The sequence below is a fragment of the Heptranchias perlo genome, chromosome 27 (assembly GCF_035084215.1).
Source record: "Heptranchias perlo isolate sHepPer1 chromosome 27, sHepPer1.hap1, whole genome shotgun sequence".
Taxonomy (NCBI): domain Eukaryota; kingdom Metazoa; phylum Chordata; class Chondrichthyes; order Hexanchiformes; family Hexanchidae; genus Heptranchias; species Heptranchias perlo.
In genome coordinates, this window is record NC_090351.1 from 42485731 (window position 1) to 42607626 (window position 121896).

At 44.6% G+C, this 121896-nt stretch overlaps 1 protein-coding gene across 2 annotated transcripts; it reads left to right on the forward strand.

Annotated features, from left to right (window-relative positions):
• The first annotated feature begins 65093 nt into the window (after nucleotides 1–65093).
• alx3 (ALX homeobox 3) lies at nucleotides 65094–120005 on the forward strand. Of its 2 annotated transcripts, none has more exons than XM_068007879.1 (4): nucleotides 65094–65459; nucleotides 93371–93651; nucleotides 99820–99948; nucleotides 119301–120005. In XM_068007879.1, exons 1-4 carry the CDS (start codon nucleotides 65150–65152, stop codon nucleotides 119604–119606), a joined length of 1026 nt encoding a protein of 341 aa, XP_067863980.1. In that variant the 5' UTR covers nucleotides 65094–65149; the 3' UTR covers nucleotides 119607–120005. The 2 variants fall into 2 exon arrangements, with proteins under 2 accessions (XP_067863980.1, XP_067863982.1); XM_068007881.1 differs by having other exon boundaries at nucleotides 93374–93651.
• Nucleotides 120006–121896: the final 1891 nt, after the last annotated feature.

Consider the following 121896-nt stretch of genomic DNA (forward strand, 5'->3'; position numbering starts at 1 on the left):
ACCCTCCCCACCCCCCCGACCACCACAATCCCCACGCACCCCGATCACCTCCCTCCCCACCCCCCCCGACCACCACCCTCCCCACCCCCCCGACCACCACCCTCCCCACCCCCCCGACCACCACAATCCCCACCCCGGACCACCACCCTCCCCACCCCCCGACCACCTCCCTCCCCACCCCCCCGACCACCACAATCCCCAGCCCCCGGCCACCACCCTCCCCCCCCCCCAACCTCCACCATCCCCACCCCCCCGACCACCACAATCCCCACCCCCCCGACCACCTCCCTCCCCACCCCCGACCACCACCCTCCCCACCCCCCCGACCACCACAATCCCCACCCCCGACCACCACCCTCCCCACCCCCCCGATCACCACAATCCCCACCCCCCCGACCACCACCCTCCCCACCCCCCCGACCACCACAATCCCCACCCCCCCCCGACCACCTCCCTCCCCACCCCCCCGACCACCACCCTCCCCACCCCCCGACCACCACCCTCCCCACCCCCTGACCACCACCCTCCCCACCCCCCCGACCACCACCCTCCCCACCCCCCGACCACCACAATCCCCACCCCGGACCACCACCCTCCCCACCCCCCCGACCAACACCCTCCCCACCCCCCCGACCACCACAATCCTCAGCCCCTGGCCACCACCCTACCCACCCCCCCCCCAACCTCCACCATCCCCACCCCCCCGACCACCACAATCCCCACCCCCCCGACCACTTCCCTCCCCACCCCCGACCACCACCCTCCCCACCCCCCGACCACCACATTCCCCACCCCCGACCACCTCCCTCCCCACCCCCCCGACCACCACCCTCCCCACCCCCCGACCACCACCCTCCCCACCCCCTGACCACCACCCTCCCCACCCCCCCGACCACCACAATCCCCACCCCCCCCGACCACCTCCCACCCCACCCCCCCGACCACCACCCTCCCCACCCCCCCGACCACCACAATCCCCACCCCCCCGACCACCTCCCTCCCCACCCCCCCGACCACCACAATCCCCACCCCCCCGACCACCTCCCACCCCACCCCCCCGACCACCACCCTCCCCACCCCCCCGACCACCACAATCCCCACCCCCCCGACCACCACCCTCCCCACCCCCCCGACCACCACCCTCCCCAAACTCACCTTTCGAATTCTCCTCTCAATGTTGCTTGGTAAATCCACTTTCAGCTCTGAGAAGCACCTTGGGGCATTTTATTACTAAATGGCACCAATCGATGGAAATCTTTGTTAATCAATTGTCCATTAATGCCACCAATTTACGGCTTACATCATCATTGGGCTTCTAAGGGCACGTTTATTTTTATTTCATTTTATATTTTGGGAGGGAGCAGAAAGTATATTTTTGGTGGCAGTAAAAAGATGTGCAGTGATACAGGACACCCGCCATCAGAATTGTCACTATTTTATCAACCCTGCTATCGTCGGTGCTGCTCTGAATTACCTGCCCTGCTTCTCCCAAACTCCAGGCAATGAGGCAGATGTTGCTCCCAAAATAATGGAGGCGCTCAACAGCGCTCTCCTTTTTTAATGGCGAATTGAAGGAGCAAGTTCCCGCGTTTGCACATGAACACTAAATTATAGAAATCGTGAACTTGCTCCTATTGATTCGCCGGCAATTTGACAGCTGTGAAGTGAAGGGATATCACTGCAATCATTGAAATCACTGAAAAATCACAACTTGTTCATCTGCCCAGCTGGAAAGTAACTAATTACGCCACCAAAAGGTACGCTTAAAAATACCAGGTCTAAACTAAGTTTTAAAAGCACGGTTAGAAATAATGACTGGTGTACAACTAAAAATTAAATTTTAAAAATGTGGAGTCACATATTACTCCTTATTTTAATAGGTTTTGGTTATTTTAAAAAATTTAAAATTAAAATATTTAATTTTAAAAAAAATTTTCCCTTCTGTATCTTTAATTTATGTACGGAATCTTACAACACCAGGTTATAGTCCAACTGTTTTATTTGAAAATCACAGTTGAACTATAACCTGGTGTTGTAAGATTCCTTACAGTTGTCAACCCCAGTCCATCACCGGCATCTCCACATCTTTAATTTAATTCAATTATTTCTTTGACTTATTATTAAAAAGAAATGAAATTTTTATTGACAATGACTTCCAGAATACTAACTTTAAATGAATAAAGTCTGCTTGCCTGCTTGTGGGCGGGATTCTCTTCCTGACAGATTTTGTGGGCGTGTTTTCTAGTCTCACAGACTGTTCCGTGCGAATCAACTCACGCTGCTCAAAGGCCAGGTCGATAGCACACAATTTTTTAAAAGTTCAAAGTCAAGCAAGTCGACGCTACAGAGTCTGCAGTAAGTACTTTCCTTAATTTCACTGGCAGGAGCTGCAGCAGGCGTTGCCAGTTTTACACTCTACCCAAGACCAATTTCACCTCTACATTATGCAAATGATTCAAGACAGCATCACCAAATAAAATGATCTGGTCATTTCATAGAATCATAGAATGATACAGCACAGAAGGAGGCCATTCGACCCATTGTGCCTGTGCCGGCTCTTTGAAAGAGCTATCCAATTAGTCCCACTCCCCCTGCTCTTTCCCCATAGTCCTGCAAATTTTTCCATTTCAAGTATTTGTCCAATTCCCTTTTGAAAGTTATTATTGAATCTGCTTCCACCGCCCTTTCAGGCAGCGCATTCCAGATCAGAACAACTCACTGCGTAAAAAATGTTTTCCTCATGTCGCCTCTGGTTCTTTTGCCAATTACCTTAAATTTGTGTTCTCTGGTTACTGACCCTTCTGCCATTGGAAACAGTTTCTCCCTATTTACTCTTTCAAAACCCTTCATAATTTTGAACACCTCTATTAAATCTCCCCTTAACCTTCTCTGTTCTAAGGAGAACAATCCCAGCTTCTCCAGTCTCTCCACATAACTGAAGTCCCTCATCCCTGGTACTGTTCCAGTAAATCTCCTCTGCACCCTTTCTAAGACCTTGACATCCTTCCTAAAGTGCGGTGCATAGAATTGGCCACAATATTCCAGCTGGGACCTAATCAATGTTTTATAAAGGTTCAGCATAACTTCCTTGCTTTTGTACTCTGTGCCTCTGTTTATAATGCCAAGGATCCCATATGCCTTTTTTAACAGCCTTCTCAACTTGTCCTGCCACCTTCAAAGATTTGTGTATGTAGTCCCCCAGGTCTCTCTATTCCTGTATCCCCTTCCTTAAATATATAATTGTATGAGAATAAGAGGACTGCAGATTTCTTTACAAATTTAGCCATAAGAGCAGAAGGATGGTATGTTTTAGTTATTTGAGTACATTTTTAATTTTAATTTATTTTTCCCCAATTTACTCCATTTTACTTGCTTCATGTCCTGAAGGAGGTAACATATGTTGGGGTACAGTTCCATTAGCGCCCGGAGCCCTCCAGTAAAGGACCAAAATGGTCAGCCATTATGCGTAGCCCTAGTTTCTGCATGAGAGTCAAAGGGAGTGATTTTAGGGGGCAATTGCGGGTGCGTTGGGGGCAGGGGGCTCCGAAAATCACGGAAATCCCGTTCAGGTTCTGAAACCGGCTCCAACCCGCCGACTTCCAAGTTTCCCAGGGACCCACCTGTGTGCGCGCGGGCAACCCGAAAACGGAAGTCCCGCCGGCAATTAAAGCCGGTGGGATGACAGTTAAAGAGCCAAATGTACCTCATTGAGGTACTTAAGGCACTTTACCTGTGACAGAGGAAGGGATTAGAATGATTTTTAACTTACCTGGGTGGCCTCCCCACGTTTCTGATTCACGCCTGAAACGTGCCTTGATGTCTGATGTCTTCTGCTCCGATGTCCCCCTCTTCACCCCCCCTATGTCCCCCCAATGTCCCCCTCTTCACCCCACCGATCTTCCCCGATCTTCCCCCGATGTCCTCCCGATCTTCCCCCGATGTCCTCCTCATCTTCCCCCGATCTTCCCCTCTCCCCCCCGATCTTCCCCTCTCCTCCTCCGATCTTCCTCCCCCCCTCAATCTTCCCCTTTCCCCCTCGATCTTCCCCTCTACCCCCCCGATCTTCCCCTCTCCCCCCCGATCTTCCCCTCTTTCCCCCCCCACCCAGGTCTTCAAGTCCAGAGCCGGATCTTCCATTCTCCCCCTCACCCCAATCTTTTGTTCCAGTGCCGGATGACGTTTCACTCTATCTCTTTCTTGCCCGCCCCCTCGCGTTACAGCTCCTGACAACAGCCAGCCTGTCAATCAGGCTAGCTGCCGGCCGTAAAGCCCGGAGAGGACGTTAATCACTATCAATCAACATGTGATCGCGTCAGAAACGGTAAGTTTTGTTCATGCCGGTTTGCCACACGCACCTTGACCCTGCCCCCCGCCCGCTGCCAACCCGCCACCATTGTAAAATCAAGCCCAAAGTACTGAACATGAGCAGCATCACACCCAATTCTGTCCTCACCTGATGTCACACCTGTGCCCTTTGTCAGTGGGGAATTAAACTAGCACAGGGATGGAAATGCTGCAGGAATCATACAGCAGGCGAGATTCGTAAACATTTGCAAACACCTGAGGGACTCTTGGGCAGTAATGTATGATGACACATCTCTACTAGGATCAGAGTGGTGACCTTGTGATCCATGCCTAAAGCAGGAGATCTTTCAAGATCAACAGAGATTGTCATCATTTCGCTGTTTGATTCTTCATTTATAAAACTTTATCATTCCAAGTATTGGAAGAGTTGCACTAATTATAAAAATCCAAATTTCAGTGACGGTATCTCCCTTTGACTGCAGCTGTTCTGTTGACGCATGTTTGTTTCTAATTTGCACGATGGATTTGGAATATCTGGAAGGATTTTATCTGCACCAGGACCCTCCCAAATACCAATGACAATCCAGCTGCTGAAACAAGTATCAACGGCCAGGTAGAGTGCGGAGAAAGAGAAAGAATCTGCATTTAAATAGCACATTATCATATCTGTTCATAGTGCCAAAGTGTTTCACATACAGGGAGCTCCCACCAGTTTCAGGCAGGCAGATTAGGGCAGGAGTTAAAATTGACCAACACTCACGTTGCTGAGGTCAGCAGGGTTTGGTGCTCACCTCGCCCCCTTCCCTCCCCTACCTCCCCTCCCCCCTCCTCCCCCTGTTCCTCCCCCCACCTCCCCTCCTCTCCCCCCACCATCCATCCGATTCCCAATCCCAGTTAAAATCAGGCCTCTGTCTCTCCGTCCTCTCTCCTTCCCTTCATTCTCTATCTCCTACCCCTCTCTCTCCCTATCCTCTCTCTCTCTCCCTTTCTCCAATCTGGCTCCCTTCATTCTCTCCCTCTTCTAGTAACATAGGAACATAGGAACTGGAGTAGGCCATTCAGCCCCTCGTGCCTGCTCTGCCATTTGATAAGATCATGGCTGATCTGTGATCTAACTCCATATACCTGCCTTTGGTCCATATCCCTTAATACCTTTGGTTGCCAAAAAGCTATCTATCTCAGATTTAAATTTAGCATTTGGGCTAGTATCAATTGCCGTTTGCAGAAGAGAGTTCCAAACATCTACCACCCTTTGTGTGTAGAAATGTTTTCTAATCTCACTCCTGAAAGGTCTGGCTCTAATTTTTAGACTGTGCCCCCAACTCCTAAAATCCCCAACCAGCGGAAATAGTTTCTCTCTATCCACCCTATCTGTTCCCCTTAATATCTTATAAACTTCGATCAGATCACCCCTTAACCTTCTAAACTCCAGAGAATACAACCCCAATTTGTGTAATCTCTCCTCGTAACTTAACCCTTGAAGTCCGGGTATCATTCTAGTAAACCTATGCTGCACTCCCTCCAAGGCCAATATGTCCTTCCGAAGTTGCGGTGCCCAGAACTGCTCACAGTACTCCAGGTGCGGTCTAACCAGGGTTTTGTATAGCTGCAGCATAACTTCTGCCCCCTTATACTCTAGTCCTCTGGATATAAAGGCCAGCATTCCATTAGCCTTATTGATTATTTTCTGCACCTGTTTATGACACTTCAAAGATCTATGGACCTGAACCCCTAAGTCCCTTTGGACATCCACTGTTTTTAACATTTTACCATTTAGAAAGTACCCTGTTCGATCCTTTTTTGATCCAAATTGGATGACCTCACATTTGTCTACATTGAATTCCATTTGCTACAGTTTTGCCCATTCACCTAATCAATATCGCTTTGTAATTTTATGTTTTCATCTACACTGCTTACAATGCCACCGATCTTTGTGTCATCGGCAGACTTAGATATGAAACTTTCCATGCCTTCATCTAAGTCGTTAATAAATATTGTGAATAATTGAGGCCCCAAGACAGATCCCTGCGGGACTCCACTAGTCACATCCTGTCAACATGAGTACCTACCCATTATCCCTACTCTCTGTCGCCTTTCGCTCAGCCAACTTCCTAACCAAGTCCGTACTTTTCCCTCGATTCCATGGGCTTCTATCTTAGCTAACAGTCTCTTATGTGGGACCTTATCAAATGCCTTCTGGAAATCCATATAAATAACATCCATTGACATTCCCCTGTCCACTACTTTAGTTACCTCTTCAAAAAATTTAATCAGGTATGTCAGGCACGACCTACCTTTCACAAATCCATGCTGGCTCTCTCTGATTAACTGAAAATTCGCGAGGTGTTCAGTCACCATTTCCTTAATTATAGACTCTAGCATTTTCCCCCTTCACTCTCCCTCCCTTCACACTCTCTCTCAGTTAACAGCACCAACCCAATATCGGGTAATAGCAGCAATGCTGACCGTTGCCTCAGACCTCCAGCTCCAAAAAAAGCTGAGCTTTGCTGGACCGGTGCTGTTCGTGCAACAGATGTTTTCATTTTACCATGAATTTATGAAGCTTTGGTGTCTAATCCCATTAGTCTGTCTCCAACCCTAGCATGGAGGCTCGTACTTGAAAGCATTATGTGCTGCTGAATTTATGTAGCATTTTGGCATAATTGAACTGTTCCAAAATTCACTGTTTATTCACTGAATCCTCCTGCCTCCAATTTCTATTACTCCTTTCCCAAGAACGCAGAGGGCTCCTCTGTTCCATGGGTGCCAGCTGGCAGCTGTGTCACTACAGAGGGTGTCACAGACCTGACATCCCAGGGGCAATTGGAGGGCCCCAGTGAAGGGGATTTAACTTGGAGATGTCTGGACTATTTGGGACAGTCCTGCACCGTGCAAAGGTTTTACTCTCTCGCCCAGTGGATAGGAATTTGTATGAATCCTTATTTCAGGAATGTATTTATTGTGTGATCTTAATAAGAGTAACAGGACAGGCAGAATGTCAACTTCTTGATCAGGTAATTGTGGGGCTGTCAGTTAAAGAGTTTCCACTTTGGATTAAAGCTCCTTTTATTTCCTGCTTTGACAAATCTTTTCCAGCGACCTCCCAGCAGTCTTGTTCAGGAAGTCATTACTACTGCTCCTGAGTGACTTAATAGAGGAGTTTGTTTCTTACTCTAATCTGCGACACGAGATGTAGATATGAACACAGCCTCTGTCTGTTAGAAAACGACTGATTCCCATTGACTTCAATTTTACTAGGGCACCAAGGAGCCCTAGTAAAATTGAAGTCAATGGGAATCAGGGGGAAAACTCTCCAGTGGCTGGAGTCATACGTAGCACAAAGGAAGATGGTAGTGGTTGTTGGAGGCCAAGCATCTCAGCCCCAGGGCATTGCTGCAGGAGTTCCTCAGGGCAGTGTCCTAGGCCCAACCATCTTCAGCTGCTTCATCAATGACCTTCCCTCCATCATAAGGTCAGAAATGGGGATGTTCGCTGATGACTACACAGTGTTCAGTTCCATTCGCAACCCCTCAGATAATGAAGCAGTCCGAGCCTGCATGCAGCAAGACCTGGACAACATCCAGGCTTGGGCTGATAAGTGGCAAGTAACATTTGCGCCAGATAAGTGCCAGGCAATGACCATCTCCAACAAGAGAGAGTCTAACCACCTCCCCTTGACATTCAACGGCATTACCATCGCCGAATCCCCCACCATCAACATCCTGGGGGTCACCATTGACCAGAAACTTAACTGGACCAGCCATATAAATACTGTGGCTACGAGAGCAGGTCAGAGGCTGGGTATTCTGCGGCGAGTGACTCACCTCCTGACTCCCCAAAGCCTTTCCACCATCTACAAGGCACAAGTCAGGAGTGTGATGGAATACTCTCCACTTGCCTGGATGAGTGCAGCTCCAACAACACTCAAGAAGCTCGACACCATCCAAGATAAAGCAGCCCGCTTGATTGGCACCCCATCCACCACCCTAAACATTCACTCCCTTCACCACCGGCGCACTGTGGCTGCAGTGTGCACCATCCACAGGATGCACTGCAGCAACTCGCCAAGGCTTCTTCGACAGCACCTCCCAAACCCGCGACCTCTACCACCTAGAAGGACAAGGGCAGCAGGCGCATGGGAACAACACCACCTGCACGTTCCCCTCCAAGTCACACACCATCCCGACTTGGAAATATATCGCCGTTCCTTCATTGTCGCTGGGTCAAAATCCTGGAACTCCCTTCCTAACAGCACTGTGGGAGAACCGTCACCACACGGACTGCAGCAGTTCAAGAAGGCGGCTCACTACCACCTTCTCGAGGGCAACTAGGGATGGGCATTAAATGCCGGCCTTGCCAGCGACGCCCACATCCCGTGAACGAATAAAAAAAAAGAAATTATGATTCCATCAGCTTTTTTATTTCCCGTTAGCTAATTGCCAAACTTTACTGTTACTTTGACCCTTTGCGTTGTGATTAGCCTTAATACCCACCTCAAATAACAAGAGGTAACATTGGAAATGGACAGTAGGTCAGTCAGCCTCTGAAAGAGAGAATGAGCAGTTCATCTTTTAAGTGGGCTGGGATCTGCACTGGAGCCGCAATCAATCCCACCTGAACTGCTCTTTCTTTCTCAGCTCTCCAATGGCCTAATGGGGAAAGTCTGATGCAGCAAAATGTCCCAGGAAAGATCCCTGATGTGAATCAGCTGGATACAGGAACTTAAGTCTTAGAAACATAGAAACATAGAAAATAGGAGCAGGAGTAGGCCATTCGGCCCTTCGATCCTGCTCCGCCATTCAATATGATCATGGCTGATCCACGATCTCAATACCATGTTCCCGCTCTCTCCCCATACCCCTTGATGCCTTTTGTGTCTAGAAATCTATCTAGCTCCTTCTTAAATATATTCAGTGACTTGGCCTCCACAGAGAATTCCATAGGTTCACCACCCTCTGAGTGAAGAAATTTCTCCTCATCTCAGTCCTAGATATCCTACTCCATATCCTGAGACTGTGACCCCTCGTTCTAGACCCCCCAGCCAGGGGAAACATCCTCCCTGCATCTAGCCCTGTCAGAATTTTATATGTTTCAATGAGATCCCCTCTCATTCTTCTAAACTCGAGTGAATACAGGCCGAGTCGACCCAATCTCTCGTCATACGACAGTCCTGCCATCCCAGGAATCAGTCTGGTGTACCTTCGCTGCACTCCCTCAATGGCAAGTATATCCTTTCTTAGGTAAGGAGACTAAAACTGCACACAATACTCCAGGTGTGGTCTCATCAAGGCCCTGTATAACTGCATAGAATCAGAGAATCATAGAAGTTTACAACATGGAAACAGGCCCTTCGGCCCAACATATCCATGTCGCCCAGTTTATACCACTAAGCTAGTCCCAATTGCCTGCACTTGGCCCATATCCCTCTATACCCATCTTACCCATGTAACTGTCCAAATGCTTTTTAAAAGACAAAATTGTACCCGCCTCTACTACTGCCTCTGGCAGCTTGTTCCAGACACTCACCACCCTTTGAGTGAAAAAATTGCCCCTCTGGACCCTTTTGTATCTCTCCCCTCTCACCTTAAATAGACTCCCCTACCTTTGGGAAAAGATTTTGACTATCTACCTTATCTATGCCCCTCATTATTTTATAGACTTCTATAAGATCACCCCTTAACCTCCTACTCTCCAGGGAAAAAAGTCCCAGTCTATCTAACCTCTCCCTATAAGTCAAACCATCAAGTCCCGGTAGCATCCTAGTAAATCTTTTCTGCACTCTTTCTAGTTTAATAATATCCTTTCTATAATAGGGTGACCAGAATTGTACACAGTATTCCAAGTGTGGCCTTACTAATGTCTTGTACAACTTCAACAAGACATCCCAACTCCTGTATTCAATGTTCTGACCAATGAAACCAAGCATGCCGAATGCCTTCTTCACCACCCTATCCACCTGTGACTCCACTTTCGAGGAGCTATGAACCTGTACTCCTAGATCTCTTTGTTCTATAACTCTCCCCAACGCCCTACCATTAACGGAGTAGGTCCTGGTCCGATTCGATCTACCAAAATGCATCACCTCACATTTATCTAAATTAAAATCCATCTGCCATTCATCGGCCCACTGGCCCAATTTATCAAGGTCCCGTTGCTAGGGGACCCGCAATTTCCTCCCTAACCTCCCATAACGTCCTGGGATACATTTCATCAGGTCCCGGAGATTTATCTACCTTGATGCGCGTTAAGACTTCCAGCACCTCCCTCTCTGTAATATGTACACTCCTCAAGACATCACTATTTATTTCCCCAAGTTCCCTAACATCCATGCCTTTCTCAACCGTAAATACCAATGTGAAATATTCATTCAGGATCTCACCCATCTCTTGTGGTTCCGCACATAGATGGCCTTGTTGATCCTTAAGAGGCCCTACTCTCTCCTTAGTTACTCTTTTGCCCTTTATGTATTTGTAGAAGCTCTTTGGATGCTCCTTTGCCTTATCTGCCAAAGCAATCTCATGTCCCCTTTTTGCCCTCCTGATTTCTCTCTTAACTCTACTCCGGCAATCTCTATACTCTTCAAGGGATCCACTTGATCCCAGCTGCCTATGCATGTCATATGCCTCCTTCTTCTTTTTGACTAGGGCCTCAATCTCCCGAGTCATCCAAGGTTCCCTACTTCTACCAGCCTTGCCCTTCACTTTATAAGGAATGTGCTTACCCTGAACCCTGGTTAACACACTTTTGAAAGCCTCCCACTTACCAGACGTCCCTTTGCCTGCCAACAGACTCTCCCAATCAACTTCTGAAAGTTCCTGTCTAATACCATCAAAATTGGCCTTTCCCCAATTTAGAATTTTAACTTTTGGGCCAGACATCCTTCCTACTCCTGTACTCAAATCCTCTTGCAATGAAGGCCAACATATCATTTGCCTTCCTAACTGCTTGCTGCACCTGCATGTTTGCTTTCAGTGATTGGTGTACAAGGACACCCAGGTCCCTTTGTACATCAACATTTCCCAATCTATCACTATTTAAATAATACTCTGCCTTTCTGTTTTTCCTTCCAAAGTGGACAGGATTTCCGACATGCTGCAATCTATATAGATTTTACAGCACAGAAACAGACCATTCTGCCTAACCGGTCCACGGCGGTGTTTATGCTCCACACGAGCCTCCTCCCATCCCTCTAATGTAAAGTGCAGGCACCTGAAATGAAAGCAGGTACCAGCTGAAACTTTAAGTGAAATTGTGATGGAGCCACAGCAAGTAACAATCTGCACGTTTTTCATTCTCAGGAGTGGATTTACTGCAGCTTGAGTTCTGCCAATGGAAGGTTCTCCTGTATGCTATTCCTGGCATTCTCCCCACAAGGCAGGATTGCAGAGAGTGACCATTAATCCCAACAGTACTGCTCCCCATGGAAGTAAATGTTAACAATCATTTTGGGCATCAAAAATGTTGCCAACTAGAGACTACACATTTCTCTACACCACATGAATGGGCAATGTTTTCAGACCACAGTGCCTGTCACACGGTGACTGTCTGCCTGTCACACGGTGGCTGTCCGCCTGTCACACGGTGACTGTCTGCCTGTTACACAGGCCCTGATTTTAACTCCCTCCACCTGATGGAAACCAGGCGGTGGGGAGTGGGGGGGGGGGGGGGGGGGCAGTTAAAATGGAGTGGGGAAACGTATCCACTCCTTTCCCGCCCCAATCTGACTGCCTGTAATTATAAATGTCAGTTGGCAAGAACACCCAAGCCAAGATGGCAGGGTCCTCTTTAAATATGCAGATCAGGCTCCAATGACGAATTGACCTGAAGCATTCGCACTGCACTGGATGATGGAGTTTGGTGAGATTCCAGAACTTAAGGGACCTGAGAAGGTGAGTGTCGGCGTCAAGGTGCAGCTGGGGGCTCCTCTACCACTTCCTCACCTTCTACTGCACCTCCCGTATGCCTAATGCTTCCTTCTCATATGGGGGGGGGGGGGGGCGGGAGAGACCAGAGGGGGGAGCTATCCTGGGGGTCCCACCCTGTGGGTATCAACATGGGGGTCCTACCTTGGGGTCCATTCCTCGGGCCCCACTCTGGGGGTCCCACCCTGGGCGTCCAACCCCGGGCTCCACCCTTGGGTCCCACCCTGGAGGTCGCACCCTGGGAGTCCAATCCTTGGGCCCCACCCTGGAAGTCCAACCCTTGGTTCCCACCCTGGGGGTCCCACCCTGAGGGTCACATGTCCAGTATCTGTTCTCTGTCATTGGTTATGTGCCATTTTTTCCTTAACAAAGAAAGTATATAGTTTGAAAGTCCTTTTGTTGACATCACACAGAGGGTCAGCGGGTGTCTCTGGGCATTGTTGACTGGGGCTCATAACAGCGGCAGAAAATGATCAGCTACTTCTCATGTCAGGCTTCTAATGTTGCCCTTAGGCTGTGTGGAAGGAGGCAGATTTAAGGACCCCTTGTGCCTCATGCATGTTTCTAATAAGTTGTGTATGATGCTCAGCACAGTGAGGCCATATAGCTGCAAGTGTGAAAGATGCTTCTTATATCTCATTGGTACAAGGTATGATTGTCTTCTCTTTCTTCAGCTGTCCTGGTGAGGTCATTGAAGGTCTGCAGCCACAATGTACGTACCTACCTGTTCTTCTTGCCTCACTGCCAAACAAGTGGTCCCTCCATGCCCTTATTACCCATAGTAAATCTTCTGTGGCGAATTCATTAAGTTTGGGGGCTTTGGGTCCTGCTGTGGCACCTTCAGATATGCATGTTGTGCTTCTATTGGTTTAATGCTTCTACTCCCAAAGTTGGTGACTTGTCCTTTTAAGCTGCTGCAGCCAATGAATTGCTGCAGTGTCAGACTCCCAATGAAGGGACAAAAGAGCATTGGGAATAGCTCCCGCTCCCCAAATTCTAATGGACCCCGACAGGGGAAAGTGGGACAGGGTCAGAGTGGGGTCAACCCGGGAGATGGGAGTCACAAACTGCCCCACTTCCAGCAGAAACCCAGTGGTGAGGAAAATCCACTCCAGGATCTGTAGTTATCCGATTCAATGGGAACAGATTATGGGCTGGGATTCAAAGTTCAGGTCAGATCTGCGATTACTTATTATTGGGGGTAATATTAAAAATTACAAAAAATGTTTGCAAAATCAAACAAATCACAAAGTAACATACAGTAAATGAACAAGAACTGACATGACTCTGGAAATTATACTTTGTGAAGATTAGCATAAGATTAGTATAAAATATTCTTACATTAGCTGCCATTCTAATCCAAGCTTAACTGCTCATTTGATGCCTCAATTAAAACAACGGACAAAAGAATTTCCTACAATTGCATTAGACATTTGTGCTCTAATATTTACAGGATCATAGAATCAGGATCAATAAAGGATCATAGAATCAATACGGGATCATAGGATCAATACGGAATCATAGGATCAATACAGGATCATAGGATCAATACAGGATCATAGGATCAATGCAGCATCATTGAATCAATACGGGATCATAGAATCAATACAGGATCATAGGATCAATACAGGATCATAGGATCAATACGGGATCATAGGATCAATACAGGATCATAAGATCAATACGGGATCATAGGATCAATATGGGATCATAGGATCAATACGGGATCATAGGATCAATACAGGATCATAATGACGATCCGGATTCTTTCCCCTCAGTCTGGTTCAGTAAAAACTGAGTCGAATACATTTTAAAGTTCATCACAACTTTAATAGCAGGGTTCTTAGTCTGCAGCATTGATTTGGACTCCTGATAGAGTCCCTCTATGCTGGCAGAGCAAGAACAAGAAACATACAGAAATCCACACGTTTTTCTACAGATCAATAGGGGTTGGAACATACTTAACGAGGGTCAACACCAATCATAAGCCGGGCATAGGTTGCCATGCGAGGTTACATTATTGCCGGCCAATCATAGATCGTCCATGTGCTGATCATGTTGCTGTTAGACATCAAAGGGGATACTTCCTCACCTTCCAACCTGGAATGTTCTTTCCTGTTCCTTCTGTTCCTTATCTCCCAACCTGGAATGTCTTTCAACTTTGGCTAAGCTCGTTACCTATATTGATCTGCCATAAACATGGAGACATTCAGACCAGTCCTTGAATCACATCAAAGACTCTACATTGATAAGACAATGCAAACCTGCTGACTACGCAAACATATGGCCCAGCAGGAGGCCAGGCCACCTGTACCAATCTCAGTTACTAACTAATTAACCCTTTCTAACCATTTTGCATTCTGCTTCTTTGCCACGTAGGCATCTTAATATTTTACCCAAAAACTGACCACGTAGGGATTCTCAATAAGATCAATACAGGATCATAGGATCAATACAGGATCATAGGATCAATACGGGATCATAGGATCAATACAGGATCATAGGATCAATACGGGATCATAGGATCAATACAGGATCATAATGACGATCCGGATTCTTTCCCCTCAGTCTGGTTCAGTAAAAACTGAGTCGAATACATTTTAAAGTTCATCACAACTTTAATAGCAGGGTTCTTAGTCTGCAGCATTGATTTGGACTCCTGATAGAGTCCCTCTATGCTGGCAGAGCAAGAACAAGAAACATACAGAAATCCACACGTTTTTCTACAGATCAATAGGGGTTGGAACATACTTAACGAGGGTCAACACCAATCATAAGCCGGGCATAGGTTGCCATGCGAGGTTACATTATTGCCGGCCAATCATAGATCGTCCATGTGCTGATCATGTTGCTGTTAGACATCAAAGGGGATACTTCCTCACCTTCCAACCTGGAATGTTCTTTCCTGTTCCTTCTGTTCCTTATCTCCCAACCTGGAATGTCTTTCAACTTTGGCTAAGCTCGTTACCTATATTGATCTGCCATAAACATGGAGACATTCAGACCAGTCCTTGAATCACATCAAAGACTCTACATTGATAAGACAATGCAAACCTGCTGACTACGCAAACATATGGCCCAGCAGGAGGCCAGGCCACCTGTACCAATCTCAGTTACTAACTAATTAACCCTTTCTAACCATTTTGCATTCTGCTTCTTTGCCACGTAGGCATCTTAATATTTTACCCAAAAACTGACCACGTAGGGATTCTCAATAAGATCAATACAGGATCATAGGATCAATACAGGATCATAGGATCAATACGGGATCATAGGATCAATACAGGATCATAAGATCAATACAGGATCATAGAATCAATACAGGATCATAAGATCAATACAGGATCATAAGATCAATACGGGATCATAGAATCAATACAGGATCATAAGATCAATGCAGCATCATTGAATCAATACAAGATCATTGGATCACTACAGGATCATTGAATCAATACAGGATCACAGGATCAATACAGGATCACAGGATCATAGGATCAATACAGGATCATAGGATCAATACGGGATCATAGGATCAATACAGGATCATAGGATCAATACGGGATCATAGGATCAATACAGGATCATAATGACGATCCGGATTCTTTCCCCTCAGTCTGGTTCAGTAAAAACTGAGTCGAATACATTTTAAAGTTCATCACAACTTTAATAGCAGGGTTCTTAGTCTGCAGCATTGATTTGGACTCCTGATAGAGTCCCTCTATGCTGGCAGAGCAAGAACAAGAAACATACAGAAATCCACACGTTTTTCTACAGATCAATAGGGGTTGGAACATACTTAACGAGGGTCAACACCAATCATAAGCCGGGCATAGGTTGCCATGCGAGGTTACATTATTGCCGGCCAATCATAGATCGTCCATGTGCTGATCATGTTGCTGTTAGACATCAAAGGGGATACTTCCTCACCTTCCAACCTGGAATGTTCTTTCCTGTTCCTTCTGTTCCTTATCTCCCAACCTGGAATGTCTTTCAACTTTGGCTAAGCTCGTTACCTATATTGATCTGCCATAAACATGGAGACATTCAGACCAGTCCTTGAATCACATCAAAGACTCTACATTGATAAGACAATGCAAACCTGCTGACTACGCAAACATATGGCCCAGCAGGAGGCCAGGCCACCTGTACCAATCTCAGTTACTAACTAATTAACCCTTTCTAACCATTTTGCATTCTGCTTCTTTGCCACGTAGGCATCTTAATATTTTACCCAAAAACTGACCACGTAGGGATTCTCAATAAGATCAATACAGGATCATAGGATCAATACAGGATCATAGGATCAATACGGGATCATAGGATCAATACAGGATCATAAGATCAATACAGGATCATAGAATCAATACAGGATCATAAGATCAATACAGGATCATAAGATCAATACGGGATCATAGAATCAATACAGGATCATAAGATCAATGCAGCATCATTGAATCAATACAAGATCATTGGATCACTACAGGATCATTGAATCAATACAGGATCACAGGATCAATACAGGATCACAGGATCATTGGATCAATACAGGGTCATTGGGTCAATACAGGATCATAGAATCATATGGACATACGAATTAAGAGCAGGGGTAGGCCATTCGGCCCCTCGAGCCTCCTCTGCCATTTGATAAGATCATGGCTGATCTGATTGTGACCTCAAACTTACTTTCCCCTCTACCTACTATAACCTTTGACTCCCTTGTTAATCAGGAATCTATCTAACTCAGCCTTAAAAATATTCAATGACCCTGCCTCCACTGCTCTCTGGGGAAGGGAGTTCCACAGACTCATGACCCCATGAGAGAAAATTTTTTTCCTCATCTCTGTGTTAAATGGGAGACCCCTTATTTTTAAACTGTTCTAGTCTCTCCCACAAAGGGAAACATCCTCTCAGCATCTATCCTTTCAAGTCCCCTCAGGATCTTATATGTTTCAATAAGATCACCTCTCATTCTTCTAAACTCCAGTGTATACGGGCCCAACTTGTCCAACCTTTCCTCGTAAGATAACCCCCTCATCCCAGGAATCAGTCGAGTGAGCCTTCTCTGAATCGCCTCTAAAGCAATTATGTCCTTTCTTAATAAGGAGACCAAAACTGCACACAGTATTCTAGATGTGGTCTCACCAATGCCCTGTACAACTGTAGCAAAACATCTCTACTTTTATATTCCATTCCCCTTGCAATAAATGACAACATTCCATTTGCCTTCCTAATCACTTGCTTTACCTGCATACTACCTTTTTGTGATTCATGTACTAGGACACCCAGATCCCTCTGTACCTCAGAGTTCTGTAATCTCTCTCCATTTAAATAATATACTGCTTTTCTATTCCTCCTGCCAAAATGGACAAGTTCACATTTTCCCACATTATACTCCATCTGCCAATTTTTTGCCCACTCACTTAACCTGTCTATATTCCTTTGCAGTCTCCTTGGGCTCAATTTTAAACTTCAATTGCGGGTGCGTTGGGGGCTGCAAAAATTGCAGAAATGCAGAGTGGGTTCGGAAGCTGGTTCAAACCCACCAACTTCCGAGTTTCTCACAGACACACCTGTGTGCGCACAGACGTCCCGACAATTAAAGCCGGCAGGATGATGGTTAAAGTACCAAACGTACCTCATTGAGGTACTTAAGGCACTTGTGACATATTAGGTAAGTTAGAAAGATTTTTAACTTACCTGGGCGGCTTTCCACTGATTCACGGTGAAACCAGGCATGAAGGGCCGGACCAGGCAAAAAGAAACAAAATAAATTAAATAACAAACCATTGCACAAAGTTAAAACATAAAATCAACCTACCTTTCCACACTGCTCCGATGTCTCCCTCTCCGATCTCCCCCTTTCCCCCCATCTCCCCATCTTCACCCCACCAATGTCCCCCCCGATCTCCCCCTTCCCCCCCCCGATGTCACCCTGATCTTCCTCTCTCCCCCCCATGACCCCCCGATCTTCCCCTCTCCCCTGATCTTCCCTCTCCATCCCGATCATCCGCTGTCCCTCCCCATGTCCCCCCCCCCGATCTTCCCCTCCCCCCCGGATCTTCCACTCTCCCTCCCCCCGATCTTCCGTTCCAGCGCCGGATGACGTCTCTTTCTCTGCCCCCGCTCGGCATTGCAGCTCCTGTCGGCAGCCAGTCTGTCAATCAGGATAGCTGCCGGGCGCAAAACCCGGAAAGAACTTTAATCACCATCAATTACATTGCGATTGCATCGGGAACGATAAGTTTTTTCATTCGGGTTTGCCATGTGCACCTTCAACCCCCGCTGCCAACCCACCACGATTTCAAAATTGAGCACCTTATGTCCTCTTCACAACTTACTTTCCTACCTACCTCTGTGCCATCAGCAAGTTTAGCAACCATACGTTCGGTCCCTTCATCCAAGTCATTGATATAGATTGTAAATAGTTGAGAACCCAGCACTGATCCCTGTGGCACTCCACTCGTTACATCTTGCCAACCTGAAAATGACCTATTGATGCCTACTCAATGGTGAGAGATTGGGAAATGTTGATGTTCAAAGGGACCTGGGTGTCGTTGTACATGAGTCACTGAAAGCTAACATGCAGGTGCAGCAAGCAGTTCGGAAGGAAAATGGTATGTTGGCCTTTATTACAAGAGGATTTAAGTGCAGGAGTAAAGATGCCTTACTGCAATTATATAGGGCCTTGGTGAGACCGCACCTGGAGTATTGTGTACAATTTTGGTCTCCTTACCTAAGAAAATATATACTTGCCGTAGATGGAGTGCAACGAAGGTTCACCAGACTGATTCCTGGGATGGCGGGATTGTCGTATGAGGAGAGATTGAGTAGGCTAGGCCTGTATTCTCTAGAGTTTAGAAGAATGAGAGGTGATCTCATTGAGACATACAAAATTCTTACAGGGCTCGACAGGGTAGATGCAGGGAGGATGTTTCCCATGGCTGGGGAGTCTAGAACCAGGGGTCAGTGTCTCAGAAGAAGGCTTAGGCCATTTAGGACTGAGATGAGGAGAAATGTCTTCACTCAGAGGGTGGCGAATCTTTGGAATTCTCTACCCCAGAGGGCTGTGGAGGCTCAGTCATTGAGTACATTCAAAACAGAGATCGATAGATTTCTAGATATTTAAGGAATCATGAGATATGGGGATGGTGCAGGAAAATGGCGTTGAGGTAGAAGATCAACCTTGATCTTGTTGAATGGTGGAGCAGGCTCGAGGGGCCGGATGACCTACTCCTGCTCCTATTTCTTTTGTTCTTATGTTCTTATGTACTCTCTGTTTCCTGTTAGCTAACCAATCCTTTATCCATGCTAATATGTTACCCCCTACACCATGAGCTCTTATTTTGTGTAGTAGCCTTTGATGTGGCACCTTGTCAAAAGCCTTCTGGAAATCCAAGTACACCACATCCACAGGATCCCCTTTATCCACGTTGCTTGTTACTTCCTCAAAGAACTCTAATAAATTAGTCAAACACAATTTCCCTCTCACAAAGCCGTGTTGACTCTGCCTGATTGCAATGCATAGGAACAATGCAGGATCACTGGATCTATATAGGATCATTGGATCAATGCAGGATCACTGGATCAATGCAGGATCATTGGATCAATGCAGGATCATAGGATCAATGTAGGATCATTGGATCAATGCTGAATGATTGGGTCAGTTTAGGATCATTGGATAGTTAAGGTATCTGTGAACATTACAAAGGCCTGTGTTACAGGATTAAGTTATATTGAAGAAAAGGAGTAGAAAGTGGGAAAGGCGGAGTGAGATTTAGGAAGATTATTCTGTTTTCATTGGGGCAGAAAAATGTATTCTGTTTCCTAAAATATTTCAGCAGTGGTATTTTCATCATTTTATTTTCAACTGGAATGTTCAGACTGGCCGTCAGGCTTAAAACCAGTCAGAGGTCAATCTAATTACCTCAGAAGCCCAAGGAGAGCAGTCAGTTACAGCAGTGGTAGATTATTTTTGTCGAGTTGCTCAGTATCTATCCATCTTCGGGAACCATGCTTGTTATAGTGCAGTCTGAGTGGCAGATGTTAGCCTAAGGGGTCATGGGGGAAGGAGGCAACATTTGAAATACTTAAATCAAATAAATAATTCTGAGGCAGGCCTGTGACTGATAAAGAGCTGGCATTCTGAATTCTTTCAGTGTGGCTCAGCACAAACCTCTCAATGGTCAGTCTGTCAGTCTTTCATACACCAGGGTCAGACATAGGTTACAAAGAGCTCAGAAAACAGCTGAAGTTCTGCCCCATTTTACCATTTACAATCTTCTACTTGCTGCAGCAGTATAATGGAACACAGTACGTATATATTACAGTGCATTAGAGCAGAAAACGTATATATTACAGTGTATTAGAGCAGAGAACGTATATTACTGTGTATTAGAGCACAATACGTATATTAAATTGTATTGGAGCACAGTATGTATAGAACAGTGTATTAGAGCACAGTACATAGAATTACATAGAAAGTACAGCACAGAAACAGGCCATTCGTCCCAATTGGTCTATGCCGGTGTTTATGCCCCACACGAACCTCCTCCCTCCCTACTTCATCTCACCCTATCAGCATATCCTTCTATTCCTTTCTCCCTCATGTGTTTCTCTAACTTCCCTTAAATGCATCTATGCTGGTCGCCTCAACTACTCCTTGTGATAGCGAGTTCCACATTCTAACCACTCTCTGGGTAAAGAAGTTTCTCCTGAATTCCCTATTGGATTTATTAAAGACTATTAAAATACACTCGTGGACATAATGTCCTTTTCCAGTTTTTAAGTTGCTCATCAACTCATAGTGACTATCCAGACTGAAACCACAAGGATGGCTAGACTGGGAGCCCCAGATGTTAAAAAAAATACAAATGAAGCAGAATCAAATCGGGTGGACTGATGATATCAACTGCATGGGGAAAAGAAAAACAAAAGAGAAACAAAACTGATATTTAAACTAAACTAAAAACTAACGAGTGTGACTAATTAATATAAGACCGATTCTAAAAAATAAAATGGATGGATAAGTCCAATTAAAATAGCGAATAACACAGTGAAATACAACAATAAAACATGGATGATAAAACATAAGTCCATAAGTTTAAAACAAGGAGTCCGATAAAATGTCAATATTAAGGAGGGTAATATCATGAAGACAAACAAGTTTGTCGAGACAGCGCCGGGTGCGTTATTGGCGGGATCCCTTGAATACAAAGTTATCGCTCAATCTTTCCGGTTGGAACTATCCATCGAAAGTTGGTCCATATTCGAAGTTCCTCAATGAGGCGGTAATACCAGGACTACAGGAGTTTGCCCAGTGTACATTCCAGCTGATTACTTTTCACTTGGGTCGCTTAATCCACAAGCGGGGATCTTTTTTCCCCGGACGTTCCCACCCGGATGGGAGCAAGCTCCTTAGTTTTTAAGTCCCCTCCTGAGGGAGGTAATCTCCCAACATCACGTGCTTGTGTCTTCTTTGAACAACCGTGAGGTCGCACACGGCAAACCGCGATAGAGAAGTACACAAGAGTACCACGGTTGAGAGTTCTCCGGGCAGCCCATTTAGCCAACTTTTGTATGTTGTTGCCCGGCGGGACCACGAGGAGGCACGGCTCACTGCAACCAAGAACCCACAAGAGGTCGCAGCTACAAAGCTATGACTCTCCAAGGAAACAGGGACTCCCAAGAGAGTCATAGTTACTCCTGCCAAGGGTGCCTAGTTCTGGTCTCCCCCTTTGGTTACTGACCCACTAGTGAGAGGAAACAGTTTCTCCCTATTTACTCTATCAAAACCCCTGATTATTTTGAATACCTCTATCGGGTCTCCCCTTAACCGTCTCTGCTCTAAGGAGAACAATCCCAGCTTCTCCAATCTCTCCACATAACTGAAGTCCCTCATCCCTGGTATCATTCTGGTAAATCTCCTCTGCAATCTTTCCAAGGCCTTGACATCCTTCCTAAAGTGCGTGCCCAGAATTGTACACAATACTCCAGCTGAGGCCGAACCAGTGATTTTTATAGGTTTAGCATGACTCCCTTGTTTTTGTATTCAATGCCCCTATTTACAAAGCCAAGTAGCCCATAGGCTTTCTTAATCGTCTTATTAACTTGCCCTGCTACCTTCAAAGATTTGTGACAATGCATCCCCAGGTCCCTCTGCTCTTGCACCCCCTCAAAATAGTACCATTTAGATTATACTGCCTCTCCGTGTTGTTCCTCCCAAAGTGCATCACTTCACACTTATCCACATTAAATTACCTCTGTCATGTGTCTGCCCATTTCACCAGTCTGTCTCTGTCCTCTATCCAATAACGATCATAACATGATCGAGTTCAATGTAAACAATTTTACAACACCAAGTTATAGTCCAGCAATTTTATTTTAAATTCACAAGCTTTCGGAGATTTTCTCCTTCCTCAGGCAAATGTTTCAAGATCTCCTTGAAGCCTACGCATTTATACATATGTATAAATGCGTAGGCTTCAAGGAGATCTTGAAACATTTGCCTGAGGAAGGAGAAAATCTCCGAAAGCTTGTGAATTTAAAATAAAATTGCTGGACTATAACTTGGTGTTGTAAAATTGTTTACAATTGTCAACCCCAGTCCATCACCGGCATCTCCACATCATGAGTTCAATGTAGTGTTTGAAAGGGAAAAAAGTGAATCAGCTGCTAAGATTCTAGACTTGGGTAAGGCCGACTTCAATGGGATGAGACAGAGACTGTCCACAGTAAACTGGGCAAATCTGTTAATGGGTAAAACGACTCATGATCAGTGGGAAATGTTTAAAGAAACATTTAACGAGATACAGAATCGGTTTATACCCTTGAGGGACAAGAACTCTACTTGCCAAAAAAAACAGCCATGGACAACTAAAGAGGCAAGGGACAGTATAAGACATAAGGAAAGGGCATACAAAAAGGCAAAAAATGGCACAGATCCTGACGAATGGGAAAGATACAAAGTTCAACAAAGGGTCACAAAACAGATAGTAAGAGCTACAAAAAGAGAGTATGAAAAGAAACTTGCAAGGGATATCAAAACCAATACGAAGAACTTTTATAGTTATATTAGGAAAAAGAGGGTGGTCAGGAGCAGTGTTGGCCCCTTAAAAACTGAAAGTGGGGGTATTGTCATTGACAATGGGGAAATGGCGGACATGTTGAACGATTACTTTGCGTCAGTATTTACAGTAGAAAAAGAGGATAGCATGCCGGAAATCCCAAGAAAATTAATATTGAATCGGGGTCAGGGACTCAATAAAATTAACATAAGTAAAGCAACAATAATGCAGAAAATAATAGCACTAAAGAGTGACAAATCCCCAGGACCAGATGGTTTCCATCCCAGGGATTAAAGGAAGTAGGTGAGCACATTGCAGATGCCCTAACTATAATCTTTCAAAGTTCTCCAGATTCATGAACTGTCCCTCTAGATTGGAAAATTGCACATGTCACTCCGCTTTTTAAGAAAGGAGAGGGAAACCAGGGAATTATAGACCAGTTAGCCTGACATCTGTTGTGGGGAAAATGCTGGAGTCTATAATTAAGGATAGGGTGACTGACCACCTCGAGAATTTTCAGTTAATCAGAGAGAGCCAGCATGGATTTGTGAAAGGTAGGTCGTGCCTGACAAACCTGATTGAATTTTTTGAAGAGGTGACTAAAGTAGTGGACAGGGGACTGTCAATGGATGTTATTTATATGGGCTTCCAGAAGGCATTTGATAAGGTCCCACATAAGAGACTGTTAGCTAAGATAGAAGCTCATGGAATCGAGGGAAAAGTACGGACTTGGTTAGGAAGTTGGCTGAGCGAAAGGTGACAGAGTGTTGGGATAATGGGAAGGTACTCACATTGGCAGGATGTGACTAGTGGAGTCCCGCAGGGATCTGTCTTGGGGCCTCAATCATTCACAATATTTATTAACGACTTAGATGAAGGCATAGAAAGTCTCATATCTAAGTTTGCCGATGACACAAAGATTGGTGGCATTGTAAGCAGTGTAGATGAAAACATAAAATTACAAAGCGATATTGATAGATTAGGTGAATGGGCAAAACTGTGGCAAATGTAATTCAATGTAGACAAATGTGAGGTCATCCACTTTGGATCAAAAAAGGATAGAACAGGGTACTTTCTAAATGGTAAAAATTTTTAAAACAGTGGATGTCCAAAGGGACTTAGGAGTTCAGGTACATAGATGATTGAAGTGTCATGAACAGGTGCAGAAAATAATCAATAAGGCTAATGGAATGCTGGCCTTTATATCCAGAGGACTAGAGTACAAGGGGGCAGAAGTTATGCTGCAGCTATACAAAACCCTGGTTAGACCGCACCTGGAGTACTGTGAGCAGTTCTGGGCACCGCACCTTCGGAAGGACATATTTATAGAAAGGATATTATTAAACTAGAAAGAGTGCAGAAAAGATTTACTAGGATGCTACCGGGACTTGATGGTTTGACTTATAGGGAGAGGTTGGATAGACTGAGACTTTTTTCCCTAGAGAGTAGGAGGTTTAGGGGTGATCTGATAGAAGTCTATGAAATAATGAGGGGCATAGATAAGGTAGATAGTCAAAATCTTTTCCCAAAGGTAGGGGAGTCTATAACGAGGGGGCATAGATTTAAGGTGAGAGGGGAGAGATACAAAAGGGTCCAGAGGGGCAATTTTTTCACTCAAAGGGTGGTGAGTGTCTGGAACGAGCTGCCAGAGGCAGTAGTAGAGACGGGTACAATTTTGACTTTTAAAAAGCATTTGGACAGTTACATGGGTAAGATGGGGATAGAGGGATATGGGCCAAGTGCAGGCAACTGGGACTAGCGTAGTGGTATAAACTGGGCGACATGGAAATGTTGGGCCGAAGGGCCTGTTTCCATGTTGTAAACTTCTATGATTCTATGATTCTATATTGGCCTTGGAGGGAGTGCAGCGTAGGTTTACTAGAATGATACCCGGACTTCAAGGGTTAAGTTACAAGGAGAGATTACACAAATTGGGGTTGTATTCTCTTGAGTTTCGAAGGTTAAGGGGTGATTTGATCGAAGTTTATAAGATATTAAGGGGGGCAGATAGGGTGGATAGAGAGAAACTATTTCCGCTGGTTGGGGATTCTAGGAGTGGGGGGCACAGTCTAAAAATTAAAGCCAGACCTTTGAGGACCGAGATTAGAAAACATTTCTACACACAAAGGGTGGTAGAAGTTTGGAACTCTCTTCCGCAAACTGCAATTGATACTAGCTCAATTGCTAAATTTAAATCTGAGATAGATAGGTTTTTGGCAACCAAAGGTATTAAAGGATATGGGCCAAAGGCGGGTAAATGGAGTTAGATCACAGATCAGCCATCATCTTATCAAATGGCGGAGCAGGCACGAGGGGCTGAATGGCCTACTCCTGTTCCTATGTTGTATGAAGTCTGGTACTATCCCCCTCACTATTTACTAAGTTGCCAAGTTTTGTATCATCCGCAAACTTCAAAATTGTACTCCCTTTACCCAAGTCCAGGTCATTTATATATAACAAGAAAAGCAATGGTCTTCATACTGGCCCCTGGGGGACCCCACTGCAAACTTCTCTCCGGTCAAAAAACATCAATTCACCACTACTCTCTGTCTCCTATCCCTTAGCCAATTACATACCAAGTTATCACCACCCCTTTAATCCCATGTGCTTCCATTTTCCGAATAAGTCTGTTTTGTGGTATTTTATCAAATGCCTTTTGAAAGTCCATATAGACATCTATTGCACTAACTTCACCAACCCTCTCTGATACTTCATCAAAGAACTCAATCAGGTTAGTAAGACACAATTTGCCTTTAACAAATCCTGCTGGCTGTCCCTTATTAACCCATGCTTCTCCAAGTGAGAATTAATTTTGTCCTTGATAATAGTCTCTAGTAATTTTCCCACCACTGACATTAGACTGATTGGCCTGTAGTTACCAAGTTTATCCCTCTCTCATGTTTTGAATAGGGATATAACATTTGCAATCCTCTAGTCCTCTGGCACCACTCCCATGTCCAAGGAGGACTGAAGGATTGTGGTCAGAGCTTCTGCTATCTCCAACCTTGCTTCCCTCAGTAACCCAGAATGCATCCCATTTGGATCGGGTGACTTGTTAACTTGGAGTGAGGCCAACCTATTTAGCACTTCCTTACTCTCTATTTTTATCCTATCCAATATCTCTACTCCTCCTCCTCTACTGTGACATTAACATCATCCTCTTCTTTTGTGAAGAAGGATGCAAAGTCCTCATTCAGTACCTCAGTCATGCCCTCTGCCTTTACAAGAAGATTTTCTTCTTTGCCCCTAATCGGCCCCAACATTCCTTTAACTATCATTTTGCTTTTTATATGTTTATGAAAGATTTTTGAGTTTAAGATTTTGTAAAAGACTTTGCCCCTCCTATTTCCTTTTTTAGCTCTCCTCTGTACTTTCTGTATTCAGCCTGGTTCTCTACTGTATTATGAACCTTACATTTGTCATAAGCCTCCTTTTACTGTTTCATCTTAATCTCTGTATCTTACTCAATCTAGGGAGCTCTAGCTTTGGATGCCCTTCCTTTCCCCTTTGTGGGAATGTGTCTACTCTGTGCCAGAACCACCTCCTCCTTGAAGGCCTCCCATTGTTCAATTACTGTTTTGTCTGCCAATTTTTTGATTCCAATCCACCTGGGCAAGATTCCTTTTTAACTCACTGAAATTTGCCTTCCTCCAATTAAATATTTTCACATTTGATTGTTCTTTGACCTTTTCCATAACTATTCTAAACCTAATGATATTGTGATCACTGTTCTCCAAATGCTCCCCCACTGAAACATGCTCTACCTGCCCCACCTCATTCCCCAGAACTAGATCCAGCACTGCTTCCTTCCTCATTGGGCTGGAAACACACTGTTCCAGATAGTTCTTTTGAACAAACTTCAGGAATTCCTCCCCCTCCCTTTACACTGTTACTGTCCCAGTCTATATTGGGATAATTGAAGTTCCCCATTATCATGAACAAAAAGGCAGAGTATTATTTAAATGCTGATAGATTGGGGAATGTTGATGTACAAAGGGACCTGGGTGTCCTTGTACACCAGTCACTGAAAGCAAACATGCAGGTGCAGCAAGCTGTCAGGAAGGCAAATGGTATGTTGGCCTTCATTGCAAGAGGATTTGAGTACAGGAGCAAGGATGTCTTACTGCAGTTATAAAGGGCTTTGGTGAGACCACGTCTGGAGTATTGTGTGCAGTTTTGGTCTCCTTATCTAAGAAAGGATATATTTGCCATAGAGGGAGTGCAGTGAAGGTTCACCAGACTGATTCCTGGGATGGCAGGACTGTCGTATGAGGAGAGATTGGGTCGACTCGGCCTGTATTCACTCAAGTTTAGAAGAATGAGAGGGGATCTCATTGAAACATATTAAATTCTGACAGGGCTAGACAGACTGGATGCAGGGAGGATGTTTACCCTAGCTGGGGGGTCCAGAATGAGGGGTCACAGACTCAGATACGGGGTAGGACATTTAGGACTGAAATGAGGAGAAATTTCTTCACTCAGAGGGTGGTGAACCTGTGGAATTCTCTACCACACAAGGCTATGGAGGCCAAGTCACTGAATATATTTAAGAAGGAGCTAGATAGATTTCTAGACACAAAAGGCATCAAGGGGTATGGGGAGAGAGCGGGAATATGGTACTGAGATTGAGGATCAGCCATGATCATATTGAATGGCGGAACAGGCTCGAAGGGCCGAATGGCCTACTCCTGCCCCTATTTTTCTATAGTTCTTGCATCTTTCTGTAATGTTCCTGCAAATTTGCTCCCCCATCCTCTTCCCACTATTTAGTGGTCTATAGTATACACCCAGGAGTGCTCCTCTATTGTTCCTTAATTCTAACCAAATAGATTCTGTCTTTGACCCCTCAACTACATCATCCCTTTCCAGTGCTATAATAGTTTCTTTGATCAATACTGCCACTCCCACTCCTTTCTTTCCTTCCCTGTGTTTCCTGAACACCTTGTAGCCAGAAATATTCTTTGAGCCAGGTCTCTGTTATTGCCTCTATATCATAGTCCCATCTGGCGACTTGCGCCTGCAGCTCACCAATCTAATTTACCACACTACATGCAATTACGTACATGCACTCCAATCTCATCTTAGACTGCCTCACATTTACCCCCTGTCTGATTCCTCCTATTTCTGAACTATAGTGCTATTTGTCTCTCCCGGTCCTCTGTGCACCTTGTTTCTCCTCTCTAATGTTTCATCCTGGTGCCCATCCCCCTGCCAAATTAGTTTAAACCCTCCCCCACAGCACTTGTTAACCTTCCCGCGAAGACATTGGTCCCAGCTCTGTTGGAAGTGCAACCCATCCGTCCTGAACAGATCATTCCTGCCCCAGAACTGGTCCCAATGCACCAGGAAGCTGAAGCCCTCCCTCCTGCACCATTCCTCCAGCCACACATTAACCTGTCTTATCCTACTATTCCTATACTCACTAGCACATGGCACTAGGAGTAATCCAGAGATTACTACCTTTGAGGGCCTGCTTTTTAACTTCCTCCCTAGCTCCTGAAACTCTGACTGCAGGACCTGGACGTTTTCCTTCCTATGTCATTGGTTCCTACAAGGACCACGACTTCTGGCTGTTCCCCTTCCCCCCTCAAAATGTTCTGCCCCCGTTCAGTGATGTCCTTTACCCTGGCACCAGGGAGGCAACATATCATGGAGGACTCACGTCTGCGGTTGCAGAAATGCTTGTCTACCCCCTGACAATCGAATCCCCTGTAACAACTGCATTTCTTTTGTCCCTGAGCAGCCGAGTCTCCCACGGTGCGGTGGATTTGCTCCTGACTGCACTCCCCCGAGGTGACAACACCCTCACTGATATTCATCACTGAAAACCGCTTTGTGAGTGCCACACTCCCAGGGGACCCCTGCACTGTTGCTCCTAGTCTGTCTGGTGGGCACCCACTCCCTCTCCGCCTGAACTCTCTGCAGCTGCGAGGTGACTACCTCTTGAAACGTGTTTTCTACAAAACTCTCAGCTCCCCGTATGCACTGTAGTGTCGCCAGCCGCCCCTCAAGCATAGAAACTCTGAGCTCGAGCTCGAACAGTTGGCGGCACTTCCTGCACATGTGGTTCTCCAAGACACATGAAGTGTTCTGAAGTTCCCACATAGCACAGGATGTACGTGGGACCGGCCCCAGCTGTCCCGCCATGTTAACTAACAGTTATTTAAACTATTTGCTTGTCTTTAAGGGTATTTACTGTTTAGCTAACACTAAAACACTAAACACTAAAAACACTAACCATAAACTAAATACTTCCTGACTTACCCTCGGCTCTCCTCCTTGTGTTGTGACTTCAATTTTTGACTTTTTCTTGATTTTTTGTATTCGTTCCTGTTTTATGTTGTGGGCCTCCGCTCTCGCCGCTCCTGCTTTATACGTGCATTTGTGTATGTGTGTTTGTCTATGTGTATGTTTGTGTATGTGTATATATGTGTATACGTCTGTTTGTGTATGCTTGTTTTTGTGTATGTGTTTGTCTGTGCGTGTTTGTGTATACGTGTGTTTTTGTATGTGTATGATTTGTGTGTGTGTGCTTGTGCATGTGTGTTTGTGTATACTGATGTTTGTATATGCACATGTTTGTGTTTGTATCTGTATATGTGTTGTATGCATGTGTTTGTGTTTGTGTGTGTTTGTGTTTGTATGTGTTTGAGTCTGTTTGGGTTTGTGTATGTGTGTGTTGTGTGTATGGGAGAATTTGTGTATGCATGTGTTTGTGTATGTGTATGTGTGTTTGTGTATGCATGTGTTTGTGTGTATTGTATGCGTGCGTTTGTGTTTGTATCTGTTTGATTTTGTTTCTGTGTGTGTTTGTGTGTGTTTGTGTACATATGTTTGTGTATGCGGGTGTTTGTGTATATTTGTGTGTGAATGGCTATGTGTGTTTGTGTACGAGTGTTTGTGTATGTGTGTATGTGTGTATGTATATGTTTGTGTGCTTGTGCGTGTTTATGTATGTGTTTGTTTATGTGTGTATGTCTGTGTGTATGGGGAAGTGTAGGACAAGGGGACATAACCTTAAAATCAGAGCCAGGTCTTTCAGGAGAGAAGTTAGGAAACACTTCTTCACACAAAGGGTGGTAGAAATGTGGAACTCTCTCCCACAAAAAGCAGTAGATGCTCAATTAATAATTTTAAATCTGAGATCGATAGATTTTTGCTAGCTATTAAGGGATATGGAGCCAAGGCGGGTGGATGGAGTTAAGATACAGAGCAGCCATGATCTGATTGAATGGCAGAACAGGCTCAAGGGGCTGAATGGCCTACCTCTGTTCCTATGTGTGTGTGTGTGTATATGTGTTTTTGTATGTGTAGGTGTGTGTGTATATGTGTGTGTGTGTGTGTGTGTGTGTGCGCGCACGTAAGTATGTAGAATCTTAGAATCATAGAATGGTTATAGCACAGAAGGAGGCCAATTGGCCCATCGAGCCCATGCCTGCTCTTTGTAAGAGCAATCCAGTTAATCCCATTCCCCTGCTCTTTCCCCATAGCCCTGCAAATGTTTTCCCTTCAAGTGTTTATCCAATTGCTTTTTGGAAGACACAATTGAAACTGCTTCTACCACCCTTTCAGGCAGTGCATTCTAGATCATAACTACTCGCTGTGTAAAAAGGTTTTTCCTCATGTCACCTTTGGTTCTTTTGCCAATCATCTTAAATCTGTGTCCTCCGGTTCTCGACCCTTCCACCAATGGGAACAGTTTTTCTTTATTTACTTTATCTAATCCCTTCATGATTTTGAACACTTCTATCAAATCTCCTCTCAACCTTCTCTGCTTTAAGGAGAACAACCCCAGTTTCTCCAGTCTCTCCACGTAACTGAAGTCCCTCATCCCTGGAATCATTCTAGTAAATCTTTTCTGCACTCTCTCTAAGGCCTCACATCCTTCCTAAAGTGCGGTGCCCAGAACTGGACACAATACTCCAGCTGTGGCCGAACCAGTGTTTTATAAAGATTCAACATAACTTCCATACTTTTGTACTCTATGCCTCTATTAATAAAGCCCAGGATCCCATATGCTTTTTTAACTGCTTTCTCAACCTGTTTTACCACCTTCAAAGATTTGTGCACATATACCCCCAGGTCTCTCTGTTCCTGCACCCCCTTTAGAATTGTACCATTTAGTTTATATTGCGTCTTCTCATTCCTTCTGCCAAAAAGTATAACTTTGCACTTCTCTGCGTTAAATTTCATCTGCCATATGTCCGCCCATTCCGCCAGCCTGTCTATGTCCTCTTGAAGTCTATCACTATCCTCCTCACTGTTCACTACACTCCCAAGTATCATCTGCAAATTTTGAAATTGTGCCCTGCACACCCAAGTCCGAGTCATTAATTTGTGTCTGTGTATGTGCATGTATGTGTTTTTGTGTATGTGTGTCTGTGTATGTATGTGTGTGTATATTTGTTTCTATGTGTATGTGTTGTGTAAAAGTGCTTAGCTTTATTTGATGATCAGAGCTCCTGTTGCCATTGATTGAAGCTGATGGTCTTCGATGAGAATGAGACGGACTTTGATCATTGCTGGTGGCACCCTGCAGGTTCCATTCTTGTCACTCGTTCCGTAACGGCGCTCCTGAGCTTTGAAACTGGTATAAAAATTACCTAAAAACACCTGAAGACAAAATATACGTGTTTGTTTTTCACAAATCAAATGACGTTTTCAAAAATATCAATATAGCCTTGAAGCAAAGTGCCAATGTGTGTTCGTGCCCACAATCACCCCCGTCCTCTCCTCCTCCAATCTCCCTTTGAAACGCTCTTTAAAAACAAATCATGAGTCCAACGATTGTCGAATTTCTCAAAGAAGGAATGTTGTTCATCAAAGAAGGTCCGAGTGTTGAATATAATTTACTAGTGCAGGATCTCCCCAAAGGACACGGCGGGAGCGGCTGAAATTATTACATATGGAAAAATTTTACCAAAATAACAATGGAGACATTTTGCTTTGGGTGAAGGGAGCCCAGTGATGTCATCGGTAATAAAAGATCGAGAGCCGTCACTGAACTTTGTTCAACGGCCAGGAAAAAAATTAATGTTTCGATTCCCATCTGAAAACAGCAACAAGGGAGGAAAACACCGGACAGAGAGAAACAGCCTGGAAAGAAATCTGCAGAATGTCTGGGAACCAGCTTTGGGGCAAGTTCAGAGCAACAAACTTTCTTTTCACTTTTGTATTTAAAGGGAAAAAACACTTGTTGGGGGGAAGGGGCTCTCGCACTGTTTTCAGCGCATTGGGGCTTTATAAACGGTGCAGGAAACTTTTTAACTGGGAAATTGGGGTGGAAATCATTTGCGCACGTTGTTGGCCTTTAAAATGTTTTCCTCGAGTTCCCACGTGCTTTTTGAGCCTCCCCAGGACCCACCCGCCGAGTTCCAGCTGGTCTTATTTGCATATTTCAGAGTAAGAGCCACTGGCGATGCGAGTTTCCTGGTTTACACTGTTGCTGCACTCGGGGTAAGTTAGTCTTATATATGGGGTACAGCAGCAGTCAGGATTAGCTGAAACAAAGTGAGGAGTTTGTGAGTTTTGTAGAGGCTGGAAGTTGTATACAGTGATTTCTGCAACTTGGAATTTCTTTCTGAACGCTTTTGCATTTTTCTCTACTAGGACCTGTGTTTACTTCCAACTGTCTCTCTCAGAGTCATCCCACTGGGAGATCTTTGGATCTCCCCTGCCCCCATTCACAGTCAGGGCATCTCAGCAGCAGGTACGATGTTGCCTATAGGGAGACAAGCGTTAGCTATTCTCATAGAAGAGGAGCAGCACAGAGCGGAGCAAATGAGAATCAGGTTCCATTATAGGCTTGGGTAAGGTATTGTAATGAAAAACATAAGAAATAAGAGCAGGAGTAGGCCATTCGGCCACTCGAGCCTGCTCCGCCATTCAATAGATCATGACCGATCTCTGTCCTCAACTCCACTTTCCCGCCCGATCCCCATATCCCTTGATTCCCTTATCGATCTCAGCCTTGAATGTACTCAACGACTCAGCATCCACAGCTCTCTGGGGTAGAGAAATCCAAAGATACACAGCCCTCTGAGTGAACAAATTTCTTCTCATCTCAATCCTAAATGGCCGACCCCTTATCCTTAGACTATGCCCTCTAGTTCTAGATTTTCCAGCCAGGGGAAACAGCCTCTCAACATTTATCCTGTCATGCCCTCTCAGAACCTTATATTTTTCCATGATATCACCTCTCATTCTTCTAAACTCCAGAGAGTATAGGCCCATTCTACTCAATCTCATCCCAGGAATCAATCAAGTGAACCTTCTTTGCACTGCCTCTAAGGCAAGTATATCCTTCCCTAGGTAAGGAGATCAAAACTGTACACAGCACTCCAGGTGAGGTCTCACCAAAGCCCTGTAAAATTGCAGCAAGACATCCTTCCTCTTGTACTCCAACCTCCTTGCAATAAAGGCCAACATACCATTTGCCTTCCTAATTGCTTGCTGTATCTGCATGTTAACTTTCTGTGTTTTGTGTACAAAGACCCCCAAATCCCTCTGAACACCAACATTTAATAGTTTCTCACCATTTAAAAAATATTCTGTTTTTCTATTCTTCCTACCAAAGTGAATAACCTCACATTTCCCCACATTATACTCCATCTGCCACCTTCTCGCCCACTCACTTAACCTGTCTATATCCCTTTGCAGACTCTGTATCCTCCTCACAGCTTACTTCCCACCTAGCTTTGTATCATCAACAAACTTAGATACATTACACTCGATCCCCTCATCTAAGTCATTAATATAGATTGTAAATAGCTGAGGCCCAAGCATTGATCCTTGCAGCACCCCACTAGTTACAGCCTGCCAACCTGAAAATGACCCGTTTATTCCTACTCTTTGTTTTCTGTCCGTTAACCAATCCTGTATCCATGCTAATATGTTGCCCCCAACCCCATGAGCCCTTATCTTGTGTAACAACCTTTCGTGTGGCTCCTTATCAAATACCTTTTGGAAATCCAAAGGAGAACAGTAGTAAGCCTGAGGATTGGGAGAATTTTAGAAACCAGAAAATTGATAAAAAGGGAGAAAATAGAATGAGAGTAAACTTGCAAAAAATATAAAAATGGATTGTAAGAGCTTCGACAAGTATGTAAAAAGGGAGTAGCAAAAGTAAACGTTAGTCCCTTAGAGGCTGAGACAGGAGAAATTATAATGGGGAATAAGGAAATGGCAGAGACGTTAAACAAATATTTTATATCTGTCTTCACAGTAGAAGACACAAAAGCATACCAAAAGTAGTGGGGAACCAAGGGGCAAATGAAAGTGAGGAATGTAAAACAATTAATGTCAGTAGAGAAAAAGTACTGGAGAAATTAATGGGACTAAAAGCTGACAAATCCCCTGGACCTGATGGCCTACATCCTAGGGTTCTAAAAGAGGTGGTTGCAGAGATAGTGCATGCATTAGTTGTGATCTTTGTGTCTGTCTTCACGGAAGAAGACACAAAAAACCTTCCTTAAATACTAGAGAACTAAGGGTCTGGTGAGAATGAGGAACCGAAAGAAATTAGTATTAGTAAAAAAATAGTACTAGAGAAATTAATGGGACTGAAAGTCGATAAACCCCAAGGACCTGATGATCTACATCCCAGGGTTTTGAAAGAGGTGGCTATAGAGATAGTGGATGCATTGGTTGTCATCTTCCAAAATTCTATAGATTCTGGAATGGTTCCTACAGATTGGAGGGCAGCAAATGTAACCCCACTATTTAAGAAAGGAGGGAGAGAGAAAACAGGGAACTACAGACCAGTTAGCCTGACATCAGTAGTAGGAAAATTGCTAGAGTCTATTATAAAGGATGTGATAACAGAACACTTAGAAAATAATAATAGGATTTGGCAGAGTTATGAAAGGGAAATCATGTTTGACAAACCTATTGGACTTCTTTGAGGATGTAACTAGTAGAATAGATAAGGGAGACCAAGTGGATGTGGTGTAAAAACATAGAACCATCGAAAAGATACAGCACAGAAGGGGGCCATTCGGCCCATTGTGTCCGCGCCGGCTCGAAGAACAATTAGGTGCCCATTCTAATCCCACTTTCCAGCACCCGGTCCGTAGCCCTACAGCTTACAGCACTTTAGTGCAGGTCCAGGTACTTTTTAAAAGAGTTGAGGGTCCCTGCCTCTACCACCAATTCAGGCAGTGAATTCCATACACCCACCACCTCCTGGGTAAAAAGGTTTTTCCTCATGTCCCCTCTAATCCTTCCGCCAATCAGCTTAAATCTATGCCCTCTAGTTCTTGAACTTCCTATCTACTCTATCTGGGCCCCTCATAATTTTGTACACCTCAATCAAATCTCCCCTCAGCCTCCTCTGCTCCAAGGAAAACAACCCCAGCCTATCCAATCTCTCCTCGTAGCTGCAATTTTCAAGCCCTGGCAACATTCTTGTTAATCTTCTCTGCACTCTCTCCAGAGCAATTACATCCTTCCTATAATGTAGTGACCAGAACTGCACACAATACTCCAGCTGTGGCCTTACCAGCGTTTTATACAGTTCCATCATTACATCCTTGCTTTTGTATTCTATACCTCGGCTAATAATGGAGAGCATTCCGTATTCCTTCTTCAAACCTTATCTACCTGTACTGCCACCTTCAGGGACCTGTGCACATGCACTCCAAGGTCTCTCACTTCCTCTACCCCTCTTAATATATTCCCGTTTACTGCGTATTCCCTTTTGCTGTTTGCCCTCCCTAAGTGCATTACCTCACACTTCTCCGGGTTGAACACCATTTGCCACTTTTCTGCCCACTCCACCAACCCATTGATATCTTCTTGGAGTCTACAGCTATCCTCTTCACTATCAACTATGCGGCCAATTTTTGCATCGTCTGCAAATTTGCCAATCATGCTCCCTGCATTCAAGTCCAAATCATTAATATATACCACAAACAGCAAGGGACCCAACACTGAGCCCTGTGGCACACCACTAGAAACGGATTTCCATTCACAAAGACATCCATCGACTTTTACCCTTTGTTTCCTGTTACTGAGCCAATTTTGGATCCAATTCGCCACATTTCCCTGTATCCCATGGACTTTTACCTTTCTGACCAGTCTGCCATGTGGGACCTTGTCAAATGCCTTACTAAAATCCATGTAGACAACATTCACTGCACTACCCTCATCAATCCTCCTTGTCACTTCCTCAAAGAATTTAATCAGATTTGTAAGGCATGACCTTCCCTGAACAAATCCATGCTGACTATCCCTGATTAAACCATGCCTTTCCAAGTGACAGTTTATCCTATCTCTCAGTATTGATTCTAATAGTTTACCCACCACCGAGGTAAGACTGACCGGCCTATAATTGTTTGACCTTTCCCTTGTACCCTTTTTAAACAATGGTACTACGTTTGCAGTCTTCCTGTATTTGGATTTTCAGAAGGCTTTCGATAAGGTCCCATACAGGAGGTTGGTGAACAAAGTTAGAGCACATGGAATTGGGGGTAATATACTGGCATGGATTGAGAATTGGTTAACAGACAGAAAACAGAGAGTAGGAATAAACTGATCTTTTTCATGTTGGCAGACTGTGACTAGTGGGGTACCACAGGGATCGGTGCTTGGGCCCCAGCTATTCACAATCTATATCAATGATTTGGATGAGGAGACCAAATGTAATATTTTCAAGCTTGCTGATGACTCAAAACTAGGTGGGAATGTGAGTTGTGAGGAGGATGCAAAAAGGCTTCAAGGGAATATAGACAGGCTAAGTAAGTGGGCAAGAACATGGCTGATGGAATATAATGTGGAAAAATGTGAAGTTATTCACTTTGGTAGGAAAAACAGAAATGCAGAGTATTTTTTAAATGGTGTGAGATGGGGAAATGTTGATATTCAAAGGGACCTGGGTGTCGTACATGTGTAATTGAAAGCTAACATGCAGGTGCAGCGAGCAATTAGGAAGGCAAATGGTATGTTGACCTTTATTACAAGAGGATTTGAATACAATTATACAGGGCCTTGGTGAGACTGCACCTGGAGTATTGTGTACAATTTTGGTCTCCTTACCTAAGAAAGGATGTACTTGCCATAGAGGGAGTGCAACACCAGACTGATTCCTGGGATGGCGGGATTGTCGTATGAGGAGAGATTGAGTAGACTGGGCCTGTATTCTCTCGAGTTTAGAAGAATGAGAGGTGATCTCATTGAAACATACAAAATTCTTACAGGGCTCGACAGGGTAGATGCAGGGAGGATGTTTCCCCTGGCTGGGGAGTCTAGAACCAAGGGTCACAGTCTCGGAATAAGGGGTAGGCCATTTAGGACTGAGATGAGGAGAAATTTCTTCACTCAGAGGGTGGCGAATCTTTGGAATTCTCTACCCCAGAGGGCTGTGGAGGCTCAGTCATTGAGTACATTCAAAACAGAGATCGATAGATGTCTAGATATTAAAGGCATCAAGGGATATGGGGATGGCGCAGGTAAATTGCGTTGAGGTAGAAGATCGGCCATGATCTTGTTGAATGGCGGAGCAGACTCGAGGGGCCGGATGGCCTACTCCTGCTCCTATTTCTCATGTTCTTATGTTTTTATGTTCTTAAAATTCCCTAGATTCTGGAATGGTCCCAGCAGATTGGAAGGTAGTAAATGTAACATCGCTATTCGAGAAAGGAGGGAGAGAGAAAACAGGGAACTACAGGCCAGTTAGCCTGACATCAGTTGTCAGGAAAATGCTGGAATCCATTATTAAGGAAGTTGTAACAGGGCACTTAGAAAATCATAATATGGTTATGCAGAATCTACATGGTTTTATGAAAGGGAAATAGTCATAGAGTCATAGAGTCATAGAGTTATACAGCACGGATAGAGGCCCTTCGGCCCATCGTGTCCGCGCCGGCCATCAGCCCTGTCTACTCTAATCCCATATTCCAGCATTTGGTCCGTAGCCTTGTATGCTATGGCATTTCAAGTGCTCATCCAAATGCTTCTTGAATGTTGTGAGGGTTCCTGCCTCCACAACCCTTTCAGGCAGTGAGTTCCAGACTCCAACCACCCTCTGGGTGAAAAAGTTCTTTCTCAAATCCCCTCTAAACCTCCCGCCTTTTACCTTGAATCTATGTCCCCTTGTTATAGTACCCTCAACGAAGGGAAAAAGCTCCTTAGTATCCATCCTATCTGTGCCCCTCATAATTTTGTACACCTCAATCATGTCCCCCCTCAGCCTCCTCCGCTCCAAGGAAAACAAACCCAATCTTCCCAGTCTCTCTTCATAGCTGAAGCGCTCCAGCCCTGGTAACATCCTGGTGAATCTCCTCTGCACCCTCTCCAAAGCGATCACATCCTTCCTGTAGTGTGGCGACCAGAACTGCACACAGTACTCCAGCTGTGGCCTAACCAGTGTTTTATACAGCTCCATCATAACCTCCTTGCTCTTATATTCTATGCCTTGGCTAATAAAGGCAAGTATCCCATATGCCTTCTTTACCACCTTATCTACCTGTTCCGCCGCCTTCAGGGATCTGTGAACTTGCACACCAAGATCCCTCTGACCCTCTGTCTTGCCTAGGGTCCTCCCATTCATTGTGTATTCCCTTGCCTTGTTAGTCCCTCCAAAGTGCATCACCTCGCACTTTTCCGGGTTAAATTCCATTTGCCACTGTTCCGCCCATCTGACCAACCCATCTATATCGTCCTGCAGACTGAGGCTATCCTCCTCGCTATTTACCACCCTACCAATTTTTGTATCATCAGCGAACTTACTGATCATACCTTTTACATTCATATCCAAGTCATTAATGTAGACTACAAATAGCAAGGGACCCAGCACCGATCCCTGTGGTACCCCACTGGCCACAGGCTTCCAGTCACAAAAACAACCTTCGACCATCACCCTCTGCCTTCTGCCACTAAGCCAGTTTTGTATCCAAAGTGCCAAGGCACCCTGGATTCCATGGGCTCGTACCTTCTTGACCAGTCTCCTGTGGGGGACTTTATCGAAGGCCTTACTGAAATCCATGTATACCACATCCACAGTGTTTAACAAATTTATTAAAGTTCTTTGAGGATGTAACTAGTAGGGTAGATAACGGGGAACCAGTGGATGTAGTGTATTTGGATTTCCAAAAGGCATTCGATAAGGAGCCACATAAAAAATTGCTATGCAAGATAAGGGCGTATGGCCTACTCCTACTCCTGCTCCTATTTCTTATGTTCTTACATTCTTATTATAAACCTCTACTTTTAATCTAATATGATCCTTAACTTCTTTTGTTAGCCATGGATGGATCACTTTTCCCCTGGAGTTTTTATTTCTCAATGGAATGTATATTCGTGAGAATTATGTAATATTTATTTAAATGTTCGCCATTTCTTCTCTACCGTCATATCTTTTAATCTAATTTCCCAATCTACCTGAGCCAACTCGCCCCTCATACCTATGTAATTGGCTTTGTTTAATTTTAGGACTCTTGTTTTGGACTTAAGTACGTCACTCTCAAACTCAATGTGAAGTTCTATCATATTATGATCACTCTTTCCCAGAGGATCCCTTACCATGAGATTACTAATTAACCCTGTCTCATTACACAAGACAAGATCTAAAATAACCTGTTCCAGGTTGGTTCTATGACATAGGGGTACGGTAGCATAGTGGTTATGTTACTGGACTAGTAATCCAGTGTTATGAGTTCAAATCCCGCTATGGCAGCTGGGGAAATTAAATTCAATTAATTAAATAAAATCTGGAATTTAAAAAAACTAGTATCAGTAATAGTGGTCATAAAGCTACTGGATTGTCGTAAAAACCCATCTGATTCATTAATTCCCTTTAGGGAAAGAAACCTGCTGTCCTTACCCGGTCTAGCCTATATGTGACTCCAGATCCACAGCAGCGTGGTTGATTCTGAAATGGCCCAGTAAACCACTCAGTTGTAAAATCTTGCTTAAAAAAAGTCATAAGAAGAATAAAACCGGACACGACAAACCATGCCCAGCCGAACCTGCATAGTCCTCCTCGTGAACATCTGGGGACTTGTGCCAAAATTGGGAGACCTGTCCCACAGACTAGTCAAGCAACAGCCTGACATAGCCATAATCACAGAATCATACCTTTCAGCCAATGTCCCAGACTCTTCCATCACCAACCCTGGGTATGTCCTGTCCCACCGGCAGGACAAACCAACCAGAGGTGGCGGTACAGTGATATACAGTCAGGAGGGAGTGGCCCTGGGAGTCCTCAACATTGACTCCGGACCCCATGAAATCTCATGGCATCAGGTCAAACATGGGCAAGGAAACCTCCTGCTGATTACCACCTACCGTCCTCCCTCAGCTGATGAATCAGTCCTCCTCCATGTTGAGCACCACTTGGAGGAAGCACTGAGGGTAGCAAGGGCGCAGAATGTACTCTGGGTGGGGGACTTCAATGTCCATCACCAAGAGTGGCTCGGTAGCACCACTACTGACTGACCTGGCTGAGTTCTGAAGGACAAAACTGCCAGACTGGGCCTGCGGCAGGTGGTGTGTGAACCAACACGAGGGAAAAACCTACTTGACCTCGTCCTCACCAATCGACCTGTCACAGATACATCTGTCCATGACAGTATTGGTAGGAGTGACCACTGCACAGTCCTTGTGGAGATGAAGTCCCATCTTTGCACTGAGGACACCATCCAACGTGTTGTGTGGCACTATCACCGTGCTAAATGGGATAGATTCAGAACAGATCTAGCAGCTCAAATACTGGGCATCCATGAGGCGCTGTGGGCCATCAGCAGCAGCAGAATTGTATTCCAGCACAATCTGTAACCTCATGGCCTGGCATATTCCTCACTCTACCATTACCAACAAGCCAGGGGATCAACCCTGGTTCAATGAGGAGTGTGGAAGAGCATGCCAGGAGCAGCACTCAGGCATACCTAAAACTGAGGTGCCAACCTGGTGAATCTACAACTCAGGACTATATGCATGCTTAACAGCGGAAGCAACATGCTATAGACAGAGCGAAGCGATTCCACAACCAACGGATCAGATCAAAGCTCTGCAGTCCAACCACATCCAGTCGTGAATGGTGGTGGACAGTTAAACAACGAACGGGAGGAGGAGGCTCTGTAAACATCCCCATCCTCAATGATGGCGGAGTCCAGCACGTGAGTGCAAAAGACAAGGCTGAAGCGTTTGCAACCATCTTCAGCTAGAAGTGCCGAGTGGATGATCCATCTCTGCCTCCTCCCGATATCCCCACCATCACGGAAGCCAGTCTTCAGCCAATTCAATTCACTCCACGTTATATCAAGAAACGGCTGAGTGCACTGGATACAACAAAGGCTATGGGCCCCGACAACATTCCGACTGTAGTGCTGAAGACTTGTGCTCCAGAACTAGCTGCACCTCTAGCCAAACTGTTCCAGTACAGCCACAACACTGGCATCGACCCTGACAATATGGAAAATTGTCCAGGTATGTCCTGTCTACAAAAAGCAGGACAAATCCAATCCGGCCAATTACCACCCCATCAGCCCGCTCTCAATCATCAGCAAAGTGATGGAAGGTGTCGTCGACAGTGCTATCAAGCGGCACTTACTCACCAATAACCTGCTCACCGTTGCTTAGTTTGGGTTCCACCAGATCCACTCGGCTCCAGACTTCATTACAGCCTTGGTCCAAACATGGACAAAAGAGCTGAATTCCAGAGGTGAGGTGAGAGTGACTGCCCTTGACATCAAGGCAGCATTTGACCGAGTGTGGCACAAAGGAGCCCTAGTAAAATTGAAAACAATTTTACAACACCAAGTTATAGTCCAGCAATTTTATTTTAAATTCACAAGCTTTCGGAGGCTACCTCCTTCCTCAGGTGAACGATGTGGAAATGAAATCCTCGAAATGAAGTCGCATTTATAATTCACAGAACAATGCTTGGTGAGTACAGACAGTTTTTTCAACTGCCCGTTGCCAAGGCAATCAGTGTGCAGACAGACAGGTGTTACCTGCCAGGTCTCACAGAATATACAAATCACCAAAAAAAACCAACAAACAAAAAAAAACAGAGATAGAGAGGTAGAAACATAGAAAAGACAGCAACTGACCCGTTATATTAAAAACAGATAACATTTGTTCGCTGGTGGGGTAACGTGTAGCGTGACATGAACCCAAGATCCCGGTTGAGGCCGTCCTCATGGGTGCGGAACTTGGCAATCAATTTCTGCTCGACGATTTTGCGTTGTCATGTGTCTCGAAGGCCGCCTTGGAGTATGCTTACCCGAAGGTCGGTGGCTGAATGTCCTTGACTGCTGAAGTGTTCCCCGACTGGGAGGGAACCCTCCTGTTTGGCGATTGTTGCGCGGTGTCCGTTCATCCGTTGTCGCAGTGTCTGCATGGTCTCGCCAATGTACCATGCTCTGGGGCATCCTTTCCTGCAACGTATGAGGTAGACAACGTTGGCCGAGTCACAGGAGTATGAACCATGCACCTGGTGGGTGGTGTCCTCTCGTGTGATGGTGGTATCTGTGTCGATGATCTGGCATGTCTTGCAGAGGTTACCGCGGCAGGGTTGTGTGGTGTCGTGGACGCTGTTCTCTTGAAAGCTAGGTAATTTGCTGCGAACGATGCTCTGTTTGAGGTTGGGTGGCTGTTTAAAGGCGAGTAGTGGAGGTGTGGGGATGGCCATAGCGAGGTGTTCGTCGTCATTGATGACATGTTGAAGGCTGCGGAGAACATGGCGTAGTTTCTCCGCTCCGGGGAAGTACTGGACGACAAAGGGTACTCTGTTGGTTGCGTCCCATGTTAGTCTCCTGAGGAGGTCTATGCGATTTTTTGCTGTGGCCCGTCGGAACTGTCGATCGATGAGTCGAGCGTCATATCCCGTTCTTACTAGGGCGTCTTTCAGCGTCTGTAGGTGTCCATCGCGTTCCTCCTCGTCTGAGCAGACCCTGTGTATTCGCAGGGCCTGTCCATAAGGGATGGCCTCTTTGACGTGGTTAGGGTGGAAGCTGGAAAAGTGGAGCATCGTGAGGTTGTCCGTGGGCTTGCGGTAGAGTGAGGTGCTGAGGTGCCCGTCTTTGATGGAGATTCGTGTGTCCAAGAAAGAAACTGATTCTGAGGAGTAGTCCATGGTGAGCTTGATGGTGGGATGGAACTCGTTGATGTTATCGTGTAGTCTCTTCAGTGATTCTTCGCCGTGGGTCCATAGAAAGAAAATGTCGTCGATGTATCTGGTGTATAGTGTTGGTTGGAGGTCTTGTGCAGTGAAGAAGTCCTGCTCGAACTTGTGCATGAAAATGTTGGCGTATTGGGGTGCGAATTTGGTCCCCATGGCTGTTCCGTGTGTTTGGGTAAAGAACTGGTTATTGAAGGTGAAGACATTGTGATCCAGGATGAAGCGGATGAGTTGTAGGATGGCGTCCGGAGATTGGCTGTTGTTGGTGTTGAGTATTGATGCTGTCGCAGCGATGCCGTCATCGTGGGGGATACTGGTGTAGAGTGCCGAGACGTCCATCGTGGTGAGAAGTGTTCCTGGTTCAACTGGTCCGTGGGTACTGAGTTTTTGTAGGAAGTCTGTAGTGTCGCGACAGAAGCTGGGGGTTCCCTGTACGATGGGTTTCAGGATGCCCTCGATGTATCCAGAGAGGTTCTCACACAGGGTTCCGTTGCCTGATACGATAGGACGTCCGGGTGTGTTGGCTTTGTGTATCTTTGGGAGGCAGTAGAAGTCTCCCACGCGGGGAGTACGTGGGATGAGAGTGCGTAGGATGCTTTGAAGGTCTGGATCGAAGGTCTTGATCAGTTTGTTGAGCTGGTGGGTGTGTTCTTTGGTTGGGTCTGTGGGTAACCGTCTGTAGTGTTCCTGGTTGTCCAGTTGTCGGTATGCTTCTTTGCAATAGTCCGTTCTGTTCTGTATGACTATGGCTCCTCCTTTGTCCGCTGGTTTGATGACGATGTTGCGGTTGGTCTTGAGAGCATTGATGGCGTTGCGTTGTGCTCGCAGCAAATTACCTAGCTTTCAAGAGAACAGCGTCCACGACACCACACAACCCTGCCGCGGTAACCTCTGCAAGACATGCCAGATCATCGACACAGATACCACCATCACACGAGAGGACACCACCCACCAGGTGCATGGTTCATACTCCTGTGACTCGGCCAACGTTGTCTACCTCATACGTTGCAGGAAAGGATGCCCCAGAGCATGGTACATTGGCGAGACCATGCAGACACTGCGACAACGGATGAACGGACACCGTGCAACAATCGCCAAACAGGAGGGTTCCCTCCCAGTCGGGGAACACTTCAGCAGTCAAGGACATTCAGCCACCGACCTTCGGGTAAGCATACTCCAAGGCAGCCTTCGAGACACACGACAACGCAAAATCGTCGAGCAGAAATTGATTGCCAAGTTCCGCACCCATGAGGACGGCCTCAACCGGGATCTTGGGTTCATGTCACGCTACACGTTACCCCACCAGCGAACAAATGTTATCTGTTTTTAATATAACGGGTCAGTTGCTGTCTTTTCTATGTTTCTACCTCTCTATCTCTGTTTTTTTTTTTGTTTGTTGGTTTTTTTTGGTGATTTGTATATTCTGTGAGACCTGGCAGGTAACACCTGTCTGTCTGCACACTGATTGCCTTGGCAACGGGCAGTTGAAAAAACTGTCTGTACTCACCGAGCATTGTTCTGTGAATTATAAATGCGACTTCATTTCGAGGATTTCATTTCCACATCGTTCACCTGAGGAAGGAGGTAGCCTCCGAAAGCTTGTGAATTTAAAATAAAATTGCTGGACTATAACTTGGTGTTGTAAAATTGTTTTCAATTGTCAACCCCAGTCCATCACCGGCATCGCCACATCATAGTAAAATTGAAGTCAATGGGAATCAGGGGTAAAACTCTCCAGTGGCTGGAGTCATACCTAACACAAAGGAAGATGGTAGTGGTTGTTGGAGGCCAATCAACTCAGCCCCAGGACATTGCTGCAGGAGTTCCTCAGGGCAGTGTCCTAGGCCCAACCATCTTCAGCTGCTTCATCAATGACCTTCCCTCCATCATTAGGTCAGAAATGGGGATGTTCGCTGATGACTGCACAGTGTTCAGTTCCATTCGCAACCCCTCAGATAATGAAGCAGTCCGAGCCCGCATGCAGCAAGACCTGGACAACATCCAGGCTTGGGCTCACAAGTGGCAAGCAACATTCACGCTGGACAAGTGCCAGGCAATGACCATCTCCAACAAGAGCGAGTCTAACCACCTCCCCTTGACATTCAATGGCATTACCATCGCCGAATCCCCCACCATCAACATCCTGGGGGTCACCATTGACTAGAAACTTAACTGGACCAGCCATATAAATACTGTGGCTATGAGAGCAGGTCAGAGGCTGGGTATTCTGCGGCGAGTGACTCACCTCCTGACTCCCCAAAGCCTTTCCACCATCTACAAAGCACAAGTCAGGAGTGTGATGGAATACTCTCCACTTGCCTAGATGAGTGCAGCTCCAACAACACTCAAGAAGCTCCACACCATCCAGGACAAAGCAGCCCGCTTGATTGGCACCCCATCCACCACCCTAAACATTCACTCCCTTCACCACCAGAGCACAGTGGCTGCAGTGTGTACCATCCACAGCATGCACTGCAGCAACTCACCAAGGCTTCTTCGACAGCACCTCCCGAACCCGCGACCTCTACCACCTAGAAGGACAAGGGCAGCAGGCACATGGGAACAACACCACCTGCACGTTCCCCTCCAAGTCACACACCATCCCGACTTGGAAATATATCGCCGTTACTTCATCGTCGCTGGGTCAAAATCCTGGAACTCCCTTCCTAACAGCACAGTGGGAGAACCTTCACCACACGGACTGCAGCGGTTCAAGAAGGCGGCTCACCACCACCTTCTCAAGGGCAATTAGGGATGGGCAATAAATGCTGGCCTCGCCAGCGATGCCCACATCCCATGAATGAATAAAAAAAATATATTGTTCTGGGAAACTGTCTCGAATACATTCCACAAACTCATCCTTCAAACTACTTTTGCCAATTTGATTTGTCCGGTCCATATGAAGATTAAAGTTCCCCCACAATTATGGCATTGCCTTTGTTACAAGCTTCTCTTATTTCTTGATTAATACTCTGTCCAACAGTATAACTACTGTTAGCGGTTCTCTAAACTGCTCCCACAGTGTTTTTTGCCCCTTATTATTTTTTATCTCCACCCCGTACTATTTCCTGATCTTCTGAGCCAAGATCCTCTCTCACTACTGTCATTACATCATCCTTTATTATCAGGGCTACCCCTCCCCCCCCCTCCTTTTCCATTTTGCCTGTCTTTTCAAAAAGTCAAGTACCCTGGAATATTTAGTTCCCAGCCTTGGTCACCCTGCAACCACGTCTCAGCAATGGCTTCTAGATAAAACCATTTGTCTCTGTTTGTGCCATTAATTCATCTATCTTGTTACGAATGCTTCGTGCATTCAGATAAAATGCCTTAAATTTTAACTTTTTACTATTTTTCCCTGATTTGACCTTATTCACTGATGCACTATTACCGTTAAACATTCTGTCTCTTCCTGTCACACTCTGCTTATCTTTACCCAAATTGCTGCACTGCTGTATGGCCTTGACTTTTCTCTTTAGATTGAAAAATTTCCCCTCACCTGAACCCTACCCCCTCCCCCGACTTTTTAGCTTAAAGCCCTACCTACAGCCCTAGTTTTTCGATTTGCCAGGACAATGGTCCCAGTTCGGTTTAAGTGGAGCCCGTCCCAACGTACAGCTTCCTCTTTCCCCAGTGCTGGTGCCGGTGCCCATGAATCGAAACCCCTGTCTCCCACACTACTCGTTGAGCCACGCATTTAACTCTCTGACCTGTTTGTCCCTATGTCAATTTGCACGTGGCTCAGCTAGTAACCCAGAGATTATTACCTTTGAGGTTCTGCTTATTAATTTGGAGCCTAGCTCATCAAACTCCCTCAGCAGAATGTCATTCCTAGTTCTACCTATGTCATCGGGTCCTACGTGGATCTCCCCCTCCTGCTCCAAGTTATTTTCCAGCCAGAGAGGATCTTGGCTCAGAAGATCAGGAAGTAGTACGGTTGGAGATAAAAAATAACAAGGGGCAAAAAACACTGCTGGGAGTAGTTTATATGACCCCTAACAGTAGTTATACTGTTGAGGAGATATTCTTAACCCTGGCACTGGGCAGGCAACACAGCTTTCGGGACTCCCGGTCGTAGCTGCTGAGAACAGTATCTATCCCTCTGACTATACCATCCCCTATCACTACCACATTCCTTTTTACTCCCCCCACTTGAATGGCCTCCTGTACCCTGGCGCCGGGGTCAGTTTGTCCATCATCCCTGCAGTCCTTCTTCTCATCCACACAGGTAGTAAGTATCTCGTACCTGTTGGACAAGGTCAAGTGCTGAGGCTCCTCCATTATTGCCTGCCCATACCTGCCTGACTCGCAGTCACATCCTCCTATCCCTGACCACAGACCAAATATAAACTACTACCTAACCTAAGGGGTGTGAGTGCCTCCTAGATCAAAGCATCCAGATAACTTTCCCCTTCTCTGATGCATTGCAATGTCTGCAGCTGGGACTCCAGTTGAACAACTCTGAGCTGAAGTTCCTCGAGTTGCAGACACTTACTGCAGATGTGGTTACTCGGGATCTCACTGGTCTCCACCAACTCCCACATGCTGCAGTTTCCTCTGCCATCTCTAGCTAACCTTGTTTTATATATTTAATTAGTTAAAGCTTTTATTCACTCGATATTTTTAGTTTTATTAACTAATTAGCTTATCTAGTTTAATTCTGGTAATGGTTATGTTACTGGACTAGTAATTCAGACAAAGTAAGTTCAAATCTCAACATGGCACGAAGCATGTTAAATAAGGTTGGTGAGCTGCAGGCGCAATTAACCACATGGGAATATGATGTTGTGGCAATAACGGAAACCTGGCTCAAAAAAGGGGATTAAGGAGAATATTGCAGTGCTGGAGAGAAAGGATGTCCTGGAGGGGTCAAGGACAGAATGTATTTGGTTAGAGTTAAGAAACAATGGAGGTGACATTACACTATTGGGTGTATTCTATAGGCCACCAACTAGTGGGAAGGATTTAGAGGAGCAAATTTGCAGGGAAATTACAAAGAGGTGCAAAAGCCATAGAGTAGTGATAATGGGGGACTTCAACTATCCTAATATAGACTGGGATAACATAAGGGGCAAAAATGGGGAGGAAATTTTGAAGTGTTCTGGGAGAAATTTCTTGACCAGTTTCCAGCCCAACGAGGAAGGAGACATTACTGGATTTCATTCTGGGGAATGAGGCGGTCCAAGTGGGGCAAGTGTCAGTGGGGGAACATTTAGGGAACCGCGATCATAGTATCATAAGGTTTAGAATAGCTATGGAAAAGGGCATGGACCACTGTAAAGTAAAAATACTCAATTGGAGGAGGGCCAATTTCAATGGGATGAGAACATGTCTGGCCCGGGTAAATTGGAATCAAAGATTGGCAGGCAAAACTGTAATTGAACAGTGGGCGGCCTTTAAGGAGAAAATGGTTCGGGTACAGTCTAGGTGCAGTCCCACGTAGGAGAAAGGGAGGGCAACTAAGGCCAGAGCTCCCTGGATGACAAAAGAGATAGTGAGTGAGATGAAGCGGAAAAATGGGGTGTATGACAGATGTCAGGATGATAACACAAGTGAGAACCAGGCTGAATATAGAAAGTTCAGAGGGGAAGTGAAAAAGAAAATAAGAGGGGCAAAGAGAGAGTATGAGAATAGACTGGTGGCAAACATAAACGGGAATCCAAAAGTCTTCTATAGGCATGTAAACAGTAAATGGGTAGTAAAAGGAGGGGTGGGGCCGACAAGGGGCCAAAAAAGAGATCTACTCATTGAGGCAGAGGGTATGGCCGAGGTCCTAAATGAGTACTTTGCATCTGTCTTTATCAAGGAAGAAGATGCTGCCAGAGTCTCAGTAAAGGAAGATGCAGTTGAGATACTGGATGGGCTAAAAATTGATAAAGAGGTGGTACTAGGAAAGGCTAGCTGCACTTAAAGTAGATAAGTTTTTTTTTTATTCGTTCACGGGATGTGGGCGTCGCTGGCAACGCCAGCATTTATTACCCATCCCTAATTGCCCTCGAGAAGGTGGTGGTGAGCCGCCTTCTTGAACCGCTGCAGTCCGTGTGGTGACGGTTCTCCCACAGTGCTGTTAGGAAGGGAGTTCCAGGATTTTGACCCAGCAACAATGAAGGAACGGCAATATATTTCCAAGTCGGGATGGTGTGTGACTTGGAGGGGAACGTGCAGGTGGTGTTGTTCCCATGTGCCTGCTGCTCTTGTCCTTCTAGGTGGTAGAGGTCGCGGGTTTGGGAGGTGCTGTCGAAGAAGCCTTGGTGAGTTGCTGCAGTGCATCCTGTGGATGGTGCACACTGCAGCCACAGTGCGCCGGTGGTGAAGGGAGTGAATGTTTAGGATGGTGGATGGGGTGCCAATCAAGCGGGCTGCTTTGTCTTGGATGGTGTCGAGCTTCTTGAGTGTTGTTGGAGCTGCACTCATCCAAGCAAGTGGAGAGTATTCCATCACACTCCTGACTTGTGCCTTGTAGATGGTGGAAAGGCTTTGGGGAGTCAGGAGGTGAGTCACTCGCTGCAGAATACTCAGCCACTGACCTGCTCTCATAGCCACAGTATTTATATGGCTGGTCCAGTTAAGTTTCTGGTCAATGGTGACCCCCAGGATGTTGATGGTGGGGGATTCGGCGATGGTAATGCCGTTGAATGTCAAGGGGAGGTGGTTAGATTCTCTCTTGTTGGAGATGGTCATTGCCTGGCACTTATCTGGCGGAAATGTTACTTGCCGCTTATGAGCACAAGCCTGGATGTTGTCCAGGTCTTGCTTCATGCGGGCTCGGACTGCTTCATTATTTGAGGGGTTGCGAATGGAACTGAACACTGTGCAGTCATCAGCGAACATCCCCATTTCTGACCTTATGATGGAGGGAAGGTCATTGATGAAGCAGCTGAAGATGGTTGGGCCTAGGACACTGCCCTGAGGAACTCCTGCAGCAATGTCCTGGGGCTGAGATGATTGGCCTCCAACAACCACTACCATCTTCCTTTGTGTTAGGTATGACTCCAGCCACTGGAGAGTTTTCCCCCTGATTCCCATTGACTTCAATTTTACTAGGGCTCCTTGGTGCCACACTCGGTCAAATGCTGCCTTGATGTCAAGGGCAGTCACTCTCACCTCACCTCTGGAATTCAGCTCTTTTTTCCATGTTTGGTCCAAGGCTGTAATGAGGTCTGGAGCCGAGTGGTCCTGGCGGAATCCAAACTGAGCATCGGTGAGCAGGTTATTGGTGAGTCAGTGCCGCTTGATAGCACTGTCGACGACACCTTCCATCACTTTGCTGATGATTGAGAGTAGACTGATGGGGCGGTAATTGGCCGGATTGGATTTGTCCTGCTTTTTGTGGACAGGACATACCTGGACAATTTTCCACATTGTCGGGTAGAAGCCAGTGTTGTAGCTGTACTGGAACAGCTTGGCAAGAGACGCAGCTAGTTCTGGAGCACAAGTCTTCAGCACTACAGCTGGGATGTTGTCGGGGCCCATAGCCTTTGTTATATCCAGTGCACTCAGCCGTTTCTTGATATCATGTGGAGTGAATCGAATTGGCTGAAGACTGGCTTCTGTGATGGTGGGGATATCGGGAGGAGGCCGAGATGGATCATCCACTCGACACTTCTGGCTGAAGATGGTTGCAAACGCTTCAGCTTTGTCTTTTGCACTCACGTGCTGGACTCCGCCATCATTGAGGATGGGGATGTTTGCAGAGCCTCCTCCTCCCGTTAGTTGTTTAATTGTCCACCACCATTCACGACTGGATGTGGCAGGACTGCAGAGCTTTGATCTGATCCGTTGGTTGTGGAATTGCTTAGCTCTGTCTATAGCATGTTGCTTCCGCTGTTTAGCATGCATGTAGTCCTGACTTTTAGCTTCACCAGGTTGGCACCTCATTTTTAGGTACGCCTGGTGCTGCTCCTGGCATGCTCTTCTACACTCTTCATTGAACCAGGGTTGATCCCCTGGCTTGTTGGTAATGGTAGAGTGAGGAATATGCCGGGCCATGAGGTTACAGATTGTGCTGGAATACAATTCTGCTGCTGCTGATGGCCCACAGCGCCTCATTGATGCCCAGTTTTGAGCTGCTAGATCTGTTCTGAATCTATCCCATTTAGCACAGTGGTAGTGCCACACAACACGTTGGATGGTGTCCTCAGTGCGAAGACGGGACTTCATCTCCACGAGGACTGTGCGGTGGTCACTCCTACCAATACTGTCATGGACAGATGCATTTGCGACAGGTAGATTGGTGAGGACGAGGTCAAGTAAGTTTTTCCCTCATGTTGGTTCGCTCACCACCTGCCGCAGGCCCAGTCTAGCAGCTATGTCCTTCAGGACTCGGCCAGCTCGGTCAGTAGTGGTGCTACCGAGCCACTCTTGGTGATGGACATTGAAGTCCCCCACCCAGAGTACATTTTGTGCCCTTGCTACCCTCAGTGCTTCCTCCAAGTGGTGCTCAACATGGAGGAGGACTGATTTATCAGCTGAGGGAGGACGGTAGGTGGTAATCAGCAGGAGGTTTCCTTGCCCAAGTTTGACCAGATGCCATGAGATTTCATGGGGTCCAGAGTCAATGTTGAGGACTCCCAGGGCCACTCCCTCCTGACTGTATATCACTGTACCGCCACCTCTGGTGGGTCTGTCCTGCCGGTGGGACGGGACATACCCAGGGATGGTGATGGAAGAGTCTGGGATGTTAGCTGAAAGGTATGATTCTGTGAGTATGGCTATGTCAGGCTGTTGCTTGACTAGTCTGTGGGACAGCTCTCCCAATTTTGGCACAAGTCCCCAGATGTTAGTGAGGAGGACCTTGCAGGGTCGACTGGGCTTGGTTTGCCGTTGTCGTGTCCGGTGCCTAGTGGTCCGATGCCGTGTGGTCCATCCGGTTTTATTCTTATTATGAATACATTGAATGCAGGAGTTGGGATGTCTTGTTGAAGTTGTACAAGACATTAGTAAGGCCACACTTGGAATACTGTGTACAGTTCTGGTCACCCTATTATAGAAAGGATATTATTAAACTAGAAAGAGTGCAGAAAAGATTTACTCGGATGCTACCGGGAGTTGATGGTTTGACTTACAGGGAGAGGTTGGATAGACTGAGACTTTTTTCCCTGGAGAGTAGGAGGTTAAGGGGTGATCTTATAGAAGTCTATAAAATAATGAGGGGCATAGATAAGGTAGATAGTCAAAATCTTTTCCCAAAGGTAGGGGAGTCTATAACGAGGGGACATAGATTTAAGGTGAGAGGGGAGAGATACAAAAGGGTCCAGAGGGGCAATTTTTTCACTCAAAGGGTGGTGAGTGTCTGGAACGAGCTGCCAGAGGCAGTAGTAGAGGCGGGTACAATTTTGTCTTTTAAAAAGCATTTGGACAGTTACATGGGTAAGATGGGTATGGAGGGATATGGGCCAAGTGCAGGCAATTGGGACTAGCTTAGTGGTATAAACTGGGCGACATGGACATGTTGGGCCGAAGGGCCTGTTTCCATGTTGTAAACTTCTATGATTCTATAATTCTATAACTTTTCGTAGCGAGATTTTACAACTGAGTGGCTTGCTAGGCCATTTCAGAGAGCAATTAAGAATCAACCAAATTGCTGTGGGTCTGGAGTCACATTTAGGCCAGACCGGGTAAGGACGGCAGGTTTCCTTCCCTAAAGGACATTAGTGAACCAGATGGGTTTTTACGACAATCCGGTAGTTTCATGGCCATCATTACTGATTCTAGTATTTTAATTCCAGATTTTATTTAATTAATTGAATTTAATTAATTAATTAAATTTTAAATTCGCCAGCTGCCGTGGTGAGATTTGAACTCATGACTCTGGATTTTTAGTCCAGGTCACCCGGTCCGGATGGGATGCTTGCTCGGTTGCTGAGGGAAGTAAGGGTGGAAATTGCGGAGGTACTAGTCATAATCTTCCAAACATCTGTAGATACAGGTGTGGTGCCAGAGGACTGGAGAATTGCAAATGTTACACCCTTGTTCAAAAAAGGGTGTCAGGATAAACCCAGCAACTACAGGCCAGTCACTTTAACCTCATTGGTGGGGAAACTTTTAGAAGCAATAATCCGGGACAGAATTAGCAGTTACTTGGACAAGTGTGGATTGATTAGGGAAAGCCAGCGTGGATTTGTTAAAGGTAAATCGTGTTTAACTAACTTGATAGAGTTTTTTGATGAGGCAACAAAGAGGGTAGATGGGGGCAATGCAGTTGATGTGGTGTATATGGATTTTCAAAACGCATTTGAAAAAGTGCTGCATGGTAGGCTTGTCATCAAGATTGAAGTCTGTGGAACAAAAGGGGCAGTAGCAGCATGGATACAAAATTGGCTAAGTAACAGGAAACAGAGTAGTGGTGAATGGCTCTTTTTCAGACTGAAGGGAGGTGTATCGTGGTGTTCCCCAGGGGTCAGTGCTAGAACCACTGCTTTTCTTGATATATATTAATGACTTGGACTTGGGAGTACAGAGCACAATTTCCAAATTTGCAGATGACACAAAACTTGGAAGTGAACAGTGAGGAGGATAGTGATAGACTTCAAGAGGACATAGACAGGCTGGTGGAATGGCAGACATGTGGCAGATGAAATTTAATGCAGAAAAATGCGAAGTGATACATTTTGGTAGGAAGAATGAGGAGAGGCAATATAAGGTAAAGGGCACAATTCTAAAAGGGTACAGGAACAGAGAGATCTGGGGTTATATGTACACAAATCGTTGAAGGTGGTCAGGCAGGTTGAGAAAGTGGTTAAAAAATCATACGGGATCCTGGGCTTTGTAAATAGAGGCATAGAGTACAAAAGCAAGTCATGATGAACCTTTATAAAACACTGGTTTAGCCAAAACTGGAGTATTGTGTCCAGTTCTGGGCACCGCACTTTAGGAAGGATGTGAAGGCCTTAGAGAAGGTGCAGAAGAGATTTACTAGAATGATTCCAGGGATGAGGGACTTTAGTTACGTGGATAGACTGGAGAAGCTGGGATTGTTCTCCTTGGAGCAGAAAAGGTTGAGAGGAGATTTGATAGAGGTATTCAAAATCATGAAGTGTCTAGACAGAGTAGATAGAGAGAAACTGTTCCCATTGGCAGAAGAGTCAAGAACCAGAGGACATAGATTTAAGGTGTTTGGCAAAAGAACCAAAAGTGACATGAGGAAAAACTTTTTTACACAGCGAGTGGTTAGGATCTGGAATGCACTGCCAGAGGGGGTTGTGGAGGCAGATTCAATCATGGCCTTCAAAAGGGAACTGGATAAGTACTTGAAAGGAAAAGATTTGCAGGGCTACAGTGATAGGGCGGGGGAGTGGGCCTAGCTGGATTGCTGTCGCATAGAGAAATGGCCAAATGGCCTCCTTCCGTGTTGTAACCATTCTATAATTAAATGATTCGATGACAATTTAAGAATTTGAAATCAGTTTTTAAAAATATTTGAAAATAAAACACTGTTATTATTAAAAGTGACCGTGAATTGTCATAAAAACCCAACCCAAGGGAAGGAAACCTGCCGTCCTTACCCAATCTGGCCTATTTGTGAGTCCAGTCCCACACCAACATGGTTGACTCTGGAGTGGCCTAGCAAGCCACTCAAATGTATCAAACCACTGGAGTGCAGCGGTTCAAGAAGGCGGCGGCCGACCACCACCTTTTCAGGGCAACTGGGGACAGGCAATAAATGCCAGCCTTGCCAGCGATACCCACATCCCAAGAATGAATTTTTAAAATATTTTAAAAACCATTCAAGGACATAGATTTAAGGTGATTGGCAAAGGAACCAAATGTTACATGAGGAAAAACTTTTTAACATAGCGAGTGGTTATGATCTGGAATGCACTGCCAGGGGAGGTGGTGGAGGCAGATTCAATCATGGCCTTCAAAAGGGAACTGGATAAGTACTTGAAAGGAAAAAATTTGCAGGCTACAGGGATAGGGTGGGGGAGTGGGACTAGCTGGATTGCTCTTGCATAGAGCCGGCATGACTCAATGGGCTGAATGGCCTCCTTCCGTGATTCTATGATTCTATGAAATGGTGAACAACAGTGGTCCCAGCACCGATTCTTATGGAACACCACATCCCATCTTTTGCCAGTCTGAGTAACTACCTTTAATCTCCACTCTCTGTTTTCTGTTTTGTAGCCAGTTTGCTATCCATTCTGCTACTTGACCCCTGACTCCACATGCTGTGAGCTTAGTCATAAGTACAATGCAGTAGTTTATCGAAGGCCTTCTGAAAATTCAAATATATTACTATGGAGAAGGACGATGTAGACATAGAAATACGGCAGGGGGACTGTGATATACTCGAACATATTAACATCGAGCGGGAGGAGGTATTGGCGGTTTTAGCAGGCCTAAAAATGGATAAATCCCCAGGCCCGGACGAAATGTATCCCAGGCTACTGTGTGAGGCAAAGGAGGAGATTGCGGGGGCTCTGACACATATATTCAGAACCTCTCTGGCCACAGGGGATGTGCCAGAGGACTGGAGAACCGCTAATGTAATACCATTATTCAAGAAGGGGAGTAGGGAAAAACCGGGGAACTACAGGCCAGTGAGCCTAACATCAGTGGTCGGAAAATTATTGGAAAAAATTCTGAAGGACAAAATTAGTCTCCACTTGGAGAAGCAAGGATTAATCAGGGATAGTCAACATGGCTTTGTCAAGGGAAGATCATGTCTGACTAATTTGATTGAATTTTTTGAGGGGGTGACTAGGCGTGTGGATGAGGGTAACGCAGTGGATGTGGTATACATGGATTTCAGTAAGGCCTTCGATAAAGTCCCCCACAGGAGACTGGTCAAGAAGGTACGAGCCCATGGAATCCAGGGTGCCTTGGCACTTTGGATACAAAACTGGCTTAGTGGCAGAAGGCAGAGGGTGATGGTCGAAGGTTGTTTTTGTGACTGGAAGCCTGTGGCCAGTGGGGTACCACAGGGATGGGTGCTGGGTCCCTTGCTGTTTGTGGTCTACATTAACGACTTGGATATGAATGTAAAAGGTATGATCAGTAAGTTCGCTGATGATACAAAAATTGGTAGGGTGGTAAATAGCGAGGAGGATAGCCTCAGTCTGCAGGACGATATAGATGGGTTGGTCAGATGGGCGGAACAGTGGCAAATGGAATTTAACCCGGAAAAGTGCGATGTGATGCACTTTGGAGGGACTAACAAGGCAAGGGAATACACAATGAATGGGAGGACCCTAGGCAAGACAGAGGGTCAGAGGGATCTTGGTGTGCAAGTTCACAGATCCCTGAAGGCGGCGGAACAGGTAGATAAGGTGGTAAAGAATGCATATGGGATACTTGCCTTTATTAGCCGAGGCATAGAATATAAGAGCAAGGAGGTTATGATGGAGCTGTATAAAACACTGGTTAGGCCACAGCTGGAGTACTGTGTGCAGTTCTGGTCGCCACACTACAGGAAGGATGTGATCGCTTTGGAGAGGGTGCAGAGGAGATTCACCAGGATGTTACCAGGGCTGGAGCGCTTCAGCTATGAAGAGAGACTGGGAAGATTGGGTTTGTTTTCCTTGGAGCAGAGGAGGCTGAGGGGGGACATGATTGAGGTGTACAAAATTATGAGGGGCACAGATAGGATGGATACTAAGGAGCTTTTCCCCTTCGTTGAGGGTTCTATAACAAGGGGGCATAGATTCAAGGTAAAAGGCGGGAGGTTTAGAGGGGATTTGAGAAAGAACTTTTTCACCCAGAGGGTGGTTGGAGTCTGGAACTCACTGCCTGAAAGGGTTGTGGAGGCAGGAACCCTCACAACATTCAAGAAGCATTTGGATGAGCACTTGAAATGCCATAGCATACAAGGCTACGGACCAAATGCTGGAATATGGGATTAGAGTAGACAGGGCTGATGGCCGGCGCGGACACGATGGGCCGAAGGGCCTCTCTCCGTGCTGTATAACTCTATGACTCTATGACTCTATTACCTCTACTACATCACCCTTGTCTACCCTTTCTGTTACTTCTTCAAAGTATTCAATAAGGTTGGTCATGCATCACCTTCCCTTTGAAACCTGTTATTTATTATATTTATATTTTCGGTTTCTAGATGTTTTTCTATTACATATTTGAGTAAGGAATCCATTATCTTTCCTACCACCGACGTTAAGCTAATTGGTTTATGGTTCCCTGGACTGATTCTATCTTCCCTTTTAAATATAGGAATCACATTAACTGTCCACCAGTCCTCTGGCACTATTCTCTTTTCTAATGAATTTTTATATAAATGTAATAGTGCCTCTGCTATCTCTTCCCCAATTTCTAATCAATCTAGAGACACAAAAGATATCAAAAATATCCTCTAATCAAAGAGCTGTTTATCTGGCTGAATGTCGCTAACAGAATCCACAGTCACTGAAATGTTCTTTTGTTCTTTGAAACTATTGGTTTAAAAAGTTTTCTTTTTCAATGTCTGTCTCCTTATTGTAAGTAATATATGAAATGTAGACATATCTTTATGATACTGTTATATAGGCATTTCAATATGCTATCATGAAAAGAACCCACAAACTTTTAGAGTAAATGTACGTTTTTGCAATCAGATCCCTTAATATGTGTAAGTGGATGTCTGTACTTCGGGGGAATTCGTTTGCTGTAGCGATGTTGTAATTTCTAAAAGAATGTATTTATGATTTTGCTAGAAATACTAACATCGGAATGATAGATAGACAGACAGACAGACACTGGGTTATTCCTTGAATATTGTAACATATTCTATCCAAGTACATTGTAGGTTTTCTGTCCATTCGCCGAACACTCTCGGAGTTATTTTAGGCTCGGTAAGATCCTTAGACAAAAATATGAAATGTTTGTAGTGCTTTTAATTCCAACCTATCACCATTAACGGGACAACAGCAATTTGTATTTATATCACCCTTTAACCGAGCGAAACGTCCCTTAGAATAAGATGAATTCAGTTCACAGGGCTTTAATTTTCTATTTTTTCCACATTTGGTGCCATTTTCCTTCTGTAGTTGGCTGTTCTTTGAAATCTTATAAAAAAGAAAATCTTATCGACAGATTGTTGATAAGCAAAGTAGTAACTGAAATTAAAAAAGAGGTTGTTGGAAATGCAAAACGGATCCCTGGTCAAGGCCTCTAAACTTCGGGCATTAACTTCTGGGATCAGATACTCGGGAACCTGCTTTGCATTTTCCAACATTCTCCCTTCTGCACATTTCCAAAGGAACTAAACAGGTAAGTGTCCAACACAGAGACCGCGCTCGTCATATAAAGAGTGGGAATCTGGTAATATATACATTGAGCAAGATAAGACTTTGAGAAATTTTGAATTAACTTAGCAAATAAAATATTGTATACTCCATACAGTAAATGTTTAAAATTCCAGTGGTCCAGGTCAGACGTGAAATTCAGTGACGTTGATTTTTTTATTTAATTGTAAGTTTATGTTCTTCCAGATTCAATCGGGTTTACTTTATATCGCACCCTTATCAAAACCCTATCACCAAAAGTCAGCGTTTATTGGCTAGCCAGCAGTAAATAAATAACAAAGTAAGCAGATAGTTAATTCGACAAAGTTTAACCCTAACATTGATTAATGTTCAACAAGATACAAATTGCAGGTAAATGCCCATATAAGATGTATAAATATTTACTATCTGGTTTAGATTTTATTTCTTGGGGTTTTATATAATTGTTAGTGTGCTCAGCGGGTATTTCTCGAGTTAAACTGTTAACTGCTGTTGAGATTGAATCCTCGAACTTCATACATTCCGGCCAAAATTATTTGTCGTGTGCTTTAAAAAAAACAAAGTGAGCGATTTATTGACGGGACTTTAGCGCGTTTCATTAAATATTCTGTAAGGAAGTTCTATCTGGTAATGGCTGAGCGGTTTAAATACAGTTTAATCCATCTCCTAATCACAATTACAAGTCTCTTCAATTGAGAAACTAATTCTTTAAAAACCTGTAAGAATTAGAATATGAAACGACGCTGTTATTCTAGAATTGGCGAGGAGGCAAATACGGTGTCTTGGTAATTACTTTAAAATGTTCTAATTTACAATACCTCTAAAAATTCGTTTACAATTTTTGGGAGATTTCTCGTTTTCAGTTTCTGTTCAGATTTGTTGCATGTTGAAGACTGGCCCTAGAGACCCGGGCGGTTTTGGAAGTGTCGTAAACCACAATCTCCGGTGATTTAAACGGGACAAGAATCTTTGATAAGGGAAGAGAATGTGAAAATTTCTAAACAACTTCCATTGTGAGATTTAATTGCAGTGGCTGGAATTTTTAACACGTTTTTGTTAATAGGAAAATGTGGCCAGTTGCTGTATTTTGGATCAATGCTCTCGGAATGTATGAAATTTATATCTAAAGTGTTGTATTTTTTATCTACATTTTAAAAGGTTTAGTCCTTCACATTTCAAAAAGTATTCCATCGTAATGAAAACAAACCATAACTTTTGCTACCTGTTTGACGGCACATTTCAACATTTACAGAACCGGATTCGTTAATCCGGAAAAGCCCCAAATTCTACTGATTAATTTCAGTGGAGTCCTGGGACAATCAAAATAGCCCTCCCCAAAAAGTGAAATGTTTGGGTTGCTAATATTAGTCCTCTCGGTGTTTTACAGAGGTTCCTCTATTAAAATGCCTCAGTTCATTGTTCTTTTTAAACAAATATGAAATTAAAAAAGCAAAATACTGCGGATGCTGGAAATCTGAAATAAAAACAGAAAATGTTGGAAACGCTGAGCGGGTCAGGCAGCGCCTGTGGGGAGAGAAACAGAGTTAACGTTTCAGATCGATGACCTATCAGAACTTTGAATAGAAAATATGAATTTCTGAGATATTCAAGTGAAATGTGTAATATTTTGGGATGTATTCCTTGAGCTTAACAGGTCAAGCCCAGATGCTGAGAGTTGGCGTGTCCGCTTCTCTGGTGCCGCGTTACGCTCAGTCATCAATAGAATTGTAATAATTATAATTTAGTATTTAGAGCGTATTTCTGACATAAAACCCCAGTGAACATAAGAACGGATGAAGTTACTGACTAGAGTTTTCTGGCGGCGGCTTCTTGTAACAGACGCAGTAGACTCTCATTTTCAGCTCATTTTCAAGTAAATTGTGTGTATATTTAATTGAAAACCGTTTATACGTCAGGTGACGTGAAGCAAGACATTTATTTAACAAGGAACATAATTGTTCTTTAAAATGTCCCAGATTAAATATTGTTTAAGATATTAATCTATCAGTTTATGCAGTACACAATCATAGCCAATCATCCAATACGCGATATTAAATAAAAGTTAGTTTGATAAAAACATAAGAAAAATCAAGGACGAGAAAATGCCCTTCAGTCCTCGAAGCTTGTCCCTCTGTTCCTTGAACTCTCTCACTTTAGCGTTCATCTACATTTTGAACATTCCTGGTGATTTTCTCTATCCTCCCTCGCAAGTTAAGTTAGAGTTCTGGAATGAATTGCATTTTAAAAAGTAAAATTTAATTATCAAGATTTAGCAGCTAATTTTAAACCGTCACAATATGCTGAAGGGATATTGATTGGTAATATTTATATTGGTGTTCGAGGTAGTTTAATAATCCGGACTGTAGCTTCCGTTCAACCCTCTCATTCACGTTAAAGTTACGTTCCTCGAATCTCAACCCTTGGTTGTGAAACCGGAAATCTGTGAAACCGGAAAGCATTTCTTTCTCACCAAATTCAGCAGCGATTTTTAAAGTTAAAACTAAGTCATGTCCTGTCTCTTCCTCGCCCCCAAATAAATTGCTGACATATTTCTGTAGATATGAAGGAAAGGACCATTTAACAGTTAAAGACGTTTATAGATTAGCTTGTCACTGTAACTCCGTTTCTGTAATACATATTTAACATTAAGAGCGAAATATCTATAAAGAAATCCATAGTCCTAATTTATTTCAATACTAAAACACGAATTTTTTACAATGAAAATGTCTGGCCTATCTTATTCATAATCATTTATAGTTTACAATAATATTGATTAAATATCACAAACTCTGGTCCAAAGTTTCATGAGGCATGTTAAACCTCGGAGAAAAAATAAATCCTTCCTGGTTACGTGACTCCCTGTGATCTACAACCCCCCTCCCCCCCCAAAAAAAAAATCTGCAACTTTAATCAAATATTTTAAAATATTAATAAATCATTTGCCTGTAAAAAATATTTTGGAAATTTAAATCTTCAAATCTTTTAACTGGTAAAATCAGTTTAAAGAATGACAATCGAGGTGTTAATGGGTGCGAGATGAATCAGGTCGAACTGGAATGAGGGACCGTGGATTTCTGGGCCTGTGCAGCTCGGTTTAATACAGAGAGACAGGGAGAGATAGACAGACAGACAGAGAGACAGAGACAGAGACAAAGAGGGAGACAGAGAGAGACAGACAGACAGAGGCAGAGAGAAGGCAGATATTCGCAGTCTGGTTTAATGCAGACAAAGACAGACAAACAGAGTGAGAGAGACACAGAGAGAGAGAGAGACAGAGTGAAAGAGAGTCTGACAGAGAGAGAGAGACAGAGATAAGGCAGATGTTTGCAGTCTGTTTAATACGGAGAGAGACAGACAGACAGACAGAGAGCGAGCCAGAGAGACGGCAGATATTCGCAGCCTGGTAACAGCAGCAGATCAGAATATTCCCAACAATCAATATATATGAATCCATAAAATATAATTATGTCTCTTTTACTTTAAAAGAAAAACACGAAAGTTGGGTGTAAATCAGTCGATTGTTACTTAGATGAGAGATTCATTACAATTAAAATCCAATGGTTGGAATATACTATACAAAGGAAAATAATGAGCAGAGACACTGAATACATCTCCGGTTGACTGTAAACCGTGACAGGCTTTGAAGTTTGTCCTTGTCTCCGTGATAGGGAGAGGTTACATTCTTTATCGCTCTGGTTCACCCTGTTTGTATAAATCTAATCCCGTTTTATAACATGGTCTTTTTACAAGGTTTACACATCCCGTGCTCCGATTCTTTCTTTTACTGATGGACAACGCATTTCCTTTAATATAATTCGCTACTTTTTCTCTGCTTATTACCCAATAAACCATTTTTTTTCAGTGTTGGCGATTCCGGTGGCCACAGTCATTACATTAAGCAGAGTTTCACTTTTTAAGAACATATTCAATAATTGTTTTTAACTCACAGAATTGCTGACGCGGGTTTGATTTTGGTTCTACATTTCCCTGCGGGGATTTTTTTAATAAATGAGTTTCACCCTGGAGTGGCTTTAATTTAGTTTACGCGCTAAAATCGCGAACATGAATGTAACATTAACCTACAACACCGTTTAACCTGTTCACAATACGCTGCCTGATTGTCAGTCCAGCGACTCTTTGTTTAAACCGATCACCTATCGGCTGCGATTAGATTCACTTTATTTTGAATATCTGCAGCCATCAGGCACCGGTTGGAGCAGATTTTACTGTATTTCCAGTGTTGTGATACAAGATCAACCTATTTGGAAAGCGACGAATGAGACTCCGTACTGAAAGAGTTAAACCACATACAGCCGGTCAGAAACTATCAAATATTGTGTACTAAAAACAACCAAACTGGATCTTTGCTTTTTCATGCAAATAAACAAATATAAATTCTGGCCAAAATACTAATTGTCTATGTTAATAAATTATTTATTGAGCTGTGTTCACAAATATGTCGCTGAGTTCAGTTCTTAAAGTTATTTGTAAATAGGAGAGAATGGACAGGCAGAACCCCAGAACGGGTCAGAGCTTGTAATCTGGGCCTTTGTCACTATGTTGGGTGAAGTGACCTCGCTTCTACTCCTAGTCAGGGCCAAACTTGTCCATTGCAATTAATCCCAAAAGTGAATTTGCCAGAGCCCCAAATCACATTTTTAACGCAAGTGGAGGGGAAACATGATTATTTGATTTGTTGGTTGGTGGGTTCCTATTGTCTTGAATAGGGAATTAGTTAGAAGGTAGGAGACAGAGAGTAGGAATAATGGGCATGTAATCCAATCGGGAGAATGTGACGAGTGGTGACCCCCCAGGGATCTGTACTGGGGACTCAGCTTTTCGGTCTTTTTATAAATTACTTAGATGATGGAATGTATGGGAGGCAGGTATATGGAGTTAGGTCACAGATCAGCCATGATGTCATTGAATGGCAAAACAGGCTAGAGGTGCTAAATGGCCCACTCCTGTTCCTATATTTCTAATAGAGAGCTGTACATCTAAGTTTGCTGACAACAACAAGTTAGGTGGCACAGTAAATAATGTAGATGGGAGCAGAAAGTTGCAAAGGGACATTGATAGATTCAGCGAGTGGACAAAACTGTGGCAGATGGAGTTCAATGCGGGGAAGTGTGAGGTTATCCACTTTGGACCTAAGAAAGTTAGTTCAGAGTATTTTCTAAATGGTGAGAAGCTAGGAACTGGAGAGGAGCAGAGTGATTTAGAGGTCCGAGTACAGAAATCACTAAAAGCTAGTGACAGGTACAAAAATAATTTAAAAGGCTACTGACATGTTGGCCTTTATCTCAAGGGGGCTGGAATGCAACGGGGTGGAGGGTATGTTATACTTATATAAAGCTCTGGTTAGACCCCATCTGGAGATGCTGCATTCAGTTCTGGGCACTGCACCTCAGAATGGATATATTGGCCTTGGTGGGGGTACAGCGCAGATTCACCAGAATGAAAGGGTTAAATTGTGAGGACAGGTTGTATAGACTAGGCTTGTATTCCTTTGAGTATAGAAGGTTAAGGGGATGATCTAATCGAGGTGTTTAAGACGATTAAAGGATTTGATCGGATAAATAGAAACGATTTCCTCTGGTGGGGGAGTCCAGAACAAGGGAGCAGAACCTTAAAAGGAGCATAACCATTCAGGGGTGATGTCAGGAAGCACTTCTTCACACAAAGGGGAGTGGAAATCTGGAACTCTCTCCCCCAAAAAGCTATTGAGGCTGAGGCTCAAATGAAAATTTCAAAACTGAGATTGATAGATTTTTGTTAGGCAAGGGTTTTAATGGTTACCCAACCAAGGCGGGTAGATGGAGTTAAGATACAGAACAGCCATGATCTCACTGAATGGCGGAACAGGCTCGAAGGGCTGAATGGCCTCCTCCTATTCCTATGTTCCTATGAATTGTTCGTTTGTTTATTTATTTATGTGTTGGTTTTACGTTTACTTATTATAATTTCAGTCTATTGAAACTGCCTGCTTTGGTTACATACAGTTATTCACCATAACCCAAACCATTCATAGAACTGGAATTAATCAATAGCTTGTAGCAAATTTGATTTTTCGGCCATTGTGATTCCATCTAAAGTGTAGGCGCATCCCATCCACCTCTCTATCTAACTAATAGTATCTATCTATCTATTACTCAGGGTATTCATTAGGGTTTTACTGCACTGGGAACTTTACTGCACTGGGAACTTTCAAAATGAGATTGTGTATCTAATCTGGAAAAAGTAAAAAATTCTTCCATAAAATGCCTGAATATTAAAGACTCCTTCCATGATAATCACTTTGCACCGTAATACTTTTGACATTTTCGAATTGACTGTTGCCCAGGATCACAGGGATGTGAAAGGGTTAATTGAGGCCGCGAGTGTTCCACGTGATTGGATTTTTAGGCGGTTATGTCAGAAATATCTGAACCCTCCTGTCCCTAAAGATCTTATTGTCTTATTTAGTAAACAGTCCGCCCACCTCAGTAATAGGGCGAGAGGGAGAGGAGAGAGAGAACAAGGTTTATTATGAAACATCAGCACAGCGGTGCCGGGCTGACCATGGAGTCCCGGATCTGTTCACCGTACCGCGCCTCTCCGAGCCAGAGCCACACAGAGCCGGAGCCCAATCCAGTGGCATTTTATCCCAGTGACAAACTTCACAGCATCATCGCCACTCGAAGCGGCTGCTTCCTCTCCAGGACCGGGAGCGTGTCGGAGCCTCCGTGCGATTACTGGAACAGTGATGGTCAGCAGGGGTTGCCAGCGGGGAACCGGGAGAGTGTCGAGAGACATCAGTCCAAATCGCTAAATGGGGAAGTGACTGTGAGCTCCGAGGGTGAGTGTCTGTATGCGGTGACCGTGTACAGAGAATGTGTTTCTGTATCCAGTAATCGTGTACAGAGAATGTGTGTCTGTAACCAGTGGCCGTGGACAGAGGGTGTGTGTCTGTAACCAGTGACCGTGTACAGAGGGTGTGTGTCTGTAACCAGTGACCGTGTACAGAGGGTGTGTGTCTGTAACCAGTGACCGTGTACAGGGGGTGTGTGTCTGTAACCAGTGACCGTGTACAGGGGGTGTGTGTCTGTAACCAGTGACCGTGTACAGAGGGTGTGTGTCTGTAACCAGTGACCGTGTACAGGGGGTGTGTGTCTGTAACCAGTGACCGTGTACAGAGGGTGTGTGTCTGTAACCAGTGACCGTGTACAGGGGGTGTGTGTCTGTAACCAGTGACCGTGTACAGGGTGTGTGTGTCTGTAACCAGTGACCGTGTACAGGGGGGGTGTGTCTGTAACCAGTGACCGTGTACAGGGGGTGTGTGTCTGTAACCAGTGACCGTGTACAGAGGGTGTGTGTCTGTAACCAGTGACCGTGTACAGGGGGTGTGTGTCTGTAACCAGTGACCGTGTACAGGGGGTGTGTGTCTGTAACCAGTGACCGTGTACAGGGGGGGTGTGTCTGTAACCAGTGACCGTGTACAGAGGGTGTGTGTCTGTAACCAGTGACCGTGTACAGAGGGTGTGTGTCTGTAACCAGTGACCGTGTACAGAGGGTGTGTGTCTGTAACCATTGTTGCAACTCTTGCTTCCCATTGTTACGGTTGTGGAAAGTATTTTCCAATACTGGACCTCTGATCTCTGTGGGTAACCTGAGCCATTCATGGGCACTTCCTCCTCTGGTGACAAGACCCTTCTGCCGTGTATGTTGTCATCGGGAGCAATGCTGAGTTGGAGATTCGCATGGAAGTCACTTCTTTTGGAGGGTCTTGTTCCAGCAGCACCGTTCACCCTTTCACTGAAAAACTCAGCGCTGTGCACGTGACAAGTCAGGCGGCAATAATATCTTCCTGATAGTTTTGATGTCAACCAATAACAATGAAAATGCTAGCAAATACTAAGCTTTACCTACACAAAATAGGTGAAAATATTTCCAGATTATTATATTTGATTAGTCAAAGCATTTTAATTTGAAAATAAATCACCTCATTTACCTTTTCTCTTTTACTCATTGCAACTTTGGTGGTGTCCTGTACTGGCGGCCTTGACCGTTTATCGTGATTTCTCAATAAAAGTTTCTGGGTAAAATTGCTCCTTAGGCTGCAGATGTGGCCTTAGTTTTGTAGCCATTCATCAGTCTGAGGCATACTCCTGAGACCTTCAATCTGGATGTTCTGTGTATGAAATGAGCCATCGGGGGGTACCCAGAAAAAGTATTTCTGATAGAAGGTATTGTAACAATTTGTACACTGGGTGGAAAGACAATCCTAGATATTTCAAATACCAGAAAGAAATGTGTCGTTTCTAGAATTGAACGTGCAGCGCAGCCAAGCTGAAACGATGTAACTGGTTATTACTTATTATTTGTTTAACAATGTGATGGCCAGAAACACTGACTTGGGAAACATTTTACAGAGAAAATATAATTTAAGGATTTTGTCTTTAGTTTTATCAAATACTTGTAATTGAGTAATGTAATAACAATGCATATAATACTTATTTACTCTTAACTGCATTGTGAGATTTGATGAGTATTAGATCATCCAATATTGGATGAACAGAAATTTCCTCCAACTAAATATTGGGAAGACCGAAGCCATTGTCTTTGAAGCCATGAACTCCATTCCCTAGCCACTGACTCTATCCCTCTCCTGGCCACTTTCTGAGGCTGAACCTGACCGTTCGCACCTTGGCGTCCTATTTGACTCTGAGATAAGCTTCCAACCCCATATCCAGTCCATCACCAAGACCACCTACTTCCACCTCCGCAACATCACCCGTCTCCGCCCCTGCCTCAGCGCATCTGCTGCTGAAACCCTCATTCATGCCTTTGTTACCTCTAGACTCCACTATTCCAAGCCGGCCTCCCATCTTACACTCTCCATAAACTTGAACTCATCCAAAACTCTGCTGCCCATATCCTAACTCACACCATGTCCCGTTCACCCATCACCCCTGTGCTCACTGACTTACATTGGCCCCTGGTCTGGTAACATCTTGATTTTAAAATTCTCATCCTTGATTTCAAATCCTCTATGGCCTTGTCCCTCCCTATCTCTGTAACCTCCTCCAGCCCAACAACCCTCCGAGATCTCTGCACTCCTCCAGTTCTGGCCTCTTGCGCATCCCCAATTTTCTTCACCCCATCATTGGCGGCTGTGCCTTCAGCTGCCTGGGCCCTAAGCTCTGCAATTCCCCCCCTAAACTTCTCTACCTCTCTCTCCTCCTTTAAGACGCTCCTTAAAACCTATCTCTTTGACCAAGCTTTTGGTCAGCTGTCCTAATATCTCCTTATATGGTTCAGTGTCAAATTTTGTTTGATAATCGCTCCTGTGAACTGCCTTGGGATGCTTTACTACGTTAAAGGCACTATATAAACGCAGGTTGTTGTTGAGATATAATAGGCACGTTATGGAATTTGTTACAAAAAGTGAGTGTTACTATTTAGATTTGGGGAATTATAATAAAGGTATTGAAACTTCTCCAATTTAAGATTAGCCTCAGTCTTAGAAAATTTGTCTTGGAAAATAAGATTACTGCAAAGGATTTTTTAAAATAACATTTATACTGTCCTAAAGGGTTTTTTTTTTGAATTGGTTGTAAACCTAGTATCTATACCTGTGCCAAGTTGGCTGATTGAAATTGTGTAATGTAGGGAGTACTAAAAATGCTCCCCAATTGTAGGGAGAAGAAAAATCAGCCAGGATTCTACTGGTATCGTCATCAGATCACTTGCACTGTGGTATCAGTCCAAGGCAGGATTGGTCTGTCTGGGAACTCGGGTAATATTCAGGTCCTTCCCTATTGTCAGCTAGCCTGCCAAAACTTAATAAAGTGTTAAATTGAGCAAGGTCCCAAAAGCCTGAAGCCTGAAGGTGCCAATGAATCATCGTGAGTCACTTTCTTCAGAACAATAGGAAGAGAATAAGTGGGAACAATAGAGAAAACCATATTGTGTGTATTTTGCCCAGAACAGATACACTACAGAATAAAACATTTAATATAATACTATAAGTAAAGCTTTAATTGTCAATATTTTAATAGTTATTAGTCTCTATATCAGGTCTAAGGGGGGGAATTAATGAAAATTGTAAATCACACTTTTTCTGTATTTGTTAAACACAGCTGTTCAATGACGTGAATGCTTTGAAACACATCACTGCTTCATCAAACTCGCATTTTCTTGCATGCAAACGATTTTATCATCCTTGCTGTTCCAATATTCAAAACTTCCAAGAAAAATGTCTTCAACTATAACTGGGCGGGTGATTTGTTCTCGCTGGATCTGCTCGTTAACCGGCATTGTCGCTGCCTTGAGATCTTTTTATGCAACATTACGGTACCGACCAGTAAATTGCGTAACAGGCCCGAACTATAGAAATTCACATGATGACAAATCATTTGCTCAAACCATTAAGTTTTTGGTCTTCGAGCTAAAGTTCCACATTTAACTTATGTAAACAATTGCTACAAACATTATCCCGAGGGGTTTCTTGTTCTATTTACAACAGACTGATTTTATAAATCATTGTATTAAAATAATATTATTTAGCAAATCAACATTGAAAAAAATTAAATAATATTAATTATTCCTGAAAAATGTGATTTAATGATGTTCCGCTCTGGGAATGTTAATTATAAAGGTTAAATGGACTGTTGAAGCGTAGATATGGAATTGGCGAAGAGACAAAGCAGAGAGTAGTTGTAAACTATTGTTTATCAGGCTGGAGGGAAGTATACAGGGGCGCCGCCCAGGAGTCCGTATTAGGAACACTGCTCTTTTTGATATATATTAATGACCTGGACCTGGGTATACAGGACATAATTTCAAAGTTTGAGGAGGATAGCAGCAGACTTCAGGAGGATATAGACAGACTGGTGAAATGGGCAGACACATTTCAGATGAAATTTAACACAACGAAGTATGAAGAGATGCATTTTGGAAGGAAGAATGAGGAGAGGCAATATAAACTAAATGGTACAATTTTAAAGGGGGTGCAGGAACAGAGAGACCTGGGGGTGTATGTATGCAAATCTTTGAAGGTGGCAAGACAAGTTAAGAAGGTTATTAAAAAGGCACACACTATCTTTAACTTTATAAATGAAGGCATAAGAACATAAGAGCATAAGAAAGAGGAGGAGGAGTAGGCCATACGGCCCCTCGAGCCTGCTTCACCATTCAATTAGATCATGGCTGATCTTCAACCTCAACTCCACTTTCCTGCCCAATCCTCATATACTTTGATTCCCCTAGAGTCCAAAATGTATCAATCTCAGCCTTGAATATATTCAACGACTGAGCATCCACAGCCCTCTGGGGTAGAGAATTCCAAAGATGCACAATCCTCTGCGTGAAAAAATGCCTCCTCATCTCAGTCTTACATGGCCAACCCCTTACCCTGTGACTATGCCCCCTAGTTCTAGCCAGGGGGAAACAACCTCTCAGCCTCGAACCTGTCATAAGAACATAAGAACATAAGAAATTGGAGCAGGAGTAGGCCAATCGGCCCCTCGAGCCTGCTCCGCCATTCAATAAGATCATGGCTGATCTGATCCCAACCACAAATCTAAAGAACACAAGAAGTCGGAGCAGGACCCGGCCACATAGCCCCTGGGCCCTCTCCGCCACCCACAGGGCATTGACCGATCCGAACTCAGCTTCATGTCCAATTTCCTGCCCGCTCCCCATAACCCCTAATTCCCTTTACTTCTAGGAAACTGTCTATTTCTGTTTTAAATTTATCTAATGATGTAGCTTCCACAGCTTCCTGGGGCAGCAAATTCCACAGACCTACCACCCTCTGAGTGAAGAAATTTCTCCTCATCTCAGTTTTGAAAGAGCAGCCCCTTATTCTAAGATTATGCCCCCTAGTTCTAGTTTCACCCATCTTTGGGAACATCCTTACTGCATCCACCCGATCAAGACCCTTCACAATCTTATATGTTTCAATAAGATCGCCTCTCATTCTTCTGAACTCCAATGAGTAGAGTCCCAATCTACTCAACCTCTCCTCATATGTCCGCCCCCTCATCCCCGGGATTAACCGAGTGAACCTTCTTTGTACTGCCTCGAGAGCAAGTATGTCTTTTCTTAAGTATGGAGACCAAAACTGTATGCAGTATTCCAGGTGCGGTCTCACCAATACCTTATATAACTGCAGCAATACCTCCTTGTCAAGACCCCTCAGAACCTTATATGTTTCAATGAGATCCCCTCTCATTCTTCTAAACTCCAGAGAGTATAGGCCCATTCTGCTCAACCTCTCCTCATAAGACAACCCTCGCATCCCAGGAATTAATTTAGTGAACCTTCATTGCACTGCCTTGTAGGCAAGTAAATCCTTCCTTAGATAAGGAGATCAAAACTGTACGCAATACTCCACGTGAGGTCTCACTAAAGCCCTGTACAATTGTAGTAAGACTTCCTTACTCTTATACTCCAACCCCCTTGCAATAAAGACTAACATGCCATTTGCCTTCCTAATTGCTTGCTGTACCTGCATGCTAACTTTCTGTGTTTCTTGTACCATGGCACCCAAGTCTCTCTGGACACCAACATTGACTAGTTTCTCACCATTTAAAAAATATTCTGCTTTTCTATTCTTCCTACCAAAGTGAATAACCTCACATTTCCTTACATTGTACTCCATCTGCCTCCTTCCCGCCCACTCACTTAACCTGTCTATATCCCATTGCAGACTCTTTGTGTCCTCCTCACAGCTTACTTTCCCACCTAGCTTTGTATCATCAGCAAACTTGGATACATTACACTCGGTCCCTTCATCTAAATCATTAATATAGATTGTAAATAGCTGAGGCCCAAGCACTGATCCTTGTGGCACCCCACTAGTTACAGCCTGCAAACCTGAAAATGACCAGTTTATCCCTACTCTGTTTTCTGCCCATTAACCAATCCTCTATCCATGCTAATATGTTACCCCCAACCCCATGAGCCCTTATCTTGTGTAACAACCTTTTATTGAATGCCTTTTGAAAATCCAAATATGCAACATCCCACTGGTTCCCCTTTATCTACGCTGCTAGTTACATCCTCAAAAAACTCAATAAACTTGTCAAACATGATTTCCCTTTCATAAATCCATGATTTCCCTTTCATGACTCTGCCTAATCATGTTATGATGTTCTAAGTGCCCTGTTACCACTTCCTTAATAATAGATTCCAGCATTTTCCCCACTACAGATGTCAGGCTAACTGTCCTGTCGTTCCGTGTCACCGCCTCTAGGGGACCAACATTTACTTTTGCTACTCTTCCTTTTTACATAGTTGCAGAAGCTCTTACAATCCGTTATTATTTTTCTTGCTAGCTTACTTTCATATTCTATTTTCTCCCTTTTTATCAATTTTTTGGAGGACACAACCAATTTTTTGGTCATCCTTTGCTGGTTTCTAAAACTCTTCCAATTCTCAGGCTTACTACTCTTCTTGGCAACATTATAAGCCTCTTCTTTTAATTTAATACTCTCCTTATCTTCTTTAGTTAGCCACGCGTGGATCACTTTTCCCGTGGAGTTTTTATTTCTCAATGGAATGTATGTTTGTTGAGAATATTGAAATATTTCTTTAAATGTTTGCCATTGCTTTTCAACCATCATATCGTTTAATTTAATTTCCCAGTCTACCTTCGCCAACTCGCCCCTCATACCTACGTAATTGGTTGTATTTAAGTTTAAGACTCTAGTTTCAGACTTAAGTATGTCACTTTCAAACTCAATGCGAAATTCTATCATATATATGATTCCCTGGTTGGTTCCATGACATATTGCTCTAGTCTTGAATGCATTTCATGAACTCGTCCTCCAAACTACTTTTGCCAATTTGATTTGTCCAGTCTATATGAAGATTAAAGCCCCCCATGATTATTGCATTACCTTTGTTACAAGTTCCTATTATTTCATGATTAATACTCTGTCCGATAGTATAGCTACTAATAGGGGGCCTATAAACTACTCCGACCAGTGTTTTCTGCCCCTTGTTATTTTTTGTTTCCACCCAGACTGATTCCACTTCCTGATCTTCTGAGCCAAGATCATTTCTCACCACTGTCCTTATGTCATCCTTTACTATTAGGGCTACACCCCCTCCTTTTCCATTTTTCCTGTCTTTTCTAAACATCATGTACCCTGAAATATTTAGTTCCCAATCTTGGTCACTTTGCCACCATGTCTCTGTAATGGCTGTTAGATTAAACTTAGAGTACAAAAGCAAGGAAGTTATGCTAAACCTTTGCAAATCACTGATTAGGCCCCAGCTGGAGTATTGCATCCAATTCTGGGCATCACATTTTAGGAAGGATGTCAAGGCCTTACAGAGAGCTCAAAGGAGATTTACTAGAATGATACCAGGGATGTGGGTCCTCAGTTATGCGAAGATACTAGAGAAGCTGGGATTGTTCTTCTTAATGGAGATGGGGTGAGAAAGTGGAGTCAAGGTAGAAGATCAGCTGTGATCTTATTAAATAGCAGAGCAGACTTGAGGGGCCGTATGGCCTACTCCTGCTCCTATTTCTTATGTTCTTATGTTCTTAGAGCAGAGAAGGTTAGGAGGAGATTTAATAGAGGTGTTCAAAGTCATAAAAGGTTGATAGGATACATAAGGAGAAATTGTTTTCTGTGCAGAAGGGTCAGTAATCAGAGCACACAGATTTAATATCATTGGCAAAAGAACCAGAGGGGAGATGGGGAGAATTTTTTTTTAACGCAGCGAGTTGTGATGATCTGGAATGCGCTGCCTGAAAGGGCGGTGGAAGCAGATTCAATAATAACTGTCAGAAGAAAATTGGATAAATACTTGAAGGGGAAACATGTTTGCAGGCCTATAGGGAAAGGGCAGGGGAATGGAACTAATTGGATAGTTCTTTCAAAGAGCCAACACAGACATGATGGGCCAAATAGCTTCTTTCTGTGTGTATCTTTCTACGATTCTATGCGGACTGTGGTTACAGCCAGCTGCACTGTGTGAGAAAATGATAATAGATAGATTTTAAATATGTAAAGCAGAGAGTTGGCGAGGGGAGTGATCTTATCGGAGACATTATGGAGACAATGGTGGGTTTGGTGTGAGTGCCGTGTTCCTACTCTGTAAACATTGGCCCGGGGATTCCGCATAAAACACTCCGAGAGCTAAATGGACCCAAACCCCGCTTATTGGTCCAGAGGGAGAACGCGGGGTGGGGCTGGGTTTGGTTTAGGGCACCTTGTTTTAAAATAATACAAAGCCATTTTAAATTAAAGAAATTTTCAGAAAAGTTAAATTGTTTTTTGGTGAGAGTTGAAACGTGTTCATTATGGGATGTGCGGTCCGCTCTCGGCTACTAAAGGGGCCGATAACCGTTTCTGTTGTCCTGGGATCCAATTTTAAGAATTGTTAATGATTTGCTATTTTTATTATTATAAAACCTTATTAACATCGATCAAATCACGTTTAGCTCAAAATAAAGGAAGATCTATTTTAAAAATCTGTCAATGGAAAGGAGGCAGCGGTTCTCCGGGCTCCGGGCGATTCAATCTCAAACCCGGGCTCCGGGCGATTCGATCTCAAACCCGGGCTCCGGGCGTCTCGCAATAAAACCACTTCGAAAAATATGTAAGTTAATTTATTTAAAACAAAAAAGTATACATTTCTTTATAAAAAGATCATCCAATACATTTGTGTACATTGTAAACCATTTAAGCGTCGATTGTGATAATTACTAAGAATTTAAAAAGTATGCTTCAATTTTATTTGTAATTAATTTGCATCAATTTATTCCAGCTGCAATATATTAAATATCAATTTTTATTTTAACTGTTGGATTTCTGTTGTATTTGGGATGGTATTCGCTGTAATTATTATTATTTTGTATTTGATAATGGAACGTTAATTTCTTTGGGACATGTCTTTGTTTTTCTGCACATGATGTTTAATAATTTTCTGATTAATCGGCACGTCACAAACTTCCATCCACCCAACCCTTTAATACGAAACGGAAAACATGCGAATTATATCTAATTTTGGGATGTAACAAATAACCTTCTTGTATTTTTGAAAACAGGATTCTTATTGTCTTAAACTTACTAAAAATCTAAAGAAACCGAATTAAACAGTTGGTCATTTCACTCATATTTTCGGAATTATCTGCCTGTTGCTGTCTGTTCGATTATTGGAAACTCATTTAAAGGGATGGTGAGAAATGTGTGTCCAGACTCGGTTCACAGCAGTTAGATTTAACCAAGAGAAAAGCCGCACAGTCTGGAAAAAATTGTCACCAAACACTTTCTCCATTTAATTCTACTTTTTATTGTGACTATTTTACATGTCGGGCGCTATGGAAATATCAGCCTTTAAAGCTCCAATATAAACCAATGCCCGTCATTTCTGTTCGTTATTTACGGTCTTTTATAAACAACAAGCGAGAGTGTAAACATGAACGTGCCGTTTTCAGAATTAATAAGCGAGACAAATATTCGGCGTGAAGAAGTGGATGAGAGATGTTTGTAGCGACCGCTGACGGGGTGTGTAGAAAGTGTTGGAGGAAACTTGTTTTAAACATGAGGAATTGAAATGTATTTGAAACACATTGAAAAATGATTTGAGGATTAATCGGGTCAAGATGCTTTTGTCAAAAGTTCTCAGTTTACTCAATTAAAATCCAATTTTCAAATATCTAACATATAGTAACTACATTAAATAATTTGCTTTAAACTGATTTTCTCTCTATTTCCAAGACTTCTTATCTCTCTCCTCTCTGTCTGACTCCTTTTCTCTCCCACAGACACGCTGTCTTTTCATTCTTTTTCTTCATTTCCCCCCCCCCCTCTATTTCCCCTTTGTAATGTTCTGTATGAATCTTCCTTCCTCTCTCTCACAAACAAATAATCTTTCTGTGTCCCGTCGTTTCAAACTAACCGTACCCAACAGAACTGTCGCAATGGTTAGTTAATCCAAGTCAGACCTGGTTTCAATTAGACCTAATTTTATTTACAAGGAGTTAAGGATAAACTCCCAAGGCTCCGCTCAAACCGATTCCTTCATAGTTTCTCCAGTGAAGCGATCCTGATGTTCGAGGTACTTCGAGTGGTGAAAGAAGGTGCACACACAGAAAATTATGATATATTCAATTAAAATAATCCCAGGTCATTGAGAAACTGAGCAACGCACAACTAGAATTGTTTTATCTTTCTACCTCGCCTGCGAATTAAAAATTACTTTAAAATGTACATTTTGTGGTTACAGATTGAATGTAAGGGGAATGCTGACAAATGCTGGGTTTAATTCTGATCGGGGAGAGGAACACTGCAGAATTGTCCGATAAAATGACACATCCAGTAATGTAACCTCTTTAAAAGATAAAAATAAAAGCCATTAATCAGTCGAAACATCCTTGTCACATTGAACTCTTTAGCATCTCAATTGGTGCGTAAAATCTTCACGTTTTTCTACCTTTTATAATAATTTCCAAATAATATCAAAAAAAAGCCAATTAATGTATTTGAAATTGGTACCGTGACAAAGAGTCCGCCGTGTGATATTAGGAAGAAATCCCAATGGAAAGATCGTCCCTTGTGACTTTCTGCAGGAAATGTTCTGTCCATAGACCCCGGGAGGGCTCGATCTGGGCACTTCTGTTAGAGTCTGCTACAGAGAAGGAGAAATATTGTAAAATATGAATGTTTGATTTCAATTTTCCTAGTCGGGGATTCTGGGACAAATTCGGGCTCCAATCTGTCAGGACGGATGTTTCTGAAAATCAGCTTTAAAAGTTTAGCCTCAGTGACGTTTACTCTGAATCATTAAAAGGCCCATTGCTGTTGTAAATCCGGATTAGAATTTAGGCTCCAATAAGCAACTTGTCTTCCACTCAATATGGATTTAACTTTTAAAATACAAAATAGATGTAATTAAATAATAATATTAAACACATTTCTCATTATTTCCCTAATTGGCCTGTTTAAAATGTTTTGAGATTTTTCTACTTCAATTTTTTAAAGTTTTTTTTAAAAGAGCGAACTTATTGGGAATGGATTGAATGGAGTTACTAAACATGGCGACCTTAAGAGGGGTCAGTCATTTCTATGGAAACAATGTGTTGCTACCTAATTGAGAGAGCAAGAGAAATATAACAGAATCAGAGGGAAGGGAAAACTAAGGAAAAAGAGAACAACAGAGAGAGAGAGATTTTCTTTGGTGCCCACCACAAACTCCGTTCCCTCCCCACCGACTCCATCCCTCCCCCAGCCTCTGTCTGAGGCTGAACCAGACCATTCACAACCTTTGTGTCCTATTTGACTCTGAGATGCGCTTCCAACCACATAACCATTCCATCACAAGGTCCGCCATCTTCCACTTCCATAACATTGCCCTGCTCCGCCCCTGCATCAGCTCATCTGCTGCTGAAACCCTCATCCATGCCTTTGTTACCTCTAGACTTGACTATTCCAATGCCCCCTTGGGCGGCCTCCTAACTTCCACCCTCCATAAACTTGAGTTAATCCAAAACTCTGCTACCCATATCCTATCTCACACCAAGTCCCGTTCACCCATCACCCCTGTGCTCGCTGACCTACATTGGCTCCCAGTCCATCAACTCCTCAATTTTAAAATTCTCATCCTTGTTTTCAAATCCCTCCATGGCCTCGCCCCTCCCTATCTCTGTAACCTCCTCCAGTCCTTCAAGATCTCTGCATTCCTCCAATTCTGGTCTCTTGTGCATCTTCAATTTTAATTGCTCCATCATTGGCGGCCGTGCTTTCAGCTGCCTAGGCCCTAAGCTCTGGAATTCTCTCCCTAAGCTTCTCCGCCTCGCTACCTCTCCCTCCTTTAAGACACTTCTTACAACCTACCTCTTTGACTAAGCATTTGGTCACCTGTCGTAATATATCTCCTTATGTGGCTTGGTGTCAAACTTTGTTTGGTAACATTCCTGTGAAGTGCCTTGGAAAGTTTTACTACGTTAAAGGTGCAAGTTGTTGTTGTTGTAACAGGGAAACAAAGAAAGAGACTAACGAGAGAAAAAGAGAGGGAACCAAGAAAGGAAAAGAGGAAAAGAGAATGGAACAGAGAGAGGAGAAGGAAAGAATGAATCAGAGAAAGAAGAAATAAAATGGAACAGAGAGAGAGAGGAGAGACAATGGAACAGAGGGAGGAGGAAGAGCGAATGGAACAGAGAGAGAAGAGGAGGAGAGAAAATGAACAGAGAGAGGACAATGAGAGAGAGAGGAGAGAGAATGGAAATGAAGGAGGAGAAGAAGACAATGGAACAGAGAGAGAGAGAATGAATGGAACAGGGAGAGGAGGAGGAGAAAATGGAACTGAGAGAGGAGAAGAGAATAGAACAGAGACTGAAGAGGCGAGAGAGGAGAGAGAATGGAACAGAGAGAGGAGGAGGAGAGAATGGGACAGGGGGAGGAGGAGGAGATAACGGAACAGAGAGGGGAGGAGGAGAGAGAGGGGAGGGAGTAGAACAGAAAGAGGAGGAGAGATAGAGGAAAGAGAATGGAACAGAGGGAGGAGAAGGAAAGTATGGAACAGGGAGAAGAGGAGGAGAGAAAGAGAGAGAGAGGGAGGAAGAGGAGAGATAATGGAACAGAGAGTGCAGGAGGGGAGCATGGAACAGACAGAAAGAAGAGAGAATGGAACAGAGAGGAGGAGAGAGAGAGAGAGGAAAGAACAGAGGGAGGAGGAGGAGAGAATGGACCAGAGAGAGAAGGAGGGGAGAGTGAATGGAACACAGGGAGGAGAGAGAGATGAGAGCAAATGGAACAGATGAAGGAAGAGGAGAGAGAAGGGAGAGGATGGAACAGAGAGAGGAGGAGGAGAGAGGGGAGAAAAAAATGGAACAGAAAGAGGAGGAGAGAGAGGAGAGAGAATGGAACAGAGGGAGGAGGAGGAGAGAATGGAACAGAGGGAGGAGGAGGAGAGAATGGAACAGAGGGAGGAGGAGGAGAGAATGGAACAGAGAGAGGGGGAGGGTTGAGAAGGGAGATAATGGAACAGAGGGAGGGGAGGAGGGAGGGAGAGAGGGTGGAACAAAGAGGAGAGGAGGTGAGAATGGAACAGAGAGAAGAGGAGAGAGTAGAACAGAGAGGGGAGGAGGGGAGAATGGAACAGAGAGAAGAGGAGAAAGTAGAACAGAGAGGGGAGGAGCAGTGAGAGACGAGAGCAAATGGAACAAATGAAGGAGGAGCAGAGAGAAGGGAGAGGATGGAACAGAGGGAGGAGAGAGAGAGAATGGAACAGAGAGAGAGGGAGGGGAGAGAGGAGAGAAAATGGAACAGAGGAGGAGAGAGAATGGAACAGAGAGGAGGAGAGAGAGGATAGAGAATGGGAGGGGAGAGAATGGAACGGAGAGGAGGAGGAAAGAGAATGGAACGGGGGGGGGAGAGAGAGAGAGGGGAGAGAATGGAACGGAGAGGAGGAGGAGAGAGAATGGAACGGTGGGGGGGAGAGAGAGAGAGGGGAGAGAATGGAACGGAGAGAAGAGGATGAGAGAGATGGAACAGAGGGAGGAGGAGGAGAGAAAGGAACTGATAGAAAACCCTGGGATATCATCATTAGCAGGATCTCTAAATATGGACTTCAAATAAATAAATCAAAGTCACATGTTTTAATCTCTTTTCCGTGTTCTAAGGAGCTTAAACTCAAGTGAAACCACATGATCCGCGACAGATGAACCAGTTGAAATCCCTTTGCTTTGGTGGCGTTCATACAATACAATAATAATTAGTTTAAAATGAAATGGTTAGGAGACTGACCGCTTTTACAGGCGGGGATTTTAAATGATCAAACTTTAATCCACAGCCATAAAAACGGCCAGTGCCTTTCAACAAGGGGTAAGAGATTAAACTGACTTTGTGTGTTTTTTTTTATTCATTCATGGGATGTGGGCATCGCTGGCAAGGCCAGCATTTATTGCCCATCCCTAATTGCCCTTGAGAACGTACATAGGAACAGGAGTAGGCCATTCAGCCCCTCAAGCCTGCTCCGCCATTTGATAAGATTATGGCTGATCTTTGATCTAACTCCATATACCTGCCTTTGGCCCATATCCCTTAATACCTTTGGCTGGCAAAAAGCTATCTATCTCAGATTTAAAATTAGCAATTGAGCTAGCATCAATTGCCATTTGCGGAAGAGAGTTCCAAACTTCTACCACCCTTTGTGTGTAGAAGTGTTTTCTAATCTCACACCTGAAAGGTCTGGCTCTAATTTTTAGACTGTGCCCCCTAGTCCTTGAATCCCCAACCAGCGGAAATAGTTTCTCTCTATCCATCCTATCTGTTCCCCTTAATATCTTAAAAACTTCAATCAGATCACCCATTAACGTTCTAAAATCTAGAGAATACAACCCCAATTTGTGTAATCTCTCCTCGTAACTTAACCCTTGAATTCCGGGTATCATTCTAGTAAACCTACGCTGCACTCCCTCCAAGGCCAATATGTCCTTCCGAAGGTGCGGTGCCCAGAACTGCTCACAGTGCTAGTGAACCGCATTCTTGAACCGCTGCAGTCCGTGTGGTGAAGGTTCTCCCACAGTGCTGTTAGACAGGGAGTTCCAGGATTTTGACCCAGCAACGATGATGGAACAGCGATATATTTCCAAGTCGGGATGGTGTGTGACTTGGAGGGGATCGTGCAGGTGGTGTTGTTCCCATGTGCCTGTTACCCATGTCCTTCTAGGTGGTAGAGGTCGCGGGTTTGGGAGGTGCTGCAGTGCATCCTGTGGATGGTACACACTGCAGCCACAGTGCACCGTTTTGGAGGGAGTGAATGTTTAGGGTGGTGGATGGGGTGCCAATCAAGCGGGCTGCTTTGTCCTGGATGGTGTTGAGCTTCTTGAGTGTTATTGGAGCTGCACTCATCCAGGCAAGTGGAGAGTATTCCATCACACTCCTGACTTGTGCCTTATAGATGGTGGAAAGGCTTTGGGGAGTCAGGAGGTGAGTCACTCGCCGCAGAATACCCAGCCTCTGACCTGCTCTTGTAACCACAGTATTTATGTGGCTGGTCCAGTCAAGTTTTTGGTCAATGGTGACCCCCCAAGATGTTGATGGTGGGGGATTCGGCGATGGTAATGTCATTGAATGTCAAGGGGAGGTGGTTAGACTCTCTCTTGTTGGAGATGGTCATTGCCTGGCACTTATCTGGCGCGAATATTACTTGCCACTTATCAGCCCAAGCCTGGATGTTGTCCAGATTTTGCTGCATGTGGGCACAGACTGCTTCATTATCTGAGGGCTTGCAAATGGAACTGAACACTGTGCAATCATCAGCGAACGATCCCCATTTCTGACCTTATGATGGAGGGAAGGTCATTGATGAAGCAGCTGAAGATGGTTGGGCCTAGGACACTGCCCTGAGGAACTCCTGCAGCAATGTCCTGGGGCTAAGATGATTGGCCGCCAAAAACCACTACCATCTTCCTTTGTGTTAGGTATGACTCCAGCCACTGGATAGATTTCCCCCTGATTCCCATTGACTTCAACTTTACTAGGGCTCCTTGGTGTCACACTCGGTCAAATGCTGCCTTGATGTCAAGGGCAGTCACTCTCACCTCACCTCTGGAATTCTGCTCTTTTGTCCATGTTTGGACCAAGGCTGTAATGTGGTCTGGAGCCGAGTGGTCCTGGCGGAACCCAAACTGAGTATCAGTGGGCAGGTTATTGGTGAGTAAGTGCTGCTTGATAGCACTGTCGATGACACCTTCCATCACTTTGCTGATGATTGAGAGTAGACTGATGGGGCGGTAATTGGCCGGATTGGATTTGTCCTGCTTTTGTGGACAGGACATACCTGGGTAATTATCCATATTGTTGGGTAGATGCCAGTGTTGTAGCTGTACTGGAACAGCTTGGCTAGATGTACGGCTAGTTCTGGAGCACAAATCTTCAGCACTACAGCCAGGATGTTGTCGGAGCCCATAGCCTTTGCTGTATCCAGTGCATTCAGCTGTTTCTTGATATCACATGGAGTGAATCGAATTGGCTGAAGACTGGCTTCTGTGATGGTGGAGATATTGGGAGGAGGCCGAGATGGATCATGTTAATCATACATTTACATAGGGCCTATCACTCCAACCCTGTCTTGCTCCTTATATCTCTATCTCCCACCCTCTCTCTCTCTCTCCCCCCTCTTTCCCCCTCCCTCTCTTTCCCCCTCCCTCTCTTTCTCTCTCCCACTCTCTCTCTTCCCCTCTCTCTCTCTCATCCCCTTCTCTCTTCCCCCTCTCTATTCCTTCCACCACTCCCTCTTCCCCCTCTCTTTCTCGCGTAGAATTATGGACTCATAGAGTGGTTACAACACAGAAGGAGGCCATTTGGCCCATCGAGCCCATGCCGGCTCTCTGCAAGAGCAATTCAGCTAGTCCCACACCCCCATCGTTTCCCCATAGCCCTGCAATTTTTTTCCCTTCAAGTATGTATCAAATTCCCTTTTGAAAGCCACAATTGAATCGGCCTCCACCACCCCCTCAGGTAGTGCATTCCAGGTCATAATCATTCGCTGCATAAATTCCTCATGTCGTCTTTGGTTCTTTTGCTCTCTCTCTTCCTCCATCCCGCTTTTTCTTTCCCTCTCTCTCCCTCTCTTTCCCTCTCTCTCTCTCTCCCACTCACCTTAAATCTGTGTCCACTGGTTCTTGACGCTTCCGCCAATGGGAACAGTTTCTCTCCATCTACAGCAATGTGGTTGATTTTTAATTGCCCTCTGAAATGGCCCAGCAAGCCACTCAGTTGTAAAATCTCGCTACAGAAAGTCATCATAAGAATAAAACCGGACGGACCACCCGGCATCGGACCACTAGGCACCGGACACGACAACGGCAAAACACCAAGCCCAGTCAACCCTGCAAAGTCCTCCTCACTAACATCTGGGAGCTTGCTCCAAAATTGGGAGAGCTGTCCCACAGACTAGTCAAGCAACAGCCTGACATAGCCATACTCACAGAATCATACCTTTCAGCCAACGTTCCAGACTCTTCCATCACCATTCCTGGATATGTCCTGTCCCACTGGCAAGACAGACCCACCAGAGGTGGTGGTACAGTGATGTACAATCAGGAGGGAGTGGCCCTGGGAGTCCTCAACATTGACATTGGACCCCATGAAATCTCATGGCATCAGGTCAAACAGGGGCAAGGAAACCTGCTCCTGATTACCACCTACCGTCCTCCCTCAGCAGATGAATCAGTCCTCCTCCATGTTGAACATCATTTGGAGGAAGCACTGAGGGTAGCAAGGGCACAGAATGTACTCTGGGTGGGGGACTTCAATGTCCATCACCAAGAGTGTTTCGGTAGCACCACTACTGACCGAGCTGGCCAAGTCCTGAAGGACATAACTGCCAGACTGGGCCTGCAGCAGGTGGTGAGCAAACCAACACGAGGGAAAAACATACTTGACCTCGTCCTCACCAATGTACCTGTCGCAAATGCATCTGTCCATGACAGTATTGGTAGGAGTGACCACCGCACAGTCCTCGTGTAGACGAAGACCCGTCTTCGCACTGAGGACACCATCCAACGTGTTGTGTGGCACTATCACCGTGCGAAATGGGATAGATTCTGAACAGATCTAGCAGCTCAAAACTGGGCATCCATGAGGCGCTGTGGGCCATCAGCAGCAGCAGAATTGTATTCCAGCGCAATCTGTAACCTCATGGCCCGGCATATTCCTCACTCTACCATTACCAACAAGCCAGGGGATCAATCCTGGTGCAATGAGGAGTGTAGGAGAGCATGCCAGGAGCAGCACCAGGCGTACCTAAAAATGAGGTGCCAACCTGGTGAAGCTACAAGTCAGGACTACATGCATGCTAAACAGCGGAAGTAACATGCTATAGACAGAGCTAAGCGATTCCACAACCAATGGATCAGATCAAAGCTCTGCAGTCCTGCCACATCCAGTCGCGAATGGTGGTGGACAATTAAACAACTAACGGGAGGAGGAGGATCTGTAAACATCCCCATCCTCAATGATGGCGGAGTCCAGCACGTGAGTGCAAAAGACAAGGCTGAAGCGTTTGCAACCATCTTCAGCCAGAAGTGCCGAGTGGATGATCCATCTCGGCCTCCTCCCGATATCCCCACCATCGCAGAAGCCAGTCTTCAGCCAATTCGATTCACTCCACGTGATATCAAGGAACGGCTGAGTGCACTGGATACAACAAAGGCTATGGGCCCCGACAACATCCCAGCTGTAGTGCTGAAGACTTGTGCTCCAGAACTAGCCTCGCCTCCAGACAAACTGTTCCAGTACAACCACAACACTGGCATCTACCCGACAATATGGATAATTGCCCAGGTATGCCCTGTCCACAAAAAGCAGGACAAATCCAATCCGGCCAATTACCGCCCCATCAGTCTACTCTCAATCATCAGCAAAGTGATGGAAGGTGTCGTCGACAGTGCTATCAAGCAGCACTTACTCACCAATAACCTGCTTACCGATGCTCAGTTTGGGTTCCGCCAGGACCACTCAGCTCCAGACCTCATTACAGCCTTGGTCCAAACATGGACAAAAGAGCTGAATTCCAGAGATGAGGTGAGAGTGACTGCCCTTGACATCAAGGCATCATTTGACCGAGTGTGGCACCAAGGAGCCCTAGTAAAATTGAAGTCAATGGGAATCAGGGGGAAATCGCTCCAGTGGCTGGAGTCATACCTAGCACAAAGGAAGATGGCAGTGGTTGTTGGAGGCCAATCATCTCAGCCTCAGGACATTGCTGCAGGAGTTCCTCAGGGCAGTGTCCTAGGCCCAACCATCTTCAGCTGCTTTTTTTTAATATTCGTTCATGGGATGTGGGCGTCGTTGGCGAGGCCGGCATTTATTGCCCGTCCCTAATTGCCCTTGAGAAGGTGGTGGTGAGCCACCTTGTTGAACCGCTGCAGTCCGTGTGGTGACAGTTCTCCCATAGTGCTGTTAGGTAGGGAGTTCCAGGATTTTGACCCAGCGACGATGAAGGAACGGCGATATATTTCCAAGTCGGGATGGTGTGTGAGTTGGAGGGGAACATGCAGGTGGTGTTGTTCCCATGTGCCTGCTGCCCTTGTCCTTCTAGGTGGTAGAGGTTGGGTGGTGCTGTCGAAGAAGCCTTGGCGGGTTGCTGCAGTGCATCCTGTGGATGGTAAACACTGCAGCTCTCTCTCTCTCTCTTCCCCCTTTCTCTTCTCTCTCATGCTCTTCCTTTCTCTCGCTCTCCCTCTCTCTACACCAGTGAGCAAATATTTAAATTCAAATCGAAAAATGGGCCTAATCTGTTTTTAGATGTAATGTATTTCAGTTGAAAGTATGGAATTTGCTAGTGTTCATTTACTTTCCTCAAAGTATTTAGGTAAATCGATGTGAAATGACATGTTAATATTTCCTCCAGTTGGAGGATGTTTAGATAATATCTATATGACGATTCAATTAATATTTAGGAATATTGTAATAGTCAAATCATCTCAGATTCCTCTATTTATAATTTTGACCAATTATGGATTCCTAAATATTTCAGCTGATTAAAAACAGTTGTCTGTACAATAAAAATTATCATTTTAAAAATCTGCAAACATTTCATAAATTCATGATAAGACTTTTATCTTTTGTTTTAATATATAGGGTTTGAATATTTATAAACAACACTGTCGATGCTGGAAGCAATTGAATTTCATTTTTTTCAAGATATATAACCTTTAAATGTTAGATTAACCCGTTTCACATTTTGAAACCACCCCTCAGGGTCGATGGGTCCCAATTTGGAATTCCAACCTAACTCCAGCCTGGGAGCACTTTCAGCCCAAGGAGAAAAGCACTTCAAAGAGAAGGTTCACAGGCAGTAATTGCGCGTATCCAGTGTGGCTCACCTTCCAACTATATAAACAATATAAGAGCAGGAACATTGCCCTTAATAATGACGGAGTAAAAGTCTCGATATTTCCCTTAAGTACAGTCTCTCCATAGCCTTGTAACTATTCCCTCCCCATAGCCCTGCATCTATTCTCTCTCCCCATGACCCTGTATCATAGTAGGCACAGCACAGAAGGAGGCCATTCAGCCCATTGTGCCTGTGCTTGCTCTTTGAAAGAGCTATCCAATTAGTCCCTTACCCTGCTCTTTCCCCACAGCCCTGTAATTTTTTTCCCTTCAAGTATTTATTCAATTCCCTTTTGAAAGTTACTATTGAATCTGCTTCCATCACCCTTACAGGCAGTGCATTCCAGGTCACAACAACTTGCTTTGTAAAAAAATGTTTCCTCGTGTCGCCTCTGGCTCATTTGCCAATAACCTTAAATCTGTGTCCTCTGGTTACCGACCCTTTTGGCACTGGAAATAGTTACTCCTTATTTACTGTCAAAACCGTTCATGATTTTGAACACCTCTATCAAATCTCCCCTTAACCATCTCTGTTCTAAGGAGAACAACCCAGCTTTTCCAGTCTCCACATAACTGAAGTCCCTCATCCTTAGTACCATTCTAGTAAATCTCTTCTGCACCCTAAGGCCTTGACATCCTTCCTAAAGTGTGGTGCCCAGAATTGAACACAATTCTTGTATCTTTCTGTAATTTGCCTGAAAATTTGCTCCTCTATCTCCTTCCCACTATTTGATGGCCCATAGTACATACCCAGTAGTGTAATAACTCCTCTATTATTTATTGTACTGTGTCTGTTTCTTGGGCGGTGACTGTTTATTGGGCGGCGTCTGTTTATTGGGCGGTGTCTGTCTGTTTATTGGGCGGTGTCTGTCTGTTTATTGTTCCTTAATTCTAACCAAATAGATTTTGTCTTTGACCATTCAACTACATCATCCCTTTCCAATGTTATAATAGTTTCTTTGATCAATACTGTTATGGCCTTTTCTACCTGCACTCCCACCTATAAAGATGTTTTGTTCCTTCACTCTGTTAAAACTCTTGCTATTTGGGGCACATTTCCTTTCATTGATCTTTTTTTCAAAATACTACTTTAGATTTTTCTATCCTATCTATCCAGCTCCCCAGCAATCTCCTGCATTCCACCTCATGATTTGTCATCCCCTCTAATTTGACATCAGAGCTGTGCCTAGGCCAGTGTCACCCAATATCTGCTCATGCACATTTCACCAGGAGGTAATGGATAATGATCAGGAGCAGGAACTTTCCCCCGCACTATCCCAGGAAACTCAGGCTAATTGCAACGCCCAATCAACACCCCAGCTGACTTCAGCAATCTGACTGGAAATTGCATCCCACAAAAACAAAAAACAAGATACTGAAGATGCTGGAAACACTCAAAGAGTCAGGCAACCTCTGTGGAGAGAGAAAATATTGATGTTTCAGACACAGCCCTGACTTGCTGAGTGTTTCCAGCAGTTTTTGGTTTTCTTTGTTAGGACTCAGTTGAATGCTCACTTTACCTTTGGAGTCAGCGGGGGAGTGCTTTACTAATTCATTATTTCATTGGGCGGTGTCAGTTAATTGGGCGATGTCTGTTTATTGGGCGGTATCGATCTATTTATTGGGTGGTGTCCATTTATTGAAAGGTGTCCGAATGTTTATTGTACTGTGTCTGTTTCTTGGGCGGTGACTGTTTATTGGGCGGCGTCTGTTTATTGGGCGGTGTCTGTCTGTTTATTGGGCGGTGTCTGTCTGTTTAAAGAAACATTTAATGTGATACAGAATGGGTTCATACCCCTGAGGGGCAAGAAATCTACATGCCAAAAAAACATCCATGGACAACTAAAGAGGTAAGGGACAGTATAAGGAATAAGGAAAGGGCATACAAAAAGGCAAAAAATGGCACAGATTCTGGCGAATGGGAAAGGTACAAAGATCAACAAAGGGTCACAAAACAGATAGTAAGAGCTACAAAAAGAGAGTATGAAAAGAAACTTGCAAGGGATATCAAAACCAATACGAAGAACTTTTATAGTTATATTAGGAAAAAGAGGGTGGTCAGGAGCAGTGTTGGCCCCTTAAAAATTGAAAGTGAGGATATTGTCATTGACAATGGGGAAATGGCGGACATGTTGAACAATTACTTTGCATCAGTGTCTACAGTTGAAAAAGGGAATAGCATGCTGGAAATCCCAAGAAAACTAATATTGAATCGGGGACAGGGATTCAATAAAATTAACATAAGTAAAGCAACAGTAATGCAGAAAATAATAGCACTAAAGAGTGACAAATCCCCAAGACCAGATGGTTTCCATCCCAGGGTTTTAAAGGAAGTAGGTGAGCACATTGCAGATGCCCTAACTATTATCTTTCCAAGTTCTCTCGATTCAGAAACTGTCCCTCTAGATTGGAAAATTGCACATGTCACTCCGCTTTTTAAGAAAGGAGAGGGAAACCAGGGAATTATAGACCAGTTAGCCTAACATCTGTTGTGGGGAAAATGCTGGAGCCTACAATTAAGGATAGGGTGACTGAACACCTCGAGAATTTTCAGTTAAATAATCAGAGAGAGCCAGCATGGATTTGTGAAAGGTAGGTCATGCCTGACAAACCTGATTGGATTTTTTGAAGAGATGACTAAAGTAGTGGACAGGGGAATGTCAATGGATGTTATTTATATGGACTTCCAGAAGGCATTTGATAAGGTCCCACATAAGAGACCGTTAGCTAAGATAGAAGCCCATGGAATCGAGGGAAAAGTACGGACTTGGTTAGGAAGTTGGCTGAGTGAAAGGCGACAGAGAGTAGGGATAATGGTAGGTACTCACATTGGCAGGATGTGACTAGTGGAGTCCCGCAGGGATCTGTCTTGGGGCCTCAATTATTCACAATATTTATTAACGACTTAGATGAAGGCATAGAAAGTCTCATATCTAAGTTTGCCGATGACACAAAGATTGGTGGCATTGTAAGCAGTGTAAATGAAAACATAAAATTACAAAGCGATATTGATAGATTAGGTGAATGAGCAAAACTGTGGCAAATGGAATTCAGTGTAGGCAAATGTAAGGTCATCCACTTTGGATCAAAAAAGGATCGAACAGGGTACTTTCTAAATGGTAAAAAGTTAAAAACAGTGGATGTCCAAAGGGACTTAGGGGTTCAGGTACATAGATCATTGAAGTGTCATGAACAGGTGCAGAAAATAATCAAGAAGGCGAATGGAATGCTGCCTTTATATCTAGAGGACTAGAGTACAAGGGGGCAGAAGTTATGCTGCAGCTATACAAAACCCTGGTTAGACCGCACCTGGAGTACTGTGAGCAGTTCTGGGCACCGCACCTTCGGAAGGACATATTGGCCTTGGGAGTGCAGCGTAGGTTTACTAGAATGATACCCGGACTTCAAGGGTTAAGTTATGAGGAGAGATTACACAAATTGGGGTTGTATTCTCCAGAGTTTAGAAGGCTAAGGGGTGTTCGAATCGAAGTTTATAAGATATTAAGGGGAACAGATAGGGTGGATAGAGAGAAACTATTTCCGCTGGTTGGGGATTCTAGGAGTAGGGGGCACAGTCTAAAAATTAGAGCCAGACCTTTCAGGAGTGAGATTAGAAAACATTTCTACACACAAAGGGTTGTAGAAGTTTGGAACTCTCTTCCGCAAACGGCAATTGATACTAGCTCAAATGCTAAATTTAAATCTGAGATAGATAGCTTTTTGGCAACCAAGGGTATTAAGGGATATGGGACAAAGGCAGGTATATGGATTTAGATCACAGATCAGCCATGATCTTATCAAATGGCGGAGCAGACACGAGGGGCTGAATGGCCTACTCCTGTTCCTATGTTCCTATATTCCTATGTTTATTGGGCGATGATTGTTTATTGGGCAGTATCTGTCTGATTATCAGGCGGCGGCTGTTTATTGGGCGGTGTCTGTCTGTTTATTGGGCAATGACCGTTTATTCATAGAATCAAAGCATCATAGAAAATAGGAGAAAGAGTAGACCATTCGGCCCTTTGGGCCTGCTCCGCCATTCAAAATGATCATGGCTGATTGTCTAACTCAATACCCTGTTCCGGCTTTTTTCCCATATCCCAGGATCCCTTTAGCATTAAGAAATATATCTATCTCCTTCTTGAATATATTTAATGACTTGGCCCCCACTGCCTTCTATGGTAGAGAATTCCGTAGGTTCACCACCCTCTGAGTGAAGAAATTTCTCCTCATCTCGGTTTTAAATGGCATATCCTGAGACTGTGACCCCTGGTTCTGGACTCCCCAGCCATCGGGAACATCCTCCCTGCATCTAGCCTGTCTAATCCTGTTAGAATTTTATATGTTTCGATGAGCTCACCTCTCATTCGTCTAAACTCTAGTGAATATAGGCCTAGTCGACCCAATCTCTCCTCATACGTTAGTCCTGCCATCCCAGGAATCAGTCTGGTAAACCTTCATTGCACTCCCTTCATGGCAAGGACATCCTTCCTCAGATAAGGAGATCAAAACTGCACACAATACTCCAGATGTGGTCTCACCAAGGCCCTGTATAACTGCAGTAAGACATCCCTGCTCCTGTACTCAAATCCTCTTGCAATGAAGGCCAACATACCATTCGCCTTCCAAACTGCTTGCTGCACCTGAATGCTCGCTTTCAGCGACTGGTGTACAAGGACACCCAGGTCACGTTGCACCTCCCCATTCAGATATTAATCTGTCTTTCTGTTTTTACAACCAAAGTGGATAATCTCACATCTATCCACGTTATACTCCATTGGGCGGTGACTGTTTATTGGGCGGTGACTGTTTATTGGGCGGTATCTGTCTGTTTATTGGGCGGTGACTGTTTATTGGGCGGTATCTGTCTGTTTATTGGGCGGTGACTGTTTATTGGGTGATGACTGCCTCCTCAGAAGACTAACACGGGACGCAACCAACAGAGTACCCTTCGTCGTCCAGTACTTCCCCGGAGCGGAGAAACTACGCCATGTTCTCCGCAGCCTTCAACATGTCATCAATGACGATGAACACCTCGCTATGGCCATCCCCACACCTCCACTACTCGCCTTTAAACAGCCACCCAACCTCAAACAGACCATCGTTCGTAGCAAATTACCCAGCTTTCAGGAGAACAGCGTCCACGACACCACACAACCCTGCCACAGTAACCTCTGCAAGACATGCCAGATCATCGACACAGATACCACCATCACACGAGAGGACACCACCCGCCAGGTGCATGGTTCATACTCCTGTGACTCGGCCAACGTTGTCTACCTCATACGTTGCAGGAAAGGATGCCCCAGAGCATAGTACATTGGCGAGACCATGCAGACGCTGCGACAACGGAAGAACGGACACCGCGCAACTATCATAAGAACATAAGAACATAAGAAATTGGAGCAGGAGTAGGCCAATCGGCCCCTCGAGCCTGCTCCGCCATTCAATAAGATCATGGCTGATCTGATCCCAACCACAAATCTAAAGAACACAAGAAGTAGGAGCAGGACCCGGCCACACAGCCCCTGGGCCCTCTCCGCCACCCACAGGGCATTGACCGATCCGAACTCAGCTTCATGTCCAATTTCCTGCCCGCTCCCCATAACCCCTAATTCCCTTTACTTCTAGGAAACTGTCTATTTCTGTTTTAAATTTATCTAATGATGTAGCTGCCACAGCTTCCTGGGGCAGCAAATTCCACAGACCTACCACCCTCTGAGTGAAGAAGTTTCTCCTCATCTCAGTTTTGAAAGAGCAGCCCCTTATTCTAAGATTATGCCCCCTAGTTCTAGTTTCACCCATCTTTGGGAACATCCTTACTGCATCCACCCGATCAAGCCTCTTCACAATCTTATATGTTTCAATAAGATCGCCTCTCATTCTTCTGAACTCCAATGAGTAGAGTCCCAATCTACTCAACCTCTCCTCATATGTCCACCCCCTCATCCCCGGGATTAACCGAGTGAACCTTCTTTGTACTGCCTCGAGAGCAAGTATGTCTTTTCTTAAGTATGGAGACCAAAACTGTATGCAGTATTCCAGGTGCGGTCTCACCAATACCTTATATAACTGCAGCAATACCTCCCTGTTTTTATATTCTATCCCCCTAGCAATAAAAGCCAACATTCCGTTGGCTTTCTTGATCGCCAGACAGGAGGGTTCCCTCCCAGACGGGGAACACTTCAGCAGTCAAGGACATTCAGTCACCGACCTTCGGGTAAGCATACTCCAAGGCGGCCTTCGAGACACACGACAACGCAAAATCGTCGAGCAGAAATTGATAGCCAAGTTCCGCACCCATGAGGGCGGCCTCAACCGGGATCTTGGGTTCATGTCACGCTACACGTAACCCCACCAGCGAACAAAAGTTATCTATTTTTAATATAACGGGTCATTTGCTGTCTTTCTCTTCCTTCCGGATGTTTCTATGTTTCTGCCTCTCTCTGTTTTTTTTTTGGTTGTTTGTATATTCGGTGGCCCTGTAGGTAACACCTCTCTGTCTGAACACTTTGATTGCCTTGGCAACAGGCAGTTGGAAAGACTTTCTGTAATCACCAGGTATTGTTCTGTGATTTATAAATGTGAAAGGTTCGAGGATTTCTTGACATTCACCTGAGGAAGGAGGAAGCCTTCGAAAGCTTGTGATTTTCAAATAAAATTGTTGGACTATAACTTGGTGTTGTAAAATTGTTTACAATTGTTTATTGGATGTTGACTGTCTGTTTATTGGGTGGTGATTGTCTGTTTGTTGGGCAGTGTCTGTCTGTTCATTGGGCAGTGTCTGTTTATTGGGTGGTGTCTGTCTGTTTATTGAGCGGTATCTGTTTATTTCAAATCAGGCTTTTTATGGCTCATTAGGATAATTGCAATCATTAATGATCAATAATCTGGACAGCTTAATTTCTCTTTCTCTGACACCATGGGGATGTGGAATGAAAGTGGTCAGGGTTGAATTATGAAGATGATATAACTGTACAATTATACTGCACTTTTCACACTGGTCAAAGTTCATACTTGGAGCAGTATGAAAGGGCGGCATTGAGCTATGAGCGACCCATATAAACAGGGTCAAAGTTCTGATCACTGAGGTTCTGGAGTGTTGAATTGACAAACAGGTATTCGGTGCCGGATACCGTGACAATGACAGTAACTTAGAGGAAGATAGCCAGGAGGAAAAACACAGCTTCATGAAGCAAGTGGTAAAGTACAGAAACACAGCAGCAATTGGAGACTGAACAGTTAAGGGAACAGGCTGGTGTCTTTCCAGCAAAAGTCCTGAAAGAAGTGTTGTCTCCCAGGTACCAGGCCAAGGAAATTCATGGCCGGAAGAATTGAGGTCCTGCAAGGAAAGTTTCAACAATTAGGACAAAAGCAAAATACTGCAGATGCTGGAAATCTGAAATAAAAACAGAAAATGTTGGAAACATTCAGCAGATCAGGCAGCATCTGTGGAGAGAGAAACAGAGTTAACATTTCAGGTCGATCAACGTTAACTCTGTTTCTCTTTCCACAGATGCTGCCTGACCTCCTGAGTGTTTCCAGCATTTACTGTTTCAACAATTAGGAGATGGATTAAAGAACAGATCTGGAAGGTAGTGATCTTGGAATCATTTCCAAATGCCATGTGCTCCTCAGTGTAGGAACTCTAAACACCTGCCACCCTGCTAACGCTTCAGTGGATCTTTATGAAACATAAGGATCATTACTGTAGGTGCATTGTGATTGGTTGCTAGTTTTTCATTGCAGGAATGAAATCACATTGTCAAAAAGCCAAACATTTCACAACCACAGTTGCTGCAATTTTGCTAACGGGTAAATTATCCTACATAGATAGTTCCCCATTTTTTCATTCAAACATAAGTTCCTCACCCCACTTTACACTCACTTTGTTTCTCTTTAGCAGTGAACACCAAGGTTTCCAAAACCACTGATTATCAACTTATGGAGTCAGATCCACCGAAAATCTGCGGAAAAATAAAAGAGTCCCCAGGAAACGAGATTCTGGATGAACAGAGCGAGGGAGATAACATCAGCAAGAATAAGAAGAGGCGAAACAGAACCACCTTCACCAGTTACCAGCTAGAGGAGCTGGAGAAGGTGTTTCAGAAAACTCATTACCCAGATGTGTACGCTCGAGAACAGCTGGCTCTGGGCACCGAGCTCACCGAGGCCAGAGTTCAGGTATGGTTAGGATTAGAGGTAATGGTTAGGATTAGAGGTAATGGTTAGGATTAGAGGTAATGGTTAGGATTAGAGGTAATGGTTAGGGTTGGAGGTAATGGTTAGGGTTGGAGGTAATGGTTTGGATTAGAGGTAATGGTTAGGGTTGGAGGTAATGGTTAGGGTTGGAGGTAATGGTTAGGGTTGGAGGTAATGGTTAGGGTTGGAGGTAATGGTTTGGATTAGAGGTAATGGTTAGGGTTGGAGGTAATGGTTAGGGTTGGAGGTAATGGTTTGGATTAGAGGTAATGGTTAGGGTTGGAGGTAATGGTTAGGGTTGGAGGTAATGGTTAGGGTTAGAGGTAATGGTTAGGGTTGGAGGTAATGGTTAGGGTTGGAGGTAATGGTTAGGGTTGGAGGTAATGGTTAGGGTTGGAGGTAATGGTTAGGGTTGGAGGTAATGGTTAGGGTTGGAGGTAATGGTTAGGGTTGGAGGTAATGGTTAGGATTAGAGGTAATGGTTTGGATTAGAGGCAATGGTTAGGGTTGGAGGTAATGGTTAGGGTTGGAGGCAATGGTTAGGGTTGGAGGTAATGATTAGGGTTGGAGGTAATGATTAGGGTTAGAGGTAATGGTAGACTTGACCACGATTTCCTGGTATTCGCCCTTGGGCACTGTTATGTGATGAGCATCATTTTGACACAAGAACGTACTTAGACTGGTATGCGGCCGGCTGACCTAAGTTACACTGCTAGCTCCTTGTTGGTCTCCAACGAAGGAAAGCAGAGCTCTATTTGCCGACAGCAGTGATTTTTACACTTTTCTGGTGAGACTTTGTCATCTCACGTGGCCTCTCTACTCCCATCGTGTCAATCACAGATACGGCCATCTCAGATCACTTCCTTGTATCCCTCTCTGCTCACATCCCCCTTCCAACCCCACTTCCTTCTGTGTCCATCCCTGGAAAAAGCCCTTCCCAAATCACTTACAACGGCACTTTCAAATTCCCAACTGTCTAGCCTTTGGCCCTTCGTTTACCACGACATTTCTGCAGCTACCGATCTGCTCAATCACAACCTCACCTCCATCTTTGATGCCCTTGTCCCCATTAAAACTATTACTCTCTCTCACCCTGGTCATTCCCCCTAGTACGGCCCTCATCTCTGCTGCCTTAAGTCCAAGAGATGCAGACTTGAATGTCTATGGCGAACAATTGGTTTAGCCATTCATCGTCAGATCTGGCTGGATCACATAAAGCACTATCGGGTCTTACTCTCCTCTGCCAAAACTGTTCACTATTCCAGGATCATCCTGGAATGGAAAGATAACCCCCAGCTTCTCTTCTCCACTACAATCAGCTTCTTAAGCCCTTCTCCCCTGCCTCGTCCAACCTCACCTCCAACGACAAGTGTGAGGAGCTCGTGGACATCTTTGTCACTAAGATCAAGACCATCTGTTCAGCTGCCTCTGCCACTTCCCTCCCTTCCACAGTCCACCAATCCAAACTTCCCAACGGATCCCCCCTGCCCTAGCCCTCAACTCGCATCTTTCTCTAGTTTCTCTCTTATCTCCCCTCATGCCCTCTCCGAGCTTATCTTGTTCCTGAGACCCACCTCCTGCTCCCTTGGCCCTATTCCCACTAAACTGCTGACCACCCAACTTCCCTCCTGGCCCCCATGTTAGCTGATATTGTTAACGGTTCCCTCTCCTCAGGTACTGTCCCCCTCCCCGTCAAATCTGCCGTCATCACTCCCCTCCTCAAAAAACCCTTTATTGGCCCTTCTGTCCTTGCCAACTACAGCCCCATCTCCAACCTCCCTTTCCTCTCCAAAGTTCTTGATCATGTTATCACCTTCCAAATCTGTGCCCATCTTTCCCACGACTCCATGTTTGAATCCCTCCAATCAGGTTCCCACCCCTGCCACAGCACTGAAACGGCCCTTATCACAGTCACAAATGACATCCAATGTCACTGTGACCGTGGTAAACTATCCCTCCTCATTCTTCTCGTCCTGTCTGCAGCCTTTGACACGGTCGGCCACACCATCTTCTTGCAACGCCTCTCCTCCGTCGTCCAGCTGGGTGGGACTGCCCTCGCCTGGTTCCATTCTCATCTATCCAGTCAAAGCCAGTGAATCACCTGCAATGACTTCTCTTCCTGCTCCCGCACCATCACTTTCGGAGTTCCCCGAGGATCTATCCTTGGCCCCCTCCTATTTCTCATCTACATGCTGCCCTTTGGTGACATCATCCGAAAACACAACGTCAGATTCCACACGTACGCTGACGACACCCTGCTCTACCTCACCACCACTGCTCTCGACCCCTCCACTATCTTTGATTTGTCACACTGCTTGTCTGACATCCAATACTGGATATGCAGAAATTTCCTCCAATTAAATATTGGGAAGATTGAAACCATTGTCTTTGGTCCCCGCCACAAATTCTGTTCCCTCGCCACAGACTCCATCCCTTTCCCTGGCCATTGTCTGAGTCTAAACCAAACTGTTCACAAACTTGGCATCCTATTTGACCCTGAGCTGAACTTCCGACCACATATCCGCTCCATCACCAAGACCGCCTACTTCCACCTCTGCAACATCGCCCGTCTCCAACCCTGCCTCAGCTCATCTGCTGCTGAAACCCTTATCCATGCCTTTGTTACCTCTAGACTTAACTATTCCAATGCTCTCCTGGCCAGCCTCCCGTCTCCCACTCACCATAAACTTGAGTTCATCCAAAACTCTGCTGCCCATATCCTAACTCACACCAAGTCCCATTCACCCATCACCCTAGTGCTCGCTGACCTACATTGGCTCCCGGTCTGGCAACACCTCTATTTTAAAATTCGTATCCTTGTTTTCAAATCCCTCCATGGCCTCGGACCCTTCTAATCTCTGTAACTCATCCAGCCTTACAACCCTCCGAGATCTCTGCGCTCCTCCAATTCTGGCCTCTTGTGCATCCCCGATTTTCATCACTCCACCATTGGTGGCCATGCCTTCAGCTGCCTCGGCCCTAAGCTCTGGAATTCCTTCCAATCATCCTTAGATATGGGGGTGGTGCCAGAGGACTGGAGAATTGCAAATGTTACACCCTTGTTCAAAAAAGGATGTAAGGATAAACTTAGCAACTACAAGCCAGTCAGTTTAACCTCGGTGGTGGGGTAACTTTTAGAAACAATAATCTGGGACAAAATTAACAGTCACTTGGACAAGTGTGGATTAATTAAGGAAATCCAGCATGGATTTGTCAAATCATGTTGAACTAACTTGATTGAGTTTTTTGGTGAGGTAACAGAGAGGGTTGATGCGGGCAATGCAGTTGATGTGTATATGGACTTCCAAAAGACGTTTGATAATGTGCCACATAATAAGCTTGTCAGCAAAGTTGAAGCAAATGGAATAAAAGGGGCAGTGGCAGCATGGATACGAAATTGGCTAAGTGACAGGAAAGAGAGATTAGTGGTGAACGATTGTTTTTCAGACTGGAGGAAGTTGTACAGTGATGTTGCCCAGGGGTCGGTACTAGGACCACTGCTTTTCTTGATATATAATAATGACTTCGACTTGGGTGTACAGAGCACAATTTCAAAATTTGCAGATGACACAAAACTTGGAAGTGTAGTAAACAGTGAGAAGGATAGTGATAGAATTCAAGAGGACATAGACAGGGTGGTGGAATGGGCGGACATGTGGCAGATGAAATTTAATGCAGAGAAGTGCGAAGTGATACATTTTGGTAGGAAGAACGAGGAGAGGCAATATAAATTAAAGGGTACAATTCTAAAGGGGGTGCAGGAACAGAAAGACCTGGGGGTACATGTGCACAGGTCATTGAAGGTGGCAGGACAGGTTGAGAAAGCGATTTTAAAAACAACATACATGATCCTGGGCTTTATAAATAGAATTGTAAACAATTTTACAACACCAAGTTATAGTCCAGCGATTTTATTTTAAATTCACAAGCTTTCGGAGGCTACCTCCTTCCTCAGGTGAACGATGTGGTTCACCTGAGGAAGGAGGTAGCCTCCGAAAGCTTGTGAATTTAAAATAAAATTGCTGGACTATAACTTGGTGTTGTAAAATTGTTTACAATTGTCAACCCCAGTCCATCACCGGCATCTCCACATCATTTATAAATAGAGGCATAGATTACAGAAGCAAGGAGGTTATGATGAATCTTTATAAAACACTGGTTCAGCCGCAACTGGAGTATTGTGTCCAATTCTGGGCACCGCACTTTAGGAAGGATGTGAAGGCCTTAGAGAGGGTGCAGAAAAGATTTAGTAGAATGGATCCAGTTACGTGGATAGACTGGAGAAGCTGGGGTTGTTCTCCTTAGAGCAGAGAAGGTTGAGAGGAGATTTGATAGAAGTGTTCAAAATCATGAAGGGTCTAGACAGAGTAGATAGAGAGAAACTGTCCCCATTGGCAGAAGGGTCAAGAACCAGAGGACTCAGATTTAAGGTGATTAGCAAAAGAACCAAAGGTGACACGAGGAAAAACTTTTTTATGCAGCGAATGGTTATGATCTGGAATGCACTGCCTGAGGGGGTGGTGGAGGCAGATTCAATCATTGCTTTCAAAAGGGAATTGGATAATTCTTGAAGGGAAAAAATTGCTGGGCTACGGGGAAAGGGCAGGGGAGTGGGACTAGCTGGATTGCTCTTGCAGAGAGCCGGCACGGGCTCGACGGGCCAAATGGCCTCCTTCTGTACTGTAACCATTCTATGATTCTATTATTCTATGATTCCCTCCCTAAACCTCTCTGCCTCTCCACCTTTCTCTCCTCCTTTAAGGAGCCCCTTAAAACTTACCTCTTTTGTCCTCCCTCCACCAAGCCCACTAAAAATACACTAATTATCTCATTTCTGTTTGTAGCACCTTGTTCTGTGCAAAACGGCTGCTGCTTTTAACAACAGCAACAGGATAATGTAGTGCACTGCATGTGGTGCTTTGGAACATTTCTGAGAGACTTGATAAGGTACCATATAAATACAAGGCCTTTTACTTTTCAAATGAGTATACGATTTCTCTAGAAATGCCAGAGGAAATATTCTGATACATCTGGACATCGCTACTCCAAGCCCAGAGGTTGTCACCCCAACTGATGGGATTCCTTTGAGTTTTGTCTATAAGTTTTCCCATTTTCGTAGTTGATGGAATTTTGAAGGTCCTCACCGAATCCAAAATCATTTAATGAATCTGGAAAACCTTTGTTACTGAGTTACGCATCTCAATTGGTAATCGATTAAGCTAGTCTTGGTTTGCATTGAAAGAAAATCTCACTGATAAGACCAAGTAAAAGAAAGAACTTGCATTTATACAGCACCATTCACAGCCAATGAATTACTATTGAAGGGTAGTCACTGTTCTAATGTAGACAAATACAGCAGAAAATTTGTACATAGCAAGATCCCATAAAATAGCGAAGAGATAAATGACAAGCTAATCAGTTTTGGTGATGTTGGTCTTATGTTGGTTGAGGGAGGAATATTGGCCAGGACACTGGGAAAACTCCCCTGCTCTTTGAAAAGAACCACTGGATCTTCTACATTCACCTCAGGAGGCAGAACGCAGACGGGGCCTCGGTTTAACATCTTCTCTGAAAGATGTCACCTCCGACAGCGTAGCACTCCCTCAGTACTGCCCCTCTGACAGTGCAGCACTCCCTCAGTACTGCCCCTCTGACAGTGCAGCACTCCCTCAGTACTGCCCCTCTGACAGTGCAGCACTCCCTCAGTACTGACCCTCCGACAGTGCAGCACTCTCTCAGTACTGACCCTCCGACAGTGCCTCACTGCCTCAGTACTGACCCTCTATCGGTGCAGAGCTCCCTCAGTACTGCCCCTCCGACAGTGCAGCGCTCCCTCAGTACTAGTGTCAGCCTGGATTATATGCTTCAGTTTCTGGAATGTGGTTTAAACCCACGACCTACAGCCTCAGAGGTGACTGTACTACCACCGGACTAACTAATGTGAAACTAACACTGGGAACAGATTAAGCTGCCACACCCCAATTTACAAGATGCGATGATAGCCAAGGGGAACAGGAGACTTTCATCATGTCAGTTTGAGCTGGATCTGGTGCCAGAGGACGAAAGAGTAAGGCCAGCCTATTAAACTCTGTGTGAACTTCAGTTCCTTGTAACTAATCCCTTTATCCTACATTTTTTTCTGCTCACTAGGTTTGGTTTCAAAATAGAAGAGCCAAATGGAGGAAACGGGAACGATACGGAAAACTTCACGAAGTCAGAAACCATTTTGCAGCTACTTACGACATCTCGCTGTTTCCGAGGGGAGAAAGCTACCCTCAGGTAAAGAGTCCTAAAGTGGAGAGTTACATTTATGTGACAGCGAGCTCTAGTAAATCACACACTGGGGGCAAGCTGGGGGACCTCCTCATGGGTCTGCTCCTGGGCCTGGCCAAGGTGGCCATTTACAGGCCCAGGTTGAATGTGGCCCATGGGAGGGGGGGGTCCATCTTGCTGCCTGCCTCCTTTCCGCGGTCTTGTCCATGCCTGGGTAGCCCTGGAGAAGGAACACGCAGTGTCTGCCAGTACGCTCAAGGCCTTCCGCGACCAATGGGCACCGCAGGGACTGGAGGGCATACTGGATACGGGTGATAATATTATTATTTCATTTTATAAGTTTCCTTTGTTTTATGGTTTAGTTCCTTATTAGTTGTGCCCCTCTGAAAAGGGGGCACTTTTGTTAGGTTTTTGTTTGATGACACCGGGGAAACCCAGCCAACAGCCCTCACCTGAATGCAGCCAACAGCCCTCACCTGAACCCAGCCAACAGCCCTCACCTGAACCCAGCCAACAGCCCTCACCTGAACCCAGCCAACAGCCCTCACCTGAACCCAGCCAACAGCCCTCACCTGAACCCAGCCAACAGCCCTCACCTGAACGCAGCCAACAGCCCTCACCTGAACCCAGCCAACAGCCCTCACCTGAACCCAGCCAACAGCCCTCACCTGAACCCAGCCAACAGCCCTCACCTGAACCCAGCCAACAGCCCTCACCTGAACCCAGCCAACAGCCCTCACCTGAACCCAGCCAACAGCCCTCACCTGAACCCAGCCAACAGCCCTCACCTGAACGCAGCCAACAGCCCTCACCTGAACCCAGCCAACAGCCCTCACCTGAACCCAGCCAACAGCCCTCACCTGAACCCAGCCAACAGCCCTCACCTGAACCCAGTCAACAGCCCTCACCTGAACCCAGTCAACAGCCCTCACCTGAACCCAGCCAACAGCCCTCACCTGAACCCAGCCACAAAAGCATTCATCTGAACCCAGGCTAACAGCACTCACCTAAACCCAGCTATCAGCCTTACACAAACACTAATAACAGCCCTCAGCTCGACCACTTATGACAGCTCTCAACAGAATCTTGAACAACAGCCATCTGCTATGATCTAATGTCCAAGACACCTGTCAACTAACTCCCAGTGACAGCAATGAAATGAATGAAGTTATAGCTGACTTGTTAGCTGCAACTACTCCTTGTGGTACCCCAATTAGACTCTTATTATCCAAGCAGTATGTGGCCCCCTTATTTTTCCTACCAAAATATAATACCTCACACTTATCTATATTGAAATTCATTTGCCAATTACACGCCCTTTCTGCAAGATTATTGATGTCTCCTCGGTATCAACTATTACCCCCCCCCCCTCAATTTGGTGTCATCTGCAAATTTTGAAATTGTACTTCCGATTCCCGACTCCAAATTGTTTATGCAAATGGCGAATATCAGTGGTCCCAGCACCAATCCTTGTGCATCACCACTTCCCATCTTTTGCCAGTCTGAGTAACTAGGGACGCAGACTTGAACGTTTATGGTGGACAACTGGTTTAGCCATTCATTGCCAGATCTGGCTGGAGCACATAAAGCACTATTGGGTCCTGCTGTCTTCTGGCAAAACTGCTCACTATTCCAGGATCATCCTGGAATGCAAAGATAACTCCGGGCTTCTCTTCTCCACTACAAACCGTCTTCTTAAACCCCTCTCCGCTGCCCCCTCCACCCTCACCTCCAACGAAAAGTGCAAGGAGCGCATCGAATTCTTTGTTACTAAGATTGAGACCATCCGTTCAGCTGCCTCAGCCGCTTCCCTCCCTTCCCCTAGCCCACCGAGACAAACTTCCCCAAAGGGTCCCCTCTGCCCTAGCCCTGAACTCGCATCTTTCTCTAGTTTCTCTCCGATCTTCCCTCATGCTCCAGAACTAGCCGTGCCTCTAGCCAAGCTGTTCCAGTACAGCTACAACACTGGCATCGATCCAACAATGTGGAAAATTGCCCAGGTATGTCCTGTCCACAAAAAGCAGCACAAATCCAATCTGGCCAATTACTGCCCCATCAGTCTACTCTCAATCATTGGCAAAGTGATGGACGGTGTCGTCGACAGTGCTATCACTGCAGCACTTACTCACCAATAACCTGCTCACTGATGCTCAGTTTGGGTTCAGCCAAGGCCACTCGGCTCCAGACGTCATTACAGCCTTGGTCCAAACATGGACAAAAGAGCTGAATTCCAGAGGTGAGGTGAGAGTGACTGCCCTTGACATCATGGCAGCATTTGACTAGAAAGAGTGCAGAAAAGATTTACTAGGATGCTACCGGGACTTGATGGTTTGACTTATAGGGAGAGGTTAGACAGACTGGGACTTTTTTCCCTGGAGAGTAGGAGGTTAAGGGGTGATCTTATAGAAGTCTATAAAATAATGAGGGGCATAGATAAGGTAGATAGTCAAAATCTTTTCCCAAAGGTAGGGGAGTCTATAACAAGGGGGCATAGATTTAAGGTGAGAGGGGAGAGATACAAAAGGGTCCAGAGGGGCAATATTTTCACTCAAAGGGTGGTGAGTGTCTGGAACGAGCTGCCAGAGGCAGTAGTAGAGGCGGGTACAATTTTGTCCTTTAAAAAGCATTTGGACAGTTACATGGGTAAGATGGGTATAGAGGGATATGGGCCAAGTGCAGGAAATTGGGACTAGCTTAGTGGTATAAACTGGGCGACATGGACATGTTGGGCCGAAGGGCCTGTTTCCATGTTGTAACTTCTATGATTCTATGATTCTATGACAGAGTGTGGCACCAAGGAGCCCTAGTAAAATTGAAGTCAATGGGAATCAGGGGGAAAACTCTCCAGTGACTGGAGTCATACCTAACACAAAAAAAGATGGTAGTGGTTGTTAGAGGCCTATCATCTCAGTCCCAGGACATTGCTGCAGGAGTTCCTCAGGGCAGTGTCCTAGGCCCAACCATCTTCAGCTGCTTCATCAATGACTTTCCCTCCATCATAAGGTCAGAGATGGGGATGTTCACTGATGATTGCACAGTGTTCAGTTCTGTTCGCAGCCCCTCAGATAATGAAGCAGTCCGTGCCTGCATGCAGCAAGACCTGGACAACATCCAGGCTTGGGCTCATAAGTAACATTTGCACCAGACAAGTGCCAGGCAATGACCATCTCCAACAAGAGAGAGTCTAACCACCTCCTTTTGATATTCAACGGCATTACCATCGCTGAATCCCCCACCATCAACATCCTGGGAGCCACCATTGACCAGAAACTTAACTGGACCAGCCACATAAATACTGTGGCTACAAGAGCAGGTCAGAGGCTGTGTATTCTGCGGTGAGTGACTCACCTCCTGACTCCCCAAAGCCTTTCCACCATCTACAAGGCACAAGTCAGGATACTCTCCACTTGCCTGGATGAGTTCAGCTCCAACAACACTCAAGAAGCTTGACACATCCAGGACAAAGCAGCCCGCTTGATTGGCATCACCCTAAACATTCACTCCCTTCACCACTGGTGCACCTTGGGTGCAGTGTGTACCATCTAAAGGATGCACTGCAGCAACTCGCCAAGGCTTCTTGACAGCACTTCCCAAACCTGCGACCTCTACCACCTAGAAGGACAAGGGCAGCAGGCACATGGGAACAACACCACCTGCATGTTCCCCTCCAAGTCACATACCATCCCGACTTGGAAATATATCACTGTTCCTTCATCATCGCTGGATCAAAATCCTGGAACTCCCTACTTAACAGCACTGTGGGAGAACCTTCACCTCACGGACTGCGGCAGTTCAAGAAGGCTGCTCACCACCACCTTCTCAAGGGCATTTAGGGATGGGTAATAAACGCTGGCCTTGCCAGCAATGCCCACATCCCATGAACGAATAAAAAAAAATGTCCTCTCTGAATTCATCTTGACCATGAGACCCACCTCCTGCTCCCTCGACCCTATTTCTACTAAACTGCTGACCACCCAACTTCCCTTCTTGGCCCTCATGTTAACTGATATTGTTAACGGTTCCCTCCCCTCAAGTACTGTCCCCCGCATCTTCAAATCTGTCATCTTCACACCCCTCCTCAAGAAACCCACCCTTGACCCCTCTGTCCTTGCAAACTACCGCCCCATCTCCAACCTCCCTTTCCTCTCCAAAGTCCTTGAACGTATTGCCGCTTCTCAAATCCATGCCCATCTTTCCTGCAACTCCATGTTTGAATCCCTCCAATCAAGTTTCCACCCTGCCACAGTACTGATATGGCCTTTATCAAAGTCACAAATGACTTCCTATGTGATTGTGACCGTGGTAAACTACCCCTCCTCATTCTTCTCGACCTGTCTGCAGTCTTTGACATGGTTGACCACACCATCCTCTCCTCTGTCGTCCAGCTGGATGGGACTGCACTCGCCTGGTTCCATTCTTATCTATCCCAGTCGTAGCCAGCGAATCACCTGCAATGGCTTCTCTTCCCGATCCCACACCGTTACCTCTGGGGTCCCCCAAGGACCTATACTTGCCTCCCTCCTATTTCTCATCTGTACGCTGCCCCTCGGCGACATCATCCGAAACCACAACATTAGGTTCCACATGTAAGCTGATGACACCCAGCTCTACCTCACCACCACTTCTCACAACACCTCCACTATCTCTGATTTGTCACATTGCTTGTCCGACATCCAATACTGGATAAGCAAAAATTTTCTCCAACTAGATTCAATAATGGCCTTCGAAAGGGAACTGGATAGTACTTGAAAGGAAAAAATTTGCAGGGCTACGGGGAAAGGGCGGGGGAGTGGGACTAGCTGGATTGCTCTTGCATAGAGCCGGTGCAGACTCGATAGGCCAAAAGGCCTCCTTCCATGCTGTAACCTTTCTATAATTCTTCTATGATTCTAAATAATGCGAAGACCGAAGCCATTGCCTTCCCCGCCACAAACTCCATTCCCCAACCACCGACTCCATCCCTCCCCCTGACCACTGTCTGAGGCTGAACCAAACCGTTTGCAATCTTGACGTCCTATTTGACCCTGAAATGAGCTTCTGACCACGTAATCACTCCATCACCAAGGCCGCCTATTTCCACCTCTGTAACATCACCCTTCTCCATCCCTGCCTAAGCTCATCTGCTGCTGAAACCCTCTAACATGCCTTTGTTACCTCCAGACTGGACTATTCCAATGGTCTCCTGGCTGGCATCCCATCTTCCACCCTCCATAAATTTGAGCTCATGCAAAACTCTGCTTCCCGTATCCTAACTTGCTCCAATTCCCGTTCTCCCATCATCCCAGTGCTCGCTGACCTACATTGGCTCCCGGTCTCATCCTTGTTTTCAAATCTCTCCATGCCCTCCATAACCTCCTCCAGCCCTACAAACCTCCAAGATCTCTGCGCTCCTCCAATTCTTGCCTCTTGCGCATCACCAATTTTAATCGCTCCACCATTGGCGGACATGCCTTCAGCTGCCTAGGCCCTAAGTTCTGGAATTCCCTCCCTAATCGTTTCCGCCTCTCTACCTCTCTCTCCTCCTTTAAGACGGTCCTTAAAATCTACCTCTTTGACCAAGCTTTTGATCACCGGTCCTAATACCTCCTTATGAGGCTGGATGTGTAATTTTGTTTGATAATGCTCCTGTTAATGCTCCCAAGCACCTTGGGGCTTTTTACTATGTTAAAGGCGCTATATAAATGCAAATTGTTGTTGTTGGTGTTAAGTAACTACCTTTAACCCCTACTCTCTGTTTCCTGTTTTGTAGCCAGCTTACTATCCATTCTGCTACCTGTCCCATGACTCTACATGCTCTGACCTTAGTCATGGGTCAACAATGCGATATCTTATCGAAGGCCTTTTGAAAATCCAAATATATTACATCTACTGCATTACCCTAGACTACCCTTTCTGTTACTTCTTCAAAGAATTCAATAAGGTTGGTCAAGCTTGACTTTCCCTTTCAAATCTGTGTTGACTATTCTTTATTATATTTTTGGTTTCTAGATGTTTTTCTATTACATCTTTGAATAAGGATTCCATTATCTTTCCTACTAACAACATTAAGCTAATTGGCCTATAATTCCCTGGACTTGTTCTATCTCCCTTTTTAAATATAGGAATCACATTAGCTGTCCGCCAGTCCTCTGGCACTATTCCCATTTCTAATGAATTCTTATATATATGTAATAGTGCCTCTGCTATCTCTTCCCTAACTTCTTTTAATATGCACAGAGGAAATCCATCTGGACCAGGGGTTTTATCTTCTCTAAGTTTGATTAGTTTATCAATTATCTCTCCCCTTTCTATCTTAAATGACTTTATATCTTTTTTGATCTCTTCTTCTAATATTATGCCCACCATGTTAGTCTCCCTATTTTAAAAAAAAATTATTTCCTATCCTTTTCATATTCCCTTTTGCCATCCTCTCCTTTGTTGTCTGTGTACTTAGTGTATGCATTTTCCTTTAGTTTCAATTTTGCCCTTATTTCTGTATTCATCATGATGTGTCATTACTGGCTAGTTTGCTCTTGCTTTTTAGTGGACTCTATTGATCACCGTTTTAAATGTTTCCCACTGCTGTTCTATTTCTTTGTTTATCAGTAAATTTTTCCAGTTTATTTTCCCTATTTCCATTCTCATCCCCTGAAAATCAGCTTTTTTCCAATTTATTATTTTGGTCTTTGTCTTACTTATCCCTTCTCAATCTTTATCTTAAACCTTATTATGCTGTGATCGCTATTGCCTGGATGTTTCCCTGTGCTTACTTTTTTTATCTGTTCTGGTTCATTTCCCATTATTAGATCCAGCAGTGCTTCCACTCTTATTGGGCGTTTTACATACTGGGTAAGAAAAGAGTCCTGCACACATTGTAAAACCTCCATTCCCTGTACCCCTTTATCTGCCTCTTCTTGCCAGTTAATTTGGGGATAGTCAAAATCTCCCACGATTATTATTCTATGTCCTTTACTCATTTCACATATTTGCTTACATATTTCTTCCTCCATCTCCTTTCCACTATTGGGTGGTCTGTAGTATACCACTATTAGCATGATCAATCCCTTCTTATCTTTGCTTTCAATCTATATGGATTCTGTTTCTATTCTTCAGTTAGTGATATCCCTTTTTTCTACTGCCATTATATTATCTCTAATTAGTACAGCTACTCCACCCTCCACCTTCCTTCCCTATCCTTTCTGATTATGTTATAGCCTGCAATATTTAGTTGCCAATGCTGTTCTTTATGTAGCTATGTTTCAGCTATTCCTACTACATCTGGTTCCTCGTTACTGATTATTGCCTCCAATTCCCCTGTTTTATTTTGGACGCTGTGTACATTGCTGTACAGGCAATTTAATTCATCTTTAATAAATCTTCCTATTACTTTATTTTTAACAGTCCTTTTATACTTCTGTTTTATAACTGTATTTGTTCCTTGACCGTTTATGTAATCTTTATTCCTTACCCTGGTCTGACCTTTACACTTATCTCCTGTTTCTTTTATCTTTAAGCTTTTGTTATTGCTACTACATCACACCCCCTATCTTGCTAGTTTAAAGCCTTATCCACCGCCCTATTTATCCTTTCCACTGGGACTCTGGTCCCATTCCGGTTTAGGTGGAGCCTGTCCAATTAGCATATATATCAGGTAGTAAACCTGAGATTACCACCCGTGAGGTCCTGCTTTTAAATTTAGTTCCTAGCTTCTGGTATTCCCTTAGCAGGACCTCCTCCTTGTTCTTCCTTATGTCATTGGTGCTGACATGGACCACGACAACTGAATCCTCCCCCTCCCTTTCCAGTTGTTCCAAGATGTCCTTTACCCTTGCACCAGGTAGGCAACACACCCTCCTGGTCTCTTGGTCGCAACTGCAAAGGACGTTATTTATCCCTCTGATTATAGAATCCCCTATGACTACAACCTTTCTATTCTGATCCTTCCCCCTTGGACTGCCTCCTGCTCTGCGGTGCCATGGTTGGCATTCTGACCAACCTCCCTGCAGCTTTCATCCTTATCCTCACATGTATCAAGTACATAGCACCTGTTGGATAAGACCAGTGTCTGCAGGACCTCCTTCTTTACCTCCCCCTCACTTATGTGTCGGAGTGTCTCTAACTCGCACTCCAGCTCAAAGACACTGAGCCGGAGTGTCTCAAGCCAGAGACATTTACAGCAGATGTGGTAATCCGGGACAGTCTCGCTGTCCACAAACTCCACATATCCTGAACTGCCATTTCTAGTTTTTATTTATTTAATCAATAGTTTATTTCTAGGACTAATAGAATCACTTAAGATCTAGATTATATTTAGTAAATGGATTTAGCTTGATTTCAAAATAATTAGTAATTACTTAGTCTTTTTTAAAATTTTATGTATTCTTTACTTAAGTTTTAAAAGTTGATAGATTATCTTATAGTCCCTTAGTTTAAATCACTTAGCACCTCCTTCCCGCTCTGCACCTAATTCCCACACTCACCAAATTCACAGTTGAAAGTCTTCACTCTGTTAGCAATTCACTTTGTTAGAGGTTCACTCTCTGTCTTACTCAAGCTCTGTGCTTTTGCAAAGATCCTTGTAATATATGTATTTCTGACAGAACCTAGGTACAATTGGTTAGTCAACTTCCAGCCACAATAATTAATTAATACCTAGTCAGGAACCTACTTACTGATTTAAAGCAATTGGCAAAAAAAGCAGGGGAGAGATGAAGAGAAATTATTTTACGCAGCGAGTTGTTATAATCTGGAATGCAATGCCTGAAAGGGCAGTGGAAGCAGATTCAGGAGTAACTTTCAAAAGGGAATTGAATGAATACTTGATAAGAAGGAATCTGCAGGGTTATGGGGAAAGAGCAGGGAAGTGACACTAATTGGACAGCTCTTTCAAAGAGCCGGCACAGGCATGATGGACCGAATGGCCTCCTTCTGTGCCGTTTGATTCTATGACTCTATGATTTGTACATCATTTCTTCCTCTTTGTGTTAAGGTTAATTGGGCTAGAAATTCTGTGGGGGTTCTTCCATCTCCTGCCATGATAACTTTGGCAAAAGATCGACACAAACCTGAAGATACAGCCTAAACCTTGGGACTCTGCCGATCATCCACCAAATGTTCGGCACACGGTCAGAAGAAACTCAGTGGAAATTATTGCCAACTGATTTGTTAATAACCCTATAATGGAGTCTGTCATTTTTATATGGGCAGGACTGCCATAGATGGACTGGAAGCCCTTCCAGTATTTCCCTTCCATAGCTGTGTGCTCAACTGCTATCCTGATTGAGATCAGATCACTCAGGACAGACTGAGAATCCGACTTGGAACTTTCTGGTCCATGTGGGTCACTGAGTGCAGTGTTTATCCAATGGCTACCAGGGAGGCTGCAAAACTTGTTGGTACATGACTGCTCAGCATTTACCTGGATGTAACATTAAATGAGTATCTGTATGTTATCAGTTGAGTGAAAGGATCCAGGAAGTTGGTCTGACATTCATTATCCATCAACTGCTTTCAATATCAAGTGTTAATTGACATATTGCTGCAAGCAGTGGCTTTGTAGCTCCGTGTTTTTCCAAAAAAGGTTTCTGTTTTATCCAACAATGCCCAAATGTGGAGTTGTGGGCCAATTGCCAATAATGATTTGAACAGCAACACAAGAATTGCTGGGGTTCGAACCAGGGCTCTGTGTTTATGTAAGGAACACAAAGATCATTGCCACCTCATGACAACATCCATCAGCACAGAGTACCAGCCACAAGTTTCACTTAGCAGTTTGTTTGCATGTAGAACTCTCTCCCAGGTATTGTAGTCATGAGTGTGGGGCAGGCTTGATGGTCCAGCTGGTTTTTTCCTGCCCATTATTTTACTATGTTTGTAACTTTCCCTTTGCATATAGAAATTTAGGCCAATGGTAATTCATTCCAGAGCTCACCCATCCCATCACTCCATGGTGTCCTTTGTTAAAGATTTTTATGAATGGCACTTAAGTAAGATGTTGTTTGGGATTGTAACTCTCAGTAAAATGTTAGTGAAAAATGTTACACTGGGCCATAAGGAAGGCACTGAGTTACTCCCACCACAACTTAATTACATCCTCCCCTGCTCTTAGCAACTCACCAGCATCAATTTCATGAGGTATCAGCCCCTGGTTACACACCCTATTATATAATTATAAATGTGAAGAAAAATACAACTTATAATGTTGCACAGTCAGGACCACATGAGATAAAAGTGCTGTCATCCCATGAAGGTAATGTGCTACATTATCATGCGTAGCAATACAGCTAAACATGTTCGGCACATCTACCGAACCCAATATTGTGATGTGTACCCTTGACAGAAAAAAGTTGTCATCTAATAGGTGATCCTCCTCTCACCTCTAGCCTTGAATCCTCTCTCACTCCATTGCAATCTTTCTTATTTTTCCCCATTTTATCCATACAGTATGGCCATTGCACCTCCGAACTTTCCTCACTTGCTCCTTCTGACCTACAAATACACTGTCCCAGAGGTCCTTCCACCTCCCCATCTAACTGTGCTGAAATCAGGATTCATTATCCCATCCCCTACTGTAACTCAACCTTTCCAGGATCTTAAAACTGTGGGTTTCCTTACATTCCTCAACATTCCCTTCGTCCTACAATCCTACAGGCTGCAGGCTTCCAAAACACAACCTTGGCATCACCTACGCACTACTTCTATATTTACCTAATCTTCTTACCTGCTCTTTCTAACTTGATTTGTGTTCTGCACTTCTGGCTCTTCAACCAATGCTTCTCAATTGAAAGAACATTTTAAATGTTACAAACGTTCAAAATAATTTTCATTCTTACTATCTCAGCTTAAATGGGTTTGTTTCTAAAACTGTCCTGTTAAATCCATATAAAGACCAGTGAAGATTGTGTGATCAGGCAGCATCTGTGGAGAGAGAAACAGAGCTAGCATTTCAGGTCGATGATCTTTCGTCAGAAAGAGTCTGTGAATGTTTTCTCTCTTCTTTATGATGCTCCTTCAAGTCCAACAAGGGAGGGGGCTGTTCTGGATTTAGTTTTAGGAAATGAGGCTGGGCAGGTGGAAGGAGTATAAGTGGGAAAACATTTTGGTGGTAGTGATCATAATTCAGTTAGTTTTAGCATAGTTATGGAAAAGGACAAAGATCGAACAGGAGTTAAAGTTCTCAATTTGTGAAAGGTCAATTTTACTAAGCTAAGAAGTGATTTAGCAAAAGTGGACTGGAAACAGCTATTTGAAAGTAAATCAATGTCGGAGCAGTGGGAGGCGTTCAAGGGGATGATTCAAGGGGTGCAGAGTAAACTACAAAGAAAAAAGGTGAGGCTGCCAATTCTAGACCCCCCCTGGATGTCAAGGAGCATAGAGGGTAAGATAAGGCAGAAAAGGAAAACTTATGTCAAACACCAAGAACTCAATAATACAGAAAGCCTAGAGGAGTATAAAAAGTGCAGGGGTGAAATTAAAAAGGAAATTAAGAAAGCAAAGAGAGGGCATGAAAAAATATTGGCAAGTAAAATCAAGGAAAACTCAAAGGTGTTTTATAAATACATTAAGAGCAAGAGGATAACTAAGGAAAGAGTAGGGCCTATTAGAGACCAAAAAGGTAACCTATGTATGGAGGCGGAAGATGTGGGGATGGTTCTCAATGAATACTTTGTGTCTGTCTTCACAAAAGAGAGGGACGATGAAGACATTGAAGTTAAGGAGGAGGAGTGTGAAATAGTGGATGGGATAAACTTAGTGAGAGAGGAAGTATTAAGCAGATTGGCATCTTTGAAAGTAGATAAATCACCAGGGCCGGATGAAATGTAACCCAGGTTGTTAAAAGAAGCAAGGGAGGAAATAGCGGAGGCTTTAACCATCATTTTCCAATCCTCACTGGATACAGGCATGGTGCCGGAGGATTGGAGGACTGCTAACGTTGGCCCATTGTTTAAAAAGGGAGCAAGGGATAGACTGAGTAATTACAGGCCAGTCAGTCTAACCTTAGTGATGGGCAAATAGTGCATTTGATGAAGTCTACATGGATTTTAGCAAGGCTTTTGACAAGGTCCCACATGGCAGACTGGTCAAAAAAGTACAAGCCCATGGGATCCAAGGGAAAGTGGCAAGTTGGATCCAGAATTGGCTCAATGGTAGGAAGCAAAGGGTAATGGTCGACAGGTGTTTTTGTGACTGGAAGGCTGTTTCCAGTGGTATTCCACAGGCCTCAGTAATAAGTCCCTTGCTTTTTGTGACATATATTTATGTTTTGGACTTAAAGGTAGGGGTATGATTAAGAAGTTTGCAGATGATACAAAAATTGGATGTGTGGTTGATAATGAGGCGGAAAACTGTAGACTGCAGGAAGACACCAATGGACTGGTCAGGTGGCCAGAAAAGTGGCAAATGAAATTCAATCCAGAGAAGTGTGAGGTAATGCATTTGGGGAGGGCAAACAAGGCAAGGGAATACACAATAAATGGGAGGATACTGAAAGGTGTAGAGGAAGTGAGGGACCTTGGAGAGCATGTCCACAGATCCCTGAAGGTAGCAGAACAGGTAGATAAGGTGGTTAAGAAGGCATATGGAATAGTTTCCTTTATTAGCCTGGGCATAGAATATAAGAGCAGGGAGGTTATGCTGGAACTGTATAAAACACTGGTCAGGCCACAGCTTGAGTACTGTGTACAGCTCTGGTCACCACATTACAGGAAGGGTGTAATTGCACTAGAGAGGGTGCAGAGGAGATTTACAAGGATGTTGCCGGGACTGGAGAATTTTAGCTATGAGGAAAGATTGAATAGGATGGGTTTGTTCTCTTTGGAACAGAGGAGACTGAGGGGTGATTTAATTGAGGTGTACAAAATTATGAGAGGCCTAGATCGAGTGGATAGGAAGGACCTATTTCCCTTAAAGTGATTGGTAGAAGGATTAGAGGGGAGCTGAGGAAATATTTTTTCACCCAGAGGGTGGTGGGGGTCTGGAACTCACTGCCTGAGAGGGTGGCAAAGGCAGAAACCGTCATCACATTTAAAAAGTACCTGGATGTGCACCTGAAGTGTCGTAACCTGCATGGCTACAGATGAAGTGCTGGAAAGTGGGATGAGGCTGGGTGGCTCATTTTCGGCCGGCGCGGACACAATGGGCCGAATGGCCTCCTTCTGTACCGTAAATTTTCTATGATTCTATGATCTGTCCAAAAAGCTGACAGGGTAAATGCATCATCCAGTGTGTTCCTAAGTTTGATTCCTATTCTGTGCTGTCAGGACAGTGGTTCGTGTGCTATCGTTAGTTTCAGTGGGGAGGGTTCTGCTCCTGGAAAGTGTGGGTGACAGATGGGGAATGGATTGGGTTTGTCTTTGACACCCTATAGAGACGATTAGCCTTCTAAATTCTCACTGTCTAGGCTGGCAAATAAAGAATGATTGGGAGGGAAAGGAAGGGGAGGCTGGGCAATGCAGTATTAAATACTGGTCTTTCTCTGCTGGGATTTGGGTTCAAATCCAGACCAGACTGTTGTGAGGAAAGTGCCCTCTGTCTGCTGGCTGTAAGAGTCCTATATGAAATGAGAAGATACAGATTTAATTCAGCTTCTAGAGGCATGGGCCCATTTCACAAATTGTTTCTAATTTGACACTAAGGGGTTATATTGGACAACACCCGAAACTGGGCACAGGTGTCGCAATGCGCGATTAACCCGTGCCCAGTCGTTGAGATGCAGGCAGCTCGTAACATTCATGTTGCCTGGTGATTTACCTGATTGCTGCGTCCAAGCCAACCCTACCTGCACTGTTGAGTGACTGCTCACCAGCAGGGGACCCAGATATCTGGAGTGACTAGCACCACTTAAAGGCAGCCTGCACCTCTTAAAGGGGAGGTGGCTGCAGGAAGTGGTGGAAGTCAATGGTGAACTGAATCTGTGCTGCGATACAGATGTGTGGTGATGATGGGACCTCTGGAATTTTTAATGACCAACAACTGGGCTGTTCAACGTTTGCAGGATTCTGATATTTGCAAAATATAAGATATGGGTCCACACGGAGTCTGAACGGAGATCAGACATCGCACACGTAAAACACAGGTGCAGGTCCCCTCCCTTTGTTTACAAACTGTTGAGTTATTTTAAAACATTGAATAAAGGTTGCGCACCACCTAGTGAACCTTCTCTGAACTGCCTCCAATGCAAGTATGTCCATCCTTAAATAAGGGCACCAGAACTGTACGCAGTACTCCAGGTCTGGTCTCACCAGCACCCTGTACAGTTGTAGCATGACTTCCCTGCTTTTATACTCCATCCCCCTAGAAATAAAGGCCAATATTCCGTTTGCCTTCCGGATTACCTGCTGCACCTGTATGTTGACTTTTTGTGTTTCATGTATGAGGACACCCAGATCCCTCTGTACCGCAGCATTTTATAGTATTTCTCCATTCAAATAATATTTTGCTTTTTTATTTTACCTCCCAAAGTGGATGACTTCACATTTTCCCACATTATATTCCATCTGCCAAATTTTTGCCCATTTGCTTAACCTGTCAATATCCCTTTGCAGACACTTTGTGTCCTCATCACAACTTGCTTTTCCACCGATCTTTGTATCATCAGCAAATTTGGCCACAAGACACTCTGCTCCTTCATTCAAGTCATTGATATATATTGTAAATAGTTGAGGCCCCAGCACTGAGCCCTGCAGCACCCCACTAGTTACAGATTGCCATTTTGAAAATGACCCTTTATAGCGACTCTTTGTTTTCTGTTAGTTAGCCAATCCTCTATCCATGCCAGTATATTACCCCCAACACCATGAGCTCTTATCTTGTGCAGTAATCTTTTATGTGGCACCTTATCAAATGCCTTTTGGAAATCCAAATATATTGTATCCATTGGTTCCCCTTTATCCATGCTGCCCATTACTTCCTCAAAGAATAAATTTGTCAGACATGATTTCCCCTTCATAAAACCATGTTGACTCTCCTTGATTGTATTATGAGTCTCCAAATGTCCTGCTACTACTTCCTTAATAATGGATTCTAGCATTTTCCCAATGACAGATGTTAGGCTAACAGGTCTATATTTGCCTGCTTTCTGTCTCACTCCCTTCTTGAATAGGGGTGTTATGCTTGCAGTTTTCCAATCCGCTGGGACCTTTCCAGAATCTAGTGAATTCTGGAAGATTACCAACAATGCACCCACCATCTCTGTAACCACTTCCTTTAAGACCCTCGGATGCAAGTCATCAGGTCCAGGGGACTTGTCAGCTTTTAGACCCATTAGTTTACCTAGTACTTTTTCTCCAGTGGTAGTGATTGTTTTTAGTTCCTTCCTCCCCTTTGCCCCTTGATTTTCTACTATTATTGGTATATTATTGTAAGGAGTCGCACAACACCAGGTTATAGTCCAACAGCTTTATTTGAAATCACAAGCTTTCGGAGCTTTGCTCCTTCATCAGGTGAAGTGAAGAGTTGCATAAAGGCACAGCATATATAGTCAAAGAACAATGCCTGGTGATTACAGATAATCTTTCTAACTGCCCTTTATTACACCACGGCAGAGAGGTAATCACAGCAATCAAAGGAGTGAATGGTGTTCAAACAGGTTGGTCAGGGAAACATTACATCCAAGAATACTGAGGTGGGGTCACCAGGGGTCAAATGTAGCAGATGCTGGGGTTTGTATTAAAAACAGATAACTTTTTTTTGCTGGAAATCGCAGCAGGTCCGGCTGCATCTGTGTATGGAGAACAAGCCAACTACGACTTGAGTCTGGATGACTCTACATCAGGTGGGGTTACATGTAGCGTGACATGAACCCAAGATCCCGGTTGAGGCCGTCCTCATGGGTGCGGAACTTGGCTATCAATTTCTGCTCGACGATTTTGCGTTGTCGTGTGTCTCGAAGGCCGCCTTGGAGAACGCTTACCCGAAGATCGGAGGCTGAATGTCCTTGACTGCTGAAGTGTTCCCCGACTAGGAGGGAACCCTCCTGTCTGGCGATTGTTGTGCGATGTCCATCGTGTTCCTCCTCGTCTGAGCAGATCCTGTGTATTCGCAGGGTCTGTCCATAGGGGATGGCCTCTTTGACGTGGTTAGGGTGGAAGCTGGAGAAGTGGAGCATCGTGAGGTTGTCCGTGGGCTTGCCGTAGAGTGAGCTGCTGAGGTGCCCGTCTTTGATGGAGATTCGTGTGTCCAAGAATGAAACCAATTCTGAGGAGTAGTCTATGGTGAGTTTGATGGTGGGATGGAACTTGTTGAAAATGACCCTCATCCGTTGTCGCAGCGTCTGCATGGTCTTGCCGATGTACCATGCTCCGGGGCATCCTTTCCTGCAACGTATGAGGTAGACAACGTTGGCCGAGTCACAGGAGTATCCCGTTCTTACGAGGGCGTCTTTCAGCGTCTGTAGGTGTCCATCGCGTTCCTCCTCGTCTGAGCAGATCCTGTGTGTTCGCAGGGCCTGTCCATAGGAGATGGCCTCTTTGACATGATTAGGGTGGAAGCTGGAGAAGTGGAGCATCGTGAGGTTGTCCGTGGGCTTGCCGTAGAGTGAGGTGCTGAGGTGCCCGTCTTTGATGGAGATTCGTGTGTCCAAGAATGAAACCGATTCTGAGGAGTAGTCCGTGGTGAGTTTGATGGTGGGATGGAACTTGTTGATGTTATCGTGTGGTCTCTTCAGTGATTCTTCGCCATGGGTCCATAGGAAGAAAATGTCGTCGATGTATCTGGTGTATAGCGTTGGTTGGAGGTCCTGTGCAGTGAAGAAGTCCTGCTCGAACTTGTGCATGAAAATGTTGGCGTATTGGGGTGCGAATTTGGTCCACATGACTGTTCCGTGTGTTTGGGTAAAGAACTGGTTATCGAAGGTGAAGACATTGTGATCCAGGATGAAGCGGATGAGTTGTAGGATGGCGTCTGGAGATTGGCTGTTGTTGGTGTTGAGTACTGAGGCTGTTGCAGCGATGCCGTCATCGTGGGGGATACTGGTGTAGAGTGCCGAGACGTCCATCGTGGTGAGAAGTGTTCCTGGTTCAACTGGTCTGTGGGTGCTGAGTTTTTATAGGAAGTCTGTAGTGTCGCGACAGAAGCTCGGGGTTCCCTGTACGATGGGTTTCAGGATGCCCTCGACGTATCCAGAGAGGTTCTCACACAGGGTTCCGTTGCCTGATACGATAGTCAGTCCGGGTGTGTTGGCTTTGTGTATCTTTGGGAGGCAGTAGAAGTCTCCCACGCGGGGAGTACGTGGGATGAGAGCGAGTAGGATGCTTTGAAGGTCTGGATCGAAGGTCTTGATCAGTTTGTTGAGCTGGTAGGTGTGTTCTTTGGTCGGATCTGTGGGTAATCGTCTGTAGTGTTCCTGGTTGTCCAGTTGTCGGTATGCTTCTTTGCAATAGTCCGTTCTGTTCTGTATGACGATGGCTCCTCCTTTGTCCGCTGGTTTGATGACGATGTTGCGGTTGGTCTTGAGTGCGTCGATGGCGTTGCGTTGTGCTCGGGTGACATTCTGGACTGTCTTGTGAGTGCGGCTGATGAATCTGGCCTTCGAGACACACGACAACGCAAAATCGTCGAGCAGAAACTGATAGCCAAGTTCCCCACCCATGATGAAGGCCTCAACCGGGATCTTGGGTTCATGTCACGCTACATGTAACCCCACCTGACGTAGAGTCATCCAGACTCAAGTCGTAGTTGGCTTGTTCTCCATACACAGATGCAGCCGGACCTGCTGCAATTTCCAGCAAAAAAAAGTTATCTGTTTTTAATACAAACCCCAGCATCTGCTACATTTGACCCCTGGTGACCCCACCTCAGTATTCTTGGATGTAATGTTTCCCTGACCAACCTGTTTGAACACCATTCATTCCTTTGATTGCTGTGATTATCTCTCTGCCGAGGTGTGATAAAGGGCAGTTAGAAAGATTATCTGTAATCACCAGGCATTGTTCTCTGACTATATACGCTGTGCCTTTATGCAACTCTTCACTTCACCTGACGAAGGAGCAAAGCTCCGAAAGCTTGTGATTTCAAATAAAGCTGTTGGACTATAACCTGGTGTTGTGTGACTCCTTACATTTGTCCACCCCAGTCCATCACTGGCATCTCCACATCATGGTATATTATTAGTGTCTTCTACTGTGAAGGCAGATACAAAATATCTGTTCAATTCCTCTGCCATTTCCTTGTTTTCCATTATTATTTTCTAAGGGACCAATGTTTACTTTAGCTACACTCTTCCTTTTTATGTACTTGTAGAAGCTTTTACTCTCATTTTTTATATTTCTTGCTAGTTTACTCTCATAATTTATTTTCTCCCTCTTTATTATTCTTTTAGTCATCCTTTGCTGATTTTTAAAGTTTTCCCAATTTTCGGGCTTACCAGTAATCTTTGCCATGTTGTATACTTTTTCTTTTAACCTGATACCATCCTTGACTTCCTTAGTTAGTCATGGTTGGTTCATTCTTTTTGTGGAGTCTTTCCTCCTCACAGGGATATATTTTTGTTGCGAGTCATAAAATATCTTTTTAAATGTTTGCCACTGCTTAGCCACCATCATACCATCTAATCTGCTTACCCAGTCCACTTTAGCCAATTCCTCCCTCATTCCTTTATAATTGCCCTTATTTAAGTTTAATATAGTAGTTTCAGACCCAAGATCCTCACTCTCAAACTGGATGTGAAATTCTATCATGTTATGATCACTGCTTCCCAAGGGATCCTTTACTTTGAGATCATTAATTAATCCTGTTTCGTTAGCCATTACCAGATCCAAAATGGCCTGTTCCCTGGTTGGCTCCCCAACGTATTGGTCTAAGAAACAGTCCTTAAAACACTCTATGAACTCCTCCTCAGGGCTATTTTTACCAATTTGATTTGTCCAATCTATATGAAAGTTAAAATCGCCCATGATTATTGCATTACCAGAATCCTAACCCTAACCCTAACCCAGAACCAACATCTCTCAACTTGTCCATTCCAGTGCTCGACCGTAAAAGAGAATTTTAATTTCCAGACTGAAATCTTCAAACTCTCAACATGCACACAATTCACAAAATTTTATTCATATGACATTGTTTTCTCTGAAGATTGCACTTGCAGTGTGAGGACTACAATTATGAGCATTTTTTTTGAAGATTGCCTCAGTTACATCATGGCTGTCTTTGTAGCTGTGATTAATTTTACTCCTGGTGACAGTACTGCACTGAAGTGTCAACCTAGACTATGTGTTGTAATCCTGAAACAGTACAGTAACCCACAACCTCCGACTCAGGAGAGAAGGCTACTAACTGAGCCAATGATTGATCTATTTTCTAGTTTAGAACAATTTTATATTTACAGTGTTCTTTGTTTCTGAAAGTTATCTGTATGCCACTAAAGATCTGTTTGTCTATTTCAGATACACAATAATCTCTGGACCAACAATGCAGCCAACTCTTCTATTTTATCCCATGAATCCATGACGTCATCCTGCATGGCACCTTACTCACATTCCCATGGGAACGTAAATGGGTTCATGGGGATCTCCGGATCTCCCACTCACCACACTGGCATCAAGAGTCTTTACTCCCTTCACGGATTCCCTAGTTCACGCATCAGCCATCCCTTTGAACCAGTCCCAGAGTCTGGCTACAAAACTCCCAGCCTTGTTGAACTTAGAATGAAGCCAAAAGAGCCACCAGCACTCCTCTCGTGGACCAGGTGACTAGGTGTCAGGAGATAGGGCTCCATTGACTAACACTCAGTTTTCTGTGAAGAACTTTCCTACATTGTGATGTATTGAAATATTGAGGATTGCCTGAGTTATATCATGACTGACTGTAGATTAACTTCACTGACGGTGAAAGAGACTGGAGAATTGAAATGCCATATCAGTTTTGTACGTGAGTAAGGAATAGATCAGAAGGATGTTATCAAGATTCTCATCTCTGCTCTTCATTGCTACAACCTGTGGTCCAATCCATCGAACCAGCCACAGATTACAAATTCTATCGTAAACAACACTTCAGAGAACAGATCAGCATGGACTCAGTTTTACTTTTTATTGAGCTGTGTGAATGTTATAGACTTAGATCCTAGAAGACTAAGAACAGAGAATTAAATACCATTTAAAGAGCTTTATGTCACAAATATTTCCAATTTCAAAAACTTTATTGATCAGCTGATATTTATCTGCTCTCTTTTCAACACAAGACTGGCATTTTGGAATCAGGATTCAAAACAATCATGCTCTTCCATTACACAATAGCAACAGAGTAACATACATATATTTTTTTTAAATCATGTAAAATACTGAACAAAAGCTCCTTAATGGCCTGGTGGGTAAATGCATTGCCTGAGGTGGTACTGAACCATGCAGCTCAAAAAATCCCATGTTTGATCCCCAGTCTCTGTTGAGTTAGGTGATCTGAGTCAGGACAGCAGGTTACTACAAGTGGCCTTGGTCGCACTGGGCTAGAGTGGGGTAACAAACCAGCTCCTGGTCACTGTCTGTGACTGCTGCTGGAAAGTATGCCTGTGAACAGGATCAGGTTAAGCTGTGACATCACAGAAGGCGGCCATCCATTGTGTCTGTACTGGCTCTTCCCTAGAGTAATCCCAAACTAATCCCGTTGTTATGCTATAGAACCATAGACCTCCACAGTCAAATAGACTGTCAGTCCCTACTGTCTAGGCTCAAACACAGCAAGGTCACTTGGGTAAGGTACTGGAGAGAGTCTGAAAGCAGTGGAATCATATCAGAGCCTTCAGGAGAGAAAGGGCTCGATGGGGAGGCATGAAATCAAAGGCTTCAGGAGAGGAGGAGGGAAAAGGGGAGAAATTGCCAAAGAAGAATTCTGCAATGTTATTGGCAGATATCCAGACTCCAACTGGACAATCTGTGGTTTTCATTGGCCTGATGAGGTTGTCAATGGAGAATCAGGACTCCAAGTAGCTACATTAGTGCCTCAGTAACATCATTTTTATAAATTGCATGAATAACTGAATACTGGCTTATGTGCAAAGTGTAAACAATCCAATGATTTCCTTCGTTACAAAAGCACTTATTTTTTTAAAAATTTGTACTTGGGATAGGGATAGTATTTATTACCCATCTCTAGTTGCCATGAGGGCATAAAGAGGCAACCATATAGTGTAGGACAGGAGTCTTGTGTAGGTCAGACTGGGTAGGGTGACAGGTTCCCTTCCCTGAAGGACTTAGTGAACTGGTTGGGTTTTTAAACATTTAACTTTTCATGTTTTTTTTCTGGTGCCAGCTCACAAATTACAGATATATTAAATTCATTTTCACCACTTCTCATGCTGGGATTTGAACTCATCAAACTCGACATTGTTAGTCTTGTACCATAGTCAGTAGGCTACTGTACCCCATTTATGAATCTTCCTCCTTTGCCTTAAAGTCTCCAGGAAACCTCCTGAGCACAGTGGATGTCATTTGGGTCAGGGCACACCACTTAGTTAAATCAATGAATGGACAATTGGCCATAGAAAATAGGAGGAGGAGTAGGCCATTCGGCCCTTCAAGCCTGGTCCGCCATTCAATATGATCATGGCTGATCATCTATCTCAATACCATATTCCTGCTCTCTCCCCATACCCCTTGATGCCTTTTGTGTCTAGAAATCTATCTAGCTTCTTCTTAAATATATTCAGTGACTTGGCCACCACAGCCTCCTGTGGTAGAGAATTCCACAGGTTCACCACCCTCTGAGTGAAGAAATTTCTCCTCATCTCAGTCCTAAATGTCCTACCCCGTATCCTGAGACTGTGACCCCTCGTTCTGGGCCCACCAGGCAGGGAAACATCCTCCCTGCATCCAGTCTGTCTCGCCCTGTCAGAATTTTATACGTTTCAATGAGATCCCCTCTCATTCTTCTAAACTCGAGTGAATACAGGCCGAGTCGACCCAATCTCTCCTCATATGACATTCATGCCCTTTCCAAGCTCACATTGACCATGAGACCCACCTCCTGCTTCCTCGACCTTATTCCCAC

What these genes read in the sequence shown, in the direction of transcription:
- alx3 (XM_068007879.1), top strand. Translation starts at nt 65,150, where the DNA reads ATGAAACATCAGCACAGCGGTGCCGGGCTGACCATGGAGTCCCGGATC. An exon ending in TCACCGAGGCCAGAGTTCAG is followed by an intron (nt 93,652 to 99,819) that starts GTATGGTTAGGA and finishes TCTGCTCACTAG; the next exon opens with GTTTGGTTTCAAAATAGAAG. An exon ending in GGGGAGAAAGCTACCCTCAG is followed by an intron (nt 99,949 to 119,300) that starts GTAAAGAGTCCT and finishes TGTCTATTTCAG; the next exon opens with ATACACAATAATCTCTGGAC.